Source organism: Neopelma chrysocephalum, unplaced genomic scaffold (genome assembly GCF_003984885.1).
Source record: "Neopelma chrysocephalum unplaced genomic scaffold, ASM398488v2 Primary Assembly neopelma1_22, whole genome shotgun sequence".
NCBI classification, from domain to species: Eukaryota; Metazoa; Chordata; class Aves; order Passeriformes; family Pipridae; genus Neopelma; species Neopelma chrysocephalum.
In genome coordinates this window covers 11,704,820-11,848,998 of record NW_020897689.1, presented here as the reverse complement: position 1 = coordinate 11,848,998, position 144,179 = coordinate 11,704,820, and the positions used below count along the sequence as shown (strand labels likewise).

Genomic DNA, 144,179 nt, shown 5'->3' with positions numbered 1-144,179 from the left:
ATACTATAATCAGGGGCTTACCTCAGGTGCTCAATGTCTCTTCAGATTTCTCAAGTTCAGACAATTATTTTATTTTACAGTTAATCACAGTATTGTCTTGAGTATTATTGGTAACTTAAAATTCTTAACACATGGTTACTATAGTGAAAAGGGCAATTTCTGTTTCAAGACATCAAAATAATTTTTCCTCTGCTGCTTTCAAAACCAACACTTTTCATTTAAAAAAAATTGTAAAACTATTTTTACTGGATTTGAAAAATACTTTTTCAATATTTTTCTGTTTTAATAGTCTTCCCCGCTATCCTTTTGCCATTAAAAAGTGAATTAAGGGAATTTATTAAAATGTGCAGTGGGTATAGATAGCTAGCTAGATAGGTAGGTAGATAGATAAAAATATATATGTATATATATTATATATATGTGCATATATATAAATGTAGGCAAATTTCTTCAGTAATCAAATGTGAACTGCAGCCTCTGTTTTTATTGGGAAAAAAATCATTTTTTCCTTGGCCAAATAGCTATGTCAAGGCACTGCAGATCCTTGCAAGCACCATTTTAAACACAGTCTCCCATTATCAACCACACAAAACATTCCCAAGACCTGTATTGCAAAGCTAAGCAGGCTACAAAATCTCATTCTTCTAGAGAAAGAAAGCAAAGAAAGGCAGAAGAATGAGCCCGAGCACCCAAAAGGACAAAAAAGGGAGGGAAGAGAAGGAAAAGGACTAAGAAAACCATAGTGTGCCAAAGAGAAATCAAGTTAGGCAGAAATTTAGTTTAAGGAAAGAAAAAACATATATGAACAAGGGTGCTACATCACCTATATAGTCTTGAAAAAACCCTCAACTCTATGAGGTTTTAAGAGCAAAGAAAAAGAGGAAATATGCATATTGCTTATCCAAGGGATGTGGTAGGACTGTCTTTCCATGTTTTAGACAATGTAGAATTGATCTCAAGCTGAGGAGTTGCTGACCAAGCCTTTTGGAAAGCAAGGGTGAGAGCATCCTCCAGTTCTGCCAGGAAGCACAGTCCCCTGGCAAAGTGAGGAGAGAACACTGACATCCCTAGGAACGCTGACTGGACAGTAGCTGGAGATCCTGCTTTCTGTCTCCACCCCACCACACAGTGTCCCTTCAAAGACTCATTTGCAGTATATGTAGGGAGAGAAGGTGTAATGCTGAGAAACTGGTGGGAAATAATAAGAAAGAAGTGCTCTAGTTTGATGAGGATAATAACCTTTCTAACTGGTGTCCTATCGTATTAGGTTCCCCATGAAATTATTTAAAACAGCAGGGAATCAAACATCCCCACGTTATTAACCTCTAACTCGTGCTTATTGAAGAAAATCAGGCAGATATTTTATGTGTGGCTTCCCAGATGATGGCACATAGCTCGGTGAGGACCATGCGTAAGACCCCAGCCTCACCCCACGAGCTCATGCAAGGGGTTTTATGCCTAAAATATGTAAGGCCCCGAAAATCCACCCAACGGATTTATTAAAAGGGCCTTAGGTTCTTTTTTACCTTGAGGCTACACACTGGAAAAAAGCTATGACTTTTTCAGGAGATCAAAATAACACACACTGGTAAGCTTTGGAAGATAAGAGAACTTGGCAAAAGTTTAAAGCAAACATTCAATAAACATAAAGCATTTCACAAAGCACTGACTTACCAAAGTCCAATCCATCCTGGTTTAAGTTACCCAAATATTAAGGAAGGGGAATTAGGAGAAGAAGTAAAGAAAAAGACAGAGAAAGAGCAAGAGAAGAGTATTATACATACTGTCTCAGATCCAGCATAGAACCAGCTACTACAAATCCAAAGGACAACAGGGCCATGACACTGTGGAGGCCTCACGGTGTTGATTTTATTTGCTCTGGACTCCTGAGGCCACCACGCCCAGGTGGGGTTTCTGTCCTTCCAGCCATTCAGGATCTGAGTTAGGGGCTCCAGGGGGTGTGGTGTGGGGTTTCAGGTGTGCCGCTGACTTAGAGCTGCACTAGAGGCTCTCAAGGAGGCAGCATATGAGGGCAGAGCACCATTCTACCTTGGCAGAACCTGATCTGCCCCCTCCCACAGACACAGTTATTTTGAGCCAGCAATAACTTTTTTCCAGTCTATCACACCATGAGACCGGGTCCTCATGATGATGAGGGACAGTCCTCCTACTGTGCCCCACCTCTGGCAGGCTGGTTGTCATCCCCAGGCTGCCCAGTGGCCACCATGACCCACAACTCCCTGTTCATTTCTGACCAGCTGTGTGGGGCCCAAGGTTTCCCCATCCACTCTGGGAAGGCAAATATCCAAAAGCAAGGGAGGATGCTGTGTATGCTACGAATCACAACACAACACTGGAGTGACACTGGCTGCCCTATTAACACAGCTGTTAATAAGGCATTTGTATATGGCTTTTTAGAGGAAATCTAGTCTAGTGTAAAACATTTCAGGGAAAATTTTTTTAAAGCCAACTGAACACCATTTATTAAAAGAAAAAACAGTTTCAATCCAGAAATTGGCCAAGCTGGGAAACCAAAGCATTGTACCACCTTTCTTACATCACTTGCGCATTTTCTAGGGTGCAACGAAATACCATACAGAAGAAAAAGAAGTTGACACATTCAGAAGTAGTTATTAGATAAGTCTGTGGATTTATATTATCTAAAGACATAGAGCTGAATCATATGAATGGTAGGCTGTTCCTACTTAGTCACAAATTGTGTTGGGAAATAATGTAGCACTTTTTTTTTTAGTTGTGATCCTCCATCAGAGCAGTACATTATTTGGCTGGGGATCCACTGCTGGTTTTGGGTTTAAACATTCTATTTTACCTAAATTCTTTGTGGGAAATATTTTTTTTCTGTTGCCAACAATTCTTTTCTTTATTACCAGCAAAACTCATTTGACTGTCTATTTTTCAAATGCTTGAAAACTATTGAGCAAACCTGTTCTTTTATAAAATACGAAGGAATTTAGGACAACAGAAAGTCATTGAAATGCTACTTTGAAATATTTAAACCTTCAGAGGGCAGGTTCAGTTTTTTAGGGGTTTATTTTTGACATTTTTGAAGATATACATGCATAAATTATTGGCAATGCTGAATTCCAGCACTGGAAATGCAGCAAAGGACCTTGGCGGCACCACAACAAACAGCTGCTTGTGAAGAGCCTGCCTTCCCAAACACCCAGAGGAAGGTAGCGAGTGCTGAAGTGTTGGCTGAATATTCAAAAACACTGCAAAGAATAAAAACCTCACCATAAAACAAAATGTGAGGAAAACACCTCTGTTCCCAAAGCCCCTTGGGCAACACTGTAGGAAGGACCTGGCTGTATATTTTACATCTCTGCTATATGCTCATACAAACACATTTAAAAAAACAAACAAACAAAAAACCCCAAACAAACAAAAGGAGCCTTATTACTATTTCAGTGTCTCTGAAATAACATTGGTGTCCCGTAGAAAAGAAGTATTTCCCATGTACAGCACCACATAATCCTTTAGCTGCATGGTGGGAGGTATTTGCCATCTTCTAAAGTATCACTTATTAGCCTGGTGGGGCTGCAACTGGCAAAACTACAGGTTGATCCTGTACAATCAATGGTTTGAAGGTCCTGTGGGGAGATGAGTGGGCTCTCTTCTGAGAGCAAATGCAGTTTAGCAATTGAATGAGAAGGGCAGGAGAGTTCTATGGTGTTGTAGGGTCAATTCTGAGAGGTACGTTGATAGTCTACATCATCCTGGAGCAAAGACATGCCTGTCAAGAACAAGGACCGTCGCTACATCGGGCTGTGCACACATGCTGTAATAAAAAGATTTCTCCACTGAGATTTTACAAGCCAGGTTTATGACCAGACAACATACAGATGTAACACACAAACACAGAGGAAGAGAGGAAAGGAGATAACAGTAAAATGAGCATGCATTTTTCATAATAGGCAGTAATTTCATGGCTTAATTTAATCAGTGGTCTAACTTAGTGCAGTACCTTGCTTTTCTCCTGTCCTCATAAGTTTTGAGGCCTCATTAACATATGATGCATGTGGAATATTTCACAGAAACTGCAGTCACTAAGAGTAGTCCCCCAAGCTTTATGGCATGTTTCACAGATTTCACAGAATATTCTGAGTTGGAAGGGACCCACAGCAATCATTGAGTCCAATTCTTAAGTGAATAGCCTGTAGAGGGATCAAACCCACAACCTTGGTGTTATTAGCACAATGCTCTAAACAACTGAGCTAATTTCAGGGTTGTCTATATGGGATCTTATTACATTTTAAGTACTGGTCCCAACAGAAAGTATTTACCTACCATCATTTCAAAGGTTAGTAAAGTGTTCTGCAATAATTGACATTTTCTGTAGTAAGAACCCTGAATGAATGCTGAATTTTGCTCTGCAATGTGGGAAGTGCAAGCCAAAACTTTTAAGGATGTTCACAGCATTGTATTGTCTGACTTCTGCTTACTCCTGTGTTGCATTTGGAAGGGACTTTGGGAACTGCTGGCAAAAGAAGAAGTTTCAGCACCGTAAGTTATTAGTTGCTATAATAAAACAACTTCCACAGAGAAGAGGAAAGTGCTATATCAGTTTAGATGGTGAAGTTAAGCTCTGGTCCTGAGGACACAGTTTGAGCTGGGGAAGAGGGCTCACAATGTGCCACTGTTTCCATAATAAAACATGTTGTGTGTGACTTGGCAATAAGTCATTAACATGAAACTATGTACAAGGTGAGGGGTAATAGCCTTTTACGTTTGTATGCTGTCACTATTCCTATTCTTACCTTCCATGTAAAGATGATCTCCTGTACAATGTAGTCTCAGGAATACCTGCACGGGCTTGACCATGAAATTGTTTATTGATATATACGATCACACATCTTTAATTACACTTCATTTTCATGGCTAGGCTTTGCGAACGAAGATTTGGGAAAGGCTCTATCCACATTTGTTACAAGCACACTGGTGGCTAAAAAGGCCAATACAAGGTAGACATGTCCTATTGCAAAAGGCACAGCAGAAAGACTCCTTGGGTGGTATATTCTGCAAGACACGATTCTGCATTGTCTTTTCTCCTCGAGAGTGATCCTGCGTGCATTCTCAAAGGAAGCAGCAGCATTATAGATAGTGTGTCTCCAGGCCTCCCAATTTGAGGCCAGAGTAGACCAGTTATGTTGATCAATATGACCAAGGCTGAGCTGTTGTTTCAGGGAGTCCTTGTATCTTTTCTTCGGGGCTCCTCTCTTGCGGCAGCCGGTGGCAAGTTCACCATAAAGCAGGATCTTAGGGAGGCGGTGGTCCTTCATTTTTGAGACGTGTCCTGCCCAACGCAACTGTGTTCTCAGTAACATGGCCTCAATACTTGTGACTGCTGCTTGGTCTAGAACAGACATATTGGTCAGATAATCTGACCAGTGGATGTTTAGGATTGTACGGAGGCAGCGTTGATGGAAGCGTTCTAGGAGACGCAGGTGGTGGCGGTAGATGACCCATGATTCGGAACCATATAAAAGAGTAGACAGCACTATGGCTCTGTAAACACTGATCTTGGTACTTTTCTTCGAGTGTTTATTATGCCATACTCTTTTATGGAGTTTTCTGAAAACATTATATGCCTTTGCTAACCTGTTGTCTATCTCCCTGTCAATCTTACCATCCGAGGAGATGAGGCTGCCTAGGTAATTAAACTGCTGGACTGATTTCAGCTCTGATTGGCCAATGGTGATATGGGGATGATGGAAGACTTCCTGAGGTGCAGGTTGATAGAGATCTTCTGTCTTCTTTAAGCTGACTTCCAGCCCAAAGAGCTCAGCAGCGTCTGCAAAGCAGGATGTTAAACGCTGCAGAGCTGCTTCTGTGTGGGCAACAAGGGCAGCGTCATCAGCATAAAGCAGCTCCCGGACAAGATGGTTTAAGGTCTTGGTGTGGGCCTTCAGTCGCCTTAGGTTGAATAGGCTTCCATCAGTACGATATCGAATGTAGATACCATCCTGATCATCGAGGTCTGCCGGGGCCCTTTGGAGCATCATGCTGAAAAAGATTGTGAATAGAGTTGGTGCAAGAACGCAGCCTTGTTTCACACCACTGGTTATTAGAAAGGGCTCAGAAAGTGTGTTGCCATATCTGACTTGGCCGCGCTGATCCTCATGAAGTGAAATGATCATTTTAAGGAACTTGGGGGGACATCCTAAACGTTCCAAAATCTGCCATAGACCTTTTCTGCTCACAGTATCGAAAGCCTTGGTGAGATCAAAAAATGTTACATAGAGACCTTTATTCTGTTCCCTACACTTCTCTTGCAGTTGTCTGAGAACAAATACCAAGTCTGTGGTGCTCCTATTGGCTCTGAAACCACACTGGCTTTCAGGTAGAATTCCTTCTGCTATAGTGGGTATTAATCTGTTCAGAAATATTCTTGCCAGGATTTTGCCAGCAATGGAGAGCAGAGTAATACCCCAGTAATTTGAACAGTCTGATTTAACTCCTTTCTTCTTATACAAAGTGATGATGACTGCATCACGAAGGTCTGATGGTAGTTTGCCTAGTTCCCAACAGTGCAGTACAAACTTGTGAAATTTAGCATGGAGTGCAAGGCCCCCATGTTTCCAGATTTCAGGTGGAATTCTATCTACCCCAGCTGCCTTGCCGATTTTCACCTGCTGTATGGCCTTAAGGGTTTCTCCCAAAGTGGGGGCAATATCCAATTCATTCTTCACCAGTTGTTTTGTGATGGACTGAATTGCTGAGTCTTGAACTACATGGCTAGTACTGAAGAGAGTCTGAAAGTGTTCAGACCATCTATTCAGAATGGAGGTTTTATCTGTCAGAAGCGTTTGACCATCTGCGCTGAGCAGAGGGCTTTGGACCTGGTATGTAGGCCCGTATGCTGTTTTCAGGGCCTCATAGAATCCTCTGTGATCACCTGTATCTGCGCATAATTGAGTTTTTTCAGCTACCACTTGTTCCGGATGTCACTGAGTTTTTATTGGAGCTTGCTGCATGCAAGACAAAAGGTTGCTTTTCTTACGTGACAGGAAGGCAGTGCAAGGTGTGCTTGATGAGCAGTTCTCTTCTTCCTCAACAATTCCTGGATCTCTTGATTGTTTTCATCAAACGGGTCCTTGTTCTTCTTGAAGGAGAACCCTAAAAATTCTTCAGATGACTGCTGGATGCTGTTTTTAATATGGTGCCAAAGTGTTTCTATAGAATCTATAGAATGATTTTCAAGCCCAGTTCGAAGATTTGCCTGGAATAATTGCACTTCAGAAGATCACATAATACTGGAGGCATTTTTAGTAGCTATCTTGATAGGCCCACAAGGCTCTTAAATATAAAAGGAAGAACAATCATCCTCCTACCTGTATTGAGACCAAAATATACTTTGGTGCTGCCAGAGTTGATTTGTATATAATTGAAATTCATCTTGCAGGTTCAAATTTTAAAGAAACTCAAATCTAGTGCCAGCTGAACAGGGCAGTAGAGGTAAAGGAGAAACTATTTTGGCCGAATTATTTTAATGTGAATTTACTGATCTTGAAAGACGCTGCATTAGTGATAGCACTTTATTTATCCAAAGGAGTACAACGAGTGACAGTGGTGCTCCTCACCAAAACAGTTTAGTCTGTTTCTGGGAAGAGGCTCCAGGGAAAGGGTTTGCATCCCATTTATCAAGTCCACTGGCATCTTCTGGCTTCCTGGTCTTGCCATTTTTCTTTGTATTTTCAAATTTTTAGAAAGAATGAGAAGACTAAAGAAACACTTACAGAAGTACTAGCCTTACACTAACTTTTGTGATGTTTAGTCCTATCTATCCAGAGGATAAAGTCCATTATGTAAATTTTAACTTTTCTACAAATTGAAACATGAGATAGGATATAATCCTTCATGCTCATTATGAAAATAAAGTACCCAATCACAGATTGTTACAACCTTGGCAGAGAATTCCAACCCTAGAATTTCTAGAGAATCCTATATATCCCAAGCCTGTGCTCTCACTCCAGTTACACCTCACTGCCTTCACAGAGAACATCTGCAAATATCTAAACTGGTATTTTGGTCCTATTCAGCATCTGGTGAGATGTACTTACAATTACATAGCTGTAATAGTACTCACTGGATAATGCAATAGGCTTAAGAGTGGACTGTTTAGCTCTGGGATTTTAACTAATTTTAAATCAAATTTTGAATTTTATGCCCTTCCTTCCAAACAGAAGGGTGTTACACCTTCTGATTATGTATTATGTGAGGTAGATGTAGCAGAATAGCACACACAAAATGTTTGGTTTCCTTACTTCTGCCACACATTTCCTCCCCATTTTAGCATTAATCATTCGCCACCGTAGAGTTAAGCCCAGAATAACGTATTTTCAATTAACACAAACAAAAACGCATCACCAATAGCATTGTCATTAACAATCAGCAATTACTGCTTAGTTACAGCCCTTGTTCCAGCTTTGGGGCACAGTGCATCCCCACACTGATGATGGTGATGATTCCAATAGCAAAGGTCAGCCTTACAGCCTCTATGAAGCCAGTCATCCAGACGATTACCATCATTGACAGTTTTTGCCAGAAGCACACTTATTGAAAGCAATGTGAATGCCACAAGGACTGTGTATAAAAATAGAGGAAAATTGTCTGCAGTCTTCCCTCATCTCCTGGTTGCCAATTGTAATTAGATCTTCAGGCTGCTTTGCAATCAACCATCAGTTCCACAGTATAAAGACCTCTGCAGCAGAATATGCACTCTATGTCTTTATCATCAGAGTCCTCCAGTCATTCAAATGGCTTACAGCAGAGATATCTTTTCTATATAACTTGGAACATCCAGGGAAAAAAAAAGGAAACTGAGTATACCAGAACTTCTAGAAGAAACTGAAAAGGATATCAACTGCAGTTCCTGTGCAGCATTTCCTGATGCAACCCCACACTTAGCAGAATTACCGAAATAAGGTCAAAAAGAATCTTCATTTATACATTTAAAGTCCCACCTTCTTTTACATTTTTCAGTACATAGGATTATCTTCCTTCATATAACATACTTAATCTTCTGTGTATCACCAACTGAATATTCATAATTTCAGTGTTTTGTGGGATCCAGTCTCAATTTGGTTCTACTGATATAAGCAAAAAATATATAAATGACCTCTAAGATCATATTCACCTACACGTTACATGATGTTTCTGCATTATTTTGTCTCAGACAGTAGAGATAATTTGTACTACAGTTGTATTGATTTATTAAAAGATATATTCGGAATCCATTTTCGCTGCATTTAGTTGTTGGATGCATACACAGTAGAGTGTTCACCTTGTTGACTTAAAATCTATCCTCTTTGTATTTATTGCCCTTAAAGGAATCTGTATGGATAAAGACTAATTTGCACCAGTGCCCTGATTTTCACCATAAAGAATATTGAATAAATACTTTTTTTAAGTCCCACTCAGCTAATTGTCTTTTAAAATGTAGTTAATATGTCAGAAATATCTCTCAGCTATACATCATTTACTAAGCAATGCCAGAAATTACAGTAAGCTGTTATTTTTCTGTTTCTGAACATGCTGCTCCATAATTCTCTTTAGAGGAACTCCATGTGAGTGGTATCAGAATAAGAATCATTATATCTCATAAAGTCATAGACTACCAGCACAACCCCCCAAGGTGAGTTTCAACTGCTCTATAGCTAAAGAGGCTATTCACCAGCAGAAGACTTCAGGATACAGAAGAAAATTGTCTGTGTCTGCTGGGCCTGGAGCTGCTTGCCTGAAGCTGGTAAGTCTCATCCCCATCTTCTCTGATGCTCATCCTATGAGGAAAAAAGAGAGTTTCCATAGGAAGGACAGTTGTGGTCAACATAGACATGGGAGCCCACTGCAATTTTGAAAGCTGTTTCTTTACTAAATTGGAATATTAATGACTCTGAGGAATTAATTCTGGGATGGAAGGTCCTAAAACTTCCATCCTTACTTATAAAAGCATTGTCAAGAAAGAACTAGTGCTATATTCCCATGATTGCACCCTGTCTCTCTAGATGAAGAAAATATTTCAAGTGAAGAGAAGGGGGCAAAAGTTAAGAGTAAGACATTCAAATAATGTTTCATGAACCCTGGAAAATGTCATGCTGAGCTCCTCAGGTGAAAATTCAGTTTCTGTGCATTCCAATCTTCTTTCAATATGCCCATCTGACTCTCCAGATTCATTAACTGAGCAGCCACATTTTCTAGCAGGTTTCCTACAGTGATTGAAGTTTGCAACACATCTATTTCTGCATATAACAATTCCAACACTTCTCAAAATGATCCCTTAAAGTCCAGACTTGTGGCAGATTGTCTTTCCAGCAGGACAGCACAAGATGGGCTCTGGTATGTGTCTTGAGATGTAGTGGTAATGCACGTTGAAATAAATTAACTATTTATACAGAGCATTTCATCTCAGAATTGTATGAGCTATCTACCTCACAAACCATGCATAAAAGCATGAGAATGAGACAAGGGAGTTTATGCAGGTCAGGATCTTAGGTACTAAGAATACACCATGTTTCAGAAACCTGATAAACCTGGGTAGTTTTGAATATAACAATGATGTTATTCAGATGACTAAATGTTATGATGTAAAAAACCAAATTTGCAGGATCAGGGATTAATGATTCAATTTAGGCAGTGAAAAGCAGCTTTATACCTTGGTGCAGGATGACCTTTAGGCAAGACTGGAACATTCTGCTTTTGTTTGTTAAGAACAGTTTTAACTAACCTGTATTTCAGGAGTCACAGAATTAATTACAAGTCTGTAAGTCTGTCTGCTATGAGAAAGTTATGAAAAGTAGCTAGCTAGCAATTGTATAGAATCACATCAAGTGAAAATATTTTAAGAGTTTTGTTATATTATGACATCTAGAACCCTCACTTAGTGATTAATGGATATAATTTTGTTTTGGTTTTTCACCTACTCTAACCACAAGTTGCAATCACACTTGTTTCTTGCATGACTCCAGCCAGCTGAACCCAAGTGAGCTTCAGAGAAATGAAAGTTAGGGCAATAACATGTGCAATTTTTCTTTCATTCTTGTGTTTCCAACATAAGAAAAATTTTAAAAAACAGGCTAAGATACAGATCTAGTGCTGAGCAGCACAAAAGTGATGCCAGGAGTTGTGCGCTCAAAGAACTGCCTGTAGAGTGAATAACCAGTTCCAATTCTTCCTTACCTCTTTTTGTCCAGATTAATCCTAAAATCATAGAAAAGATAGAGAAAGACCTCTAAGATCATTGAGTCCAACTGTTAACCTAACACTGCCAACCAAGTCCACCACTTAACCACGTCTCTAAGGGCCATGTATACATGGCTACATGTATACATGGCTACATGTATACATGGCTTTTAAATACTTCCAGGGATGGTCACTCAGTCACTTCCCTGGACAGCCTGTTCCAACCACTCTCTCCATGTTTACCACCCTCTCCATGGAGAAATTTTTCCTAATATCCAGTCTAAACTTTCCCTGGTGCAACTTGAGAACCCTCACCTTACTACAACCTCCTTTCAAGTAGTTGTAGAAAGAAATAAGGTGCCCTCTGAGTCTCCTTTTCTCCAGGCTAAACAACCCCAGCTTCCTCAGCTGCTCCTGATAAAACTTGTACTCCAGACCCTTCACTAACTTTGTTGTCCTTCTCTGGACTTACTCCAGCACCTCAAAGTCTTTTGTGTTATGAGGAACCTAAAACTGGACACAGGACTCGAGGTGCAGCCTCATCAGTACCGAATACAGAGGGACAATCACTGCCCTGGTCCTGCTGGCCACGCTACTGCTGATATAAGTCAGGATGCCATTGGCCTTCTTGGCCACTTGGGCACACTATTGGCTCACATTTAGCTGTCTGTGAACCAGCATTCCCAGTCCTTTCCAATGGGCAGCTTTCCAGCCGCTGTACCCCAAGCCTGCATGGGGTTGTTTTGACCAAAGTTCAGGACCTAGCACTTGGCCTTTTTGAACCTCATACCATTGGCCTCAGCCCACTGATCTAGCCTGTCCAGATCCCTCTGTAGAACCTTCCTGCCCTCCAGCAGATCAACACTCCCAATCAACTTGTTATTGTCTGCAAACTGACTGAGGGTGCACTTAATCCCCTTGTCCAGATTGTTGACAAAGATATTAAACAGGGCTGACCTCAACACTGAGCCCTGAGGAACATCACTCACAAACAGCCACCAGTGGATGTAACTCCATTCAACACAACTCTATGGGTCCAGTCATCCAACTAATTTTTTACCCAGTAAACAGTGCACCTGCCTAAGCTAGGAGAAGCCAGTTTCTCCAGGAGAATGACGGAGGAAATGGTATTGCAGGCTTTACTAAGGTCTAGATAGACAATGTCTACAGCCATTCCCTCATCCACTAAGCAGGTAACCTTGTCATAGAGAGAGATCAGGTTAGTCAAGATCATGAATTAAGGCTATCATTGGCACTGCAATCCATAAAACACAGTGCCAACTTTACCAACTTTTTTTTATGGGAAATGACATTAAAGCAGCCGCTTCTCTATCTCTGGTAAGCTCCACATATTGTACAGACAGCTCTGAAGTTGCCTTTAGATCTGTCATATGGTGCAAACAGCTGTCGATGAGCCATGTGAACTGCTTTGACCTCCTGTATGCCATTTTCCTCTGGCTTCCCTTTGGCTTTGAGCATGCGGCCTCTTTTACACAGCTCACAGGATTGCCACAGATAAGTTTTTTTCCCATTTGAAGGGATCAGTAATTTTTTCTTGGAGAATGCAAATACAAATCAATAGATTCTCATCTTAACATAAGGGAAATGCTTATTTTTAAATGAACTCTGTTTTTACCCCTGAGACTAGTACAAAGCAACCAGAAGAGGCTCCATTAGAGCCGCACAGGGGATTTCAAGACTCTGCTTCACTTGTCCCCATTTCACATTGTCAAAACATGTAAAAACAAAGGATTTCATTTCACTTACAAAAGACGTGTCAGTAAGTGTACAGCTTCAGAAGGAATTTAATTACATGGTGTCTTCACAGGTGACAAGGTGCTAGCATTTGTGTATATAAAAACTACCTGAATAAGCTTTCAGAAGGATCTTTCCTTCAACACAGGGAAATTGGGGCTACTATGTCTCACATTAATTTAAGGTCAAGAACTCCACTCAGAGGAGTAGGACCACGGATTGCCTGAATTGGTAGCAGAATAAATGTAGAATATGTCTGTTGAATATTCCCTTTCTCCTGCTGGACAGCACGACGTTTTTTCATATATATCTTCTTTTTTTAGATTAATTTTATCTATTTGATATTTGACTGATTTAGCTAGAAAGTCAAGTCATCTTTACATGGCATGCCTTAAACACCAAGTGGTCTGCTAGGCAGAAATTTCATCAGATACCTCTACCCTTTAAATTCCTCATGTAGAGAAAGAGGCAGTGTGAAACCATAGGAATATGGCAGAGAGCTGTTCTGGGGAGTATTACCAACCTGTGAACCCTGAGTACAGCTGGAATCAGGAGCAATGGATCTCCCTGTGGGCCCTTTCCATCAGTACTGGGCAAACACCACATGCCCCACTTCTGTCATGGGGGAAAATGCCCCAAGAGATTTCAGTGCCAAAGTGCTTAAGTGACATATCCTATGCTCGGGACAGTACTGAGCAGGATATGACAGAAGATGCAGCTCTAGAAGCCAAATTTTGCTCCAGTAACCTGCATGGCTTGATGAAATCGTGCAAGTCTTAGCAGGGCTGAGCTATTTAAGACCAAAGACAAAATTTGTTTTCTTGTGTTTAGACTTAACAGAGTTACATTTCATTTCACATTCCTTATTTGTACAGCAAAGAAGCAGATTGATATTTCAAAACCTTTTCCAAATGTTTATTTTAAGCAGTGATGGAGGAACTCTGTATTTTACATATGGTTAGTGGTGCTGTTTGCAAGTTATCAGTCATCAGTTTAACTTTTAATCAAAGGTTTTAAAACATTTGCGTATCTTTGAAAGTTTCACACATATTTAAGTGGAGCTTGATGAGTAGCAAAGTTTTAATTAAGCAGGTGTCCAGTGATGGATGCACACCTCCCTGAGAGCCCCTCCTGGGGGCTATCTCTGGGTAGCAAGCCATTCAGTAGCTGAGAGGACAAGTAGCTGAGAGTAAGTGTACTGACAATACACCTTATTAAGTACAAAATCTGTACAGCAAAAAAATCAAAACAGGAAACAAGGGCAGGCTTCGATGATTATAAAAGTTGCAAAGATAATTCTACAGCTACAGGCACATAACACACATATTGCATAAATATTGTACAGATTGTATGTATATCTCTAATGTTAGATAATTATTTTCTATTCTATTATAGAAATCTTCATACATATAAGTTTTCAATTTTTTGTTTTGCTGCTGCTACCTTATAATGATTGTCTTTGGTTATATTACTTTATTTAAGTTCACTGTTTATTCCTCTGCTGCTAGAAACAACAGAAAAGGATGCAAACAATGCAGGAAAATAATCTAATCATGAGGGTCTAAGAACCAGCATTTCTGATTCCTGTTGTTACTTCTCTCCATTCTGGGGCAGATATATAATACATATGTAGTACACAGCCTTAGATACTTTATTCTTATTATTTAAAATGTTATAGCTTTATGTGCCTACACGTTACACAGCTAGAGAGACAGGAAAAGGTACTAAACATTCACAGACAGATATGAAGATTTAATTATGCAAGCAGTTTTGAAGCCCTGCAATCAATGTATATATACACATACACACACATGTTCATACATACACTAACATTCAAAGTAACATTAATCCTGTATATCATGCAACCCCGAGCAATGTTCACAAGGATTATTTTCTAAATGACAGTTAAAAATAAGCATATGTCTATTGCATTCAAAAGACGGAATTCAGTTCCTTTAACCAGTTAAAATATAGAATATTTTAACCAAGAATAAAGATGAGTAAGAGATTTAACATAGGAAGAATTTTAGAAAACTTAACTTCAGAAAAATAAAATATATAAAATTGAGTCAAATTATTTAAAATTTTTTTATGTATATAAAATTCTAAACTATTAATAAATATATCTGATAAATAATTATGATAGTCTCCATATTTCTTTGTTTAATTCTCAGTTTTCTTGCAAGATCTTCTTGAAGTTTGGTTGTAATGGATCATTACGTCCATAATGTGCTCAATGTTGGAGTGAATTTTGAACAGTTTTTAGGCTGCATACTGTTTTCTTCCAGATAATTTACTGGATTAAAATTAGCAGTGTGAAAAGCTGTAGAGAAATCTAAATGCCTGCCAAATCAAAGAAATAATCACATTTTTATGAATATTTAATATCATAGTCATGGCAAATAAGGCAAGTAATTAGTACTTACCATAAATTTGCAAAGTATTATTTTATGTAAATGTTACATTCTACTAGTTTGATATGAATTATTCATTGTATTACCAGACACTGACACAAACCAGCAAACACTAAAATCTATGTGTTATTAGTTTACTTACCTTTAATGATATTGTTTAGAGGGTATTTTTCTGAGATTTTTTCCCAAATGGGATGGAAACAAGAAGAAAGTCATTTAAAGTCACCTACTGCACATTCCAGTATTGGAGAAACTCAAGATGCAAATCAACAAAATGCAAGTTCTTTCATGTGTACAGATGAAGAGCTCTCAGCTATGTCTCCAACTGCAAAGACTGCACAGGTGATTACTATTAATGAAGTATGGTAAAAGCTGTTTATAAAAATAATGGATGTGGGACAGAAACTAACATCTTTAAAGATGACTCCCATAACCCCTCACAGTCAAGAGGCAGAGTCTTCGGGTTAGGGAACTAAACGATGAAGAGAGAATCTAGACCTGACCATAACATACAATATCCAAATAGCACTTCAGGACAAAAAGGCTCCTCTAGTTTATCTATAGGTGTTGAGTTGTCATATGTGTTTCAGGGCTTGACTGCTAACTTTTTCTTGATTCTTACAAAAATCATTTCATTTTCCTGATTTGTGATTGGCACCTACTGATCCCTGAAAACATCAACCCTCATCATACTTTCAGTGCTATAGTATATTAAATGACCAAAGCCACTTTCAGTTCTTGCTCCATCTTAAGTATAATCTCGTGGTTGTTCTGGTATTTATGAAATCTTCCATTTTACTGTAACTGGCAAATTTTCACTTATATACTCCCTCTTTGGAGTCACCAGTATAGTTACTCAACACTAATTCCTAGAACACACCCCCCTTTGCAATTACCTTATGACAGTGAAAATAACCAATAACCTTCTAATCTATTTTTCACCTACCAAAATATTTTATTGACTCTTAATAAGCAGCATCTGACTGTTTGATTGTACAAAGTGAATTTTCTCCCAACTGTAAATCTTTCAGTCTTAATAAATTACATCCACTACTTTATACTTATCAGCTTGCTCTGTCGCAAACTCATCAAAATTAAAATCTGCTTATGCTATACGTCCTCTCCTTTGGTAAATTCATGTACATTTTCTGCAGAAAATTTTATCTTTTCTAATATTCATCTATCCTAGTACAAACTAATTTATTGTTCATGAGTCTTTCAGACTAGCTGGTTTTGGAGTCAAATTCTCTCAAAAAAATTTCTAATATTTCATATGCAATAAAAAACATATTTTGGTCCTTTGGATCATAGTTCAACTTAGAGGCATCACAAATTACATTTGGGATCTACCAAGGCATATTATAACTTTCAGTGTCTACCTTACTCTTCACCTGTCTGGCAGTGTCTTAGGGCAATAGGGTTCACAGTACACAGGCAAAAAGTCAATGTTCTGGTTCTGTTTTTGTCAAATCTCGCCAAAGTAGCAAAGAGTTTTCATGTTCTAACAGAACTCTGAAGGGTAAAAATGTAAACTATTTACATACAGTAAAAAGCTGTATTACCATGCTTGGACAGAGCTTGGAGCAACTGGAGTTGTTTTACCTGTGGTAAGTCAGTCAGACTCAGATTACAGGCTAGTAGAGGTAGTTGTCTCCGAGCCATTGGCATCTCTGAATCAGGAATCTGCAAGCATAAGTAACGTTGGTCTACATTTAACTTATTTGATATTAATACAGCTTTCCTAATGCAATCTTAAATCTGTGTTACTCATGCTTTTCAATGATTGGTATCTGGAGTTTTGTTCAGCAAAGACAAATTTTAGCCTTACGTGCTATTATCACAATGTAGGTGTGATTTTGAGTCATGTCACTCTAAGGCATGCACCAACCAGAATGTCTCTACAGCTTCTACTGAATTGTACAAAATTAAAAACATCCCATTTCCAGAGAACTGAAATACAAGGATTTTAGCTAAGGGAGACAGGCCAGGTTTAAGATGAATATCAGATGTGCAGCATAAAATTAAATATTTCAAAGTACAGGGAAAAAGGTGCCTCAGCAGCTCTGGGAACAGCACTAGTATATAGTTCCTCACTGTGAGCTCATGTTTTCATGCTGTACTTGGTAAGTTCAACAAGGAACTGGCAGCTAAGGATCGAGTATTAGAAGCAGTTATACAAACCACAGCTCAGTACCCCCCATTTTAAATAAAAGCTTGCCAGCTGGCAAGTGGGAGAGAAGGAAAGTTCTTGTCCTTGTGGGTGGTTTGGACTATGCGAACCATCATTTACCCTAACAAAACCCTCATCAGTCTTTGGGAGTTCCATGATTTCCCTTAAAATCACCCTTGTGTAACCTGTTTTATTTAGGTTCAAATTATTTTCACCTCCAACTAGGCAAGTTAGCAGGGTCTGTAGAAAAGCAGAAAGGAGCAGATGTAATGATAAAAGCTCATGCAGAAGCATTCTTCAATCTCTGATTCTTTCACCCTCTAGTACGGACTCTCCCTCACCCTGTACCCCACTCTGGCCTCCTCTCCCACGTTCATAATGATAAGCAACATGTGCGAAACACCCGATTAAAAACAAAATACTAGTTGCACATTTAAAGTGATAGTAGAGAAGATACAAGAACACAGCACAATGGACAGCAAAAACGTGGTTCACATAAATGTTTGGGTTTAGCTTTAATATTTTAAATAAACATTTCCTTCCACTTAGACTCATCCTAATCTGCAATCTCCACCTGGTGTTTTTCAAACCAGATGGAAATGTAAATTATTTAAAATCATGAAATTCCATTAGCAGTTGGGCTTAAGTGCTTAAAAAAAATAGGAAGAAAGAGAACTTTTGAGGCTTCCAGAAGGCGACTGCGCCACCCCTTGTGTATGGCTGCAGCCACAGAGCAGAGTCCAGGAGCGCTCTGCTTCATACATGCCCTGGCTGAGCTCTGAACACTAGTGAAGAAGATCTAGATCCAATTTGTGGCTGAGATTTGCATTACAGCAACACCTGCAGCTCACTCATTCCCACTGCAGAAAGAGTGTGACCCCTGGAGAGCCTGCAAAGCAGACATCCATTTCACCTCCCAAACTGCTTTGAGCAATGCTACCTATTTGCTTCTGTTCAATCGGGAGAAAGAATTTTCCAAAAATGTTCTTTGTTTTGTTTTGTTTTTTTCCCAAAGTGCAACCAGTGCCCATGATGGTGTCCATTCATTCCTGTTTGTAGCATAAAAGCCTGGGAGGGAATGCCATATAAAGAAGATGCCTGCATGAACAAATACTGCAGAAGACTGAGAAGGACCATGAATAAGAAAATAAAAACTATCTTCATCCTTCTATATGCAGGACTTTTGACCATGAAAATTAATAACAAAAATGATATTTGGGGGCATGGCGTTCTTTTATTTCTCCTCTTTATTGAGGTCTCGTACTAAAGGTGATAAGCAAGCAACAAGTGATAATGTTATATTGGGCTACTCATAGCTCTTAAGTGCATCACAAGGCAGGAGCCTAAAGCCACTAGCATCAACAGTCTGAGACATAAGATGCTCCCCTCTCCCTTCCTTTAAGGTGGCTGTGTTCTGCCAACCCCCATCACGCTCTGCCAAGCTCTCTATTGCCCCGCACAGCAAGCAATCAAGCAGAGACTTCTTCGCCACTGGCTGGAGGACTATCTTCTTGCATCTTTAATATCAGTTTTTGTGAGTTGGGAGCACTCTGTTTGCTTGGATTTATCTAGTATTTGGCCACATCATACTACAAAAAACTCTCTAAAGCCCAATTGTATTAATTAATGTACAAGAACTTTAAAGTATATACAAGATGTGTAAGAATATATATATACAAGAATATATCCAGTGGTATGGATATGTTCTATTGACACTCAGTGGTCGTCTATATAGATGTACCATTTACAAAACTCACACCAGACCCACACCCATACCCATTCTGCCTCCATTATTGATCCCCAGTTATTAACAAGAATACTATTCTTAGCCAATTATTAATCACCCAACTTCAACTAGATAGTAACCACACCTCCATCTTTAATCCCACTTTCAATGAGCAAAGAAGAATGGTTGGATTTACCTTTTATGGGCCAAATTCACTGAAGGAGACTGTAACACTATCTGTCCTATTATGAATCCAGACCCCTATGAGAGATGGCTATGTGTACCCTTGCAAAGTACGAGAAGAGTTTGGTACTTCTGAAGGGAATTCACAAGTATCAGCACATTGGCTGTTAATGCATCTCTTCTTACACCCCAGGTCAGTCAGAGTGCTGACCTGGACCAAGTATTCCCCTGAGCTGGCACAGGTCTCTCCACTACTTGGTTTGGACCAGAGATCTGAATCCAGGTCTGGTCAACAGGAAATATCTATATGAGAAATTTCATAAATCTTAAGCCATACTGTCAGAGGACACAACAGATAGTTAAGGGCACTGGATATGTGGGTGGCAAGTGAGCAAGGAGCTGGAATCCCAGGTTTGATTTCAGGTTCTGTGATTGAAGGTGGTGTCAATCTCTATGGGTTTGGCCTTCTTTTTGCGCATTGCCTAGTCCAATACGAGTCCTATCAGCTGCAAGTTTGCACACTGTGAAACTCAGAGAGACTGTGATTAACAATGATCATATTTACTATGGAAACAATCGCTTTGGAAATTTTTTGCTTTGTTCCTTCACACCAACACTTCTGTAAGTCTTTTATGTCCTTGGTGCTTGGGCTAATGTAATAGAAAAACTTGCCTAGGAAATCTTATACCTTCCTCTTATCTCTAAAATATTAGTATATTGGTAAAGGAAAAAACACTTGTGAGTGACAGATATGACCCTCTCCAGGGCACCATCTACCTACAATTCCTGGTATTTCATACCATTGGAAAAGCAAACCCTTGTTCTTAGGGAAAAACTTTATCAAATATTGTAGCACTAAAAGCATCCGGAAGAGGTAATGTAAGAAACAATCCAAATTGCAGTGTCTCCAAGTGAATTTCAGAGAAGATGCCTTATGGAAGGGAGAAAGCTGCTTTCTTTCTTCACACAGCTCTGTTCTGCTTCTTTTTATCATTTCATCATTTAAATTTTGGACAGGTTGTTGTCATGGCTTTTTCTCTTTCTGGTTCTAAGGAACGAACCTGGGGCTCCTGATCAGGATGAAGAAACAAACAGAAAAAACATTCATGTAGCAAAGGCAATCTTGTCAAATCACATTTTAAAATAAAAATTATTTTAGGGTATAGCTATACTGTATTTATTGCAGCTTGGGCAAAAAGCACTGTATTCACTGAATGGATCCTCAGGACGATAGCTTTGTTGCACAGGAATTAGTGGAACTAAATGTCCTGATGTTTGCTGTGTTCCTCAGAAGGGCTTTGCTATCTGCAAGGAGCTCTCTTTTTTATGCCACCAGGAGCACCCAGGCAAGCCGGTTTAAATCTAGCTAGGATATAACTGCATGTATTGCAGTCAGCTCAGCTGCAGAGTAACTGCAGTGTAGTGTCCCCTCCCATACAAAACACGTTGCTCTATGTTGTTAATTTTCTATAAGCTTGCATACCCCATAGGTAGTCCAAAATTATCCTGCTTCATGGAAAGAAGTCAGCAGCCATCTGCACCAGAGTGAATGGCACTCAGCATGGTAGAGGTCCCAGCTGGGAGCAAGTCTTCCTCTCATTATCATCCGAGACTTTCCCTCTTCCCTCAACAAAGCCCAGAGAAGCCATCAAAAAGTATTCTGAAATTTCCATAGCTTTATATTCATATAGAGCTTCTTCTGTGCTCTCTGTGTAGAACAGCTTGCAGCATCTGGGGGTACTTCCCTTTTGGGGTTAGGAGCCTCCAGAAGTTCAGTTACTTTAGCCACAGCCCTCAGGGACAAACTCTGCTGTCATTCCTTCATCATTATGCTGCAGATGACACCAAAGGAAAATAGGAGGTCCAGCTGGGGTTGTACCTTCTATCTGTACCATCTTGGACTCAGAGCTGCAGAAAAAGAAAGCGTCTCTCCACTGCTTTAGGGAGATCAGAATTTGGTAGGTATTCCCCTCCATCCAGTGTGAATCAGAGAGCAGTACAGGTTGCACAGGTCATCCTTCTTAAAGAAGGCACAGCTACAAGGTCAGATTATGTTACTCAAAGCTTTATCCTGACAAATTCTGTAAACATCCAAGTGAGTAGGTAGTGCTCACTTTTCCGTGGCTTCACCGTTCTCATAGTGTAACAGTTTTTCCTCATATCCACAAGGATACAGCTGGATAAACACATCATGCATGTCTTATGAGTTGAGGAGAAAGGGTAAGAGTGAATGGGGTGACATCAGACTGGCGACCTATCACAGGTGGAGTTCCACAGTGCTCCATCTTGGGCCCTGTTCTCTTCAACATCGTCCTAAATGACTTTGACCCAGGACTGGAAGGGATGACACAAAACTCGGAGGAGCTGTTGACTCCCTCAAAGGCAGGGAGGCCCTGCAGAAAGACCTTGACAAATCAGAGGACTGGGCAATCACCATATGAAGTTCAACAAAGGAAAGTGCTGGATTCTGTACCTGGGATGGGGCAACCCTGTATGTACAGACAGACTGGGGAACAAGATAGTGGAAAGTAGTGTCACAGAAAGGGACCTGGGGATCCTGGTCAATAGCAAATTGAATATGAGTCAGCAGTGCCCTGGCAGCCAGGAGGGCCAACTCTGTCCTGGATGGGCATCAGGCAAAGCATCACCAGCAGGTCAAGGGAGGTGATTATCCTGCTCTGCTCTGACCTGGTATAGCCTCACCTTGAATATTGTGTGCAGTTTTGGTCACCAATATAAGATATTAAGCTGTTAGACGGTGTCCAAAGGAAGGCAATGAAGATGGGGAAGGGCCTTGAGGGGAAGCTGTATGAAGAGCAGCTGAGGTCACTTGGTCTGTTCAGCCTGGAGGAGACTGAGGGGAGACCTCATTGCAGTCTACAACTTCCTCATGAAGGGGACAGGGGCAGGCACTGATCTGTTCTCTGTGGTTACCAGTGACAGGACCCGAGGCAATGGCCTGAAGTTGTGTCAGGGGAGGTTTAGGTTGGATGTTAGAAAAAGGTTCTTCCCCCAGAGGGTGACTGGGCACTGAACAGGCTCCCCAGGGAAGTGGTCACAGCACCAAGACTGCCAGAGTTCAAGAAGCATTTAGACAATACTCTCTGGCACATGGGGACTCCTGGGGATGGTTCTGCATAGGGTTAGGAGTTGGACTTATGATCCTTGTGAGTCCCTTCCAACTCAGCATGTTCTGTGATTCTGCCATACAATTTTCCTTGTTTTAGTCTCTGTCCATTCAGTGTCTCTTGTCCTTTAACCACACACTTCTATAAAGTCCTGGCTCCAACTTGTTGCTAACCTCCTCATTGATTCTGGTACATTTTTCGTTAGGTCCCCCAGAAGCCACCTCCTCTCAAGGCTGAATAAGCCCTGTTCCCTCAGCCCCACTTCACAGGACAGATGCTCTAGCCCCTGACTACCTCAGTGGCCCTCTGCAGAATTTTCTTCAGTTTATTGATGTCTTACTTGTATTGGGAAATTCAAAACAGGATGCATTAATGAAGCTGCCAGGAAGATCAGAAGGAGCTGAAGCAGGGAAGCATTCTGAGAACTTTCTACGGTTTTGACTAGGCATTTCCCCACTCTGTTTCGCAGGTTTCAGTATGAAATAATAAGCAATTACACACTCAGGATGCAATAAGTTATTCTTTTCTGGCTATCACAGCAACCAATGGCAGGTACACATCTAGGGCATCACAAACACAAGATGAAGTATAGCGATTCAGTCTTTCCCACTGTGGCCTGGTTGTGGCCAGGTAGGAACCTGCATGCAGTGGGTCTCACCAGTTAGCTGATGGGTAAAGCTCATTAACCTTCAAGCTGTTCAGTTTGGTTTATCTGACCAGTGAATGCAAATTAACTTCAGTTTTGTTCCCCTGTCTTCTTTTACTCTTTTCTGCATTGCCTTTCAGTTCTCTATTCCTCTCAACTGGCCAAACCTTTTCTTCACCCTTCTTCTCCTACCTTCCATCTTGAAACTCGGGAGTTTCTGTGGTAATTCCTGTGGCAATAGTCAGCATCCCCTTACCGCAACATGCACTTTGAATCTAATCCATTTCAGTGATAATATTAGTGGATCTGAGACCACTAGCCACTTTATTTTGACCAACATCTAGAGTAAGGGGGGGCCATTCTTGATTTGCTGATTGCCAACTCCATAGGAAACACAATTATTCATAATAATAACAAAATATGTCACAAATTAAGTGTATGTATCTCTAAGGTAGGTTGCATTTTTAAGACAGGTTCAGTACAAGGATGCTAAAGATGGACTCATTGAGCTTAAGGCACCTGAAGTTAGGTGTTTACAAGTACAGCACTGACCTAAACACCCATTACAAAAAATGGAGATAAAGTTAAAATTGGGAGCTGCCCACATACAGCTGGTCTGCTCAATAACCCTGCAGGCTACCTTTATCTCAAATCGAATCCTACCGGAAGAATTAAAAAATGGCATTATATGACTTAGAAAATTCATTTCCTACTACACAGAGAGGAAAAAAGGACCAATGTTAAGTAATTACACTAAGTTTTGTGCCAGCTCAGAGTATCCCAGTGGGTTGTTCTGAATACCAAACCTTGCTGCCTTAAGATGCTAAATGCAGCAGATCAGCTCCACTTAAAAATACTTCTCACAGCTCCCATGTGCTTTGCATTTTGTCACAAGCCAATTGAGGCACAGGGATGCAAGACCCTCCAGAGCCCTCCAGAACTCCAGTTTCCCGAGGGCACATCAGCAAACATAGACCCAACCTGGGATGTCAGTTCCCACCTGGAGCAGCAAGTAGGTGACCCCTTCCACCAGCAGGTGCCAAGGAGAAGTTGGCCAACAGATGGAGGCAGAAGAGAACTCCCAGGTGAAGGGGTCTGGCTGATGCAGTTGGCTGGGGCACAATATCAAGGGAGAAAGAATGGATCCTCCAGTAGTCACTATGCCATCTTTGTTTTCTTCTTTGTTTGGATCCAGGACAATTCAGGTCCAGATGAGACCAAATTCAGAGCCAATGGACTGAAGCAGTTTCCAGTTACACAGAAACCATTCAAAGTTAATAAACAAGTGTCTGCAAATGGGAAGAAATAGATTAATGCATTAAAGCTGCACTAAGAGAGCAAAGAGAAAACAAATAATTCTGTCTGTCTGCCGCAAGCTTCTCTTTAACTGAATGCTGTTGGAAAAGAAATACTGTTGGTCCCCAGTGCAATGGTGGAAGGGGTGGGAAGGTTACGTGGGGAGAAGAAGAAATCACTTTATTTCTATCACGATGCAATAAGATATAAATACAATCAAAAGGGGTTAATCTAATCCTTTTGTGAAGCACTGAGTCAGAGAACAAGACAAAAACAAATCTGTGATCTGGAACTTCCTGAGCACCCACTCAGGGTGGATTAATGAGGAGTACACGGCTGTGAAATTACGTGCCCTCTGAGTCAGGAAAATGGTCCTAGTGGTGCATGACCTTGAAATGAGGGGAAGCAAACTTCACCTGATCCACAATTATAAAGACCTAAAAGGAGGGGGACTAAGGAGGAGAGAGAACACATTAAGAGCCGGGAAAATGTTTCTGAATATGAAACCAACAAAATAGTAAACAAACCCAAGGCTTGAAAGATGAATTAAATGTAGCCTGAAAAAATCCAGAGGCTTTAAAGGATACTGGCATTAGTGTTTGAGCATTATAAGAAAAGCTTGTCCTCTTTATTTACATGAAGTGGATATTTTGTTGCTGTTGTTATGGACTTAGTGATGTTTGTCTGCCTTCAATTTTCTCTTTGCAATGAAAAATTGTTGAGATGATTTCTAGTCTTAGCTGCTTTACATGACAGTATTATCAAGGATTCATCAAGAGGCCATCTGTCGAATTTATGAAAAAAAATGCAAAAACAAAACAGATGAAAAGGAAAGAGCAAGACAGAGACTGGTCCAGGGGACGATAGATGTGGCAGCATGTGCCTCGGTGTGAAAATTACAGCATTTAAATACTGTAGAATAAATTACTGTGCCGAAAAATTAGTGATGCTCTCCCACTTCAGATTCTCCCCTTATGATGAGAACATAATGAAATAGATCACAGACCAAATCATTTTTTCCTGTGGCTATTATTATATTCTAATGAAAAATTAAAATGGGTAAAGACATAAAACCTGTAAGGGAATCAAATAAGCGAAGCTACTGAGTCATTTCTTAGGTACCTCCAAAATGTACACCTGATGTGGAAAAAATAAATTCATAGCTTTTTATGTATGTAATAAACTGATCTCCCCCTGTTTTTCATAGCTTCTTGCATCTTTATAGCTGGTATGTGTAGACTCAAATACATGCCTGTAACATAGAAAAGATAATGGAAGGGGGGAAAAATGATCTGTCTTCATTACAAGCTGGTTGAATTGCATATCAAAGTAAGTAGAATATAAACATCTATTCCCAAACAATATATATTGTGTATAAAATTCGCTCAATATCTACTGCTTTCTAATTAGGGTGACACCTATGTTTACATATTGTGCATGAGAAATAAACTTCAACCAAGCAGGTACTTATTGAAATCAAGCCATTTTGATTTAATCAGAATCTAAGAGTTTAAGTCCAGTTTTTACTGTATTTTTTTGAAAGTTCATGTCTTTCCTAGCCTCTCCTTTCATTTGGCCTCCCTAAAGAACGTACTTGAACTTCTGTGAAAATTTCTGATAAGCTAACAAGGAAAATATCCCACTGTTTGTTGTACAAATTCAAAGATTTTCAATGGTCTTTCCTTAAATGCAGTTTGCCTTTTTGTTTTATTGATTATGTTTAAAGTTATGAAAAGCTGGCCACCAGGCTATCCCCATGAAAATGCAAAAAATCAGAATATGACATACCAGATATTTTTAAACATCATTATATTATGTAATAAAAAATTTTAGTTCTTCATGTCCTAACAGGGAGAAAAACTAAGAGAAAAAGGTTGATATTGCTTTTATACCACACTTAGAGAGACATTCACAATAGTTGACTCTGACTTTCCTACCAAAACTTCCCACAAAAGTAAATGGCCTACCAATGATGACTATCCAATGATGACTTCCTGAACCTAAGAGAAAGAGCAGGTGAAATTGCTCCCAAGATTCATTAAAGACTTTCCCAAACTATTCTAGTTTATATGGCAGAAGCACAACTCTGCACTAATTTCCATGAGTTACAATTTTTAACTAATAACTAAAGAAAGGCTACATCTGGCAGTCCATCAAACAGTCCTCAAACACACAGTCCTTCAGTTTAGATGATAAGCATGGAGAAGGCAACATCCCAAAATCTTCAACTGACTTGAAAAAAAACCACTAAAATGATAATTAATTTTAATTGAATTGCGAAGATCATCTTCATGCATCAGTAATTAAATGACAGCAAACATCATAAAAGCAAACTGTGCATATATCTTAATGGTAGAGAGCAAAGCAAAACTACCTACAAGGACTAAACTCTGTGTCCTTCCAAAACTGTAATAGGGTTTATGGCTAAAGACTATCATATCTTTCACTGTAGTCTAGGGAAACCTACATTAGGGAGAGTCTACAAGTTTGGCCCTGAAAATATGTGCTTACTTATTTAACTTTACTCATGAGGGTAAGCTCACAAATTTCTGTTGTACTTGACCCAACTGTAAGGGCAAGCATATACAAATCCCTCTGGAAGATGGGCCATAAAATTTACATTCTGGAAACTTTTTTTAATACAATTATGCAAATATTACCATCACTTGACTGTGCTTTAAGGATCAATTCTTTAATTATATAAGCGTCAATATTCACTTGCCAACTGACAAGGAAAAGAAGAGGTAGTTATGCTTGGGGGGAAGGGGTTAATTAACTTTTGAATCTACTCAAATACTTAAATATTAAATGAAGTCAAGGTAATGATTCTCAGACAAAAATATTGTCTCCAGGACTTAACTTCTGATTTAACATAAGATTGGTATGTGAATACAAGGCTTGGTACCCTTTATAAAGAAGGAGCAGTCATTTAAGTGCAGTGAACCCATAGCTTCTCAGGGATCAGTAATGTTGCTTGTGAAAATTGACAGAATAAACACACAGCAATCAGGTATACTCTATCAAGTATACTCTATTGTATTATGCCACAGTAAATGGGAAACAAAAAAAACTTGTTGACTGTGATGTTTGATCCTCACTCTAGGAACAGTTCAGAAGCAAAAAATGGCATCAACAAACCACTAATGTTCTTTGCGATTGGTTTTTAAGAATCCAGCTGCCTCGTTTAGAGCTGGACATTTCTTCTTCTCTTCCTTTTCCCAAATGCCAGGAAAAAGAAACAAAGCCTTTGCCTGACTCTATGCAAGGACCAGCTCATGCTGAAATAGTGCAAGACTCTTCTGAGTTTCAAGGGAGTGAGATTTTTCCCGCCGGTGAAGAGCTCTGCAGATGTCCAGCCCAATTTCTGCTATTGATGGGTCATTTAAGTGCTTCACCCACGCCAAAGCATTATCTCTGTCCTGTGTAACAAAACCCAACAATCACAAACAATAACAATCAACAACCACAAAAATTGTCAGACAAGCACCGGAGGTCCGGTTTCATCAGGAGCAGTGAATTCCTGGTAACCCCAATTAATCTATTGGGCTCAGAAGCAGTTCTTTTGCTGGCAGCAGATTTGCCACAGGAGCTGGTTCTTTTTGAGCCTATGGGCCCATCTTTGGAAAATCAAGAGCCCTTGTGCCACTCTTCACCTGTACCAAATTGCTGGGGCCCTGAGAGGAGAATTATGCTGGGGCAGGGCTGTGTGGGAGAACATGAAAACACATTCCATTAAATTGGTTACTGAAGTGTGTAACACTGCCATGCACAGGAGTCAATTACCCTCATAATCCGGCTCTGCCCCACTCCCTATAACCATATGACTGAAGATCCATTGTATAATAATATCCTACAATAAGGTGTCAAGAAAGGACATCAGAGGTCTCTAAAGCTATGAGCATTAACTGGGTGCAATACATTCCTAGGTCCATTTTATTGGGATAATCCTTGAACTATTCAAATATATGAACTCCCATATGAAAGGGTATCTCTCCATCTGCACAAGCTTGGGTACTGACAAACAGGCTGGAAATATATGGGAAGCTACATTATTTTAAATAACTCTTCCATAAAATAAGTAGTAAGTACACAGCTCAGCATTTCAAGAGCTGTAAAATAAACCATCATCAAAAAAGCTTATTTTATGAACCCATAAATCTCCTGAAAATAAATGTTTTTTCATCTTCCTGTGTTTTAATAAAAAATTCCTTTTTTTTACTCACTCAATTACAATATCACTATCAGTTCAAATTACAGGTCAAAGATATGAGGCTTAATGTATGTACAGCCAGTTCTCTTCTCCTAATAACCTGTCATTCCCAGGATTTGAATGTCAGAACAGAGCCTGCCGTGGTAATGCTACTCGGCAGCACAGTGATGAAAACTTTGGACAAATCATGAAGAACGTTCCAGATCCAAATCATCAGAAGGTTACTGGGGAGAGCCTTTCATCGCGCTCTGACCCCTTGATCTGACAAGTGACACCTACAAAATGAACAGCTCTCCAGCTTAAATTGTTTAACTGTAGCCTGATCAGTTTTATTATCTTGCTAATCCGGATATCAGCGATTTCATCAGAATGGAAGATATGCATATAATGAATTATTTTGACACCAAGACCTTTTAATTTTTGCCAGCAATATTTCACTACACCAATCAGGGCCTGCAGTCAGTGATGCTGCTCGCCTCCTGGGATGTCAGAGGACAGTGCACTCCTGACAGCACCAAATCATCTGGGAGCTGTAACGAGCTATTGCTGCAATTATTATTATCTCTTGTAGTCATGCATTTCATTACAGTGCAGGCAGACAGAGGTTTCGGTTTTGGGCCAGTCTTATTTAGGAATCTCTGCCATTTTATGGGCTGTAGGGCTCTGTAGTGTAATTTCTTTTCTCCTCAGTAGACAGGGATAGGTGAATTTCTAATAAAAACAAAACACTACCAAGGTACTGTAGAAAGAGGGAGCACAATACAGTACATTAACCAGCAGTGAAACAGCTTAAATGGCCCACTTGTAGTTTGTGAAAGCAGTGGTTAATCAGCAATATGGTTTGCTGCAGAGAGAAATAAAGAACAGTTTATCTTTAAATACATATATACTATCCTTTTTCCAAACTACCCACTGCTATACTTTTTTGTAGACTAGCACAAAATGCTGAAGGGACAGATCTACAGCTTTTAGTGATTATTTTTTTTCTGTCACCTGATAGAAAAGAAACTAAAATAGTTAAGAAAAGATGAAGAAAATATCTGTTTTGTTTGTTTAAGCATCTTAGAGGCCATTATTGCAAAGCATGGATATGCAAACAAGCATGTTGGAGAGAAAGGGGAGAGGAGTACTCTCAACTAAAGATTGATAAAAATTGATAAAAATTATAAAAATTATAAAAATTCATATATTCACACGTAGAACATACCATGTCTCATGAGGAACGGCTGAGGGAGCTGGGCTTTTTTAGTCTAGAGAAGAGGAGGTTCAGGGGGACCTCATCGCTCCCTACAACTACCTGAAAGGAGGTTGTAGTGAGGTGCGGTCCGGTCTCTTCTGCCATGCCTGCAGTTGAGAGGACTAGAGCAAATGGCCTTAAGCCAAGACAGGGGAGATTCAGATTAGATATTAGACAAAAATTTTCACTGTTATGGTGAACAGACTTTGGTTGCCCAGGGAGGTGGTGGAGTCACCATCCCAGAGGTGTTCAAGAGGAGTCCAGATCTGGCGCTGAGTGATCTGTTTTAGTGGTTTAGGGTTTTAGTGGTTTAGGATTACAGTGGTAGTGCTGAATGGATGACTGGACTTGATGATTTTGAAAGTGCCTTCCACCTTTGATGATTCTCTGACCACAAGCCCTTCCCAGAGGCAGCACCAACAATCACCATTTTATCTTTTTCCTACACCTAAGGTTAAATGGTGGCCCAAAAGAGGTTGTCCTGCCAGCTGTGTGTTGAATGTCCTTTGGAGGGTATTGCCAGCTTTCACAAGCATCATAAACCAAAAGAAGATAACAAAATGTGCATCATTAAAGATGTACATTCATGAGAAGGCAATGGTTTGCAAAACATCCAACATTCCTTCCCCCTGTTCTCCCTCCATCTCTACTTGACTTTCACTTTTATTATGACCAGTGTCCATGTGTTTACACATACATCATACCACATTTTCATCCTTAGCCTTCCTTTGCTACACTTAATTGATTTCAAGGCTCTCTTTCTCTTCAAGACTTCCTTTCTCCCTTGGTTTCCTTCCTCCTTTTCAAACTTGCTCCTCTTTTTCTCAATATTTAAGGTACAAGTGACTCAATATTGTAATAGGAAAAGAAGCACAGCAAAATCAGGTAGAGAATTTGGCATTTTCAATTCTCCCATGCTTTTTAGTAATTCTGTGTAATACAATGAGTAAAAAAGAAACCAGGACAGTTTCTACTAAGTGTGGGGGGCAAAGCCAAGCTCCTGACTGTCTGTGTACACAAAATAAAGCACTGGAAAGTCAACCACATATTTGGAGAATCTAAAACTACAGTATTATTGATACAGAAACAAATTGCTGCTATATTAAAAAAAATAATAATTTGAATAGACAAATTTAAATGTAAATAAAGAAAGAACCGCTTCACAACACCTTTCTCTGTGAAAACTTCATGATGTCTTCTTCTATGCTGAGGTCTTTAATTATGCACTTTCTGTATTCAGCAATCTCCTCCACATGTATATTTTTTTTGACAGTAAGAGAGACGAAGTTCTGAATATTAAACTTAAAGTAACATATTCTGCCTCATCACTTGTGTAAAGACAGCTGATATTGCCTAAGAGTTTGGCACCAGGGGCCAGGCACCATATTTTCAGCCACCCACACACAAACCCTTTCAATACAATCACTAGCAACTTGACTGTGAAATTTCCAGACATTGATGGCTAGCAAAGACTAATAGCAATGCTCCTGTGATGGACTCCCGTCATGAAAAAACAGTTCTTCAGCTTTTTGATCCCATCTGTGTGATGCAAAGAGAGCAGGAGAGATTTTGCCTCAGCAAAGATAGGATAGTGTGTCCAAAAAGGAGCAGAGCAGCACACCAGGGTCTGTAGTGTTGTGTTTGTTTACAGATGCCATGCAGTTTTACATAACTCCCTTGTAGTTAAGGGCTGCCGATCCTACAGACTCTTACACATGTGAGCAGTTCCATCAAAGTCACTGGGACGTGCATGAATTAAGATTCCTCTTTCAAGTAAGGCTTAGCAGGATCAAGGCTGGTCCTCATGGCTGTTGAAATATTTGTGATTGACTTCGAGAAGCTAAATCCACTGAGCACTAAACAAACTGGAAGATACTTTATGGTGTCTCATGAACCTCTGAGGGACTGACTCTGCCAATCAGTGGTCACAGTATGCAACTATGGAGTAAGAGAGATGGATCACATCCCCAGGATTGTTAATGTTGGTTAGCACAGAAGAGCATCAGCTCAAGGCATTGACATGGACAGCAATGGTTGCTTTATTGCCTGGGGATCATGATGCCCCCTGCTCTGAAAGGGCTGGCCCACGGATGTCTTAGGCTAAAGTGTCCAAGTCACCCCTGGGTGACTTGCTTAAAATGGTAAGCATCATGCCCCTCCTCCTCTCTTCAATAACAAGACTTCAGAAAACATTTTATTAAAGTCCCTGCACTTCACAGGTCCTTTAACATTAACTGTGGCTATCACAAGGGACAAGTGAAGACATTTAGCACAAAACCAAAGGAAGAAAGTTCAGCCAGATGGATCTAAAAGCATCCCCAAACCAGGCTGGAATTTCCTGGACGTTCACAGCTTTTTCTGAACTCCTATGTAAGCCTCCTTTGCTACCTGCTCCACAAGCTCTCTGGGGCCAACAAAGACGACAAGAGCCTAAGGGACACCACTCTGGAGTGATTCTGCTGAGTATCACAGGATTTGGCTGGTGTATGGGATGGGTCCTGCTGTACCTCAAACACAAATTCTGTGTTTTGCTGCATCACAAGTAAGGATCAGGGAGCAACTAGACCAAAGCCAGGAGTGTGCTGGCAGTGCCAGGCAGCTCCTGTTTGAGGAAGGGACAAAATTTCCTTCAAATTGCTGTAAAACTTAAGTGTAAAAGAAACAAACAAACCAACCAAATAGGAATTATTAATTAATTAGAAAAGATTAAAAGGAAAGTCAGGCAGCAAAACTCTCCCACTGTCACTTTACAACCTACCATACCTTCAGTGTCCCTTATTTTACAACCATTTTTATTCCCTCTGGGGCAAATGTTTTCCTAAATGTCTGTAAAATCCCTTTATAAAGTCAGCTGAAAATTACCATCACCTCCTTATTATCAATTAATCTAGACAGTCTTGATAAAAGACCCTTACTTTTACCTCTTGAAAATTTGTAATTCTTGCATGTGTGTCAGCAAAAAATTAAAAATGCAATGCAGTAAAAAAAAAAAACACTAAACCTGCTGTTCTTCAGGTCAGTGGGAAGCTCTTCAAACACATTCATGCAAACATACAGGGGTACAGATTTCATATGGTGTTTTCTTTGACATTGAATTCCACATTATTGTGATTTAAAAATGCCTAAGACAATATGCAATGATAATGTCAATGCAGCAATATGCAAATATAAGGTTCAAACCACCTGTATTTCTAGCATCCTTTGCTGTGTAAGTGGTGTTTTTGTTTTACAGAACACAAGAGTACCTGTCTATGAGGAAGTTACACAACACATATAACTAGTTAATTAGATCCCTGTAACATTTCCAGACAATCAGTTCCAAAATTCTCAGAATCATCTTGGGTCAAATTCTACAACATCCACTAAAGTGAAACAATGTTGTTAATTGATCTGATTCAGATCAGATTCCTTGTATTTTCCAGGGATTTCGGCATATGTTGACATGTTGTTTAAATCTTGTGGTGGTTATTATTTCTTGTTTACTACATATTATGTTGCCTTAGTTACACCTTAGCTTGTTTATTTACCTTTAGAGCCAAGTCCTTTGTATTTCTGTCTAAAGAGTGTTCTAGTTTATAACATCAGAATTATAGTTATCTTTAATGGCAACTCAACAGATTTGCACTAAAATAAACACAGAGTACTTCATTAACATTAGCATGTGCACAGACTTAGCCTTTTCTTTTTTAAGAAATCTAGAATGACAGATTCTTTACAATACTTTTTAAAACAGAATTTGACTTCCATCTGAATCCTGATGATGAGCTGTGATGTAACATTGCAACCACCAAATACAGTGTGTCAGCATTTACCTTCTCAGCTGATAGGTGCATTTAGTCATCTAAGAGATCCAACAATAATTAAGTGGAAAAACCGGAGGGATTTGTAAAAATCTGGCTCTCAGCAACCTGTCAAAAGCTATATCCTTAAATTCAAGGCAAAAATTCAATACTTCATAGCTCTTGTGATTGAGCTTAAGCCATCAATTTGTTCCTTGTTGTAACTCAAGTAAATTTTTTTCCTTCCCCCTCTGCCCTTCTGTAATGTATTGTGTCTTTTATTCTTGCCATGCTAAAAGGTTAAGGATGCAGAATGTATAGCAGTAAGAGCACTTTTTACTTGTACACTGGTAACATTAAGTAGACAATGTAGCACAACCTGCTTAAACTTCAACTGCTTCTACTTTTGGTGACTTTAATATGGAGACTAATAAATATCCTGCATTTGTACCATACCATGCCATAAAAATAATTAGAAAAAACTACAGAAAGATTTCATAGCTCATGTTTCACACAGACGTGAGCACTCATTTTAAAAGCAGAAATCTGCAATTCCAGAATGACCTGATAAATGTTGACCAAAATTCCCAAATACAGTGTCTGGCAGCAGGCTCCCAAGCCCACATTAGTCTTAAAGCTTGCATCCAAAAAATGGGGTTAAGCCCTGTGTGGAGGAGCCTTACAGCATTTCAGTGGCACCTGCTGTTATCAGAGAGAAGGAGACAAACATTGCCAAAAACAAGTCTTGTTGGATCTGTATTGTACCCAGGTATGGGCTGGAAATGAAGCATGTTTTGCTGTCTGTGCCAGGAAGGAGATCACTCTTAGCATCCAGGGAAGTACTGCAGATTTTGGAGAGTTACTAAACCCCAAAATCTAGGTGCTCTGGAGTAAAGTTCTGAGCAAGAAATCTTTAGAGATGTAATATTGGACATTTAAAGCAAAACTCAGAAATAATTAAGTGACCAAATTCACATTTGGTTTGACTTACAACCACTAGGTGCCTGTATGTTCCATTAATGTCAAAAGCTATTGTGTTTTTTTTATGGAAGAGGCAAATCTGGAATGTAAAATTAAGCAAAATATTTGAAAACTTTGGCCTATAAACTTTGTGTGCATAGCCATTCTAAACTAAACTTCTAAATATTTAAAATCTTGTTTCCTTTTTATTGGACATAATTTTGCGTTTAGGAAAAAGAAGGATGGAAATAAACCCTTTTATTTTTGCTCATAGTATTTATTTAGATGACTCTATGAGATCACAGTTAGATACATAAATTAAAATAAACTACACAAATCAGTGTTCTTAGGAAAGAAAGTTAGGGAAGAATAAATGACCATTTCTCCCCCTTCTGTCTGAGTAATTTTTAATCATTCCTCCCTGTGCAGCCACCACTACCACTCACGCTAAAGTTTAGGGGATTAAGAGAAAATATTTATAGCACTCTTCTGCATCTATAAGGACTTATTTAATTTTAAATATTACATGTGAAATTTACAATACTAGATCTAAAAGACTAAATTTGAAAACTTGCTAGATACCCTGACCAGTGGAGTGATTCCACTGCTCTCATTTTTTAGTAGAACTAAGGGAAGGGGCCCAAGCTGTAAGTCAGGATAGAGTAACGACATATGTGACTTTCCTCAGAAACCCCAAATTTGGCTGGAAGTTTTGCAAGTTTAAAATCAACCCCTGCGTTGGTGTTTACATTCCACAGAGAGCTTGATGTGTTCCAACAAAGAACACATCAGAAACTTTCAGAATATTTGCTTCCAATATCCAGGGTGTGTTCATACTTTTCTTTTAAACCTAAGGCAATATTACAGGTACTTGTGCCATCAGTTTGTTTTTAAGGCACCACAGTGATGAGAGAAGCCACTGGCTTTTGAAAGAGGGCTTGTTCAGTACAGCTACTGTCTACTTTATGGAGAGCTTTAGGCTTACTTTTGCCTTCCTCATTCACACAAGACAATTCTCATTTCCAAGTCAGTCTGAATTGACTCATATACTGCTACACAGACACATTCATAATTTTGTTTTATGCTGAACAATATGTTTCTTGTTAATAGTTAAAAACCCTTTGGATTGGTATAAATCAGTAGTTGAGATTTGCTGTTGTAATTCTATACTAAGTAACCCTCTGAATTTCTTGTAAAAGGAACTGTCCCCAAGAGGGGAGAAAATCTCTTCCAATAAATCATAAACATTTTATAACATATATTGTCATCCTGGGAATAAAAAGGTTAAATTTCTGTAAAACCATGCAATCAAAGTTTGTAAACAGCATTGAGACATAATGCAACTCAAATCTTATGAAAACAGTTTTACTAATGCATTTTACTTTGTAAGCAGGTGGGCAACTAGAGAACTCACACACTATCTATTACAATGTGCAGAGGATAGGCCATTGCTTGTAGAGGTGTTGAAACTCGATGGTGTGTTCAGATGTGTGTTCTTATCCAAGCATATGTAACCTGCTTTGTTCAGGAACAGACAAAGCTACTTTTATTTACAGCCCTCATATTAAAAGCTGAGCATGTACAGTGTCTTTGCAGAACTGTGGTCAAAATTACTTTACAAGGCAAAAGATGAGGCAGGTCACTCATTTCTCTGGTGAATATTTATGTACTCCTGGGTTAGGTAGGCAAAACAATACTCAGCTGTCAAACTCAAATCAATCATAGTTTGCCTTATTTGCAATCATTCTGCCATGGGAGGCTTGCAGTTCTGTCTTCGTTATTTGTAGGTTTAGAAAGCAAAATTAAAGTGTGAAACCCTATCAACATGTGAACTCTGCACCCTCTGACATATGGGGCATGCCCCTCATCCAACACAATCTTTGGTTAACAGCTGTGAGGAGTTTTATCAGGCTAAACAGCTTTTTAGTCTAACCCAGGGGAACTGGCATGTGTTAGCACAGCTACAGAAGGTCTCTGCAGTCCCTAAATGCAAAAACATATTGAGGATCGTGAAGAAAAAGTTACAAAGGGGACAGAGTTCAAATAAAATTTGTTCTCTGCTTCATGGCAAGATCTATCTATGCTCACAAACACATTCAAGTCAGGCTCATTTGCCCCAGGTCTGCTTTTGCGAATACTCAGTATGAAGACCTCCCATTGGCAACCCCGGGAGCGCTGGTACACGGAAGCGCCATTCCTCTGTGGAGTGGAGACAATTTGCACCAGCTGAGGATTCAATTCAAAGTACTTACAAGATGAGGTTAGAGTGCTGTGTTCTGTTATAAGCAAAATGAGAGACAGTATCACCTTTGTTTTATTTTTCACTGGGGACTCTTGCCAATGCAATATCCACAAAATTCATTCTGAATACGGTAAAGCAAAAAGGTCTACCTAGATAAATTTTTGTTGTGGCCAGGGTTTGCAGGTAATCCTAAGAGCTGCATACACTGATGTTTTGGTACTTAGATTAGCAATGGAATGTTAACAGTGCGTGTACTGGTGCCCATGTCTGGGGTTGCCATATTTCTGCATCTGATTTGTCTATAATGCAAATGATGCATATGGTTTATATCAAATCTGCCATGCAAATATAGGCATACCAGTATATCCTGGCACTTGAGGCTTACTGTACCTTTAGAGTTTATCTGTCATGCCCAGCTGCCCACCAGTGCATGCAGAACCTGGTCAGACCCTGTAGCTTAAGCAGGCATGAGACAGCGCAAAACACTGAGCAAATGGCAAAAAGTTCTTTTCATACAAAACAGAGGGAAAAAGAAAAGATGTTCAAGGAAAACTGAATGCATAGTAGCAATGTCCACAGAGTCAAGAATCCAGACTAGTTTAACTAAGTCCATCTTCACGACAGCCTGTTCAGGCCAGTGTGGTCTGTAGAAAGCCCATCGACTATTTTAAACCACTGTTGTGCTGCATGAGGGGGTGACATGAACACTTACATGCCACAGACACATGAGAGTCAGAGAGAGATGGGTATTTTCTCCCCTGTCAGTGTGAAGGGTTTGTTTCATTATTCTGGCTTTGACTGGGTTCCTCTGCCTCTTGCCAAGTTAAACTTCCCTTATATCACAATAATTCTAGGTGCTGCTAAAGACATTTGGTGAAGCATGAGGAAAGCTAATTGACATGGAAAAGGAAATTTGCAGGCCATGTTTTCTCCTGTGGAAATTATGTAGAATTGTTGCTGTTGCATTAGACAATAAATAATTTTGATGCATTAACTTGTCTTTGTCTTTACCTCATTCTCACCCAGATACTACGTTTTTATGTGCCCTTTTTGGTTCTTAGTTGACTGGTTTCCAGAGAACAATTCACAAAGCCATCCTATAGAGCAGCTTCCTTCACATCACTCCAAATGCTGATACGCAATAGCAGTTATTCAACAATACAATTATTTCCTTAAAAAGGAGCTATACTTTTTCAAGCCAACTAGCATTTCTCTGAAGGAACTGACAACACTGAGCCCAGTGAGACTCTGCTGTGCCTTGTGCTGTGGCATGAGCTGGGGTTCTGCAGTGTAGCAGGGCTGCTGCCAGGTGAAGGTTAAGTCCTTTGTGGCAGCTCTGCCGTGCTCTGCTGAACTACTTTTGCCTGTCATCATTACCCTCATGCACGACCTGACGTAAAACCCCAACCTAGCCCAAGCTGCTTGAAAGTCATATTCAACTGCTCCTGAGGTGACAACTTTATGTGACAACAGGGTTGCAATCCGTCCCCATCAAAGGTACATAGAGCATTACTGCCAGAAAGTAGCAACATTTCTGAAGCATTTAGTTCTGCTATATCTCTTTCTTTGTTCAATGCTCACCCACACCTACTCTGTGATTAGTTTCTAACAATTTAAGGCATTCTCATCTTCAGTTTTCTCTGAAGCAGCATGTAAGCTTCTGACAGTCATATCTCACTGATACTCTTTCATAATTTAGCAAACTAAACATGGATCAGAATCTGACTCCAAAAAATTGAATCAACAGACACTTTATAAATTTTCACACTATTTTCACCTACCCATTGCAGTGACAATAGCAAGGACTGTTAGTTTGTTATAGTGCAAAAATATACAGCATTTATAATTCATATCTATTTCCGAAATGTATAAAATCTTAAGCAAATTGCTTCACTGCAAATTGCTGAAATTGTGGCCAAATCTGAAGATGGCTATGAGTAAGTCCCTCACAAAATTAAAAGGAAAAAAAAGCTAAAAAGAACAAACACTGATGTTAAAGTATTTTTAATTATTTGCATCCCAGTTGTTTCATTATATCTTGAATGTCATTTAAAAAATGAAGCTATATTTTATCTTCATTACTAACAAATATAGTAGTATTATTTTGCTATGGACTTCACAACCCTATCTGTCTTGCTAGTAGATATTTTCTTTTTAGAGAAAATGAGAACAATTCTGTTTTATTTAGAGGTCAATAACATTCTTGATTTTTCATCCTCACTGTTCTGGAAGAACAATGAAACAGCACTTACATGAAGGATTTACTAATGTGAATGCCAGGACAAAAACAGATGGACAAAACAAGTTTAGACAACTGAAACTGAAAAATTGGATGACCTTTATCTCACGAACAAAGTTACAAAAATTCAGAAAAAGCCAGAAGTTATTTTATTGCCTTCAATGGAGAAATTCTGTTATTTGTGCTTGAGCCAACCACTTTAATTTAAACCTGATGATTTAAGTTAGTAGCCAACACTTACAGGCAACACATATTATTCCTAAAGCACAAATATCTAAAAATGCCTTAAAAAAACCTCACCCATCCCCCCAAAAACCTAATAAAGGATTTGCAGTTTGATGGGTTTTTTTGCATTGGTAGCATGCATGGACTCACAGCCAAGATCAAGTGACAGGCAGTGACAATGTCAAGCTTAGGTGAGAGTTCCTGCCTCTGGTAGCTATGGGGGGAGGATAAGGCAGAAACACAGCAGGTAGACAAAACACAAGGTGTGGTAGGCTGCTAAAGGGTTAAGGAGGGAAGAGCAAAACATACCCTTGTTAACACAAAGCACAATGTTGAGATTACAGCAGAATCTAGTTTTAAAGAGACCCCTCTGTCTGGATTCCTGGTGGTTATGACTTTGGTCTTGACTTAATCCATGTACATCCAACTGCCCAAGTTAGTCTCCATTAACTTTAATGGGAATCTGCCCTGGCTCAGGAGAGGCAGGATCAGGCCACAGGTACAATCATATCTCTGCAATAGAATCAAAGATTTTTGCTTTCAAGTGAAATAGCTTTTCTGCAATCATTTCCCTGACTGCTTGAGTTGTGAGCCAGTAAAGATGCTGAGGCAAACCACATAATAGTATGACCTTAAGAATTTTAATTTTGGGGGCAGGGATAAAATTCTCCCCATTTCTCATCTCTCAGCAGTATCAGCCTTTGTTTCTCAGAGCTGTTCAAAGATCCAAAAAGATAGAATCGTCCTGTTCTACCTCTTGCAAAACAAGAACAGAATAAAAATGCTCTGCGAAGATTCAGCTTTTTATTCTCAGTTATTCCGGTTTGGTTTTTTGTTTGGTTTGGTGGTTTGTTTTTTTGTGGGATTTTTTTGTAGCACAAAATGGTGTAATTCTGTCTAACAAGCAATTAATATGTTCTTCCAAACAGATCAGAACTGGAAGACCAAATTAACACCCTTCAAGAGTGATATATCAATTCCTGATTTTACAGAATGCTTTACGACCCTTCCACTTAATCTAATGGGTGGATTTCAAACATAAGAAAGCCTTAACATGGCTTGAATTTGAACACTTAGACTTCTTACTAGTGTGTTTCACTAATTACAGCGAGACTTTATTAAACCAAGTAGTCACCTATGTATTTCAAGGACAAGAATACCTTTTAAAAAAACAGAGACCATTAAACGGAACATTCACTGTTATTTTTATTGAAACATACCCAGTGAGGGAATATTTACCATTTCAGTACTGCATACATATCAGGATTATTTGTAAATCTAAAATCAACTAAATATTAAACACATAGCAGTATCTAGTCAGAACTAGAGATATCAGCTGCTAATTTTTTTCCACTTGTCTTTCACTTCCTTCAGCTCATAAACAGATTTAACAAAAAAAGAACCATGGAATCAAAACAACATATTCATGGGGAGGTATGTTCATTTAAGCAACAGGCTGCTCCAATGTAGCTTTTAATAAGATAGATGAAATTGAGTAAGTGATAATTTAACCAATGACAGAAATGTTTTTTCGTACATTGCAATAATGTCAAGCTTTGAATTTTAATGACTCCCCTGTTTTTCTCATAAAACCTCAGATCTTATAGTCAGTTAATTAGGGAGCAATTTCATTTTTTCATTTGGTGGAATGTGGTGGCAAAAAGGTACAATTCTAGATGTTGCATTAGCAAAAGTTGATATTAAGGAAACACCTTAGAAAAAACAGCAAAGGAAAAAAGAACACAATGTGATGGGTTCAGAATTATGCTTTTGTGTTGTACGGTGGGCTAAACTCAATTAAACATATATTCAAAGTATCCACATCAGGATGTAGATGCTGGGAGTCCATGTGGTACCACTTCTGCAGCACCTGTAAAGAAGATGGGGCAGACTGGGAATACCATTTGTATACTGAGGTGCTTGTGGACTAATATCCAGGCTAATATCCAGCGTCAGGGTATATAGTCCCCATGAGAGTTGTCAAGTGGTACACAGAGTTAAATATCCTAAATAAATGGGCAACAGCAGGGCAAGCTTCCTTATGATGCCTCGCTCATATAGGGTAACTTTGTTTTAAAGAAGTGCCTCTGAAAATGAGACTAAATGAGCCTGCATGCCTGTACAGCTTCTGCACTGCCAAATCTGGCAGCAGAGGTTTCTGCCAATTATTTTTTGTTAAGGGAATTGGAATGCAGCCTATGATTCATTTTACATATAGTAGAGCAAGAGTTGGACTACATTTAAGAATTCACACTGGTATAACTGTGTCAGTTTGGGGTGTGATATTTTGCTGACAGTTTTACCTCTAAAAGACCCAAAGTAGATGTGGGTAAATCTGTGCCTGGATACCTTATACTCACTGAGGTTGTTTGTTGGTTTAGGGTTTTTTCCTGGTTTTCAGCTAGAATGAACAGGCCAAACTATATAACTATGGAACCTTTCAGCAGGCTGCATATTTATCTCTTCTTATCAAAATAATGTAGATCACATGTAAGTCCAGACATATACTAGAGATTCCCAAGACAAAGAGAGGATCATTAAAAGGCCCTTTGCATCAGTCACCTCTTTACAGAACCACAGAATGGCTAGGGCTGGAAGGAATCTCTGGAGGTCATCTGGTCCAATGGTCCTGCTCAAGTAAGACCATGCAGGGCAGGTTTCCCAGGACCATGTCCAAACATAGATATGAATATCCTCAAAGACAGAAACTCCACAACCCCACTGGGCAACCTCTGCCAGTGCTCAGTCACCCTCACAGTGAAGAAGTGTTCCCCGATGTTCAGACTCTTTACAAGAAGAATAAGCTTGTTGAGTACAGAAATTCAATAAAATGTACCAATATACCAAAGTTTTAGGGAGGTTAACTGATAGGTATATGTTGCACCCTGTGCTACTAGAAATAAGAGTCTATGTCTTTGTTCTGAAAAAGGCATTAATGCAGTGGTGTCTTTATTCACACTTCCTAGAGATTGATATTTTTTACTTAGTAGGGCAATTCACCATATTTAACAGAGATAAGGAGATCTGAAACTAAATCCCCTCCTTAGTTACCAGCAACCTGAGACTTGTCAGAAATTCATAATCAAAAATAAGCTTGATTTTTAATGCAAGCTACCAGTTTATTTCTCACATTAATTGTGGAGAGGAGATCATAATGTAATACAAATATTTTAAGAGTCAAGATTCACATGGGGGAAAAAATTACTTTGTTAACCAACAACATCTTGCATTATTAGCATCATTATTTCTAAGAACACTGAAAAGTGAAAAGAGAACTGGTTTTCATCTTTAACATTTCCCTCCCCCATTAATACTCCTCATCAATTGCAGTAATCAATTTCAGTTTGACACACTGAGCTTTCAAGCTGTAGGGTCTGGAGGGGGTAGCTGGTTTTTGCACCTTTTCCATAAACTACTTTCTCCGACAAAACTAGTTTGGCAACCACATGTCAGGCTCTTGGCAAAGTTCTGACCTGACCATTTTAAGCACTGTTTTCCTAATATAATGTTGACATATGGCTATTGTGCTCTTAATGTAGTTATTTTGTGTCTGCTGTGTTGTTGCTATCTCATCTTCTGAATTTTCTTCAGGCAATTACTGTCAGAGGCATTTAATTTCTTCAGCTACATATTAACCAGTTGCCAACATTCCCCTCTTTTCAGTGTAGAGGGGGTGTTCATGGGTCCAAAGCAACATTATTTCAAGGTGTCCTAGGTATACCTGTATACCTGCAAGGCCATCTCAAAATATTCTGATCACACACCAAAAAATGGTAGAGAAGCTTTGGAGATAAAGCTGTTCTTTTGGCCTTCACATGTCACGAAGCCGGGAAAAAACACGCTACATTGCTTTCATGTCTAATATGTTGAATAGATGCCTGTGGTTAATTACACTGCGTCGTGGAAGGTGCCACAATCAGGCAGTAGGTTTAAGCCCGTTGAAAGTGATGTGAGGAAACAGATGGAAAATAACTCAGGTAACCATAGAAAGAAAGTACAAAAGCTTTAGTCATACGTAGGCAAAACACCATGTTTAACCATTTTATGCATTGTAAAAACCAAACACCTCTGCAAGAAAAAAACAGTACAAGTTAGCACACATTGTTCACTACCATGTGTTGACAATATTTTGACCTTGAGCAAGCAAGACCAGAGGTACATATGAGAAACTGAGAAAAGCAATAGCTGGTAGGCACAGATTTAACACAGGGACAGAGGAGGGGATGTCCTTCACATTAACTCTTGCTGGTTCACAACATGCTCCACATCCTGTGATGGGGAGCAGCTGCCCTCCTGTGATGTCGTCAAGGCTGTATCCATTCTGACCAGCCTGTAGTATTTATAAGAGTGTATGGCTTCTTTTTGGGTCTTGTGTCTTGTTCTAATGTCTCTTAACTCTAAACTGTAAAAAAGCTGGCAACAGAGAATGAGACCAGAAAGTATTTATTCTACAAGGCTTCACAGGGCTAAGTCTGAATGGTCCTCTGAGGAGCTTCTCTCTCTTTTCATTAACTGTAAATAATTCACATCACAGGCACCTAGTCTGGGCAGTGTGGTCACCTGCTTATCATCGCTGTGTTACTATGCTTTGTCCACATTCCCAGTGTATGATGTAACTTCTTTTTTTTGTGTCTCTGCTTATAAAATGGGGATGACAAGACCTACTTCATCAGATGCAAGTATTCCAGCATGTGATCAGGTAATCAGTTTTGCCTTTACAGGCATGACTCGTAGTCGTAATGTTTGCTTTCACGGAACAAATTGCAGATCTCTAAAAAATCAGCATCTAAATTTGCTGCAGTAACTCATTTTGAATGCAAGCTAAGTCCTATGTTTTCGGATTGTACACCACAAATACTAAAATAAGCACTTCCTGGGGGATGGAAAATAAACCTTGGAAACGTATACCCGTAATTTCTCAGAGAAGCAAGAGTAGATTTTTGAAGAGAAAGAACAAAAGATATGCGATCTGTTCCTATACTTCATGGTTTGCCACATTTTCTTTGAAATTCAACCAACCATTAAGTCATAGGATAGCATGTACTATTTACAACAAATGAAATATAACAGTTGGTTTTACTCACAAATGACCATACTTTTCTGTAGTGATTTCTAAAGGAATTTTATCATATGACCATAGGTTGCACAATGCCAGTTAGACAGACATGACAGGGGTATTGATAATATCATAAAAACAGCAGTTATGCTTTACTTAGTTTAAATGGTATCTGTAGCAGCTAATCAGACAACTGGTTAGCAATTTAGAAACCAGTTTATTCATAAAATTAAATGTAGCATCAAAAACAATGTGGCAATATGACTAAACTGTGTTCATATAGGTTGAAGCATATTGGACAAGAGACCTGTTTGCAAAGTTCATGAGAATTCGGATGTACTGCAATATTCTGTCAGCCATCATCATTATCTTGTACAGGTACCTAGTGGACAAAATATCAATCTGAAGTACAGAAAACCTGTTAAAATTCACAGTTCAGTGAAAATCTGATTACAGCAGCAACTCTCTTTTCTTCTCCCTGTCACTCCCACCCTTTTGTTCTCTTCCACTTCGCTTTTCTCCTCGAAACAGCAGACAGCAGTAAAATGGTGTGGGTAACATGTGGTATATTAGTCTTATTAGCACTCATTTATAACAAGCCACATAGCTGCACTCTTCCTGAGCCCATCCTGCTCAGCACTCCTACTGCCAGGATACCTCCTCTCCTGGGCTGTCTTGTTCTCATCTGCCCCAGCAAAGATGAGCTGCTTTCTGCCCCCTTTGTTCATTTGAATGCCTCATTGTTTAAATCAAATTACAATCTTATATTTCAGCCAATCTCTTTATCCCCTGAAACCAAGCTTGAATGTAAAAGTATTTACCATAAACAGTATTTACCATAAACATTACTCCATTCTATGACTGTAATTTTTATCTCCTAATTGAAATACTTCTTATTTTCCTTGCCTCAGTGAGCTCTTTTAAGGAATAGCTGAATGAGATTGTGTTGGAAGACATACAGAGAATGGCTCAAAACAGAGATTTATTTATTTTTTATGGAGCAAAATATACCACTTCCAAAATAAGTTTACAATTAATCACCTGACATGTATGTAGATTATTAAAATCTGGCTTTTCCATAGTCAAATCATTATGAAAGGAGAATTCATGAGAAGTTATCTGAAAAACACTTATATGTCATGACTGGATATAATTCTTGTGTGAAGCCTAACACAGGCTACAAAAATATCCACCCATCTAAAGGATCCTTCTGAGCCTCATGATGTCACTGTTGCTTGCAGAAGGAGAGGTCTCGTTTTTAAGGGACATTTTAAGATTTCTTAAACCTCAACAAACCATACTTTGCTCAATATTTTTCTTCAAAATATAAAGAATTACTTTTTATTTTTCTCAGTTATCTTAAAATAGGAAGTTATAGGGGAAAAAAATAATTTCAGACAACAGTCCAGTTACTGAATGGATTACTTGATGCCATCCCCAAAAGCTAGTTCACAAAATCTCTGGCTCATTGGTCAGGGAAATGGGAAGTCTGTGCAGTACTCGACCTATTATTCTGAGCTGCTAAATTTTTCTTCTTATCTCTCCAGTCCTGAATCCATGAAGCACACTGATGGATTTTAGCTAGCACAATCAGTGTGATTAAGAAGATGTCTTAAGACAGTGCAAGTCACCTGTGAGACAACAGATACATGAAAGCAAGGGTCAGGATGACAAGCTGCTTTGGGTTTTGGATGGAGTGGCTTCTCCATCAGGCAGCAGAGTGAAAAGTCAGGTGTTTGCTTTAGGACAAGGAAAATATGAAGAAAAAGAAAGTTAAAAAAAAGGAAACAATACAACTGATGGGTTTCCTTCTTCCTTTTGCTTTCCTGCCCCCCTCACCACCAACAGAGAGATAATAAATTGAAAGACTTGGTGTTGTCAGCGAATCAGGGTCCAGCCTCTATCAGCATCTAGAATCCAATTTGAAATCACCATCCCATTTTCCAGGTAATAGATATAAAAGTTTCTCTAGGAGACAAAGCACCTGAAGTTGGATCACATCATCAGTTTTATACTGATGAGACTTTGGATGGGTTTTCTATTACATATCCAAAGATTGAACATCTGTCTTACCAGAAAGCTTATTCAGGCTCAGCCAAAAGCTTTCATATTCAGGAATACATGTCATAATTTGAGCCTAGTGAACTGGAGATATTCTGGGAGATGAAACATGCCGACATGGAATATTTTAACACAGCTGAGATTGGTTAACATGGAAAGGACACTCAGAGAAAAAAAAACAGAGCCTTTAGGTTTTCTAGTCCTCTTTAATTCTGAGTTAATTTTGGTTTTTTCCTGTAATTTTAGTCTGCTGAATACACACTGGACACCTAACAGGAGATAAAGCCACTCTCTTAAAAAAAAAAAAGAAAGTATGTAACAACAAACAAAATAACCATAGATTTCAAAAGCATTGGCTCTAAAATAAATTTAAAATATGTGGCTCCTTTTTATAATGAGACAACAGAAAAATTCTCCCAAGCTAAGGCAGACCTCCTGAGACTTAGTAGGCCTCCATAACGCATGTATTTGTGGCCAACAGGGAGAGCAGATTTCAGGAGAATTTTTCTATAAACTACATTGGGAAAGCAGGCTTTGAACATTTGTGCTCTGGTTGGCCTCCTGAAGGCAGCTGTCTGTATAGTGGTCAACCTCCAAACTACACACCTTTCTGGAACACCTATAGTTGGCTGGGGTAAATAGTGCCCGATATGACCATGAAATAGCATCTTCCTGGAGTTACAATATGCCATAAATCAACCAGCTGTAAGTCAACCAGCTGTCAGAAAATTTAACTTCCCTAGAGCACTTTTAGAAGACAATCCATTATGGATGCTTAGGTATCCAGGTACAAAACATAAGGGTCCAGCCTGGAAACAACTTTTTCACACAAGCAGCACCATCAATTTTAGTGTGACTATTTGCATGAGTAAGTATTTTGCAGACTCATGACTTTATTTCATAAGTATCTTTTGTAGAAATAGCATCCTAAAGCCCTTTATGGAATTAAATGACACTGTCCACTCTCTTGTATCTGATATAAATTACAGAAAACAGCATCATAAAGATATTGCACGGTGAATAAATTAAACCATTCGGTCGTAAGGCCAATGACCGAGGGAAAGAAAAATTAAGAGGCAGAGGCAAAGGAGAAAAGATGTGTTTTAAGATGGAGTTTGAAAAGAGATAGAGTCGATGAGGCAGAGAGGCATATTCATGCAATGGGACTGTGTACCAAGAAAAACTTTAAGATGTTCTGATATCCAGACAAACCAACCATGGACAGGTTTGACTAGACACATGGTACATGGAGGCTGTCACACATCTTCCCACACAAACAGCAATTCTCACACCTCACAAATTAATTATAAGGAGAGGTTTAGTGCTTGACTGGTCTATAACTTGTTATGTCTCTAGTTTTTCAGTTCAGTGCCCTATAAAAGGCATTTATGTTAGCACAAATCCAGTAAGACACTAGGAGTGTAGCTTCAACCCATAAACCAGAGACATATGGGGTGATTCCTGAGAGAAAGAACAACGTTTGTGAAGGTCCTCCAAACCCTCCTGCTGTTACATGCAGAACTTCAGTAATGTTATCTGGATGATGGCAATCCGAGGTGGACAAGATTACTGCAGTCACAGTAGTATAGTCACAGCAGAAACTCGAGTCAGGTAGCATTGGGTTTGGTTTTCACTTCTACCAAAACTAACGGGCCATACCCACATTTATATTTAGGTATCCTGTGCCACTAAGGTCAATGGAACTTAAATACCTAAATATCTCCATAAGCACAAGTTTTGTGCTTGGCCTTCAGCAAGTCATTTAAAGATCCTGTACCTCAAATCCTTCCCTGTCAAACTGGGATGCTAGTACTTGGTAACAACAAATTAAGCTAGGGAAAAGTTTCTGTAATAACACACAGCACCAGAGCCATAATATCTGCCTAACACTTTCTGTGTCACATCAACCCAGATACAAATAACCCAATGCCACAATTGGAAAGTCTTGTCAGAATTTTAGGACTTACTGCTACTACAGGCAGAGTGAGACACTATCAGGTCCAGAAAGAGATTCTGAAAGCTCCTTTAAAGTTTACCTGCTTATATGTCAGTCCCATCAGAGCTGATGGAATGAAGCTAGAGCCCACAGGAAGACAAGCACATATGATTCCTTGCACCAGATGCAGAGATACCTGGTCTACAGCTTCACATGTAGACCCTTTTCCTGGAATCAGACTGGTCCTTTTAAAGGGAGCATGATCAGTTGTATGAAGATAAAAGACCCATTGCACCATGTACATTTACACTCTAGGTCCTCTTGCCCTGTTCTCACATGCACCTTCTCCCTGTCATGGTGCTGATCATTGTTCCAGACTTTCTAGCCCTGCCACCTCTACCAAGCAGCCTCCCAACCCCATATAGATCAGCTAAACACATTTTTTTCCTATCACCTGAAGTTTCCCCTCATGACAAATAGCTTAGGTGTCATACATTCAAATTGAAACTCCTTGAAGCTATAAGATAAAGCATATTTTTATATCTTTTCAGTGCAGGTTTATCACTGAAAAGGACAGTTAAATAAAATATTTCCCACTTTTGGCTCTTGCACTTCATTAATATTTTGCAGCTGCATGGTCAGTCAGATCCCTCATTTGACCTTCCAAGACAATATTTTTCCAAAAGTCTTACTCCATCACTTTGACTTTTCCAATAAGCTGGGATATTTTTTCCACAAGTATTACACACACATATTCACACACTCACACTCTGAGTGCATCTTAAAAACATCAGTGACAGAACTACAAGACTCTCAGAGTCACAGACATCCCACTTGGGGCAGAGGATATTCCCACTCCCTCCCTTCCTGGTATAGACAGCAAAGGTGGGGGCAGTGTGGGGGTGTGCAGCAAGGAAACATCATGCTCCAAATTTGCAACCAGGAACACTATAAGCTGTGTAGATACCTTTTTGGTCTGTATGGAGACCCATCTACTTCCCTCTGACCCTCACACTCTGGACCAGCTGCATCAATATCTTCCCCATCAGAGTGGGCCCATACCCCAAGACCACTACTCTCAATATTTGAGCTGATACCCACCTCTGGCAGGAACTAATATTTCAAATACATAGTCCAGTAATTATTTCCTTAGCCTATATAAAGGATTTTCAATTTTCACAATTCTCATGTATGGTAACTACAGTGAATGGCATGACATGACAACAAAACAAGGGTTTGGAAAATAAGGCATTGTTTCTTGTGGAGTATCCCTATCCCTTTGTTGTCTGTTCTGCCACTGAAGTTAGGTATTTTAAAAATTAAAGCAATCCCTTCAATGTCTCGATTATTCTTTAGAATTGAAGTTGCTTTATTTTGGTTTTACTTTGGAGAAATTATCCCCCATCCTCTCACCTTACATTTAAAGGTATTGCAATGCAATAAAATATCCAGCATATGCTTGGAAGTTTTTTTCAGAGAGAAAATATACCTAGATGAGTTGTTGTACCCTCAGTAAATTTGCTAATGACTCCAAGCTATGTGATGAGGGAGACACAGTGGAGGGAAGGGACGCCACCCAGACAGACCTTGACAGGCTTAAGAGGTGGGCTTGTGTGCACTTCACGAAGTTCAACAAGGCCAAGTGCAAGGTGCTGTACCTGGGCAGGGGAAATCCCAAGTACAGGTACAGGCTGGGCAGAAAATGGATAGAGACTAGTCCTGGTGAGAATGGCTTGTTGGTGTTTGTGGATGAAAAGTTCAATATGACTCGGTAATGTGCACTTGCAGCCCAAAAGGCCAATCACATCCTGGGCTGCATCAAAAGAGATGTGACCAGCAGGTTTAGGTGGGTGATTCTGCCCCTCTACTCTGTTCTTATGACATCCCACCTGGAGTGCTGTGTCCAGCTCTGGAACCCCCAACACAATAAAGACATCAACCTGCTGGAGCAAGTCCAGAGGAGAGCCATCAAGTTGATAACAGGACTGGAGCATCTCTCCTATGAAGACAGGCTGAGAGAGTTGGGGTTGTTAATCCTGGAGAGGAGAAGGCTCTTGGGAGACCTTATAGCAGCTTTCCAGTACCTAAAGGCGGCCTATAAGAGGGCTGTAGAGGGACTTTTAACAAGGGCATGTAGTGATAGGACAAGGGTCTTAAGCTGAAGCAGGGTAGCTTTACATTAGCTATTACAAAGAAATTCTTTCCTGTGAGTGTGGCGAGGCACTGGCACAGGTTATTCAGAAAAGTTGTGGACTCCCTGTCCCTTGAAGTCTTGAAGACCAGACTGGATGGGGCTTTGAGCAACCTGTTCTAGTGAAAGGTGTCCCTGTCCAAGGCAGGGAGATTGCAACTAAGTGATGGTTAACGTCCCCTCCAACCCGAGTCATCCTATGATTCTACAATTTAAACTAGAAAACCCACAAAACAGTCACATTGCTAAGCTACTTCTAAAACATCATGCTAACTACAAATGCTCTACAGAGACAGCTGCTGATAACTAATCAGTACTTCTGGTCTGGAAAATAATATGATCTATCCTGCTAAATAGAAACAACAGAAAAATTAGTTGTCTTGTTTTTGTCTGAAGACAAGAGGAAAATACAATCGTATAGGTCTATCGCTAGAACAGGTACTGAGCATTTAGGTTCTCAGCTTTGGCAAAGCCTTTTCATGTTTCCCAAGCCCAGTCACACTGGACTGTATTTCCCATGGCGATATATTATTTTACATCCTCAGATACCACAGGCTTGGACTCCAGATGCCCTGAGCACTTCCAGATTCATACCGTTTTAACTGGAGGTACAGCCAAATCATGCTTCCCTGAGTGCTGGTTGTGAGGAGACTCAAAGCAGATCAAAGCACAGAAGAGCATGACAATCCAACATTGCTTTTGAAAACTTGGATATTAACAGCCCTTCCTCCGAGTTTTCCTCCCCACTGCAAAAATGCTGCACCTGCTCAACACACCAGGGTGTTATGAAGCTGAAACCAAAGCTTAGAAGCTTGGAAGAAGCCGCCTCAGAGGAATGATTACTTAGCAAATTCCTCCTAGGAAAGGAAGGGAAATGTGTTATGTCTTATTGAGCCTGACTGTTGAAGTGAGACCCCAAAGACTGTATGGTACACAGAGAAGTTAGACATTTGCAAAACAGACACATTCTTAATATGCTCTTTAAGTCACATGGACACTCACTAATTCTTCATTTGCCTGCTGATCCCTATGCATGAAAGGACAAAGACTATAGATTTTCCCATGTAGCCTGGGAGCCATGAGGTCAGCTTTACTGAATGAATTTATCAATAGAGTTTCAATTTATCTAATATGCTTTACCTAATAAGGCAGTTCCTGTCATAATTGCTGTTGTAGAGATAGGAGGTTAATCTTGTAAGTGATGGTGCTGGACTCACCTGCTGAGAGATGATCTGGAGCTCTCCAATAAAACATTCATGGCTTCATGCCTCCTCTGTTGCACTTAAATCTATGTTAACAGTTTCAAAAAGCTAAAAAGCCAAGCCTATGCTCTACAGTGACCAATGGCACTGCAGTTAGATATCAGTGTATTCAGCTCAGTGGGATAAATGTTTAGTCTTTGGTAGATTTAGTAGTGGGTGGAAATGACAGATGGAATTCAAGTCTTTTATTCAAAGGCTTTGTTCTCCTCTGCTTTAGCGCGAAGAAGTTCCCTGTGAAGTTTTGCTTTCTTTCAAAGAGACCTGAAGCACCAATCATTTTGCTTTGTTCCCCTTGAAAAATAAAATAAAATGAAATGAAATAAAATAAAATAAAATAAAATTTTAAGAAGGCAAGCCAAGCCAAAACATAGAGAAGCAAAACACTTACTTCACAAAGATAGGTCACTAACAGAAAGGTTAGGTCAATAGAAACAAGACCCAGCATGTCTGGACAGTATAATTTCAAATTTGAAATCATACAATTAAATCAAATACAATTTGTAATAAATAACCATTTAAAAATGTTCAATTTGATCAAATAAAATTTGTGATAAATGATCAGGAGTAGGAAACACCCCTTTTTTTATATCAAACTAGAAAAACATCAAATACAGTCACATTAGTTTCTGGCCCTGGATTCTGTAGGACACTTATTTAAAAATAAAAAGAAAATCTGAAAAAAAACCCATTGCAACAAATGTAAGTTTAAGGGTTGTGAAGTACAATAACTAGCAATTGTGGTGGAAGAAAGGAGTGAAAAGAGCAGGGTCTCCTGCTTTCCCTTCAACTTTATTTTCCTCCTTAGTCTGCAATTTTCAGCAGATAAACTGTTTTGGAAGAAACGTAGAGTGCAACTCAGAATGTTACAGTCAGGAATTGTTTCCTCTAACCAAAGTTTGAACCTTCTCTGTGCCCAGATTATTGACATACAGCCCTTAATAAAGGCCGTGTGTTCATAACTCAGAGAAGAATGTGACCTCAAAACTTTGAAGAGCATGCAGAGTTACACGAAAGTTTTCTGGCTCTTCACTAATTATTGTCCTAGCCCTTGAATTATCCAAGTGGGTTTACATCCATGTTTCTAAAATTCTCCTTCTTCCCTTTATACTTTCGACATGGTACAGAAATACTGGTATATGTAATTTTGGGAGTGGTTGTGTTTTGGTCACAAATCTAAAGCTCATACAATCTTATACCGAAACAGAGGGGGAATTTGAGTCTTTAGTGGTATTTCTAATGATTGTTGATTGAAACTCTTGAATGAATTTTGTTCTGGGAGAGAGTCTGATCCAGAAGGTCACAGATGAAATTATCTATTGAGGTAATATATTTATGAAGAACTTACAAGCCAATCTCAATGTATTTTATTTTCCAAGAATATGTTTTTTATAAAGTGAACTATATTTTTTTAATTGAAAGCTGTTTTTACAAGATAGGCGTGTACAGGGAATGCTTGGAGAGTCAGCAAGAGTGTTGGGAGCAATGTGAGGGCAACTCTGAGTTTTGTGAAATGGATTACTGTCTGCTAACTGTCCTTCAAGCTATTTAGGTATGTGATACATTCCCATGCCTTCCATCTGAGTAGCTCAAAGATTCTCTGTCTTAAGTCCATGAGGAATATCACACTGCTCATGTTTACTGAGTACTGTGTGAGGAGTGGGGAGAGGAAAGGCAAAAAGGAACACATATCCACCCCTTCCCTATTGCAGAAAGGTGAGGTGATTACATGGGGTGAGGGATTAGAAAATAAAGAGCTAGAAGTAACTGATAAGAATGGCAGGACTTCACAGGATGACTCTGCCACATAATAAAAGTTGCAGTGTGGAAGAGTAGCACTTATTAACTAGTTATACCCTACTATTAACTCCAGGGGACAGAAGTTACTTTAATCTGTTAATAATAGAGTTAAAAAAGATTATGGATAAAATTGCTTTTCATAAAAGTTAGGTAGTTAACAAAGATATGATGGACATAATTTTAAACGTGTGGTCCAATTAAGGGTATAGATACCTACAATCTCTGCAAATACCAGTCTACAGTGGGAAATCAGTAGACTGCCACCAAGGGGGCTCTGCTTAAGAAGACTCAGAAGAAGAAAAGTAACAAATATAACAGCTGAAGGTTAAAGTCCAGTTACCAGTGGCAAGGATAAATACAGTCCTGGGCAATAATTTCCATAGAAGTTGAAACAAATATTTCTTACAAGGCCTTTTTAAAGGTATGTTCATAATGGTTTGTTTGATGTGATTCTTCTTGAAGACAGATAATAAGGTACTGTAGAAGAAACAGTGTTCACCTAGAGAACAAAGAATTCAACAGTGTAATATATTTTGAGGACTAAAACATAAGCATTAAGGTAAAAGTATCAATATTTCAATCCCTAAAAGGAAGCCCTTTTGTCTTATCAATAAATTTTACCATGAACAAAATGGAACTTGAAAATTCTTGAAAAATCCTAGTAAAAAAAGGCACACAAGGGTTAGAATAATTTGGAAGCTGCAGCATAAGTGGAGCCATACTGAATATGAAGATGAGACACATTTAGTTGAAACCTCAGAAACGGATTTTCTCAAAGGAGGATGAAACATAATGTTTGCTATATGCAAAACATAAAGATTGCATCACCATCCTTTTAGATACAGCATATGAACATATCTGCTGAGAGTCAAAAGTGAAAGACTCTAGGAAGCTGCCAGACCTAGGGAAAATGAATATTCTGCAAATATATTTATTTTACATGCAAAGCAAAGCAAAGAAAAATGTTGTTAAATATTTACTCATCACCCGGTAGCTTATTAATCTTTGTTGCAGCAAATACAGATGACTATAGAGTGTGGGCAGAGATGGTCCTTATCAATAAATAATTGGAGGATGCACCACCACAGACTGATACTCAGAGGTAAGCAGAAGCCCTAGCAGGAACAGTGACTCAGTTGCATGAAGAGCAGCTGCACAGGAAATCAGGTCATAACTGTTACATTGTCTTGCCTTTTTTTTTTTTTTTTGGCTCTGTGACTTCCCTCATCTGGCCCCCAGAGTTGTCTTGCACTAGCAGACATCTCACAACCATTACTGCAGCACCACTCCAGCACCACTGGAGTCCATGTAGACATGGACTGTACTCTCATGACCTACTATAGGTACTTAATGTTGAGGGTGACTCAGGCTGCCTATGTAAGAGCAAAGGCTCCGCAACCAGTCTGTGGGGAATCTGATTCAGCTCATCAAATGTCTTTTTCTCTCTTTGGTCCTCTAGGTTTCCTCAGAGGAATCAGCACTCTAAGTATTCTTCTGATGATGCAACAGTCACAGTGGTAACCTGACTTTGCACGACAACATGGTGGCAAACCCAGGAAAGGGAGACTTAAAATCTGAGCTCTACTTCAGACTGAGGGTCATCAACCCCACAGCTCCCATTTCCCTGGGAGGTTCCCACTGTGTGGGTTACACACCAGGAGATGTCTTTGTTGAAACTGTGCCTTCTTGTCCCACTACAAGCTTATGTGTAAGACTCACAGCACCAGAGAACACACAGGGAACCTGCCTGCACCACACAGAAGAAGAGGAGGACGGCTGGTTCATGATTGCTGTCATTCAATTGTCCTCATCAATTCAAAAGAAAAATATGAAGCCTCCTGGAGCAGGAAGCAGATTATCTTGAAAGAGTCTCCTCCTCACAGTTGGTATAGAGGAATTAATCTAATCAATTCCTTGATTAGATCTTGATCAAAAAATTCAAAGGAAAAAAATTAATTACTACAGCACACACTGAAAAGACCACAAAATAGTTACCAGATAGCTTCATTGAAAAATGTGCTGAGTTGCAGTGGGCTCCGGTAATAAAATCAGGATTGGCTGTTTTCCTTGGGGATACAGTGGCCTTCAAGTGTGAGTTATTTAGTGAAAGTCCAAAGGTCTATGTTATGCAAGAAGGCAGATTAGATGGTCATAGCAGTCCCTTCTGGTCTTTAGCAATTAATCTCTGACGTGTTGTCAGAAGGTTGGTTCATCACAGCCCAAAAAAAAGCAATTTCCTTGCTGATAAATGAAAAAGTAAATCAATTTTTAGCCTTAGATGAGGATGAGATTCCACTGGTCCCTAGGGGCTGTTTCCCTGTTCAGGCTCTGAGCAACTGAGCAAAGGACTGCTGCACCAAACAGCATGTGTTCTTGCCAGGACCTGGATTTATTCTCCCTGTTTCCAGCAAAATCACAGCCACGAAAAGTGAATTCTGGCCTCTGAAGACATGGGTAGGTTTAGATGGGGTCTTGGCTTTCAAAGGAGTGCAGAATGCTCAATGACATGCAGCTAAACAAATGATGAAAATCAGGGAAGGAAAAAATGGGCTCATATTTACGCTGCAGGATCACAAGTTCACTGGTCCATATTTTCTTCACTAATTAAGTTCTTCAAGTCAAGACTGGACACTGAAATTTCACTGAAAGAACTGAGCAGATATTGAGTAACTGATTCTCACATGCCTGTGTGACACCAGGGGCAATGCCCTTCTAACCTACAGTTCACTAGGGAGGGAAGTAAAATGTGATAGTCCATGGCCAAAGAACAAAATCCAAGTAAGCAAAAGAGAAGGATCTGAAAGTGAAATAACCAAGCTCTGAGGCTCATATTCCTACCGCCAAATTTCACAAACCCTCAAAGGTCATTCCTTCAATTTCCAAAACTCATACAAAATAAATCTCCATTTAAATTTAAATCTCCATTTAGGTAATCCTAATTTCCCTTCCCTGTACCGGGATCTTACAAAGACAAAGTGAGAAAATAACAGTGGTCAGAGCTGCGCCTTTTTCAGCCAATTGTAATTCAGGATGGCAGACGGAAGCAAACCCACAAAACAAGTTATATGCCATTGTCAACAAGGAATGAAAATGGGTGGATTACACTGCCTACCATTATATTCCTAATGATACCACTCTCAAGAGGATTTCTCTACAGCAAATGCAAATGCAAACTTTTCACTGATGTAGTTGCATAAATATTATATTAAATTTTTTAATTTCTCATTGATTATATATATAACAGAAAAACTAATGAACATGTTTGCAAAAGAGTGATACAGAGGAACTACTCAGAAATAATGTGAAGTGGGACAATAGTGCCTTTATATGGTATTTGAAGCATCTACCCAGTCAATGAACCTCTGTGGAAGATTAATGTCATTTGAACTTTTATTGTGGAATGTCATTTGTGCACTGCCACACTTTGCACAAATGGTACTTCAGTCACAGTTTGGTAACACTCCAGCATATTATTTCCCAGGCATTTGAGAGTTTAGAGAATTATTGAAGGGCAAATTGTACTCATTCGATAATAAGGCAGACTGCAGTTGCAGTCTCCATATGATTTCAAGAAATGGAATCAATGTTAATTTCACTGAACGTAGCAAAATAGTTGTGATAATAATCCCAGTGAAATATTCCACTAGAGAAAAGAGATAGAATATAGTGCCACAGTGTTTTATATTACCTATACAAAAGATTCCAGAAGAAATATCCTAATAATTTCTGAAAAAAAAAAATTCATTTGAAAATCACAATTGCTATTTCTCTCAGTCTCTACACATTGATTTTAAGAACGTGCTGCAGAAAAAAGAATTAAAGAAACCAATCGAGATTCACATCCTACTTTCACCAATGACATCCAGTTTTGAGGCAGTCTAGATGTTTCAATTTGGTATTACTGCTTGTGCAAATAAGTGTTATACTGATCCTGAAAGTAAACATTTCGCAAAGCCATGATTTGTTAGCACTGTCTTCATGTGTTATAGTCAATTAGTCAATAATTAGTCAAATAATTAAAAATATAATTATGCAATGATGTTGCCTTATTTTTAAATTAAGGACTCATTTGCAAGCTGATTCCTCTTTCTCATTATATGTTTCTTTGATGCTACAGTTTAAGCACATAAGCCTTGCTTGCTTTTTCTCTCTTTTTCATTTATTGTTAATAAATGGACAAGTGCTTATTAATATACTGTCACCAGCAAAGACACAAATATGCAACTAAATACTTATGCAGCTCCCACCAGATGCAAATATGTCTGTAAGAACCATCACTGATGTGCTGGAGACCTCTAGAGCTGTAGCTCTTCTCATGAAACTACAATTTCAGATATTGTCAATTATTTTATTAGGGCTACAGTTCAGGTACACAATTACTTTAAAAGAAAAATCAAACAAACAACAACAAAACAGAACAAAATCAAACCAACAAGCAAACAAACAAAAACCCTGACCAAACCTAAAAAAGAAATGTCCATTTCAGAATTATCAAAATGTCTCCTTTCCTCCTATACCCAATCATAAAGTGCATAACACACCAGCAACCACCATGGTTTCAGTATTTGTAGACACTTATTTGAAACAGGGATACCAGCCTTTAGAAGGGCCCTGATGTCATGTCGGGGACGTGGTACCACTGTTAGAGAAAGTGAGAAGTGTCAGTGGCGTGTACTGGCACCCAGAAAAATAACTTCTACATAAACATCACAGCCATAAGATAACTCAAATCCGGAATTCAAAGTGGCTTTAACCACCTGTTCATTTAGCTGGCTCCCATCTATCTATACCAAGGCTATGGGACTTCAGCTTGCAAGGTCTACGTGGAGAGAGTAGGTTAACTTGGAGTGAAGTGAGGCACATACTTCACCTCACCCTTTTGAGCTAAATCTATGTTATTAATTTAGAAACAGAAATGTACTACATCAATGCTCTGCAATGACTATGTTCGCCCTCCAATCTGGATACCTTTTGCAGTTTTGTAAATGACACTAATATTCTGAGAATTTCTTTCATCTAGGCACAAAGTCAGCAGAAGTAGTAGCAATTGCATGTTTCTATGCCTACCTTAGGGCTGTGAAGAGACTTTATCTCCCTGCAATCTCACAGAGTTAGATCTGGTCACACAATCAAACCAAACGCAGGACTGTTCGTTATTTCACAAATACGGAAGGATAAAGGGACCCTCTAAAGACTGTCAGCTGTAGATAGAAATGGCAACTAAAGCAGAAGAACATTTACAGTTTGAACAAAACTCTTGGCAATCATGTCATGTCTTTTTTTAAAAAATGCTACTGTTTTAGCAGGTGCAAGCCACTCCTATGAAAAACTCATAGAAGTCACCTTACATTATTCTTCAGGGTTGCTCAAAATCACCCCTATGGGCCACGCCAGCCTGAATTAAAGCTCAATGACAAATGTATCCTAATGTTGGAGGATTAAGTAACACAGAATCACAGAATGAGTCAAGTTGGAAGGGAGAGACCACAGTGGGTCATCTCATCCTGCTAAGCAGGGTCATCCTAAAGCACATTGCACAGGATTGCATACAGAAGGTTCTTGGATACCTCCGGGAAGGGAGACTCCACAACCTTTCTGGACAATCTGTTCCAGTGCACAGTCACTCACATAGTAAAGAAGTTCTTCCTCATATTGAGGTGGAACTTCCTGTACACCAGTCTCTGCCAGTTGCCCCTTGTCCTACTGCTTGGCACCACTGTGAAGAGCCTGGATTCATCCTCATTTCAGATACTTACAGGCATTGATGAGGTCCCCTTTGTCATCTCTTCTTGAGGCTGAACAGGCCCTACTCTCTCAGCCTTTCCTCATAAGAGAGATGCTGCAGTGCCTTAATCATCTTTGTTGCCCTCCATTGGTCCTGTTCCAGGAGCTTCATGTCTCTTCTGTACTGAGAGGCCCAGAGCTGACACAGTGCACAGTTGTGGCCTCACTAGGGCTGAGTAGGGCGGATACTAGCCACTTCAGATCTCTTAGGTGAGCAGGATTCTTGTCTGAATGAGAACTGAGTAAAGAGTTACTCAGTAAAGAGCAATCGAGTAACTATGGTTGTGAAGGCAAGCATGCAATGTCAGTCACGCATAACAAACTTCTAAACTAAAAGCATCCAGTACTCTATCAAAAAGATTCATTTTTGTAATATGGATGTTTTTCCAAGAAAACTCTCAACCATAATTGGTACCAAGATGTGGGCTTGGCAGGTGTATAGAAAACTTCAATTTTTGTCTCTTAATACATGGTACTAGAGATGGGAAACATTTTTGCCTTCATGCAGGACCCAGATGGCAAACTGTGAAAGCTTAATTTCAAGAGCATTCAGGCTGACAGCTCTACAAGCAGCAAGCTGAATTTAACTTATGTGATTATGACACATACACAGGACTCTTCAACCAAGTGGTCCAACACTCTACCTATTAGAGGCATGCCTGAGATCTGTGCATGCTGCAGGAAAGCCTTTACTGTGCAGATCAGGTCTGGATTACTACACTAGAAACCACACGCGCACGTGCATAAAACTTATTTCCATGATCTAGCTTGTCAACCAGGACATTAATTCTATTTCTGCTTTTACAAGGGGTAACAAAGACTCTCCATGACCTCACAGGCGGGATTACTTTTACTCTGTACTTTACCTAAAGGGCTTCACTCGTGTGTTATGCCTTACTCAACTCCATTCTGGCACACCACCTACTGACAGCCCAGTGCTGCTTTCTGCGTTTCTTAAAATCCTGTCCCTATGTGAGCCCAAGACCTCTGATCCTGAGATGTCTGGCTGTGCAAGCCAGAGCAGCAGTATTTGCCAAGACTCTAAAAAGAGAAGGAATTGAGAAAAATTGTCTTCGGGCCACTGGTGGTATATTGATAAAAATTAATAAGCTCAGCTATTCAGCATTTCAAGCCAGGCAGTGGGAAATGAATTTTCTCCCAGCCGAATGGGAAGCAAGCAGTCAGACAGCTTATCAGTAAGCAGTTAATGAGACTCCAGTATTCTGAGAATCTATTTCATACCAACACAAAATTAGCAAAAGGACTAGTAATTCTATGGTAATATCCCATCCACCATTTCAGCCACCTCCTTGTCTCACAGGTGCAAAGGTCAGTTCAAATTTCTTTTGATTCTACATTATTTGGAGGTCTTTGTGCATTTTAGGGGTTCCAGATATGCAATCAGATTGTGATGCACAACACAGAAATGCATTAAAGCACCATATTTTTTATCTTGCTGACTTTTCTTTATATACCATTACTGCACAATTCCATAAGGTTGAAATCCCTGTCCTGATTTTTGGCAATGTTTGATGTTCTTTCTCATGTAGTTACTTTGATGTTCCATAGGTAGCACCCTTGAACCTCACAGGCTATTCTAAGAGGAAACCATGACAAAACAGTTGATCCTGATGGTGAAATTGTGTCTAGAGAGAACTGACAGCAATTAATGACCCCCCCTTCTCCAAGTTACAGCTGCCAGTATACTCAGTTAACCAAACCTTCCCAAACTTGATAATGCTGGGATTTGACAGATATTTCACATCATCCTGTCATCTTTAACACTATTAGAGGAATCTATTGACTTGGCCTCCTTCAGCAACCCAATGGTAGTTACTTGTCCTCCTCTCTCCCTGCCTTCCCATAACCGATAACCTTCCCCTGACCTCTCCAGATTTCAGCCCATCTGTTTTACCTCAACTCACAAAACTTCCTTAAAAACCCTATTTCTGGAACTTCTTGTGCTAGGAAGACATCAGTGATAAAAAAGGAGGGAGAGGCTGTTACATGTCTGACTGACCTGAAGAGCTCCTCCTTTTCCTCTGCTCATAACATGAAGGGCACAGTCTATGCAAAGGTCACCACTTTTAGTGTCACTGCTAGACACCAAATAGCTATTTAGTATAATAAGTGAAGGGTATTTGCTGTAGATGTGTCTAGTGTTGCAGTCTCTTGAAGAGACTACTCTCTAGAAGTATTTAGTGTCTCTAATCATCTCTAGGGTGAATTGGAAAGAAAATTAAGGCTGGTCTGATCCAATTAGCAGGGATTTGAGGAAGAAACAAAGAAAAAGTTGTAGATTAGCCTTTAATAAGTTCTCAAATACAAGTCTGAGGAATTGATACAGACCCTTCACACTGCTGCAAGGGGCTCTGCCCTTGTACTAATGTTTCCCTGTACTTATGTGTGCACCTCAGTTCAGGTTGCACAGGATCCACCAAGCCATACAACTCTCACGGCATCTGCATCCAGTCTGGAACATCATTATTAACCACCACATCCAAGAGTAAAGTAGTGCCTTCATTTGCCCAGGTGGGAGCTGAAGCTTTTAAGATTGAATGACTTACCCAAGGCACGAAGGTACAGCAGGGAACACAGCCCTGGGATCACCAACCAAAAATTACTGCCCACCACAACAAAGAACTTTTCTACCTGAAGTTAGAAGAAGCAGTAAGAGTTAATCCTGAAGTAACATCATAAAGACCATCAGGAAACAGGCGCAGGTTTCTATTGCACAAAGGTATTTGAAGAAAAAGCACTCTCTTTACTTTGAAGTGTTGCTGATAAAATTCCATGAAATCAAACTGTAACACTTAAACTAATGAAGATTCAGCAGATGTTGGACTTGTGATATTTTATAGCATTGTTTATTTGGGGAAAAAATCCAGTTTTACTAAAATATTAATGAAAGCATGCTCATTTTGCTTCTGCATTCACTAAATGCTTGTATTCAATAGCTTGTTCCTGTTTTCAGTTCCCGCTGTTGCTTCTTCAACTTACTAGTAAGACAGCAACAGGCGAAAAACAAAGAACTGATAGTCCTTGTGCACTGAACTATTGCATTCGTGCTGTGAAGAGGATAACATAGAGGCTGACGTGAACCTATTTTTTCCTCTATCAGTGCACCTTGGAAACATGTCCATTTGAAGCCAAACTGAATTCAGACCCCTGCTAAAACTTCCTTTTGCTGATGACATCCATACTGTATGAACAAAAGTCACAGGAGACTTTTCAAGTCTTGATCTTCAGACTGCAAATCTCATTTTGAACAAAATACCCAATGTATTGGGAAGTTTTCATATAACAACTGTTCTTGACTTAATAGGAAAAATTAAAAACCCCAAGTATTGCACTATGAAACTCAGCCTAAGTCACTGGATCACAACCATCTACAGATGCTATGAGTCCTTGCCACTTGGAACATTTCTAAAGGCCAAGACTGAATTCCCTTGTCTGGCTGACTGTCAGGAGAAGATCTCTTTTCTGTCCCCACAATAGAAACCTCAACTTCTGTCATTTCCATAACACGCGATCCTGTGCCTGTTTTTTCTGAATCACTCTGCTATACGTGCCTCTCTCCTGTTATACATCTGTTGTGGTACAAGCTCATATCCCCACTGTCATTCTATGAGTCAGTATTTGTACTTCTGTCTCATATTGTGATGAAAACATCTCTAGTGGCACTACACTTTAATTGGTATGAAAATATTTGGTAGCATAGTCACTAACACCCACAACTTTCATTTACTGCTTCTCTCTCTATGGAATATTGGTCTCATCCACTTTTACATGGCATTTTTCTATGCCTATTTTTTATTTCAGTCATGGGACTCCTAGTTTTGAGCAGTCCATTCTGGTAATACATGTCAGACTCTTTCCAGGGAAGTATCCTAGAGACCTGACAAAGGAATTTAATCATGCTACAAACATCAGTAGATTTTACACCAACATCTCCAGTTGCACTTTCAACCAGTGTCAACAACTCTGACACAAGGCCAGGCAGACCCATAAGACAAAAGCATTTCTGAAATTACTATAGGCTGGTCTTCTTGGTCAGCAGTTCTGCCCACACAGAAAGCTGACTTCTGTTAGAAAAATCTCATGAGGAAATTACACTAACCATGATCATGTGTCCTGTGTGCTGCATACTGCCAGAATATTTAAGCCATTTTTTAAATTTTTATGAAATGTAACTTCTATATATTGCATAGAATATGGTTGACAGATATGGCAGGAGGAAGTATATAAACACACTATTGTCTATTCAGGAAGGTTCAGGTAACAAGAAGAACTCTTTGAACTAATACCCACATCATTTCTCTCTCCTACACATACATGCACCCATATCCACCAAGTCAACTGAGCTTCCAGTTAAATAAGGCCTACAACAGGAAAAAATACTTGTTTCCGCCTGCTGTCTTTTGGAATAAAGTGCATACAGGGCATTGTGAAAAAGGATCTGGGTTCTAAATAAAAATGCCTTTTTGTGCCCCTTCTGTATTGATTGTCTCAATAACAGTGGCATTAGTGTCCTCTAATTTCGCAGTTAATTCCTCTACTTTTCAGAAGCTAAGTCCAAAAGAGTGAAAAGGCATCAGTTTCTAAAGAAGTAGCTTGAAGCTCAAATTTTGGCTACACTGATCTGGGACCTACACTTACCTATTGCAGCATAATCAAAGGGTGCAGACCTCTCCCTTACCCAACTCCCTTACCCCACACCCTGCCATGGACCAGCCCCACAGCTGAAGGAGCCAGGAGGCACTTGCGGTGCCAGCAGCATCCTGGCAAGGAATCAGGACTCCCTAGGAATGGTCAGGAACCAGGCTGCCATCCCTGCTCCCAATGCTGAATGAGGCACAGCACAGTCTAAGAGAAGGATAAACATGCATAGACTAAACCTTAGCTGCTTTCAGGAAACACTCTTTTGTGCTTCTTACCAATTCCTCATTTAGATGGACACTCTTCCAACATGTATTGCCATGAGAAACAGTAGAATAGATGAAGAAGAGAGGCATTGCTCACATTCCTGTATTTTAAAGTCAACCAGAAGAAAAGACAGTGGTGGGCCATTTGGTTGCAGTGGTCTTAGCAGTGTGCTGGGCAGCATGGGAGCCAACCACCAGCCTCTGTGACTGTTTATACAAACTAAACCTCCAAACTCCGGGGCAATACCTGGGGCCTGGGTCAAACATGAGTCTGGAGATTGGAGCAAAAGGAATGTCCCTTGCTTTGGAACCAAAGCATGACCTAGAAGGGGGCATTTCTTTGCAAAGAAGTTGGGTTGAATTCTGATTTCAGTTACATTCAGGAAAAAAACAAGATTAAGTTATCCTGTGCTTGCATTGCTGTCAGGTAGATCAGCTCAGGACTTCTGTCACTCGAGCAGGTGGCACACATAGCATAAATCTGCAGATATTTACACACAGACATACAAAACCCAGTATCCATTCCATTTCATGGGTCATTAAGATCGTCTGTAGCACTGTATATGCAGCTATGAATAAATTAATTGTAAAAAATAAAGTGTTCTTTAGTTAGAGACAAGAACTCACTGCCAGGGGAAGTTTTTCTTAAAAACAAACAAACAAACAAACAAAAAGAAAAAAAAGAAAAAGTTGAAGAAATGAAAGAGTCAGCTCCATGTGAGAACAAAGAAAGTGTAATGCTATTTCAATGAAAACCACACAAAGTTCGGCAGAAAAGTAAAAGAAAGCATTAAAAAATAAAATAAAAAAAAATAAAAGGAGTTAAAGGCGGGGAGACCTGGGAGACATATACATCCTCGCACCTCAGCCGGGAAGGAGCCGGGGGATGAGGCGGCAGCATCCCCCAGCGGGGTCCTCGCTCTTTCCCTCCCTCCCTTCTTCCTTCCCTCCCTCCCTTCTTCCTTCCCTGCCGCCTCCCGGCCAACGGCACGTCCATGCTGCCATCTAGCGCTCCCGCCCCGCCGTGCACCCGCTCCCGCACGGGCTTCAGCGGGATGACGGAACATCTCGGAGTGGGCGGTACCGACTGCCAGCCGGGGGGAACAGCCACCTCAGTGGCATTGCCGAGGCCCGGGATACAACTTTAATGTTTGACACGGGTCCAGATGAACGGCCTGCTGCGCGGGCGGCAGCACCCGAAAGAGGCAAAACCCCCTGAAATGCAGTATAGGTGGGGATTCTTCCTAGAGTTTCTTCGCATACAGCAGGAGACGGGCGTGCCCAGGCAGTCCATTAAAAGTCCTTTTAGGACTTCGTTAGGACTCTAAAGGCTGAATTAGCCTTAGATGCTGCTGCACGCATCTGGTTATGTGGGGAATCAGCCAGTCCCTCCTTCCCGTTGCCCCCCACACAGGAGGTGAAGAACGGTCAGTGAGATGGAAATGGAGCATCACCCAGATCAGCACTGCAGGTCCAGAGGCTGGCACAGGAGGAAAGTGCCCTTTCTCCACCACATAACTGGAGTGGGGAGAGTTTCCCCTTTGTGTAAGAACTGCCCTTAAAAAAGGTGCCTCCTTAGGAACTTCATAACATTTGAACAATCATCAACCACTAAGTAGCAGCATAGGGAATAAAGCTAGACCAGCAGCTACTAAAAATGCCTGGATTGGTCGTAACAGAAGTCAGGAGTCCTTCCTGTCAGTGCTGGTGGGTTGCACCAGCAGCCACCCAGGCCCCTAGCAAGGGGAGAGAAAAATGCTTTCAAACATAGAATAAAGGAGTTTCCTGATATCCCACATTTTCATTCATACAAGAATCATCCAGGAGGAGAGGTAATACAGCTTCTCTTCATAATCTGCACATCTCAGAGACAACTTTTTGTGATTTCATAAGATGTGTGGGGTAAGATTTGCTACCAAACTCCTCCACATCTGGGCCTTTACATCCGGTGCTGTCCAGTCAAGTCTCTCCAACTGGATTAAAACACTTCACTTTACCAAATCCCAAAAGAGCAGAGAGAAACTCTCTTCCCTGTTGCCCTGCCCTGCCTGGTTGAAAAGTGACATGCAGAGTTATGGCAAGTAAAGAAAGCAAAAGAAAACAAAACAAAATCTAAACAATCCAGAAGACTCAAATGCTTCAAAACCACCAAGCCAGGGAAACACGAAACAGTAGCATGAAACAACTGAATGATCACTAGAATAAAGTTGTTTCCTCACTGAGGCCAGTGAGGAAACAACTGAACTAGCAAAGTAAGAAGAAGGGTGGAAAACTGTTTTAATAATTTAGTTTGTTATGGTTTTCAGATGCAAAGCTCTAATTTGTAAGGAGAGCAATTCTAAAGTCTCAATTTTCACTAAAAAAAACCAAACATCCCCAATCCTCACAGCTGCAAAGATGATGGGAAAAAAACATGGAACTGCACTCTAGCGTACCCAAATGCCAGGAGAAAAAGAGCAAGAAACAGAATGATTTGTTTAAAATCCTTGAGGAATGTAAGTCCAGTTCCTGGTAGAACTTTGGTAACTACAGTTCCATATTTAGTATTACCAGGACTGAATGGATGAAAGACTACGATGATGATGACAACATGAGTATTGTAATAAGAGCAAAAGCAAGTGTGCACTAGAAGAACCAGGTTTGCACAAAATAAAAAGAATCTCACGATCTGTGCTGAAAAATGTTGGAGCAAGACTGGAAGTCCAGACATTTTTTGATTTATTTTGCTCCATGAAGGAGACTGTTAATTTTAAGTGTCTGGAGTTAAGATCCCGAAGAGTGAGAAGCTCAGGTCCAGAAACCCAAACCACTTTCCCTGCCTTCATGCTGATCAAGCCAGTAATTTACAGGATGGCCCGGCAAGAAGCACTGCGTAATGTTGGTGGGCGTCCATTTTGCTGAACAGCTCTCCTCTTGGCAGGAGACAGACTTGGTTCTTAGTTTTTCCTTTTGAAAAGCAACTTTCTTTGTGTAAACAGCTACCGTCATCTACTTTATATTCTTTTATAATGCTCAGAGAGTCAGGCCTGGGGTTACGCAGGAATTCAGTTACATCATAGGACAGTCCTAGTTGTACTGAACTCTACTACATGAAAAAAAAAAGAGAACCCCTTTACAGTAGAGGCTAGTAGTAGTAATTTCTGAAGAAAAGCTGGTGCAAGGAGCAATCCCTAATAACTTTCTTCAGAGCTGTAATTCTTTCCCTTGCCAGATTTAAAGTCTAGCCTCAGAAAGGTATGAGGGAAATATGTTCTTGCCAAAAAACCACACTAGTATTAGGAAAGACTATTCATGGAACACTGATTGCTTTGGGGTATTACTGTGGCACTGCAAACCGCTACTGACAGTTAATAAATGGCTTATAAGCACTGAATCTTAGAAAAGTGAGACCACATTACCCTTGGACAAATAAAAACATTTTTACATGATTTATTTCTATCAAAGAAAGTTTCACACTAATAGCAGTGGAAGATGTTGATCAGCTCACAGACTTTTTTAAAATCAGCTTAAGGACAACATTGCAATCACAACAGCATTATGTGGGGGCATTTTTGTCAGCATTGACAATTTTTATCCTGTACAAATGGTGGTGTTTAACAAAGACATATGTTTACACAGATGGAGGAGGGAGGTTGTAGTAATGGTGTGATTGAAAGTAAATTGGATTGGTTGGGGAGCTGATGCCAGCTGCCATTTCGGTCTAGGAGTAGGTGGGTACTCGAGATGGTCTGTAGTCACAGGGACCAGATACTGAAAGTTTGCTGGGTACCTGTTATTGTCCATTTAGATGATACTAAAACCATCACTCAGCATCTGAGAGCTGGCTCAGGATTCAGTGGGGCATTTTGGATTTGGGTGTTCCCATCCTGAGGGAAGGAAACAAAATGTTCCCTGGTGGCATTTAAGTACACATGCTTTTAGAGGTGGGCACACAGCACATAGGTGGCGGCCAGACTTGAGTATCCTTACAGCTCTCCAAATGGAGAATTTATTCAAAAATCACTCGCTCTGTCTTCCTCTATGGTGGCTGACTATCCATCAAGCCAGAAACAAAGACAACCATACTGTTATTTAGCCAAAATAGTGTAGCATTGATCTTGCACAAGAAACACTGTTCCTGGAGCATTAGTGTTTTGTCTGGTCAAAGAGGGGCTTCTAAAAGCAGATGCTCATTTTCAAGATTTGGGTCTTTATGAGCTACTATTACTGGAATATTGAAGTACTGCAGAGGTCATGGGAATGACACCTTTTTCCACCCGATGCCAGTCTCACATGAGCAAAAGGTCTGCTCCTCCCCACATCTCTCTGTTTACAGATGCTGCTGCAGTCTGGTGGTGATGCTGTCACGACAAGGGACAGAAAAGGAGATGAAAGGGCTGCGCTACATTCAAATTGTCACTTAATTTTGTGGCATTACTTTTTTTCCTGCTCTTCTTCCTACTCCAATTAATTTAAATAATGTAGGGAACTTTTACATATTTGGGGTCTTCACAAGAAATAGTCAGGCCTAGCTCTCGCTGTAGTTTACCAGATGTCAATCCACTCTGCAGAGAGGTCAGCATCACGCTTCCTTCCATATGTATTATCTTGTATATTATGAACAGTGTCTCAATAAAGGATTTTTTTTTAAATTTAGACACATTATAATTTTCAAAAACTCTAAAGCTATTTTTGGTATTTCCCCCTAATAACTACCATTTCCTTTTCATAATTTACAGGCCCTTGATTGACTGAATTGCAACTGACTATTTAGCCATAGCACTAGCAATACGTGCATCAGGGTTCATTACTCTCTCTCTATATATATATACATGTACATGGATGGCTGAAGAAAAAGGAAAACAGCACCCGATGGCATTCTAAAATTATTTAGCTAGACACTCAAATATGAACTGCAAACATATTAAAAGAGGGCAGGACTTATGAGACATCCCAGGTGAAAAACTATTCACTGCCAGCTTTCATTTACAGGTTCCTAGCTTTGAAATGGGTAACATGCACATATTTGATACTAAGCACTGCAAAAATATGTCTCAATGAGCTTTTTTCACAATGAAGGCTTATATACAAAAATACTTTTTTTTTCTGAGAGCAAAATTTGCAGGATGGCACAGAGAATTTTCATTGTTGAAACTACTACAGTAAAAAAGGTTTCAATACCAGTCATTATTTGATTATTCTGTTGAAAGGTTCAGATATAACTTAATTTAAACAGCAAGAGTAGCCTTCAAGAACACATAATTTAATGTTACAAACAGCAATGTATTTTATACACCAGAACATCTACACATATGGAGAAACAAAACCAGCTACATTGACTATAATAATAAGATTGCTTCAGCAGCCTAAATGACAGAGTTAATGTTCAACTATGTTAAATGGCTGCTATTTCCCTATTATAGTGGGTGATATATCTTCATTGTTTCAGTAATGCAGCCAACAATTGAGAGCTAAGTAGTAGCCACTCTTCGCCTTCAGTAAGCTTTACATGCATTTTATATGCAAAGAAATAGACTCCTTAAAATATGCCATTTACTACATCCCACCGAATTACAGTGTATAAACAATAATGGTTATTTGCTAAAACATTACAGCACATATTTGTTGTAGCAAAGGAGGTAAAGTGATGAAATCCAAGGACAACATATAAGGTCTTAGTTTTATACCAGGATTATGAACCTGAACAGCATTGTCAATATTGAAAGGGGCACTTCCATATTAACAATATAGGGTTTTATAATCAAAAATCTATTTTGGTAGTTTAAGGTTTTATTCGGGAAATAAATATTAATTTTGCAATAATACAAATTTACAAATTAAATTACCTTTAGACAGTCTCATGCAATGTTAAATTAGTGCTGTTCCTATGGCCAGGAGGAGCAGCCTGCAAGTGGAAAGCCTCTTTCTGTGTAAATTGGCTTCCAGCTTCCTTCCCAAAACTGGAGTCCCTATACTGGATCAACTACCTACCCTTCAAAGTTTAATACAAACCAAGGTACCATGGATTCTTGCCCAGTGAAGGAAGCATGGTCAAAAGGTCCCACAACGAACAGGACATCTTCTTGTGCTATCACTTTCATCCTGTGCAATATACAGAGACAGGCAAACCAAAATGCTCTTGAAAAGTGATTAAAAAGAAACATCACATTCGTATAAGATATATAAAATTGTGTATAAAGGAAGTCTATAAAGGAGATCACACCTTCTTAGAAAAATGTTAGGGATCAAAACCCACTAATCACATTAATTGCTGGAAAGGGTGTAAACACCACCATCAGGGTGAAGCTTTAATTCCCAAGAAGGCCTTGGGCACCTTATGCAGGTAGCACTGCTGAAATAGATCATGTTGTGCAAACTTTTGGAATATAACACATGCAAAGGTAGCTAAATTGTTTTTTTTTGAAAAAGAGTTCTTTATTACCTAGAACTTCAGCATATCAGTAAGGACTGTTTTAAGATTAAAACTGGCTTCTGACCATGCCTTTTGACATCACGATGCATTTGATGTATAACTCAATAGGGAAAGTTGCTTATGACAGGCTTGACTTTTCTACTCCAGGCCAGAGAAGTTCAGACAGTGCAAAGGCCCCCTTTTAAAATGGAAAGCATTTCGGTTTATGTAGTGAAGCATGAACTAAGTTTCAGAGACAGCTCACAAAATTTTGCACTTCGCAGGATTCCTGAGGAATTTGGGTAAACAGACTCAGTTGTGCAGTCTGTAAAATGAGGCTAATAGAAAAACCTCTGTAAAGACCTCGTGTTACGTATGTTTAAGTGTCTGTGGATGTTAGGTGTGAACAGGGTGCCAGCTGCTCCCTGTTAGCTCACCATGGACTCACGTGGTATCTCACCCTGCCCTTTCACCGGCAAACATACAGAGGGGCAGTTCCCACAGAGAAGGTGACACAGCAATTCCCTGCACCGGTGGATTCGCATGCCGTTTCCCTGAAACACCTCAAAGAGAAGAGGTATGAAAGAGCAAGGTATTACTTCAGACCAGCAGTATCCACTTACTCTCAGTATTTACACTTAAGTCAGTGCTCCAACAGGAAATGAAAGCAGCAATCCTGTCATATGGTGGTTCCGTGGTATTCAGATTTTTTATCTGCTACTTAAAAGACCCTTGTTATGCCAGTCAGACATATTGCCATGCACTGCTGGCACAGGAGTGCTTTCTACATGACAAGTTTGGTTCCAGTTGTGATTTTATTCATCTCCTGAGAAATGCTGGTTAGATAAGCACAAGCACCATGGGCCAACCGACCTGCACTGAAGTCACTGGGAGAGTATTAAACACTGTAGAAAGTATTTGGCTACCAAGTTCTGTAGCTTGGTAGCCATGAAGAGACCAAGCTGCTGGGAACTTCATCCAGATAGCAGCCTTCAGACACTAACATAATAAACAACTTCTGCCATGACAACTGGAACAAAAATCTGCTCACAGCAGGCATCTCCTCTGAGATGTTTTTGTATCTTGAGCCTTTAACTGCTTTAAGGGATCTTAATTTATTCCACAGAGGAAGCTCTAACTCTTGCAGTCACTAGTGCAACATCCACATAAATGAACAATAACATGAAGGAAACTAAAATAATGCAGATTCTGATGTGGCACATGCATCAGATTACAGAGGTAGACCTTGCTCTCTATGCGCTAACCTACATATGTGCAAAGTACCACAAATTTAAACCATCTTTTTTCAACCCTATTCAAAACCTGCAACACAGACTAAACAAAGAGCATTGCCTGCTCGGTGTAAACTACGAAAAGGACAATTTTCTTTCTAACAGCTTCATACTAAGCTTTAGAGCAGGAGTCTCAAACAGGAGTCTCACCCCTGAGGCTAATTAGATGCTGTACCTCACTGAAGAAGTCTCCAGTGACCCCGATGCTCACCCCCTTTCACCAAATCATGTGCTCTCAACTTTTCCTAAAGAATTACAATCAGCATCAGAGATGAGTTGAGAGGTTAGTCTCATCTCCGTCTTTATTTTGAATCCTTATAGACAGGTTTGTTCACATTTTAGGAACTCAGAATAATTAAGTACAGATGAAGAAACAGGAAAGACTATATGGTCCAGCCTTCTGCAAAGTGACTATGGCAAGGACTGCTGCTGCTAACTTTTATTAAGCATGTTTTTAAACTCAGCTAGTTGGCAGCTGGAATGTTGTCACAGGCAAAAAGGAGCACCCACATTTTATTTCACATTGCAGGCAGTTACAGGAGTATTTCACACCTGCCAGTTTGCATCTGCCGAGGTATTCAATGTTTTCTTCCAAATTAGCCCCACGCAGTATTCTCCCCCTCAGCTTACACGGCCTATGGCAAAACTCAGCAACATCGGCTATTTTTGTACAGAATAAGCCATAGGTGATCATGGAGTGGGAAAGCTAGAGTATGATGTATTTCACAATACTGCAGAATGCTTACAGTGCTTTGACAGCTGTTAACAGAGGCACAGTTATGAGCCTCAATTTTGCCTCTACTTATCCCATCAGTACTTACTCTTATTATGAGGAAACACGGCAGTGATTATTCCCTTATTATGCTGTACACAGCTTTAACCCTAGGACGGTTCAGGAGCTTAAACCATGATGTATGTGGTGGCTTCCTTGGCAACCAAGTACTTTGCAACTAGTGCAATGTGATACTAGTGCTCTGTCTCTCAGTTCAGCTTCTTTTTGGAAGCCTTTAATGCTGCAAATTTTTTTGGTCATATCCTTAGGTCAGAGTAAAAGGGTTTTCTTATGCTTAATCTGACCTCTGAAAAAGTACAAGCATAAAACGAATGAGTCTGTGCTGTGACTTTTTTCCCCCCACTTTTTTCAAAGTAAGAGGTTTCTCTAGGAATGTTGATTCTTCCTAATTTCCCTAACGAAATATTACCTACATAGCATCAGTTATTTAAAAAAAAAAAAAGTTAATGTCCAAAAAACTCTCTAAAAATGAATTTGAGACAATATCCTCAAGTAGCTTTTGTTTACCTACTTTTTAAAAAACCTTTGTTGAAATGGAAGCATGTTTAGACATACACAAAAGCCTAGCTGTGATATGCAGCAAAGGACTCACTAGGACTAGACATTTACATTCCTCTCTGTTAAAGATGAAAAACATATACTTCTAATACCACAATAAGCTTAAAAGAATGTCAGAACATTTAAAAAGGCACCAGTCATGTGTTGTTTAGTTATATTATCCTTTATTATTTTACAACGTATTTCAAAAACTTTTACAGATGCCTTAAACTGTTCTACAAGAGCTGCAATACTGTCATAAAAGCACACCTACAGACCGAATGCACAAACAAACTGTAGTACCTACTGGTATTGAACCATTAATATCCAAAGAGTGTAGTCTTTTAGTAAATAGATGTGCAGTAATGCAAATGCAAATAGATGTTAATGCAGAAAACCAAAACTCTGCATTCATGGCTATAGAACAGAGGACTTTTCAAATACATTTGGTACTGTAACATTCTAGACAGCAATGAGTAGTATTACATATTTAAAGCAATACATGCCCTGAAAAGCCTGTATGTTCAATCTGTGCGTGTAAACCTGAATCAAAAATAAACTATATATATTAAAAAACATGAGACATCTAGTCTGCCAACAAGCTTTTGTTTTGTTTGTTTTTTTTTTCCTAGAATGACAATTAACCTGGGTGGGTGAACTCTGACCTGCATTATTATTTTACATTATCATATCCTCAGCATTTCTGTAGTATTATGCTATGACAGCCTGTGATTTTTTTTTTATTTATTCCTTGTGCATAGGCATAGGGAATAACTTTGATGCATTAAATTTCTTTTCTGAGTCTCCAGTGGTAAATATAACTCCTATTATAGCAAATACATTACCACAAAAAAGCATTGTATAATGAGGTTTCATGTTTTGAAGTCCTCAGCTGTATTTTCTGGTGTAACAAAGCAGTGGCACTGCAGTTTTCAAGCACTGTGTTTTGAATCCTCTCACGCACAGTGTTTACTAACAGCTCATATATATATTATTCTCTACCTACAGAAGTTCTGCTTTTATTATCACTTCTGCTCACAGAAATTACTAAGACATCTCTAAACTTATACTGTCTGTAAGTTACAGGGCAAAGCCAATTGTTTGCATATGTTTTTAAGCCACGCTGATGTACTTTCATGGGACACTCATGAAAGACATTAGAAGAGAATAGTAATTGCATATCAGATTTATTAGGGGAAAAAAAACCCCAGAGTTAAAGTCAAAATTTATGAGTGTGGCACTGTGGCAAGAGGCATTCTGTCCTGCTTTATACTTCAAGTTTAAAGTTTTAGTTACCATTAAATATTTCCTAACAGTAAACACCATTTCTTAACCAAGTACAGTCTACATTCCTCTATTCTCTGCAGGCAGGGCTGCAATGGGTCATCACTGCATCAGACCACAGCTTTTTCTGCTAGTCTTCCCAGCTAGACTAAACAGCAGTCAGTGGTATTTATTAGCTTTTTATATATATATATATATATATATCAGTCAGTCACACCCATCATTACAAATATGTTCTAGTTTATTTACTGTACAATGTATGTATACATATTTGTGTTTATTCAATCCCTTTTTTCTTATCTTAAGCACTCCAACAGTTAAGGGCAGGCTGGGAAAAAATTCAGTATACATAAAAGGGTTATACATTTCAAGTCTGTAGTGATTCTAGTTTAATAGCAAGAGGGGAACATCGTGCTCACACTGTGAACATGGTTGGCAAAAATAAAGGCAAAAAAAGTGGCAGACTGTAATTTTCTCTGGAGTCAAAATCTAGAAAATTAAACAAAATAATGTTAATCCAAAGGGATGCAGAAACAAAGAGGGCATTTTATTTAATGTACAACTAGAGCTATTAAGAATTTTCTTTCACAGAGGCCCTGAGACTTGAGTTGAATGGATTCTCCCTACCATGTGTTTCATGTGAAGTCAAACTTAAAGCTCTATACGTATAGCATAAACATTTGGTACATAACAGTGGACCCATTTTTAAAAAGTGATGCAATAAAACCTACATGAAAAACAAATGGAAGAACAACTTGATTGGAGGCCTCTGTCCTTTGACCCCTGCCCTATCAGGCTAAACGTCCAATAAAATGTAAAATGCAGCATACATTTACTTAATCTAAAATTTTCGTGATGATTTATTGCAAATTGCACTTGGCAGTTCACCACACCAATGGAAAACTGGCCCCCCTGTTGTTCATTCACACAGTCTTTTAACACCAAATACAAGTCACCAGTAGAAAGATCTTGATAGAAAGTTTGCTGCTGTGCTGAGCCAGCTTGCTGCACCTTCTGGGTGTGACCCAACACGAGACACTGCTTTGTCCTGTTCCTTAGTAGGGCTTTCATCTTCTGGTAAATATTCAGGTAGATCTGTGTTCTGCTCTACTTCCACTGGAGTATCTTGGAACGGAACTAGCATCTGATAAAACACAACACAGATTAAAATTATGTCAGATGTTGTAACTTAAAAGAATGAATCAAAGTTATAACAGATACATGTTCAGGATGACAGACATGCACATTGTGACACTCCTCCCCATCGCCCTATACACCAAGAATATAAATGGAACCTAATATGCTCAGAAGATACACAAGAAAAGCTTTGGCTTAATATGGAGGAAAATGTATCAAATAAATAAAGACATAGCCCTTTTACTGTAATTGTGAATCACATCAGCAACTCCAACCAAAAAAACCCAGGTTCATTGTGACCCTTTTCATACCATTAAGGAAAGAAACAATTACAGTATTTTTGTCCTTCTTCTGAACAATAAATTCTGTAAAACTGTTCTACTGATTCACGCCCTGACATAGGATACCCTTTATTCTCTTTGGACTGTATGTGTTGCACTACCACTAGATGTTACAGGCACAGAGGTGCTGACACTAAAGACGCAGCCAAGCTATAACAGCTGGTATTTAGAAAGATACATGTCCTACCTCCTCACCACTTTCACTTTTCACAACTTGCTGTGCCTTCATAACTTTGGTTGATGCTATGGCCGTTGCCAATGCCTACAAGTACACAGAAAAAAAACAAGAGCTCAGTGCGACAGAATGCAATAATGTGAGGATCTGGAGGATTACCAAGCACTTACCTCTGCTTTTAAGTCTGAGCGAATTCGGACCACGCACCTTTGAACAGCCATTTGAAAGGTAAAACTAATAACACCTTTAATTTTCAACAAGGCTTCTTCACAAAGATTCCGTCGAGACTGAAAAACAAATAACAATCCCACAACTAAAGTCCTTTTGTAATACACCAAGTGAAAATGCTCACAATTATTCGTTAAGGTACTCCTGTATGTCTCAAGGCACATGGTTACAGAACCACATTTTTGTAACAGAAAAACTAAGACTTACATTTTAGTGTACAAATATTAGACTCCCTTGCCACCCAAAAAAAAAAAATTGCTTACACTTTAGAAGTCAAAGAAGGATGGAATCAACTGTAAATAATTAGAGAAAAGTGCTGAAAAGCAAAGACTGTTTTTCTCTGTATGATCAGCTAAACAGTCCCCTCTGGTTAAGTTCTGATTGACTGAAGTGCTCATTGATGAGTAGTTAGTGTTTAAGTTGCTATTTATCAGGCACCTTGGCTCCATACTGACTGAATGAATCAAAGCAGCTGTTGTATTTTTCAGCTGCTTCATCTGTGGCAGCTCACAAACATCATGGCACAGCATTACCTTAATTCTTATTTCAAAGGGAAAATATTTGGTTGATAACTCACAGAATGTTATGTTTAAAGCAAGTGACATTGCCTGTGCTGTAACATTACATTGACCTGTACTAGTTGCAACTGTTACAATACCTTAGAACATTCTATTTTTTCCTTTTAATATTTGCACAAGATGGTTGTAACAAAAATAATTAAAATACTGGAGAGACTGCTAGCACATAAGGGGATAAAAAAAGATACACTGTACCAGAAATAAACTGACAACCTTTATACATGTTTAAAATAATCATGTACTTAACTTTCACTGCAAGTTTCTGCAAAGTTTTATATAATTTTTTATTTCAAAGTATATTTGCATTAGTTATGAAATAATCACTGGTCAGCATTTAGGAAGGCTCCATGCATAACAAGCAAATTAAATTCTTTTAATCTCTGGAAAACCCACTGAAACGGTTTGGGGTTTTTTTAGCAGTTTAGCATGTATATTGAAATAATTCATTTGTGAAAGTTTATGTAGTGAAATAATTAACATTTTTGTGTTTTACAAAAAATAACTTTGTCGGGTAGGCTACCTTTTGCATACAAAGAAAATATTTGATGCAAAGATGTCAGGCTGCCTTACACAAGTGAAAGTTGAAACTACTTCTGGACACAAGAAGCCAAACATTCATAGCTTCCTTAGCCTAAACAAATAATTTATGCTTACATGAGTGTATAGCAATTCTGTGACAGAATCTGGCTTTTTACTTTAAGATCCCAGGTAAGTCATAGGCACCTCAGTTTAATTTCAAATGAGACTTTTAGTGACCAGATAACTGGTGAACCACTTCTTAAAGACAAAACTTACTAAGGTTCATATGAACTCCTTAAACAGCTGGCAGCTGTCAAGCCTTGCTGCACAGACATACTTTGCAAAAGACATTTAACTATGGCAGGTAGCTACAAACCCCAGCAATACACAGGTAGACATCTTTCTGCATGGTATTCCTGAAGCATGGGTACAAGGTAGGACAGGCAAAATGTATGTTATTTTCTTGCACACCAAACCCTGATTAGCATGCCCTAACAAACACTACTAAGATGCGCAGACTAGAAAACTGACTGAAGGGCATGCCACAAACCGCTGAATTATTGCCTTGTTTTTTTTCCTTTTTTTAACATTTTTAGTAATTATCACCAAATTTCATAATTAGATCTTAAAATAAAAACATCTGACTCCACGCTAAATGACCTTTCCTCTATCTTCCTAAAACAATCAATATCTACTATTTGAGGTTTTGAAATCCACATGCATTTGTAGGATCTGCAATCATTCCTAACAGCAACTTCTTGTTACAAGTGTAAATGACAGAGAACACCACGTTTACAGCCCTGTGTTTGCTCACTATGCCTTTTAATGCTCATACATGCCACTTAATATTCTTTGCTAGTTAAGTCAGGAACAATCTATTCAATGAAAGTAAGCTGCTTTTGTTGCTCACGCTGTTCACCATCCTCCCAGTCCTACCTTATTGTGACATTTAAATCAGCATTAAAGGGAAGTTTAACTGCTGGGTGAGCACCTGGAGTATCACTAACATTTGTACACTAGCCATCTCAGCCAGTGCACTGCCAGATTTTTCTTTAATAACAAGCTAGAAAAACATCCTGCTCTACCTGTAGTTTTTTTCTCAGCAGATGAATATCTAAATACCCTATGTTTTTTCTCAATACCTGTGTGTCAGTATTGAAGAGACAAAACTCTACAAATCTTGCTAAGCTGCACTTGTCAAAGAACACAAAGAAACACTTTTAAGATATAATCAGACTACAGGCAAAATATCTAAACTCACAAACTAGAAATGGTTGAAATTTCTTGCTTGGAGATACCTGTGAACAAACAAATCAACTACAAGCTTAAAAAAAACAATTGATGGAACTGAATTAAAAAAACTTCACAGAGCACAAAAGCCAATGGTGTTGACAAAGCACTGCCTTTCTAGATAGAGCAAGTGCTGGAAGGACAAAACTGTAAAAAATATTTACTTTGTATAAAGTGAGCTAGAGCAGCATGTTATTTCTAAAGGAATTAGCTGTGGTCTTATGAAAACAGTACAGTGGGGATGCTGTTGATAAACTGGGCCTGTGGACACGCTTACTTGGCAAAATGTAAAGCAACAAAGCAAAGGATCAGGTTTGATCATTTAAAATGGGTACAAAACTGAAAGATACAGAGTCCGGAGGGCACTTGTGGATAACATGCTTAAGCAGTCTACATGCTGTTTGGCAGCCGTAAAAAGGCAAACATGGCCCTGGGGTGTTATCTGCAGGGGTATGGTAGATAAATCCGTAGAAGTTATTCTGACATTACATAAAGACTCAGTGAGACCTCATTAACTCAAATGCCATTCTGGTCACTACGATAGAAAAGATCTCACGAACAATGAAAAGATGTATCAAAACCAACCCCCCCAAAAAATACAGCATTTCTAAATTAAGAGCAACAAAAAAAACCCCCCACAGTGTCTGAAATCTCTGGTAACTAAAAGGAAACTGTTTTTAGATTAACTTAATGGTACAACCACAAGATACCTGTGAGTGAATACGCTGAAGGCACCTTGTTTATTCCATTCTTTCTTGAAAAGGGGAAGAAAATTAGGAGAGGTAGAAATAGAATAGATCTTTTAGAGTAATTAAAAAAAAAATCAAGAAAATTGCCTTAAAACATCTTTAGTTATTCTGAGCAAGCTCAATTTATGCAAGATTTTATACGCATCTTGTGATTCAAAATATGATCCACAGAAATTGCTGACAACTGATGATGCCTTATTTCTGTGGGCAAAAGACATCTCAGTACAGCATGCCTTATTTACATGAACTCTGCAAGGTTTCCTTACCGAATCATCAAGGCCGTCTATATGCAAAACCACTGTCTTGGCACGCTTATTTGTGCTGCCAAGGAAAAACTGTGCTTTCCGTCGACGATAATTCATCTCATTCACATTGTCCATGTCTGACATGTTGGAAGACTGAAGGATATCATAGACTTCAGAAGCTAAAAGTTTAGTCTCTCCTGGTGTAGTGGTCCTTAAAAAAAAAAAAAGGGGGTTAAGATTTGTAAGTATCTTTACATTAGAATTCCAGACAGCTGTTAATTACATCCTTGTAACTGGAATACTCCATATGCTACGGTCAAGATTAGCAAAAATGTTAAGAGAGGAGAGCAGAAATTAGGTAAAACTATTTTCTTTCCCATACTCCAACTTTTATGTCGATCTGTTAATTCCAAGACCATTATAAACAACTCTGTTCTCAACATGAATACAGTTTACATCAGTTTGACAACTAGAAACCAAACGTGGCAGTAGATGGTCAGTGCATTGTGGTTACTTGGTCTTGAGCTTTATTTTATTTTTTTAAAACAAAAATTTTCCAATTGCCTTCTGACACGTTTTGTTTCCCACTTTCCTTGCTACATTATAAAAATAAATTCTCTGTAGAACTGTAATCTTTCCAAAAGTTTTCTTCTCCAAATATACCAAGCACCAACACAGCAGAAACACAAATTTTCTTGAAGAATCCAAAGGTTATTTCTGATTGGATTAAAATTTATGGTATGAACTATAGGATAGCATTTTTTTAGGTAGAAAAAATGTAGATAATAGGCTGAACATATATTAAATTCTTATGATTAATTGAAACTAATTTTAATAAGGTACTAATATAAATCTGTTGTCTAAATTCAGCCCTGTTTTAATTATGCCAGTGATTTAAAGCTTTGTGCAGAAATGAAATTATTACCACATCAACTTGCAATTAATCTTAAAATGATGAATGACAGCTTTGCTGCTTTGTTTAGCAAACACTAAGTAAGTAACTAGTACCTTTAGATTTATTTTTTTCCATTTGACTTCCTTAATTACCAGACATTAAACACATTTTCCATCCTACCATATGGACAAGAGAGAACACTGAAGTAATCATGTTAGGAGTTCTTGGCTTATGGGGGTCTCAGCTAGCCTTTTTTTTTTCCTCTGCACCTTGTTTTGAACAGCACTCATTTGGAGAGGAAAATATGAGTTCTTGTGCATTAGTAGCATTCCAAGGGGGAAAAAAAAGAAAAAAAAAAAGAAAAAAGTGGTAATAAGCAAAACAACCAAGACCTAAAAAAAGGAAAGAATTTCAGCATATGTTCAAATTTAAATACATGCTTACGTTCTGGTTTCCTACACTGAAAAAAATGCTTATGTTACTTCACAGAAACAAGTGTTGAGAACTCACAAATATTTCAACTTCATCCTTCCATAATTCATTAGACAAAGTAATAGAACAGATGATAAAGCCATGCAAGCTGATGTCTTGAAGTAGTAATAAATTAGCTTCTGCAAAAAATGACATCTTATCAAGATACTAAGAAAATTAACCCACCTGTTAGTTTTGGCAAATTCCTTCAACAACAATCCTGTCCATATCAAGTGATTTACAACAGAGTACTTTTTTTTTTGGTAAGTTCAAATTCAGCTCACTAAGCACACTATTGAAAAAGTCATTACCCCATCTACTGCACCCACTATGCTGTTGCTAAGGGGTTTTAGCCTGAATACAACTGCACTGTTGCATCACCGAGTTTAAAAAAAAGCAGAAAGACAAATGAGAAACAAAGTATACTTGATATTTGCCATTGTATATATATATATAAATATATACACATACCTACACAAAAGAGAGTTTAAAGTTGTCAATATGTCAGCAAATATAAGATATTTAAATGCCTAAAAGCAAAAAATCAACAGTGATTTTCATACATGTTTTGTTCTCCTGACATTAGTTGGCACAGTTCTTGGAAAACTAATGACCTTACATTAACTGTACTGTTGAAACAACCCATTCATTTGAAAACACAAATGTAAATTTGTTCTTATTTGATAGAGTTATTCTAAAATCTTCCTAAAACAAGTCTATACAGGTCAATGTTCTGTGTACACACACACACTCTCTTAAACAAGCTACTCAGATCACTTCCTGTATTTTTCCAAACAGAGGATTACTATTACCTCCCACTAAGTTACAGATGATAACTCTAGTTATCACTACACGTTAAAAAAAAGCCCAAATGCAAGGCTTTAATCTTTTTATATGAAGAGAATCTGTAAAAAGGAACTGACTGTGTAATAAAATGCAGCAAGAAACTCAGACACTACACTACAAGGGTAAGAACAATGGATGTCATGTAAGAATATCAGATTGCAAAACAATCCCCAATAAAGGTATACACCAGTTTTATTCCGCAGAAATAAAATACTACACTTTCAGCAACTCACCTGAAAACAAAGAACCTCAAAATTCCTGACAAAGCCTTCAACAATTTTTAGTGCACTGGTGAAATGAGTGAATACAAGTTCTGCATCAACCCCTTATTCTTTTCATTAAAGCAATTTACACAACAGCTATAAAAAGAATAGAAAGCGTAACATCAGACTAGACAAAAGGAATTTTTTTATGATTGCAGTGAAACACTGGAACAGGTTGCCCATAGGGATGGTAGTTGCCTCTTCCCTGGAAATGTTCAAGGACATTGGACAGAGCTCTGATTGACTTGAAGACATCCCTGCTCAGCAGAGAGGCTGGACTAGACAACCCCTACAGGTCCCATAGGGGTTCATATTCTATGATAATTCTATCACCTTTAAGGAAAAAAAGAAAAAATCTATCTGGAAGTAAGTATAATAAATCCTCTCTATTGCAAAACCATGGTGACATTCAATGCTGACTCTGTTTCTTTACACACTATATTAGTAATAAAAAGATAAACGCAATGAAACTATATGTAAAATTAAACCATAGAACAGTGGAAGTTTTTTAAAAAAACACAAGGATAACACAGAGGCTGTGATTTTGTTGCCCAAAATGAGGAAAAAAAAGCAACTTTAAAAGAAGAAGGTACAGACATGGGCCCTCCCAGCACCTGTTCATCAGGACTTTCAGATACCACTGCCTGCCCAGAGCTGTCTGACCCAGCCTCCTGCCATCATCAGAGCAGCACAAGGGAACTCTTGCACATCTTTCTCTCACTCCCATTCTCACTCCAGTATAGCACTTTATTCACCCCTGAAGGTGCAGGTACGTACTATAAAGTCAATATGCAGTTAGAGATTGTTTGAGAACAATCAATCACAGGAACAACCTCACCAGGGACATGGCAGAGTTCCCACCACTGGAGGTTTTCAGGATACAATTGGACAGGGCATGAGAGAGTCTCACCTAGGTTCCCTTTCCTAGGAAAGGTTGAAGTAGATGATCTTTTGAGGTCCTTTCCAACCTGGGCTGTTCTGTGATTCTGTGACTAGTGTTCTCCTGCCCTGCTAGGGAAATGGCAGTATCTAGTTAGAGCAAAGTTAGCAAGAGTTGATTACCATCTCTTTCAGAGGCAGTAACATCTTACATTACTTCAGCAACATTTAGAAGATGCCTGTCAGAGACCCAACCCTTTAGTTTTCACTATCTTCTTGAATTCCTGTCATCCTAGATTGCTGCCTGTCCTTCCATCATGTTCACTCAAGGCTGGCTGTAAAAGTAATATGAACACAGAATCCAAGTGACATGTGCTGTATCTGTCAGAAGAGGATACAAGAAACAGTTCTCATTTGCCTCACAATTGAAAAATAACTTTGTAAACATGGTCCAAGTGCTGCAGGGGTTTTATTAACATAACAAGACATTTTTTAAAGTTTTAGCTAAACTTAAAGGACCCAAAAACCTACTGATTACAACTCCAAAGATATATGTGATGTAGGTTGAGTATGGATGCTGGGAAAGAACACGTAAGCAGCATATAGCATTATGGCTGTACAACCAGTATGTGACTTAAGTATACACAGAGCATCATACAAGATAATATTGAAGGGCCCAACAATCTTCCTAGCATTGCTGCATGCAATGCAAAGGTAACACAGAAACTTAGTTTCTCCCTTTAGAAGAAGTACAAAGTCTGAGAAGGACTAATATAGTGGATTTTCCCATTTTAGAGAAGGACAAGACAAATATATTTATAAATATACATATATGGGGGGGTGTGTAAAAGATCACCTTATCCTTTCTAAAGCAACTATGCATCCTTTTTAAAATAAACATATGCACATACATGTATATTACAGACACACGCCTATATCAGAGGAAACAGATGCAACATAACCCTGCTCAAAGTACAGCAGACCCTGTGCACAAGCACAGAAACTATTACAAATGCATTTCCTTAGTGGCACACATTGCACTCTAAAGACACATTAGCCAAACAGTAACAAACATACTGTAACAGCTTTCATTAGAGTGTTTCTACTGACTTTATAACCTTGAGACAAGAGGTTTTCAAATAAAAAAGGGAATTTTTCTTTACCCAAGACTCAATTACATCCCAGATTCTATCAAAACAAGATTTGCATCATTTAATTCCAAAAGTCTCAGTTTCACAGTGATTCTGCTTTTGGATGTACTTGCTCAGTTTGTCCAGTACCCACAATAAGATGACAAAGTAATTACCCATCCATGAAATTTCAAGGCTCTTGATAATCTTTGCACCCCTAGGAAGGTGATGAAACAAATCTGTACTTTCTTCCAAGTACATAAAGGACAAGAAGGCAACCAGGAAGGGTTGACTTCCAAGAGGAAGTCATGTGTGACCACCCTGAGAGCCTTCACAATGAAGTGACTGGCTTCATTGGGATGGGACAGCAAATGGATATTGTCTTTTGACATAGTCTCCCACACAATCCTCACAGAAAAGCTGATGAAGAATTGCAGATTGTAAAGTGGACTGAAAACTGTCTAGACAGCCAGACCCAGAAGGTGGTAATCAAGGCCATGAAATCCACCTGGAGGTCAATATCTAGCAATGTACATCATGGGTCAACACCAGGTCCAATTCTGTTCAATATCTTCGTTAACAATCTCAACGATAGGGCAGAATGGACCCTTAGCAAGTCTTCAGATGAAACAAAACAGGAAGGAGGGGCTGATATGCTAGATGGTTGTGCCAGAGGGACCACAACAGACTGGAAAAATGGGCTTACAGGAACCTCATTAAGTCCAACAAGGGAAAGTGCAAAGTCCTGCATCTGGCGAGGAACAGCCCCAGGCATCAGCTCAAGTCAGGCACAATCTCAGGATGACCAAGTGGAAAGCAGCTTCGCAAAGAACCTGGGGGCCCTGGTGGACATAAGTCCACCATTAGCCAGAAACGTGCCCTTGCAGCAAAGAATGCTACTGGGATCCTGGGCTGCACTAGGAAGAGTGCTGCCAGCAGGTGGAGGGAAGTGATCTTGCCCCTTTTAGCACTGGTGAGGCCTCATCTGGAGTGCTCTGTCCAGGTCTGGCCTCCCCATTTCACAAGATACATGAACGTGCTGCAGAGTCCAACAAAGGGTCAAGAACATGATTAAGGGGCTGATGAGAAAGGGGTGAGAGCTGGGCTGGGATCGTTCAGCCTAGAGAAGACTCAGGGGGATCTCATCAATGTACATAACTACCTGAAGAGAAGGTGCGAAGAGGACAGAGCCAAGCTCTTTTCAGTGGTGCCCAGTGCCAGGACAAGAGGCAGTGGCACAAACTGAAAAATCAGAAAACACTTTTTCCACTGAAAAGTGAAGGTGACTAAGCACCAACAGAAGCTGTCCAGACAGACTGTAGAGTCTCCACTCTTGGAGATATTCAAAAGCTGCCTGGACATGGTTTTGGGCAATGTGGTTTAGGTGACTGCCTGAGCAGAGGATTTGGGCCAGATGACCTGAAGAGGTCCTTTCCAACTTCAACACCTCTGTGAGTCTGTGAACACATAATGAGAAGTCATTCAGTAAATTCATAGAGAAATGTACAGGGAGCAGATCCATTTTTACCTACTGATGGATATCTGATTTTTCAGGTTAAGAGTATTTTAGGAGATAGGCTTTTATGTAAAGCAAAAATTTATTTAATTTTCCTGGCAACTATTTTCCTTATACATTGTCTTCCAAAGAGTTCTGCATGACAGCTTACATAACTCTTAACACATCTGACAATTAGACAGACTGATTTCAGAAATTTCCTGCTCCCATATTTAGACTTACAGTTCACTGATCAGTCCTAAATTGTTTTATCTTAAGGCAACATGAAATAAAGGCAAGACTAGAAGCAAAAAGGGAGGCTTTGTTCTCAAAGTCATTAAAATTTGTCAATTGGCATTCCAAATGTTTTCACCTTCACAGAATCATTATAGAATGGTTTGGGTTGAAAGGAGACCTTGAAGATCATCTCGTTACAACCCCACTGCTGTGGGCAGGGACACCTTCAACTAGACCATGTAGTTCAGAGTCCCATCTAACCTGGCCTTGAACACCTTCAGGGATGAGGCAACCTGTTCCACCTTAGCTTATAGCATGAAGGAAAAGCTATTTGAGATTATTACACCTTATAATAACAATTTAGAAACTTTTAATACAAAACTCAAAACCCCAATAATTCACTGGTTCAAACATGACATTTGATTTTAGGAAAACACTGCTCCCAGTTTTCTCTCTCAAAATATATGATTTCTTTGTTGTTCTACTTAGCACAATAATTGCATTGAGTAAATTTAGTATAAATTTAGTATAAAGCCAAAAACGAGATCACACAGGCATACCAAAGAAATACTTTAATCTCAAGTAATTTCACAACATAGATCAAAATGTCAAGGTATACAAGCTTACTCAGGAGTTTACATTTTTACTCTCTTAAACAAATCTGATGTAGTTCAAGAGTTTAATTTGTAATCTAGGGACCAATCTCAGCCTTGTGCCAAAAGACCTTTTTCCCCAGGGTTGCTCAGGAATAAGGGATCCAAAGACAGACCATTCTCAACTTCTAGCTCTAGAATGGGGCATCGCTTACAACTCAATGTTGACCTGTCAGTCTCTCCTGTGCAGGGCAAAGAGCTGGACTCAATGATCTTTGTGGGTGCCTTCCAACTCAGGATATTCTGTGATTCTCAGGATACATGGAGAAGTGCTACAGCTTATCCCCTGCAAAAGGCTGAGAAACCTCTGTGAGAAGAGGGCAACCAGAGGTAGACTCTTTCTGTCACAGAACTCACTCCCAGAACTCTGTTAAGATCCAAGCAAAAAAAATTATATACAGGAATAGCACATTTGCAGTACACCACTTAGGTAATAGACACTTTCACATACAAAGAGTCTGTACTACATATATTTTCAGCAGGCATGCCCCCGTAAGTGAGGGGCATGACACACAGCCTTACAATTCATGGAGAAAGCCTGTGGTATAGATCTCAACCTTTTAAAGTCAATTCAAGTAAAATTTCTCCTATTGACAGCTCCAGGATTTTACATAGTAATGGAAAGTTAAAGCACAGGTCTTCAAAAAGATTCCACTACACAATACAGTCTAACAAATACAAAGAGTTTGAAGAAGAAAAATGTCTTCATTATCTAAGTTAAGGCTCCAATAATTGGCAAGACCTCAGCTGAACCCCATCCTAAATAACCTACCAATAAATTAAAAGTAAAAACAGCACTCAGATTTAACTTAGTCTTTCACAGAAAAATCCTAAATCAATGAATATAAAAGGACCAAATGCATCATTTTTCCTTAAACTACTAGTTTGAGAGACTCCACTTATAGAATGATCTAAGTGCCTTTCCAAAAAGTTTGAGAAAACTTATGATCACATAGAAGCAGATATTTCCACTTGATCCCAATCCTTCTCATACATGTGAATACTGCCCTATATGGCAGAGCAGAGCAGTCCCCTTTCTCCTGAGGGGAAGAGGAGGGACAGGCTCTGATCTCTTCTCGGTGGTGACCAATTATAAGACCCAAGGGAATGGGCTGATGTTGTGTCAGAGGAGGTTTAGGTTGGATATTAAAACAAAGGTTCTTCACCCAGAGGGTGGCTGGGCATTGGAACAGGTTCCCCAGGAAAGTGGTTACAGCACCAGACCTGCCAGAGTCTAAGAAGCGTTTGGATGATACTCTCAGGCACATGGTGTGACTCTTGGGGATGGTCCTGTGCAGGGCCAGGAGCTGGACTCGATGATCCTTGTGGGTTCCTTCCAACTCAGCATATTCTGTGATTCTGTAATATTTTTCCCTAGGATCCTAAGCAGTGATATTTTCAACTATCATTTTATTTCCGTAATGAACTTCATTCGCTGCAATAAATGTAGTATCCCATATGACACAAAAAGCATAAGTACGAATTTCATGGTTTGGCATCAATTCTATCTAAATATATTGTTGGGAAAATGCATGTGAATTAGAACACTTGAAGCATATACATGGTAGAGAGTTATCATTTAATTATGGTTATAAATGGCTAACAAATGGATATTAAATCAACTGTGCATTAAGACCACTGATGTATTTGTTTCCAGGTGACTAATTTCTTTTGGAGCCCATTCTTCCTCTACTTAAAGACAGGAATTGTCTCCAGCAACAATTAAAGGGAGCAGTAAGCTGCAAAGAGTTGCTACATTCTGTAAGGGGTAGGAAACCACTGATCCTTTATTTTAGAAGTAAGACACAGTGATTGACATGGTTTTGATAAAAATGTTGAGCATGAATGACAAGCCTAAAGAAAGAGCATGGTATTAGAGAAAAAGCAATCTGTTTCAAGACAGTTATCCGATCTAGCTGTTTTTCTGGCTGTTCTGCTCCAGTGCCAGGGCAAAATTCTTTCTTACCTCCAAGAATGCTGCTCTTTCTTGTGAGCTTTTAGTGCATCCCATCATACAGTGGGATCATTCACAAGCATGGCTGCTTCCCTGACTCATTCCAGGCAATGGGCACATAATTTGAAAACAACTTGAAGAGCCCCAATTACTTCAGTGCACACCTTCTCAGAGTCCCGGTATGATGCTATTACCATGTCACACTTTACAGTACACATCAGTTCCCTCCAGCCTCAAAACACAAAGACCAGATAATATTATAGAGCAGCTGACAAAAATGATCATCACCTGCTTTCTTCAAAAAGAAAAGTCAAAATCCTAAAGCATACAGGCAGTAGGATTCTTCTGTTGGCCAACAACAACATGTCAAGCATAACAGCAGGTTAATAACAGGAAAAACAAGAGAACCTGTAGGACTGGGCAAGTTTTAAGTGACAGAATAAGCAGCAGCATATGGAACTCCAAATCCCAAGACCAAGCAGGTGGACTGCTCAATGGACCTATGTACAGCCTGAGAGCAGTTGTTACATGTGACTGCACTCCAGTGGTATCAACTATGTGCTCCAAGGCTGTCACACCACAGTAACAAGGCAAGGTCAGGCAGATTTTCCTAGAATGCTCTCTAGAACTGCAAGATGCTTGCCCCTTGGCCAGTCTTCCGGACTCTACTCACACTATTGGCTGTGACAATTAGACCAGGAGACACTAAACTAAAAAGCTCGTAATGGCACAAAGAAACCTGATGTTGTAAGGTTGATTTTATACTAAACAAGATATATCTCACTGAAATTAGGAATGAGGATTGGATTCCCAGTGCCACTTACAGCTCAATTTCCATCATATGGCTACTGACCCTGAAAATGTACAGAAACCCCATGTAAATGTTGAGACGTTCTGAAGACTGCTGAAAACGAAAAAAATCAAGCCTAAATATTAAATATGAATTGTAAATATGAGTAAAATCACAGTACAGTCCCACTGACTGCTGTAAAATCAGTGACTGTGACACAATCTTAAACATTTGGCAAATAGAGTAATTATCATACTTAGAACATTTTCCTGATTCATTCCATTGTCCTCTGATCACAAGAAGAGAAGGAACTTTCAGGAACAGGATAACAAATTTGAACATATGCCATATGCTTAACCCAGCTATTCACCCAATTTTGTTTAATTCTTGCTATTTATACACTAAATGGAAAATCAACTTTTAATCTTCCACAGCTTGGTATCTACCATATGGACATACTCTCCATCTACAAAAATAATTAAAAAAATCAGGGCCTGTTACTCAACTAAACTCAAAAGGCTTCATAGTAGCATTTGCTAGACAAGAGTCTGCATAACAGACACAAACTCCATACTGCATTTCACAGTAGCTAATTCTAACATCTTGCCTGCTAATGAACAGTAATAATTTCATGGATTTACATGGCAGAAATCATGTTTATTATATGGTTTCAACAAATCGCATCAGGGTTAAAAAAATAAAAATTCTTAAGGGTAACAACTGCCTCTGGTCCTTTACAGTGAAAGACTCAAGATGCTGTCATTAAAAAGCCAATCCTCCCCAGGAATAATGCTGTAGCAACCAGGTAGCAGTATCAGTAGTGCTGAGATTAGGTTTGGTACTGAAGGATTTTACAAACATCTTGAAGGAAGCCAAATATCATTTTCTTGTGTTATCAACATGCTAACAGCGTTAAGTATATAATATAACAATACATGATTATAATATATAATTATCTGGAAAATCCATTTATATTTTAAAAAAAACCCCACCATTTATTTTAATTTTGAGAAGTATGCCACATCTGATTATTTCCCTGAAATTTACTGGAGAAAGTTAAAACAAACAAACAAACAAAAAGTTTCCAAACTTACAGAAAAGGGCTTCCCTAAACAAAACCTGAATAATGAATAATACGAATCAAACTACAGCACCAACCTGTCCCAGAGAGAAAAAATGCAGGTTTAATCTATGTAGGCATATCTATGGGTAAGCTTTGTATTTGACTAATTTGCTAATATAGTTAATATCTACTCAGCAGAGACTTGAAGTAGGTAACTATTTCAACATCTTGTTTTCCTACTCTTCAGCTACTTATTTATTAGCAAAGGACTTGGTTATTTTATTTTTTAAGCAAGCCATTATTAGTGGCTTCACTTCAAGCTAAAGGGACCACCCCATGCAAAACAGTTCAAAGCATATACCAAGGTTTAAAACAAACGTTGTGGGAACTTGATGACATACTGTATAAATACAGAATGTGCTAACAATTTTAATTTGTTCCAAGTTACTAGATAGGACTTTCTACATGCAAAATTCAATGGATATCTTGCTGAAAGATATTGTAGCAGGTACTGCAAAACAAAGTATCAAAACACATTCCTGGATAAAAATATTTGTAATTTAGAATAACATATTCACTTTGCACTAGTTGTTCCAGAGTAAAATTCACTTTCTTCTGAAATAACAACTTCATTCAGAAACTGCTAATGAAGACTGTTTTATCATTAATTTTGTTAGGCATTTTCCTTTGTAGCATTTACTGCCTCTAATACCCATGTAAAACTACGTAGCTTCTAATCATACATCAGCACCTTACTATGTTTATCGATCAAGCAGCACTCAGAAAATAATAATAAAAATAGAAGGGTAACCCAGACACTTATGGTTTATTAGAAAAAGAATCTACAATTTCATTGGGATTCTTACCACGAAGGTCAAAAAAACAGGGACAAACATTATCTGAGGACAAACTCACTGTAAACCAAATATAGACACAAGATGCTGGCAAGGAAAGATGAGAAACTTCACAGTGTTATTTATCAACTTCCCTTTCATAAATAAATGGCTCCAGCCTACAATACAGTCAATCCACATCTGCACTAATATTAAATATTCACAACAGAACTTGCTACTTTTACTTCAATGCTTCTTAATCCTTAATTTTTGTAAGCTGTCAGCAAAAGTCAGCATATGGAAGAACCTACCTAAGCACTGTTCTTGTAAATTCAATAGTAACCAGTGAAGGTCACTGTATTCCTAAAATGTATTTGACACCAGCTGATGATGAGGTTTATTGAGTGTTAAAAGCATCCTGCATTGCCAGTACTAATCCTGACTCTTCTGTCAATCCACTTAAATCTCTCCCACCTCAGTACAGAATCCCACCACAAAAAGAAAACAGTTGCTTTTTGGCACACCATGTCAGGTGGATCTTGAGTCACTAAGTTCAGCATTATAGTACTTTTTTCCTACCCTACAGTCAGCAGTTATTTAAATACTAATTTAGATTCTATTACTTTTAACATATCATAACATTGTGTCTCACTCTGTAAACCACTTCATTTTTTATAATCATTTCTCAGAGCTCCCTATTTGTTTTAATATAAGGTCTTCAGAAAAAACAGGAAGTAAAAACACCTTAAACTTATACTGCTTTCTAAAATACTTAACTCCCTACTCCAGTCAATTTCTAAATAAAGAAGAAACTGGCTAAGACATTGAGCACAAAACACTTTCAAACAGATGTATTTTTATTGAATTTATTTTATATTTAACACACTTTTTTCAATGTTTCAAAGTTCTTCACTTTTTTTATTCTGCAATACTCATCACAATGTTTCTTGCCTACAAAAGCAATTAGCTAATTTTTAACTTCTCAACTGACTATTTTTCCCCCATTTAAATAGAAAGCACTCAAAGCAATTATGATTGTGCCCCTCTGTCTGTCAGAAAAGCAACACCAGAATAATGCCTATTCACTCAGTAACAGGTACTGAAAATTCTTTTCCAGGTTTAGGAACCTATGATTTGGTAAAGTTGTTTTTCAATATTTTACATAAATCACCACTGTAGAACTTAGGCACTTTGATGCTTAGGTAACTACTTGCACTGCTTGTCATAGTCTTAAGCCAGTCATTGTAAACCAGCTGAAGTCCACGATTTTGAAGAACTTGCAGGTACTCTCTAAATTTTATGCTACATAAAAACACTGCATTAATGACTACTTAGTTACCTCACTGTTTGTAAACTACTTTACTTGAAATTTTTGAAATGCCAAGAAAATGAAACATATACCAAAGTAAAGGGACCAGAGAAACTGTTGAAATGCAGGTATTGCAGTGTCAGAGAAAGCTCTACATTAACTGCAAGTGCTGCACAGAAACCAGTAACAGATGTTCTGCTGTTCCATGGAGCATGCAAATGCATTGAAGTAGCATACTTAAAGCTGAACTAATCGAACTAGTATTGTACTGAACTGGTACATTAAAAGGTCTATGGATGCATAGTACCCAGATTAAATTGATACAGACATCGGATGATGAAAAGCCACAGCCGACAGTCCTGATACACATGCCAGACAAGTGGGAAGTTTTAAGGTAAAAGTAGTAGCTTGGAAAGCAAAAAGTAGAACTAAACTGCATTTCTGACTGCAGTGAAAAACATTGTAATAGGAATTACACACATGACAGAAAGAGAAAAATAATAATGTAAACACACAAAATCCAAAACCAGAGGTTAACAAACACCTAATTGTTGAGTACAGAAACAGTACTGATCATATAGAGCTCACTAAGCAAGTAAGCTGCATGCAGGTAGAAATGCTGATTGTGGAATGTCTCTGACCACAGAGAGGTCCCAAGATAAACAAGCAAAAAAACCCCCAAAAACTCCTTCTCACCCCTGCCCCCCAAACAACAAAAGTACATCTTGGAAGGTGTCTGTGCCCTACATTTGATCATGCTTTCATATTTTTCTCAGTGACCAATTCTACATGCACAAACAAAGCCAGTAAGCACATCCTAAATTGTACCTCTCATAAAAAATCTTTAGAACAGTTATTTACAAGACTGCTAATTTCTATTAACACTTGCAAAATATAAACCCACAGTAGTATTTCAATATGTAAATTATTAGCTACATTTGAATTGCAGACAATCCAGTCTTGGACTACTCTTGAAAATGACATCCATCTTTCCAAGCCTTTAAGCCCTATTTACTTACCTCACAACAACCATAAGATTCTCCTAGAAAGCCTATTAGACCACAACTGAAGTCTAGATTAACACCAGTACCGTAACACTAGGATTTTACACCATTTCATTAGGTAATGCTTTTTGTGTTTTATTTATTGTTTCCATTTGTACCCGTGCCTGTACCTCTGTGTTGAGATCATGATTTCCTATATTGTTCATAACACTAAAAAATATACTACAGGATATAGCCAAAATACAACTAATACACAAAAAAAGGTCTTGGAACACGTTAAAACCAACTGCTGAACCATGATTAAGTCTGAACTCTTGTTAGTTTGCCATGACACACAAACAAAAAGAGCAAGAAGTTTTACATGCCTAACTGACCAAAGTAGCCCACAACATTGAACCCTCTCCTGTCCCTCCACTCCTTCCTAGATAGAACCTCTTCCAAATACCAGGAAGCTGTTTGACAGACAAAAGAAGCTTTCAGTCACTTGGAACAAATAACATGGTATATTTAAAGAGGACATACTGATGTCTCCTACATATCCTAATACTGCATTTCTTTGGGGTTTTTGTTTGTCTGTGTTTTTTCTTCTGGGGGGGGAGAGGATGCTTTCTCAAAAGTAACTTCAAGAAACAATCTATGTCCAAAACTTGTAAGATTTAGAAAATTACAGTAAAAATTTTCTTCAAAAAAACTAGGGGTATCAAAGGGATAGGGGGACACTAAGCTACTTTGCCTAACAATGCTGAATAAAACAGCCTGGAGGCGTCCTCCTGCCGCGACCATCTATTATTAACAAGCACATTGCTACAACACAATACAAATAAATACAAGGAAGCCCCACAGCCTGAGGAGATGCACCAGCAACCAGCAGTGTCATTTTCTAGATGCACTTACCTTATAACAGACAAAACGTAACAAAGTGGGTAAAACAAGGAGGCTTAGGAAAGTAACAGGAAAGGAAAGGCCTGCCAGGAAAGTTAACATGAAATATACAGAGATGTGTGTATTACTATTGTTCCAGATGATACTGCAATTTGTAAATAATTTCTAAAACCAAAGTTCTTGGAACCTCTTGCTGACATGAATACTTAAGACCTAGGATAACCATATTGTTCTCCAAAAACACAACTTTTCAGTGCAGAATCACAAGTATGGTAGAGTCCAAAAACAATCATGCAACCAAATCACGCTTCCCATTACCCAATCTCAACTATTTCTCAATTTTGATGTGTTAAAATGAACCCACATACCAAGGACGACAAAACCAACATGACTAAGTGATTCAGGTACAGAAAAATAAAATCTCTACAGTCTACAAAAAGCTATTTCCTTCTATTTTGCAGATCAGAATTTAGGTATTCCAATTAACAGCATAAATGCATTAAATGTGAAAAGTTCACAGAATTTTTTTTAGCTGTAGTTTCTCATAAAGTATTATCTTGAAGCTAGTTATATGGCAACATCCCTTTCATCATCAGATACCCCTTTAAATACATAGTTTGCCTACTTGCTAATTAATATATGGCCTTTGCCCTGTCTTTCCCCAACCATTCCTCCTTTCTCACAAAGGACAAAAAGTAGTACTTCACACAACCAAAAAAATGATAAAATTATTGTGATGCTATATCCCTACTATTTAAATTTCAGCAAACACTACCTAAAACACTAGGCTTTTTCTTTTTTTTGTTAGACATCATAAATTTAAACTTTGCTGGTTTCAACGAATAATTAAATTTTCAAAAGTGCAGGTAATTAAGACTACCAAAATTAAAATTGAGTAAGAAGTCAGCAATTACAGACTGCATGTATTTTACCAGATCTGCAAGGGACTCTAATTAAACACATATTAATTGCCCTAATCTTCTTAGGGAAGTAATAAATTGGAAGAGCTGATTAATGCACTGGATTTAGTTCAGCTTGTTAAATCTGACACCCTGGCAAAGGAAGACTATCTTGAAAAGCTCTTTTAGTTAAGTAATTGGAATTTTACTCTCAGTAATTTGCCGTTCCATAATAAGAGCTATTTAGTATATTGACTCTTCATCAGTGTTTTTTTAAAATACATACCAGTTATATTTAAACAGTACCATTATGCTGCTCATAAAGATTATGAAAAATTATGAACTTTGACCTTTACTGTCCATCAAAAGTCACTTTCACTCTGAACACAAATTAGTATATTTCCTTGTACGCTATAAATCCTAATTAATTTTAATTCTAGAAGCTGCTAATAACATTTTAGAAAGTCCATACGGACACATTAAGTCCTCTATACAATTCATAAAGCCAGCAACTAAACCAGTTTTCAATATTAAATAACTGCTGATGACTGCTGGAATGCAATAAAACACCATTATTTAATGAGCTTCAATTTTTCCTCTCCTTTTTACCTATTTACATAAACACTTCTGCACATACACTTACTGGTACTCAGTCACCTGACAAGGGAGCAAAACATTTTTGAAATAGCCATAAAGCAGTATCAGCCAGTAAAAAAAACAAATAAAGAAGTTTGGAAACATGCAGGTGGGAATTTTAAAGGTCTGATTTCTCTCCAACACAGTTGCTTACTTCTAGATTGTAACATAGAAAGATGGAAGAAGTTTTATTTAAAAATAAGCAGATGTAGACTAACAGAAGAAAAAATCTCCCATGCTAAGGAAAAAAGCAGCAAGTATAGAACAGGACATCAGAAACCTTCACATTTGAAAAATGTCTTGAAATATTCCACAAAACTTGAACAGCTTTTCATATGTCCTAGATAAATGTGGAAGTGTATGAAGCCTTTCGTATGAAGTATCTCAGAAAGTCATATGTGTTCTAAATCAAGTTTCAGTTTGAAAAAAAAGTCCTGAACATAAAAATATCTCGCTGCCTTCAAATTTTTATTTTGTACTCCTCAGAGCTGACATTTCATATTTCTCCTCTAGAACCTATAACCTCCAGTATCTACATTTAAGATCTGTTACTCTTCCGTTATCAAAATACAATGTTCATACATCTCAAAAATCAGTCACAGTGAACTAAAACCTGTCCTTTGCTCCTTAAGTGAGGGGTAGTATCAACTAAGGAGTCAGCCAGACATTCATTTTAAGCAGCAACAAGATTTTCACAACTGAGCTATAATACTTATTATAAGCAAATACAACAAAAGCTGATCAGATAATGCTAGAGGATGGGTAAGTCATGAAAGGAGATATTAAGGTACCTCAAAGAACTACTGTTAAACTTGGATGTCTCAAATACTTCCTACCCATTCTTCATTATGCAGCATGATTTACTGCTTATCACTGAGGTCCCCAGCACAGGAAGGACATTGACCTGTTAGAGCAGGTCAAGAGGAAAGCATCAAGAGAATTAAATGGATGGAGCACCTCTCCTACAGGGAAAGATTGAGAGAATTGGGTTTGTTCAGCCTGGAGAAGAGAAGGCTTTGGGGTGACCTAATTACATCCTTCTAGTACCTAAAGGAAGCCTCCAAGGAAGATGGAGAGAGACTATTTACAAGAGCATGTAGTGACAGGACAAGGGGGAATGGTTTCAAATTGAAAGAGAGTAGGTTTAGATTAGATATTACGAAAAAATTCTTTACTGTGAGGTTGGTGAGGCACTGGGACAGGTTGCCCAGAGGAACTGTGGATCCCCCATCCCTGGATGTGTTCAAGGCAGGTTGGATGGGGCTCTCAGCAACTTGGTCTAGTGGAAGGTATCCCTTGGCATGGAATTAGACTATCTTTAAGGTCCCTTCTAACCCAGGCCATTCCATGATTGGATAAACAGCTGGCACTCAATTTCAACTCTCATCCTCAGCAGTCTTACGAAGGAAACAGTACTTTACCTTCATGATTATGAGTTTAGTAAGTGCTATATTCTTTTTCCATTGGCTGTCTATTACTTACAAAAGAAGCGTTTGGGCCTGTGCCTGAGGCTCCCATGACAAGAAGTCATCAATAGCAAATCAATTCCAACTACTTTCCAGATGATGGCATTGACCATTTAAAGATCTGTTAGACTCATTAGCTGTAGGTAGGTTATGACAAGAAATTCCACATCTGAACTTGAGGTCTCTAATACAAAGACCTTCAAGGCTTATAAAGAGATATATGATGAGAAAAGCCCTCAAATTTCAGGATTTGCATCACTGAAAGCAAAGGAGAACTGGAATTCTAAACAAACTCAACTTCCTAACACAGTGTCAGTTTAGCACTGCCAAACATCAACTTAAGTCTGAACTATGACAAATACTCAGTTTGTGACTTGCCTTTTTGTCCAAAAGATGCTGAGTTCTGTCTCGCTTGAGAGAACCAACAATAACTGGAAAAGCAGAATTCTGTCAGAAGTCTGTATCTTTTTTGTACAATTTGTTTGCATTTTTGTAACACACCACCAAAAAAAAAAAATCTAAATCCCAAATCATATTCTCAAAATAATAAAAATATTTTAGATAGAGTGATGAGCTAAATACGCAGATTCTAGAAGTAAAAGGGAACACACAGCATGACCAGTCAGTCATTAAGACCATTAATTAAGACTTATTAATGATTAGTTTCAATTCAGACAATATAATCTTCTGGTAAACTGAAATCATGTTAAATGCTAAAACCTACATTTTGTAAAGCAAATTAAAGACTGTAGAGACCTAGTTTTCTCCCCTACAGACTTTCTAACAAAACAAACCACAACCCCAAACCATTGGTTTTTTGTGACAAAAATCATTTTACATCTATCTTCTAGGCACTTCTCAGCCATCTTTCTCCATATTTATGCAGGCAATACAAAACTTAACTTCAGCATTTCCTGTCAACATTAAAACCTAAAATCCTGACAAGCACATGACAAAGTCTTATATTTGAAGATGCTATGTATTTAAATTTTCATGATATCACACTTTCCAAATGTTACAAGCATACCAATCAAACGAATGTTCTTACTCTTGCCAAAGAGCTTTCTAGAAAAAAAAAGAACGCCTACAAGATTTCCAGGTTTTATTGACTTATCTCTCCTTTCCTACACATTTCTGAACTTCACATTCTTTCGACCCCTGAAATTGAAACCTAGAAAAAAATGCTGAAGAGATTTCCATAAAATTCTTCAGTGTTTCCCAAGTAATATCTGTAAGCTGTAGAGACTGATAATGAATTACCATTCCCCTCTCAACAACTTCTTCAGGATGTCTCTGCACTCTAAACAGACATGTAATCTATACTAAAAGTTCTTCTGAAATACATGCTTCTGTTCTTACCTAAACATTTCAGGTCTTATTGTTATTATAACAGCGGAAAGAAAAGACTTCTCTATATTTTACCTTAATTTTGCTTGTTCTTAAAAAAAGGTGAAAATTGTAAGACTTAAATTTCACTTTTCCCCCCATACATCACATTCAAGACACCTATCATTTTAAAAAGGTATAATTATTACATTATTCAAAAAAAATTGGCAAATCTTCTGAATTTTAGTCATTTTGGTCATTGTTCTTCTTAAGACATTTTTTTTAAGTCTTTGTGTTTTGGGTAACTGGTGAATAACAAGATGATACTTAGGCATAATTCAGAACTCCATGCCAATACATAATCATCTTAGTTTCAGCAGATTTAACGAAGTAAAGTAAGGTAAACAGTTGTAATATTTCCTAGATCACATATCACACAGGACTTGTGTACAAACCAGAATCTTCCCTCCAGTTTTTCAGGTTCACACATATAGACAGGTAAGTAGTGTCAGACAGAGATACAACAATAATCCTGCAATATCTAATAACAAGAGTATTGAATCCTGGGCTGCATCAAAAGGAGTGTAGCCAGCAGGTCAAAGGAGATGATTCTCCCCCTCTATTCTGCTCTTTTGAGACCCCACCTGGAGTACAGCAAACAGGTCTGGCACCCCCAACATAAGAAGCACAGAGAACTGTTGGAGCAAGTCCAGAGGAGGGCCATGAAGTTGTTAAGAGGACTGGAGCACCTCCCCTACAAAGACAGGCTGAGAAAGTTTGGGGCTATTCAGTCTGGGGAAGAGAAGGTTGCGTGGAGACCTCTTAGCAACCTCCCAGTATCTGAAGGGGACCTACAGGGAAGCAGGAGAGGGACTCTTCATCAGGAACTGTAGTGATAGGACAAGAAGAAACAGGTATAAATTGAAAGAGGGAAAATTTAGGTTAGATTAGGAAGAAATTCTTTATTGTGATGGTGGTTAGACACTGCAACAGCTTGCCCAAGGAGGTTGTGGATGCTCACCCCCTACCCTGACAGTGTTTGAACCCAGCTGACACACTGTACAAAGATATCAGAGACTACAAACCATATTAGCTTCTACTCCACCTGCAAGATGTTTCCTCAACAGAGAGCTGTAGATACATTATCTTCAAAAATACATGGAAAAAAATTCCCTTCCCAAAGGTGAGATTCAAAGAATAAATGTGGCACATACCAAACAATTTCATTAAATGCACTACTGCAAGATACCCTTTTACAATGATGAGAAGGATTATAAGAGAAACTAAAGGGAAGGGACAAAATTAGTTATCAGTAACAAGGCAAAGAAAACTGTTGTTTGTCAAATGACTTGCAAATTAAGATTTCTTGTAGACTATGGTCTGACTACTTTGAAATACTGTAAAATGAAAACAATTAATTGTTTGCAGCCACATAATTTCAACAGGGAAGAATGAAATACTAGAAACAGAATCTACAAATTCATAGTAAAACTTTCACTTTGCATCAGAATGTTACATTTACACTGTTTGGACCCAACAACCCATTGTAAACTTACTTTTGTATTACATTCTGTAAGCTGAGCATCATACCCAATTCACTTTTCATCTTTTCTCTGTTGACACGGCACTCAGCCAAATAGCGGAGAGCCTAAAAAAAGAGGATCACAGCAAATCAGCAATACCTCCAGTACATTATAAGTCATTTCTACTAGTGCATATCTGCAAAACGTTCACAATGGCAGTTCTAGTAAGAAAAGAAAAAATTTTATCTACTGTGAACATTAAAAAATTATTTTATTCTTATAAATACATAGAAAGCACAGAATATCTAATCTATGAGAAAAGGTTGAGAGACTGGGTTTGCTTATACTGGCTGAGAGTCTAAGGGACAATCTAACAGCTGTCTACAGCTACACAAGAAGCCTTTATGAAGATGATCAAGCCCAACTTTCCTCTACAGCAGCAGACAATGCAACAAGGGGGAGCAGCCACGAATTGTAGTTTAAGAAGTTTAAATCAGGTATTACGAAAATCTTTTTCCCTCTGAAGGTACTACAGCACTGGAACACATGACCTAGTGGAACTGCAGAATCAACGAGACAAAGCTACAACTGACCTGATTGAGTGCTGGTGACAGTTCCAATTCAAGCAGGAAGCTGAAGTCAATGACTTCCAGAAGTCCCTTCCAACAAACATTTTTGTGACCTGAGATCTAAAGTAATTTTTATACATGATGCTTCTAATATAATTTCCATCAATTCTATTGGCTTCCCCAGTACTAGAAAACATCACCAAGTCTCTACTGTTCACAGAAAGAGGGCTACCACATGTGTAAGCTTTTGAAGATTAATTGCAATATTCATCATACCATGAATAATCCATCACTCCAGGAACAGAATAAAAACAGCAGCAAGCTGCTTATCTTACCATTACCTAAACTGGGTATTTACACTTATTTGTTGCCCAAATTTTGTTTATTTGACTTTGAAGGTAGATTCTTTGCACAGTTTCACACTGCTGACCCCAGCTGGCACCTGTATATCTGTATGATCCTCCTAACATAACACTCCCTTCCAGTTACAGTGTCAGTCCTTCTTTACACGAGATCTCTCTCTATGTTTGTGCTGAAAAAGTTTTCTTAGAAGGAACTTCCAAAGGTGTTTTATTGATGCAGGTACAAGAACGGCACTTGCAAAATCCTGCAATACACAAATACAATGATTTATAAAAAGGGTTTTGTGACAGGTTTAGAAGTGCACCGATTCTTTAAATATAGTCATATAATAGCTATGCTGCTCAGTAACTGCTTTAAAAATAACATGCTCCTTAATCCCTTCAGAAATAGAGAGCTAATCACTTGAGGTGGTTTTTTATCAAGTCATCCTCTGCACATATTAGGTAAAATTCACAAGACCATTTTATTGCCTTTTGAGAAACTCTGGCTGCTGTCTGGCATGATAAAAACTTTAGAAGTGATTTTTGTTATTTCCTGATGTGGATCAGCATCAATAGTTGCAGTCTATAAATGTTGTATATGCATTGATTATCTTACTTTTCAACCATGGCAAAATACCTAAATAATATCTCTGAACTAACTTGCATGCTATGAAATGTATCCTTATTGGTGGAACAAGTTTCTCATTTTTATTAGTCTCTGGTAATTTAGTAAGGGTACAATCTAGTTGGACAAAGAAAAACCTATTCCCTTAACAGCTGATTTTTTGAGTGAAAGCACAGGCAGTCTCTTTTCCATACTCTTACCTCACAAATGTAACTTCCATTAAAATAACACCAAATACAAAGTCGTGACACCAACTTAAGTGACCCAACTTTTCAATATAAGGAAGTTCCTATTCCCCCTGCCCCCCCTGGGAGATACAAAGGTCTGAACCTTCCAAGAAGTGAGATCATTTATACTTATTAAATCCAGTATACTGAAAGGACAGGGAAGGTTACTGTTATAAACTTTGGCTCAACCTTTGTTCAGCTAACCACATACCTATGTTACCTTTAAGGCTCACAAGTAAGTTCATGATAGTCAACAGGAATATCTCCGTACTTCAATATAGAACATACTGTTATCAATTTTAATAACAAAAGGCATCTTTGATGGTTTTAAGTGAAATTTTAAGGTAGTTTCTTAACTTTAGAGTCCTATTTTTTAAAATTTTAGTCCAAATTTAAGAGGAAAAGAGAGCAGTATTGCCTAGATTACTTCTTTTCAAATTAAATCATTCAAAACTCTTAGCATTTGAAGCGTATCATAAAGAATTCTTGAAATCAAGATTAAAGAAAACTACAGAAATTATATAGCACTTCTTGATCAGACAGAAGAAGAGACTGAATTGTAACTGCACAGGGGGAGGAAAACACCTTCCCTGGAAGATTCTATAACATATCAAAAAAGTTAAATAGGCAATTATTATGATTCATAGAGACTATTATAATTTCAGTTAGAGAAATCCCAGAACAGCATAATAAGAAACTGAAAATCAGCGCTGCATATCCTTTTATAAGATATAAACTTGATGAAAGATCATTACATTTGATGATTCCCATCCAAACGGAAGCACCTTTTGACTAATGGGATGACTAGAAAAACAAAACCAAAAGACTTTTCAGAATAGAAAAATACAAAACATGAAATCAAAAAAGTTATCAGTGAAGATATTAAAAGCTACAGAACAAAAGCAGTTCAAGAACTCATGAACACAATGAGTCTGGGTAGCAGACCAAAGCATGTTTTCACAGTAAACTGACCCATTTCTCATTGCAGCCAGGGTCCTGGGATCTAGCATGGTCTCCTCTAAATCCCAATTTTTAATACACTCTAACTGTACGTTATTCCTAAATGGAACAACCCAGCTGTCTGCCATTCTCACCCAACGAGATGTCCTTACAACACAACTTGAGTACTGTCTGGGGCTGTGGAACCACACTGCAAACTGTATTAGTCCTCATCACTCTGACAAAGCCAGGCTTTTTTGTGTAGAGTTAGTTTTTGTAACATGAGCACAGACTGATTTCTGAATCTCATGCAGGCTGTGAGAATACACAGCCCAATGGAATAAAGGAAGGAAAAAGACATCCAAACAAGATTTTCTTTTAAGAACACAACCTAAGGAAACCACACTGGAAAGAAAACCAATGCAACATATTCCCAAGTACAGTAAACTCAAAGTTCTCTTACTGAAGAACATTATAATCTCACAAGTGCTACAACAAGGCTAATATAAACAACAATTAGCAGGATATAGGTTTTCTGAATCATGGGACCTTACTCCTGAAACCCGGAAGAATATCAGAGTCACTAAGGTAATTCCAAGAAGTCTACTAATATCTACTATGACAGTAACCCAAGAAGAATAAAAAATTATGGTACAGAGATGTCTCAGTGACATAAAGAATAATGCTTATTTGCATGCTAAAGTCAGAGCTGTTTGTTCTTTCACATTATTTACAATTCAATAAGGACATAAAAATGGAAAAAAAAAAAGAGCACCACATAAATTTCAGCAACTTAAAATCTTACAAGTCCAATACAATTCTTCAAATAACTCAATTTTGACTTTCATTTGTCTCACTTCTAAGCAATAAATGCACTTTAAATTAGTATTCAGATTCAGGATAAGAAACTGGGACTTCAGTATTCATGACTTAGAATGAGAAGAAACAGATGAAAGCTGGAACAAGTTGTATTAGATATCGATAGATTTTGGGTTGGCTGGTTCTTTGGGTTTTGAGAGGGTTTTGTTTCTTTTTAATAACATGAGGGTGGTCAAATGATAGAACAGGGTGCCAGAGAGGTTATTAAATGTCCATCCGTCAAGATGTTCAAAATCAAACAGGCACAGCCTTGAGCTGTGATTTTAGTGAGATTGTACTACATAACCTCTGGAGGTTGTTTCTAACTTAAATTACCCTATGATATGGGGTTTTTTTGTTTTTTACTCCATGAATGTCAAATCACCGTGTGTATTTACGAAGCTCCATGACCTCATCTTTAGAAAGAGATTTAAGGGTCCTTACCTCCCTCCACACAAAAAGTGAAATAGCTGTATTAGGGAAAAAATGCAAAGTGAATTAACATATTGAAAAAGTTAACCCTGGAATAATGTGTCATTGCTAAAAATTTTCTAAAATACATGTTTTTTAAAAAAACACATATAACGAATATCAACATAACATAAAACCAGGTGGTTTTTTTTTTCCTTATTTAACCAAACTGTTAAAACAGTTTTGTTTATAAACCGTTTGTTTAAACAACTTGTTTAACAAAGTTTGAAAACGCCCTACCAACATACAAATTTATTCCCAGAGTACTTACTAGTAAAGCTGAATGAACAACTGGAGGGTTCGGATGGTCCAAAAACAGAATAAGACCTGGCAGGCATCCTTGATCCTGAACAATGGCCCGTCTGTTCAAGGGATCAGCTGCTAGATCTCGGAGTTGGTTAACTACAGAGAGTGCATCAGGCTCCTCATTCATAGCAGAATTCATTTTTTCTGCACCATGCATACAAAATATACCTGCTGGTAAAAAAAACTGTATTACTACTACCACAATACTTACCCTCAATTAAAACACAGATAAGAAAAAGAACAAAGGCACTGATTCGTTCTAAGCAAAAAAGTATATAAGAAACAAGGACTAGAATTCATAAAAACACGGATGGAATTGATCTTGAATGGCTCTTTAAACTTGTCAACTAGAAATCTAAACTTCCTATGCAGAGAACAGGTATATTTGGTTAATAAGATTTTTATTTGTTTCTTATATGTAATTTCAGACCAGTCAGCCTCTGGGGAGGGCACATTTGTATTTTTTTGTGATGAGAGCACATTTGTATTTTTTACACTATTGACAAATGTTTCCAAGAAATCCATAGTTTTTTCACAAGCCACCCAGGAAGTCTGCAAACATACTTCTGTGTAAACACATGTAAATTCAGAATACGTATTTTCAGAGTAGCTTTGGCAATCAACGAATTTTACACAAAAATCAAACAGAAAAGTCAGCAAAATACTAACATTTCATCAAGAACAGTGAACATAAAATGTTACTCTGCACGTATATATATATATATAAAATAACTACTGTAACACCGTACTCGAAGGCAAAAAGGGGTTTAGAGGCTGGATTTGGGGTGTTTTTTTCCCTTGTCACTCTCAATACAAGAAGAGCAAGCAGGTCACGCCTTGCTCCAGCTAAAGCCCAGGCCACCAGATCAATTTCAAAGGAGACACGTGTTAGCCCGAAAGTATTGGATTTCGCAGTTGTTTAATAATAACTACTTAACAAGCAACAAAAGCATAAGCTTACTCAGAGAAAATACTGTATCTTGGTGCAAAAAACTAGTTTGTTTCCTCAGATTGATTATGTATCTCTGAAACTACTAAATACTAACTGTGGTTCTGGTTGTTCCAAACTACCAGCTCATCCAAGCAACTTATTTGAAAGCATAAAAGTGCAAGTAAATAAATATGTCTTGGTAATTTGTTAAATATCTCGTTTTCCCCGAATAAAAATTAAACAAATTAAATTTGTAACATTTTAACATCTCTTAACATCATTTGTCAACCAACTACTACTGTACAAACATTATACATAGTTTTTTCTCACCGAAGGATGGCCTTTCAGCAACACAAATTAATCACATTCATCAAAAAAAAAACAACGAGCCATAAACATGCATTTGGATTATGATAATTTCTGATATTTTCCAATAGAAAAAATACTGTTAATCTCCAAGTCACTGCTTCTTCCTTCAGGAAAGACAGTGCTAAAGTGAAAAGTACATGCCAATGATTAGTCTCCAGGGTATTTTTCTTGACTATCACAAGTCCAAGAGAGATTAACTGGGAGATACAGCAGCACAACCAACAAAAAAGTTTGTATTTCCAAAGAAAACAATTCCATATAAAAAAAAACAAACAAAACCACCAACAAAACAAAAACAAAGCAACTCTCTTTAATATTATTAGTTTACATTGTTCACAAAGAAACTTATTCAAAACTTAAAAATCAAGTCAGTTGTGGAGCTGATGCCAACCAAAGTCTCTGAGTTCAAATTCTGCATCCCAAGTACCCGATCATCCCCACAACTCTTTCTATCCTGATCATCTTTTACCTTTTTCTTTCTAATCTTCTAAGAAAAAAAAAAAAGAAACCAAATTTTACCCCCTCCTATCCCATTAGGCCACACTCATCTGAAGGGAACCTACAAGACAGCAGGAGATGAACTTCTTACAAGAGCATATAGTGATATGACAAGAAGGAATGACTTCAAACTGAAAGAGAGTAGGTTTAGATTAGATATGGGAAAGAAATCCTTTGCTGTGAGGATGGTGAGGCACTGGAACAGGTTGCCTAGAGAAGCTGTGGATGCCCCATCCCTATAAGTGTTCAAGGCCAGGTTGGATGGAGCCCTGAGTCTAGTGGAAGGTGTCCCTGCTCACGGTAGAGAGGTTGGAACCAGAGGACCTTTAAGGTCCCTTCCAATCCAAACCATTCTATGGTTTTATGTTCTCCCAGGCCCTTCTCCATCCCTCCTCAGCCACAACTGCGGGGATACCTTAAGTTCTCACCATGACCTGCGACAACCAATTTTATGAAAACTCGCCTCCTCCACCCCCGCCGGCATTTTTTTATTAAAAACATTAAGCTGTTTTATAAGTTCTAAGAAGTTACTTAGAATTTAGGAGCCTGGCAGAACAGTGAGCCAGGCACCGGCTCATCTCCTCTCCTCGTAGCTCTGAGATCAAACCCCAGCACAAGCACCGCAGCTCTCTCTGCTGCTCTGTGCCCCGTCGGAGCGGCCCCAAGGAGGCACCTCAGCAGCCACGCACCCGCTGCCAGCGCCCCCTGAGCGGCCGAGCCCATGGCCCGGCGGTGAACAGGCCCTGCAACTCAGCTCCCGGGCCCCTCGCCCAGTGGAGGCTCAGTCCTGCAGTCCCCGGGCACCGTGAGCTCCGGGAGGGTGGAGGGAGCCTCGGCTGGACCCGCCGCGCCCCCGCGGCCCTTCCCCGGCGCGGCCTGTTCCCCTCCCCGGCAGGGCCCTACCGTCGCAGAAGCAGTCCCCGGGCGGCAGAACAGCTCAGCCCCGCGCCCCCATGTCCCGCGGGGCGGCGTGGCCTGGGGAGAGCGGCGGTGAAGCCCAGGAAGAGCAGCGGAATCAGCAACGGGAAGAGCGGCGAGACCAAAGCCACCGCACCGCCCGCCGGGCCCGCTCTGACCCGGCACAGTGCAACACCGCGCGGTGCGATTGGCCCAGGACGGGACGCAGCTCTCCCCCAATCGCTGAGCGCTTTGCTCCTGACGGGGCGCGATGTACGACGGGAGTTGTAGTCCGGAAGTAGTAGTCCAGACCACACCACCCGGCTGGTAGTGAGGGAGGGGCGGCCCCGCAGCTCCGTTTGTTGTTTTTTTTTTCCATAGGTAGTCACCTCCAAAAGCTGATTTTACTGCTCAAGTAAAGTGTAGCGTGTACTGTAAAACAATATAGTGTGAACCACACCCGATGCTGCGTGGAGACGCAGTGCCGATTCCCCGTTTGGAAATCCGAAGCGGGTAGTCCCTACCCTATGAGACCCCGACAATTAAATTTGTTTTAAGATAGAATCAAGGAATCGTTAAGGCGGGAAAAAATCTCTAACAGCATCGGGTCCAACATCTGGATCCTTTATTGAAGGTTTGGGCCCCCGTGCCCTCCAAGTTTCAAAGGTTTTCCATTTCCGTATTCCTCCACTCGTCACCTTTGCACCTTATTTTGAAATGGTTGAGCAAAGTTCTCAGTAAAGTTTGTAAAGCTGGAAACACCCCCAAAGTAATCCTTAAATCAATTCAGCACGAGGAAAGACCCCGAGCTCCCCTCCGCCCCGCAGCCCACCCAGCGCCCTCCGACTCCCAGCGATCCCGATCTCCCAGCAGTCCTGGCGGTGCTTCCCAGCAGGTTTTACTGGGACTCAGCTGACACCACCCACGGGACCCCGGCCGGTGCTGCAGCCCGCACCCGTCAGGCAGCGCCCTCGGCCCCCGCTGGGGAGCCGGGAACAGCCCCCAAACACGCACCGCAGCGCCGGCTCGGTGGAGACAAGGGAGGGCCGCTGCCCTTTCCCACCGCCTCAGAAACACAGAATGAATTAGCTTGGAAAAGGCCTCTGAGATCACCGAGTCCAACCTATGACCGAACACCACCGTGTCACTAGACCATGGCACTGAGTGCCACATCCTGTCTTTTCTTAAACACCTCCAGGGACGGTGACTCTTTCCACCTCCCCAGGTAGCCCATTCCAAAGTTTAATCATCCTCTCTGTGAAGAAATTCCTCGTAGTGTCCAAACTAAACCTCTCCTGGCACAGCTTGAGGCCACATCCTCTTATCCTGTCACTAGTTGCCTGGCAAAAGAGACCGACCCCCAAGTGGCTACAACCTCCTCCCCGGCAGGTGCAGAGACTAGTAAGGTCAGCCCCGACCCTCCATGGGAGGACCAGAACCGCCCCCCCTCCAGTGACGCTCCCGGGGCCCCGCCCCTATCGGATGGGTCCCGGTCACGTGACCTCGCGCGCTCCCCCGCCCCTGCCGGGTATTTCGCCTCACGGCGCAGCGCGCGCCAAGTCCCACCTCCCGCGGGCACGGGCGCGGCCACGATTGGCCAGGGCGGTGCCGAGCCGGCCGCGGATTGGCTGGCGGGGACGGCTCGCGAGCGGCCGCGCGAGCAGCGGTGAGGCGGCACGGCGGCAGCGGGTGAGGCTCGCCGGAGGGGGCTGGGGCTCCCCTTCCCTTGGGAACCTCTCTTAGCGCGGCCGATCCCGGACGGGGGGCGGTGCGGAGGGGGGAAGAGGGGAGCCGCGGCAGCGGTGCCGCTCGGCTGGCGGTGGGTACAGGCCGCTGTGTGCGGGCAGGGCCATACCGCCTCCCACCGGGAGCGTGGCGGCGCCTGGGACTCGTCCCGGCAGGGCAGGGCAGGTGCCAGGCCGTGGGAGCGGCTCAGGGTGCCGAGGTCGAAGCGGTCGTGCCTACAGGCGAACTGCTGCGACAGGAGTGACAGGTCACAAGGAATAGTGTAAATAAAAGATAATCTGGGGAAGTTTGACGGAGGATTTTTGAGGAGGCTGTAAAATACAGAGTTGATGTATAAACAGAAAATGAGAGAGTCTGGTACTTTTTTTTCCCTTTTCTGTAAACTTACGCTGCTTGCTCTGTACACCTTTAGTGATGCTGCTGCTGGGCTCAGGTTCTTCTGCAGTGGTCATAAATAAGTAACTTGCTGGATGCTTGTTTTCATTTTGTTTAACAAGCTGTTGAAATTCCAAATATTGAGTGTGAGTAGATTTTGAATGCTGAAATCAACCGTAGTGCATTGACCTGTGCCTGACAGCGTCAGCAGGACTTCATTAACATTATTTACATGCTGTCCTCAGGCAGCTGTAGAGCTCCTCAGCTCTTGTAAAGGCAAGACTTACAAAGACTAAATGAAAAGGAATTGCGTCTTCTGATCCCCACTGCTTTTTAGCTGGTTGATAAAGAAAAAAGAAAGCAGCTGAGTTATCTGCACATCGTCTCTAGAAGTTCTAGTTAGTTGTTGCTGAATCCAAATAACTTGCTTCGTAGGGGTCACTAGGTAAAATATGATTACTGTGTGTAGAAATTCAACATTGTTACAAAGAGAGATTTACGGGGGGGAAATTGGGTGTTTAAAATGCTTTTTTCAGACACACACACCTTTTTGTTAATGAGATTTGCATGGTTTCTCAAAGCTGTAGCAGAAAGACAGGTGTTCACAGCGATTACCAGGGAGGTCTGTCTGTCTGGCAGGGAAGTGTAGGTGTGTGGTTGTGTCTGTATCATGTAATACCACATGGTTCATGGTGAAGGGTTTCAGTTACCTCTCAATGGTATCACAGTGCACTGTGCAGGTATGATCTCTGCTGAGCGAAGTCTTTTGATTAAACTGGTGCTGAAACATGGATTTTTTTTTTTCCTCTATCTTTAGTTGACAAGATAAGTTAACATGAGTGAGATGTGATGAATATGGTTTTGCACTCTCAGGTATATATGATGGGGCTATATTTTCAAGAAACCTTTAGCAAGTTCTGTTGCAAGTATGTATCATTTTCAACTCCTGCTTTAGATTTCACGCTGGTACTAGTTTAGATAAGCCCTTGATTGTCTCTGCAGTATTTACTGACTTTTGTCTGTCTCTGCATGTCTTTCCAAACAGGTGTTTCTGAAAGTACTTGGATGCTTCATTATTTGTGGCTTCAACACCAAAAAATAGACCTCTGTTTTTGGCTATGTGACCTCTGACAAACACATACTTAAATAACTTGTAACTGGTCTGTGTCAATTTGGGAGAGGATCTGGTCCTTTATCAGAGGATTGCTCCTGCCCCTTTGGCTATTGCTGTGATAATGTTTTGTTGGCTTTATCTTTCTTTATTACTTTCTTAATATGTTTCCTTATGGTTATAATTTCATTAGATGAGCTTGGTTCATGTGTCAGTCTAAAAGACTGGGGAGATATGCTTGCCCTAGTTCTTGCTGAAATAATGAGGAGCCTGATCTTTTTGTGTTTGATTTTTTTTTTTGGTGGTGGTATTCCTTTGAACCCATACTTTGAAAATTTTGTGCTTATTTATGTTATACCCTTTCAATTTAGAGACTAGACCTTTAATTTTTCAGATTTCATGCCCATGTTTATTCTTTGTTAAAGCTGATCTGCTCCATCAAGCCCATTAAGTTATTCTCTTTTATTTTTGTGTGGATATTAAGTGAATGAGAGAAACTTCCTTCAGTAGGAAAGATATGAATATCATATTTCTTTTTAAGAGTGAGAACTTATGCTTTGAAAGGGACTTGGACAAATATGGAAAATATACATAGAAGAGTTTCAATTTGAAAGCAGTTGCATTTGATTTCTCTTTCTTTTCATCTTTCATGTGTAGGACTCACTAGAAAGTTCTTATTTACTGAATGTTATGCCTTACGTGTACAGACTCCAAAGCCTTTATATTTATTTAATGAACATTTTGTAATTTAAAAGTGGTATTATCTCTCAGCTTTGTAGACTTGATATTTGATATGACAGTATTGAATGAAACCTGCAAAAGTGGTTGGGAAGAGTAGGGGCAAAAGAGAGCTCAAGGAGGCTAAAATGAGAATCTCTACACTTGGAAATGTAGACCTCCTAATTTGTAAACGAGAGAATTCCTGCATGTTTCCATATCAGAAAGTTCTTCAGCATTGCTAATTTGGGAGTTTTATTTAAATGAACCCATGAAATTCCTATCTCTTTGTGCTTCGTGCAGTGAAATGTAATTCTTTGTGCTGTTGTTCTTTGAATGTCTTGGTAATCTTGTCTGTGACTGCTGCTTATGCTTGTAATAATTTTGCTGAGGCAGAGCAGAGGGACCAATTTTTATAGCAATATTATTGTTACTCAGGGCTCTTTATTGTAATAATTGAGTTGTGGAAATTTTGGGGGAATTCAGCTTCTACTGTTTTTAGTGTAGGTAGCACCAAGAAAATAGATGATAAATACCACAAAGATCAGTATTTTAAAAGAGGAATTATTACTAAAAGCATTAACATTTAACTCCTGCTTCTGAAATTGACATGTATACAGAGCAGGAGAGAAAAATTTGCTAACACTTTCATTCTTGCTCTCCAGCAGTTTATTTTGGAATGAACTCTATCTGTTCTTGGCACATAAACCAATTGTGAAATACCTAAGTTTGATGAAGAAAGGTGTCTGAATATAGTCTGAAAGAAATGAGTAGCAAGTTTGCCCCAGGGATAATTCTGGAGAACTAATAATTTTATGAAAATATCAAGATGATTTACTTAGAAGCCTTTTCCTTTTAGATAACAGATTAGCTGGAGGTTGTTCAAACATGGTGGTTTTCCTTAGTACCATAAACTAAGAAAACTAATTCAGGAACTGGGTGGTACTCTGCACTCTTACAGACTGATTTCAGTCACTTTCTGCTGCAAAAGCAGGCAGGTCATTCACATGAGCAAGGCATTGATGACCCCAGTCTTAGGTACTTGAAGTATTTTGGCTACAGAGTTAAAAATTACTTATAAAGTGAACTATAAATATTCATTTTACTGAACTAGTTCTTTTGTTCAATGCATGCTCTTTTGTGCTCAGTCATCAAAGTCTTGGAACCTGGAATTATCAAAGGTCACCTTAATGTTTTAGGGCAGGATAGGTGTTTTGTACTTTTTCCAATGCTTTGTGTCATCATGCTCCTTTTATTCCTGGATCTTTTGGATTTCATTGAACAAGTTTCTAAAATTCATCACTAATATTTCAGAAATCGCTTTGGCTGGTTTCTGTACTTTGCAAGGTAAAATTCTCTAGATACTGGATGTTTATAACTTTTCAAAGCTATCTATAAACCATTCCACCATCTGTCTATCTTTTTTTACCATCCTCAAGTTAAAACACTGAATATACTGACTGTCCATATCTCTCACTGCTTTCTTTCCTCACTTGTTATGTTGTGGCTGTATCTCGTCTCTTACTGCCAATACACGTGTAGGACTTCTTTTATGTCTGTAAGCTGGAACTCATTTTGTACCTTAGCCTCTTTTAGTTTACTGCTTCGTATTTATACTATTCTGTCATCCTCATATTATGCTACCTTTTTTCTACATCTGGTTTTATGCCTTTAACGGGTTGTTTTGTCAGTTTTTGTGTTGGTCCTTTACCTCCTTGCCTTTAAATTTCTTAAATTCATGGAAACTTCCTAAACCTCCTCTGATTTTCTCAGAGGAAGTTCTAACACTCTCTTTTTACTTCTGTCCAAATTGTTTCTGTTATTAAAGACTGGGGTTTCTCAGTTGATCGGAAACAAAATAATACCTTTTCTTCACTTCCTGAAACAACACCTGCCTCTGACTTCGTCTGGGGATTTTTAAACTGATAACCTGGCTATCTGTTGAAAGAGCAATGTATCAGGATACAGTCATTCCTTTCAGTCCTTTCATTTGCCTTTCTCAGCCAGCCCTGCCTTGCAGTTGCTTGGCAGTACTCTGCCTTTTCTTCTCTTTTGTTTGAATGTCTTGACACAGCTTCCGTTTTTCTTCTCTTTGATTTCCACACTGCATGTTCAACAAGTCTAGACTTTGAAGTGAGGTGGAGTGTATCACATGTATCATGCTTCTGGATCAGGTTTCCCCTTTTAAAGGAGCATTCCTGTCTCTTCTATGTCACTGCATGTCTACAGTGCCAGATATGATGATGCCATATCTAATGTGGGGCACATAGAAAGGGTTGTGTTCTTCCTGTTTTGAGAACATAGCAGGTGCAATGTGATCAGAGATCCACACAGTCCATACAGTAGATTGTCTAAGGGAAGAATAACAGATACCTAAAGGAATAATAGATCAAGTAGATGGTCATGCTTCTCTAACAGACTTCTCCAGAGTTCCATAAAGAAGTCTCTGTCTTATTTACTTATGATGAATGACTGTAGCTTGTATTCATGGCTGTTTGGTAGGTAGCCCATTATTCTTCCCTATTGTTTTTCTTATAAAAATTGCAATTTTCATTCTAATCTCATGGTGTAGATTAGTAGTTTCTTCCTAGTTTATTCAGAAACAAAAGAAAATCCTGTTGGGAAATGTATTTTATTATCTGTGGAAATGAGACACTTAATATCAATTTTTTTTTAAGCCTGTCTAAAAAAAGATAACTGTAGAATTGCATTGTTTCTGCCAAGTTTCCACAAGAAGTAGGTTATTACTAAGGAACCGCAAACTGTTAAAAAAAAATTGTGATGGAAACAGTGATGGTTTAACTGTAGGGCTTGTGGGCAGTTTCAAACAGCATAGGTTTTCCATCTCCTGGCTTTCAAACTTCCCAAGTACCGGTTCCTTGCTGCTACACTGCTTTAGTCATCACTGTCTGGGTTCAGAGTGGCTTCAGCAATGCTGTTGTTCATACTACAAATATGTTGCTCAGGGTGGTTCAACAGAGTGTTGTTTCCAGCCTGATACACAAAACAAACGTAAACCTAAATCTATGGTGGCATACACTTCTAAGTGACATCCAAGTTATGACTGGTGTTGAACACAGTTAAAGAAAAATGATACTATTTTCACTAAAGGAGCAGTAAAACCATCTTGATTTAAGTGAATGGGAGTATATATAAATAGACAAAATTTGAAATCTGTCCAGCTTTATAGACTGCTTGAATATTTTCAATTCCCACATCTACAGTATTTCCTGTCATTTTCTTGCATTAGTCATTTTTCCATGTTTCCTTTTTCTCCTTAGTTGCAGAAAAAAAGGAATAAACAACAACGCTGTCAGAGAATGTGAATCAAGAGAGGTGGTCAGCTTTCTGCAGTCAGTTCCTACATAGAAATGAGTTTTAGATATGGTATGGCACTTGAATCTTAGTGCTGATCTGCACCTGCAGGTGTTCCATAGGGCTTGATGCTTACTTGGAGTTCTCAAACACCATCATCTGTCCAAGCTCAAGTGAGCAATCATTTCCCCAACTTTTTATGTGTTAACTTTACAATGGTTTGATTTCTTTCCAATACCTGAAGGGGGCTGCAAGAGGGCTGGAGAGGGACTTTTACAAGGGCATGTAGTGATAGGACAAGAGGCTTTAAACTGAAAGAGAGCAGGTTTGGATTAGATACGTACCGCTGCGAGGGTGGTGAGGCACTGGAACAGGTTGCCCACAGAAGCTGAGGATGCCCCATCCCTGGAAGTGTTCAAGGCCAGGTTGGATAGGGCCCTGAGCCATCTGGTCTAGTGGAAGTTGTCCCTGCCCATTGCAGGAGGGTTAGAAAAAGATGATTTTTAAGGTCCCTTCCAACACAGACCGTTCTAGGATACCATAAAAATGACCCTACTAAAAAGTCTTTGTTATCTGTATTGAGTAAATAAATGCCATCTGAATGCCTTTGCTTTGCAGTACAAGGAATTGGTGTCATCTAATATGTCTTGTTTTCACTGTTTCTAAAGCTTGTTTTTTTAGGAATACATGTAGCAGTTTACTTCTGTGTATGTTCCACAACATGCATCTAAAATTCTTGTGTCTCATTTCAGAACTACTATGGAACCTCGGCAGCCCTGTAGATTTGGAAGGCTTAAATCCAAGTTTGGAAAGGCCTTTTCCATTCCAGATGATTTGCTGGCTTAAGCGCTTAATTGGGATGGCATTTGAACAAGTTGGATTGAAGATGGAATCAGTAAGTGTTTCAAACTTCCTTTATGTTTTCAGAAAATCAGGTATAGAAAGCACTTCATGTATTTTATTTTGTGCTTGTCAGTTGTAGCAGAACACTCAATACTGATTCTGCATTGCTGAAAAATCATGAAGTTTGCAACTTGGACACTGAAGTATTGAGTAATGTATGTGTTAAAAGAACTATGCAGTTCCTTCTAGCTCTAATAACAAACTGTTTACTTTGTAAACACTGCTTTTCATGCTGGACTTCCATGTGTGTTTTGAAGCTGAAGGAGAACTTTCAGTGATAAAAAAACTGTTTCTTGCTCTTACCTTGGAGATATGAAAAGCCCCATGAAACTGAGATGATTATAATTGTGCTATATTTACCTATTTCTGAAAGTGTTACAATACATGAGAGCAAGACGGCTGTGTTCTGCACTGGCTGAACAAAGGAATGTGCATGCATAGCTCTTCTCTTGGAGGAAAGTGTCCATGTAGTTTTCTTTGAATGCTCACCAGAGAGAGAGAGAGAGCTGCTATACATCAAGTGCTTTGTCGCTGGGACCTTTAGGAAGCTATTTTGAGTACAAGTGTTGGCCTCAGTGCAGTAATCCCTGTAAGTTGTTACAATATTTTAATGTTTTAACAATGGGGAAATCCTTACTCTGTATTATTGTGCTAGAACCTTTTATCAGTCTTGGGAATCTATGGATAGCAAAATGTTTATGCATACCAAATTAAAATTGCCAACAAGAATCTGTATTTTGGGATTTTATTTGAACTTTGATCTGAGATTTTTATATAACTTTGAAAATTCAAAGTATAAGAATGTGTACATTGCCATGGGTGTTGCTGCATAATTCAGCAATTTCAGCCTAAATGGGGAGAGGAGAGAGTTTTTAGTCTGTTTCCCCCCATTCTCTACTTATATCAAGCTTGTGATAATGCAGTTACATTTCCAAATGTCAGCTGTTCTGGACAGCAGCAAAACACTGATGCAATAAGAGTGTATGACTAAGTAATATCTTGCAGACTTGCTCTGCCAGTGCTTCAAGTCAACAAGAAGCTGTGTGAACTTGCTTAGAGCAGTGCAGAGACTGTGTAGCTGAGCTGAGCAGTGCACTGACTTTACTTGCATACCTTGTGGCACAGTTTGCATGAAAATATTGTCCTGGCACATCTTGAATTACCAAAACTGGGTCATTCAAAGTTTTGGTGCACCAGGCCACTGTGGTTGAAGAGCCCTGAGGGCATTTGGGCACCAAATATTTTTGAGTATCTGGGTGCTAGTCAACATCTTGTCTGTGGTCTGAGCAATCTCTGAACAAGTTTTGCCACTTGTTTAAAATGCACTGCACTTATGTTGATAAGACAGCATGTAGTCTTGACTCTCTTGCTGTTGTGGAAATACTTCTGTAATTAATTAAGCCTTCCCTTGACTGGTATTATTTTTTCCAATGCCACATCACTTTGAGTCTATCTCCAACACTTCTGCTTCAAACACCAGAATCATTGTATTACTGTGGTACTGTTTGTCAGTGACTTATTCTTGAAGGCTACTGATCTACCTGCTGTTTGCTCAGACACAAACAAACAATCATGTGATAGTCACAAACGTGAGGTCTTTGTTGGGGCAACCAAAGTGCAGAATCAATACTCTGCATTGAAACATTTGTGTTCAAACTTAGCAGAGTATTAAGCAACAGAATGTATGTTTCATAAACTGAAAAAAAAATAGATCTGAGTGGATTCATGGCAAAGTTGTAGCCCTGATGTGAGGATGTAGCATAGCATAAGTGCAGTGCGCATTTATTTTGTCAACATTTTTACATTCTCTTAAAGCCAGAGGAAGGAAAGATACTTGTTTAGAAATAGGCAAAATGTTTGTGTAAAGTTTCTGAGATAATCTGGGGATAAATACCAGGAAGCATAAAGTTTTCTTTTTAATAGAACCTTCAACTTCTAAGACTAGTGATCCTTGCTTAGTATATCTGCTGTGTATAGTTTAGCTGTGTGTTGAGTAACTCCCACAGCTGTACTACAGTGCAATACAGGCAATATTGCTGTGCCAGATGAGGGTTGTTTCAGTATTAATAGCCTGGACTTTATCTAAGCGTTTGTTCTCAGGCAACCTTCTAACAGGATGTTGAGTTTGCTTGAAGCTATGAGCCTTTAAAATGTCTCATTGGTAAATTTGTATTTACAACCATAAGTAAACCCTGGCCAAGTTTTTAAATTACCATACAGTGTTCTAATTGTTTCCTAACAATGTACCCTGTGTGGGAGTCTTCTCATTATTCTTTTTCTTCTTTGCATTGTTTTTGTTGCCTTTCCCTGTGCTGAAATCTTTCGTACTTCTCTCTGGTGCTTTTTGCTTCTATTCTGGTTCATTTTGTAGTATTCTCTTAGGATTAAAGTCCCATTTTATTTCATTTCATGCAATTATGGTAAATAATAGAGCAAACATTAAATACAACAAAAGAAAGCAAATTTAATCCCCGTTGAAACAATGTGGAGAAAATCCAAACTGCAGTAGAAACAGTTCTGATGAAGCAAGGTGTGTTGAGGTGCCATGGGGAGTTTTCTATAGGTGAATGTTTGGGTGGGGTTTTTTAGGACAAAGTTTCTTTCTTACAAAAATTTCATTTTATTTTCCCCTTTTTACTTTCCTTTGCTCTTTAATTTCACAGTTACATTTTCATGTTTCTTATAGTTTAGTTATTTCTATTAAGACTGGTAGACGCTATTGTTGTTTTAGAACAGCTCTTAATTAAAAAAGAAAATAGATATTTTGGGACATGTAGAATTACATAACTTTATGGAGTTTTTGATGATTGAGTGTCTTTTCTTGAAATCCCATAAAAAGAGCTGTCTGACCTGATGTAGGTTCTTTGTTGTCTTGAAAATCAACAAATTGTGTTTTTGAAGATGCTTCCAACTCTTGAATTCTTCTGTGTTACCTGATTATTGCTTTGAGTATAAACTTAATGCAAAGGCTGTCTTGACCTTAAGTAGCCATAGCTATATTGTAATGACGTGAAGAAATCTTGTATCAATTCAGGTATAGGATGTAAGGAGTTCACTGATACATATTTCAGTGTATATACATTGTATTCCATTCCAGCATGAAAGGAATAACTAAATACAGTTAGCACAAGCATAGTATTGAAGGATACGGGAGAACTATTACAATATGATATAAAAATCCATTCCCTAACAGCTGACTTCTTTTTTCTTCCCCATCCAGGTGCTTTGGTCAAGCAAGCCTTATGGTTCATCTCGAAGTATTGTAAGAAAAATTGGTACTAACCTTTCTCTTATACAGTGTCCAAGAGTTCAGTTTCAGGTAGGTGTTCTCAACAGCTTAGAATATGTGTTTCACTATACTGATAAAGGTATTTCCTCCTGACTAGAAGGTTTGTAAAAGCAGAATATGATAAACTAGACATAGTAGAATTAGCCTACTTCAGTTCTTCCTGCTTCCAGTTCAATTAAATTGAAAAAAAAAAATTCATAAAAGAGAATTTTTTGAAACTTATTTCTATAAACAGTACTTACAAGCTAGGCTTAAGAGGCACGTAAAGATGAACAGTGTTAACAATATTTGGGAAAATGAACAACTTTATCAGAAAATAAGACATTAGTAACAAGATAACATGAGTACCCTGCTTTTGTTTAAAATACAAGGCTGTGTAGGTGAAAGGGGAGGGTAAAGAGCAAGGGTAAAAAACTTAAGGAAGAGAAAATCCGTGCTTTTTATAATGAGTCTTTCAGGAACAGATGGGAAAGTGGAAGCTGTTACACATGGTCTCTTCAACTCTGTGTGTGTGTTAGGGGGGTAGAGGGTGGGTATAGAACTGGAAAAATTTAGTACTTGAAACTCAAGTTGAGAGGAATGTTTCATGGGCTGAGCAAGGGTGGGAAGCATAAAGATGAATGGAGGGAATCATCTACCACACTAAGATAAAGTAATTTCCACACAGCTAATATTTCAGTGTTTAAATTAATTTCTTTATCCTAAATGAAATGTATGAGCAATATTTAGTCTTGAAATTACAGTAGCAAAACTAGATAGTTAAGATTACCATATAAGCCTTGTTAGTGTCATAGTAAAAGCCATGCTAACATTTTGCCTCTCTTAAGTAAGTACATTGAGAAACAGGGGGGTGGAGGGGCAGCTGTCTCACATTAATAGTGGTTTGGTGAAACTTAAAAAATAAGGGGGGGGATGGGAATTTGTGCAAGTGAGAAGGAGAACAAATGGTATGCTGCATTTAAACTTTTGAAGTAGCAGTAGTAGTAGTTTTGCTAGCAATAGGGCTGCCTGTGCCTTGGATTTGAAAGGAAGTCAAGTCCTCCTATAATGTGCCTGATTTGCTGTCCTGTAAAGGCTATACAAGGGAAGATGATGCTCATTTGCAGACAGTTTGCCAAATACTACCTTCTCTTAATATGGTACATAAAAGAAGACATTTCTGGTTAATGTCCTTGCAAAGAATAGTAAGTTATATCTGGTGAAGCTGTTCCTGAATATTTTTAGTGTTTAAACAAACAAATAAATAAATACATATGCATGTTTTGGTCTGAATTCTGTTAAATATAACATTTGCCTTTTTTATCTCTTAAAGAGACATTCAGTCAGCTTTGCATGCACACTATGTATAAGCATTCACCTTCTATTAGATGAAAGGAAAGGATCCTAAAAATAGAAGTACAATTGTCAGAGTTGATTTAGTTAGAAAAAGGAATTTCAGAATTTGAGCCTTGAAACACATTAAAAGTTATATGGTTTATGGAGACATAAAACTATTTTAATATATAAACTGTTGAACATGTAACTGTGATGCTAACATCTGTTTTTTGTGTCTTTATCTCAGCATTAAGATTCTGTAGTGAAGTTCAATCCTGATCTTGATCATTTTCATGCTGTTGCAACTGACGCTTTCCTATAGCTGTCTCTTCCTCTTTCTTTCTTGCCAGCTTTAGCTATTTTATGAAAGGACCATGCACTGAATCTTGCTGTAAGTCACTTTATTTGAAAAAACAAATCAAATCTTACTTGCCTCATCTCAGGGTGCGTGTATGTAATCACTGTTTCTAACCCCAGAGCAACAAACTGTCCTCAAGTCTTCATTTTCTTTATGATAAATGGATGAAAGATACTGAATGAATATCTCTGTAATGTTCATACCTATCTTTGTTCAGCTGGTCTGGAAAAAAAAGAGTGGTAGCTTAACATTTTGATGTTTGAGGTCTGCTGACTGTTCTGTCTGTCTCTCTGGATCTTGCCACAGTAAACATTTAAATTAATTGCTAAATGCTGCTTAAGTATTTAGTAAGAGGTGGCAGAGCTTACCTTACTACTCTAAATGGTTGATACAGTTCTTTTGTATGTCATATTTTTTATCTGTATTTTTATCTGTAGTCTTTAGGAGAAAATAAACTTACCAGTATAGCCTAGGTAGATTCAACCAAACCTACAGGAGAGTCTCTGAAGATAGTATCCTTCAGCTACAGTATCTCTGTTTTAGTCCCACGCTTCTCCTGTCTGTCTGATGGATACCTGGTAACTCAGTAAAGTCTCCTAAGGAATTGGTGCGCATGTAGCAAACATCTGAATTTACTGGGCTCATTTGAAAAATCAAAGCAAGTTCGTCTTACTTGAAGAAGTATTTCCAAATGTCTAATACATAACTGTATTAGTAATTTGAAACTAGAGGGTTTTATTCTGTCCTTAAAAGCATAAAAGTATTTGTTCTACTTTGCACTTTCTGGAGCAAACAAAAAGTGGGGATCCTGCCCTGACTCGTCACCAAGCAGCGTTTCCGTAGTGTAGTGGTTATCACGTTCGCCTAACACGCGAAAGGTCCCCGGTTCGAAACCGGGCGGAAACACTGGCGAGGCTGACTCTTTCTCTGGGAGTCGGACTCAATGATTCTTTATGCATCCGTTCCAACTCAAGATATTCTATGATTCCATGACAGTCAAAACAGTTCAGTGTGTGTAGTGTTCAGACATTCGTGCTGGGTCTGAAACCTCCAGGCGTGTGTTTGTGTGTGCAGCGTATGAGCACACTACAATTGGCAAAAAAGCCTGTGCAGGACGAAGTGGGGGAAGCAAGTATGTAAATTGCAGAGAAAGAAAAGCAGCCTATTTCACTGATTCTTTCAGTTCCTGCTATCCAGTAGAACTGGGACTCTGTTTTCAGCACTCTGTTCTCCATATCAGGTGCTGGCAGAGCAGTTGTCAGAGTTTTCTTCAGCTGGAATTGACTGGAGGAATAGGGTAGTCACAGAGTTGTTTACAGGCAGGTGAAGGTTTTTAAGAGATGGATGTTGGCTTTTAACCTTTAAATTAAAGTAAAAATCTTCCATTAACTTAAATTCAAAATCTACTGCTGTGGAAGGCTTTGTTGTTTTTAGGGATAGAGGAAAGAAACATCTGTATATGGGGTAACGAGCATATTCTGCTTACATATAAATATGAATAAAAAAGTAAGAAGAAACTTGTGTCATAATATAACAGAAGGGTTGCTCCTAAATGTTGAATTAGAAGTTATTTATCTCACAATGCAGGAAATCTGGCAGTGATAAATGTATTTCCTTACTGTTGATTTGTAAAATTATATTTGATTCAAGTATGCGTAGTGCCTTTATTTAAATTTGGCTTCAGTCTTCGAATGGTAATAGTTCCTCATGTGGCCATTACTGTCAGGAAAATCTGTATCACCTGCAAAAAGTGCTGATGTATTACGGATTTTTTAAATTGCCATTAACATTAATACAAATGCTGCAGTCATGAAAATTTCAATTTATTTTTAAAAAGAAAAAAGCCAAGGACACCTCAAACAGCAAAAATCCTAACATGCAATATAGTATTCTCTAGACTGTTTCAAAGAGAGGCAGACTGTAATGGTATTAGGCACAACTGTTAATGTGATAAACATATTACCATCTGTGCTGATGCTACCTGGAAAAAACCCTGTTGTTTCCAAATGATCTGATGGTGCCAATACACACTCCTGGGAGCTGTGATAAAGGCTCACATACAAGTTGTGAGAGTGTGAGGTGAAGATGACTAATCTCAATTTCTAAAGCTGTTTGTAACAACTCCTGGGGAAAAAACAGCCCCAGTTCCACAACTTCTTTCTTCCTGGGACTTGTGTCTTTAGGCTACAACTAAAGTATGTGTGGATGTTCTCGAGAAATGGTTTCACCGCATCCAGACTGCAGTCCTACTGTGATGGGTCTGCTACAAATTCAGATTAATGCCAACATTTTATAGTTGCTTCTACATAGCAGTTTGCCCTTACAGAGAGGATTTGCCTTGAAAATTGACCTAAGTGCTAATGGGCTGGATCCAAGCTGCCTTCACAGACTGATACCTACTACCACCACCTCTGTCAGTATTCCCAGCTCTTGGCCACTGTTAGCCATAGGCAGCACTTGAACAGCTGCAAGGACTCATGCAGATTTGGCTGCGGATTTGTGTGTAGTGTTGGGTTAACAGTTGGGCTTGATGATCTTAGAGGGCTTTTCCAACCCTAACAATTCTGTGATTCTATATAATACAAGAAAAGAGGGGACATGGTTGTGTTGGAGATAGGTAACTCAAGGTGACAGACTGAGCAGAAGAAATTACTGAAAATTGGTTCAGTAGCTTTTATCAGCTGAGATACTGAGCCCAGGCTGCTCAGGAGTCCAGCAGTGACTGTGTACACATGCCCTCGTCTAACCCAGGGAAGCAGAATTTCAAAATAGATTTGAAACCATTTTGTTGAGTTGTGGCTGTGGAGCAGGTACTGATGGTCCGAGCAATTTTTCAAATCTCAGTTTATGTCACTTAGCTGGAAGTCTAAGAAAGGTTCCAGTCTCTGGAGCCTTGCTCACCTTTGGCTTCAAACAGCTGTAAAGCTAATTGCCAGAACTATGCTGGAAAATGGTCAGTTTGTTTGGCATGTTGTAAGTAGGATTGTTAGCAAATAGTGTATAATGTTATGATTGCATCCTACCTCTCACTCAGTCTTTGTGATTACTGAGCTAGTAGAAATGGCTGTTTTGCCTGGTTTTATTGTTTGTTCATTTGCTTGCTTTTCCTGTGCAAGGTACATACTTCTTGTACAGAAGTTCTGGAAGTTGTAGGGAAAGGGAAGCTTCAACAAAATTTCACTTTCAAAATAATACTAAATCAGAGCAAAAGACTTAAGAAGTACTGGTAGCCTTAGTGTCTTTTTTAATGACTGGTCATGAATGTAATTTTAAAACATACTATTTGAGTTAATATAGCAAACTGTGTGAGAATGTTGATGTTTGTTTGTCTTTAAGGTAACAATTTGCCTTGGATTTTTAGTGTTCAGTAGAGTCATGTGATAGTACATGAACCTCTGTAAGGCGTTCAGCAGACTAGATTGAATAGTTTGAAGTCAGTGAAATGGTTCTGGACCAAGCCCAGGACAGAAATAAGTGTGCTAAGGCTACAGATGTGTTTGTGCATGTATGTGTTAATAGTGACATGTAGCCTCAGTAGAAGTATTGGATAAAATAACTGTGGCATGGGCTGGGAATGTTGACTCTAAGGCCTTCAATCTTGTCTTTAAAATTTAGCTTATTTCTCATGTCACGGAAGGAAACCGTCCTGCTCAACTTAGAGAAGATGCAGTGGCCTCCTTTGCAGATGTGGGCTGGGTTGCTGAAGAAGAAGGAGAAGTCTCTACAAGGCTCAGGTATGTTTCTCAGATCTTCTCTCTGAGCTCCTGAACTGAGAGGAAGAAACCTTGCTTCTCTCCGATGAGAAGCTGTTGTGCACTGCAATTAACTGAGGGCACTTGAATGCTGGGAGAAGAGAGAGGGAAGAGCCAGAGGTAGGGTGTTGAAAAGAAATAGTAGAAATTAGACTAACAGGATTGTGAAAGAAGGACTGGTTTGAAAAGATACAGGACATCGGCTTTATACAAGGAAGACTGTGGGTTTTATTTATTTATGTATTGCAAAGAGTTCCATGCAGTAGCTTCAAGCATCCTTGTCCCCACAAAGATGTCTGCTGTGGTATGACAATTGCTAACACTGGTTCTCCAGTTCTGAGATGCAGGGCAGTACTGCACAGCTTCCTCATTAGCAGCAATGGTCATTTTGACAATCCAGTAATTAGCACGTTGTTTTTCACCTTTCTAGTTAAGTCTCTGCAGTCTGTTAAGTACAATTGAAAAGTTGTGGTTGGTGTTTCATCTCTAATCTTCATAACGAAAAGTGGCAAGGAAGCATGTGAGCACATGTGTCCAGAATGGTGGGATAGGTACTGTTGTGTTGGACCAAGGGTTCTACACAGCACTGTCACTGCATGAAACAGGTTGGCTGAAGGGATGAAGTTCTCTATTCCATCCAACTCAAATTGCTGCTCATTAGCCTGGAACAGAGGTACAGTTCTGTAGTGCAGAGGAGCTTTTTGTTTTAAATAAACTAACCTTCCAGAGAAGGGCAGAGATTGTTGGCTTCAGAGATTACTGGAGGATACTGTTCTTAATTTGAAAGCATGAAATAGGTAAGTAATGACTTAGATGCCCTCCGACATGACTTGTTACAGTGAAGCTTTGCATAACAAACATTCTGGCACTGCCCACATTAATTTCACAAACTCAGAGGGGAGTCACAGAAATCAACACTTGTTTGGGAAACACTATTTGTGAAGTCTATTTGATACAAAGGAAATTGACTGCCCAATACTACTTTTGTTTGCACAGAAACATTTTGTTTAAGGATTGAACTGTAAAGTTATTATGTTTAATGGAGACAACAGGGAGAATAGCTCTTTGGTGCTTCAAAGAACCTATTACAAAAGATGTAGGACTTGCATATTTGCTGAAACGTCTGCCTGGGAAGCAAGGAAGGGGGACAGATGGATGTGGGATGGGACTAAAATAATCCTGCAGATATATAGTGACCTTAAGGCAAACAGCTTATAATGGAGCATGTAAGTGAATTACTTAGCAAATAGGAGTATTTCAATGTGCACTGTTTATTATGTCTGTGTATAGTATCACTAGTGGAGCTAGTATGCATTAGGTGTTTTCCAGGCTTTTGAAATTCTGTTTCAACAAGATCACATAGGTGTTACTGTTAAATATTTATTCATGGTATAATTCAGTAAACAGTCTTGCAGACATTGTTTTTCTTCTGTGAATGCAGTTTTGTAGAGGAAGCAACTCAATGACGAATCATTTTTCCCTTACTCCTAGTCAGAGCAGTAATGACAACTCAGGCATAATATTTTTCCACAGTGTTAGATTCCAATCAAGACATTTCCTTAAAACACTAAAACCTGCCTTCTAGAAACTTTAAAGGAGCAGAATAGCTAAAAAACAAAGGGTATTTTCTGCTCAGAGCATTAATAAAGAGTGAAGTGACCACTGGCTCCTTCCACCTTAGGGAGAGCAGGGAGGTGGCTGCTGTAGGAAGTATCCTGTTCTCAGCTTTAGTTGCTCTCTATTCCTATCTAGGTAACAACACCTAAATTTTATCATCCTTGATAACATTCAATTCTCCTTGAACAAATTTCTGCAAGTTGTGCTGATGTTTTCTGTCAGTGTCATGGAAGACTCAAATCTGTATCTACTCATGGTTTGAGGTGGGAGTTCATTCTAGGCTTAAATCTTGGCTCTTGCTTTAGGTGTAGCACAACTGCAGATTTAACACGATGAGCATCCACAGCAGCTTAATCTATGCGTCCAGAGTGATGGGGCACTTGGGCTATATTAGTCTGGAGCCTCTCTACACATTTCAAAAAGTCCTATCACCAGCCCCTGTTTTTACTCTCATGTTTATTCAAACAGTGGAATCCTGACATGCCTGAGAAGTTTTGGGATTGAAGTTAAGGAGTTAATATGAAGTTAATATGACCAAGTCATGTGGTCATATTTTGCAGTTTTAATGTTTATGATAATTTGTTGTCATCAATCCCTATAAGTTCTACTTATAGTATCATTAATAGTTTGTATTGGAAGGTACCTCTAAAAGCCATCTAGTCCAAGCCCCCTGCAATGAGCAGGGACATCTTCAACTCAATCAGGTTACTCAGATATTGAGAGAAACCATTTAACAATGTTGGTGTCTTTGTAAGAGCTTATGTGACTTACCTGAGCAGTTTTTCCATAATGCCTCAGTGTTTAACATGGCTTGAGCTTGGGTGGGTAATAAAGGAAGGCAGCAGCGTTGCATTTTCTTGTGAGAAGAGGAAGGAAGGTCATGGACTCTTTAAAACTGTAAGACTTTTTTTTCTCTATAGTTCTGATTATTACGTTAGGAAACTAGATACATGACCCTTGCCCATCTACTGATAAGCAGCCTCTGCATCACTAAGCTGTTTCACATACTCTGTATTTCCAACATTGCTAGACTTGGGGATTGTCCCCTCAGAAGTCAAAAAAGTACAAAAAATACTCTGTGAAACTAATAAACTCTTCCTACTTCAAATGAATCAACAAGTGACTGTTTGCAGCCCATGGGAGAAAATGGTGGCATTTGGGGGCAAAAAAAAATCTTAATTCCAGTAAAATATACAATAGGTATGAAATAGAGAAATAGATTGGGGTGAGGGGGAATGTATTCCTTTTTTTTCTGAAATGAAGGATTGTACAAAAAACTGGCCTGGGGAAGAGAAGAAATACAGGTGGTAATGCAAACAGAAAGGATGAGAAGCTCTTATTTACCTTAAGCTACATAAGGTGTTGGTGGAAGTGATTTACATAAAGAGATTTTTGAAGTCAGGTCTTCAGCTTGTATTTCTGGTTTGTAGGTAACATTACTTTAGCTTTTATCTATTACAAAGCCTTTAAAATAGCTTGTGATATTTTTGTTACAGATCAGAAGTTTGGTCACAAACAGCCCAGCCTCCCTTAGGGGAACTACATCATTCCAGGAGGTCTCCACGCAGACAAGTGTCCTTACAAAACCCGCCAGAAGAAGAACCAGTGCCCAGGAGCGCAGTGATGGCAAATGAAGAAGCACTGCAGAAGATCAGTGCTCTAGAAAATGAACTGGCCACTTTAAGAGCACAAATAGCCAAAATTGTAACCTTGCAAGAACAGCAGAACTTGACAGCAGGTATTAAATTTGCTGTACTTTTAGCAAAAATTAGTTAATGGATTTGTCCCTTTAATAATTAATACTGTGTTAATTCATTTTTGTGAGATACTGCCACACTGAGCACTTCTCCATATTGTTTTTGTTAGTTTGGTAGACAGACGTGGCACACTAACCAAAGGATACAAAACAGGTCTGGAAGACAAGTGACCTGACAGATTTTCTGTATTTTCCCGTATTCCAAAAGTCTTCATGTCTGTGTGTAAGTCTGCCAGAGTTCTGAATCTGTGAATGAGAGAAGAAGTATTAAACAGCTTTCAGAGCAAAGCTGATGATAAACATGATGGCTTAAACCAAACTAAAAGAATGTAATTACTAGCACTGAAGTCTTTCCATTCAGTCATGAAATAAGCTCTCTGATATAATTAAGTATTCATACAAGATACTAATTATACTTTTGGAATATGTAATATACGTAACAAGGAACAGAAAAGGCAATTAAGTGTTTACTGGAATCATCTCTGGGATCAGACACATTGTCCATATGGAACCAGAAGTGGTGCACCATTTCTGGCAGTAAACAGAATAATTATTTTCCTGAATCTCTTTCTCCTCTTTCCCTCACCTCTGACTGCTTTCCAGTTTTAAGTCTTCAAAGATTAGTGGGAGATGGCCCTTGTCAACTGCAGATGACAGGCATTTGGTTTTAACTCCTTCCTAAAGTCACAGTTTTGCCTTTGTTTGTGTATAAAATCATATTCTGATTCTTTAGATGCCCTTGTTTAGCTTTTGTCTGTGAACTGATGGTAGTTTCTTTATTTTTCCTGACCTGCTCATATTCAAAACTATGAAATAGTTTTAAGGATCACATAGTTTCACTCTTGGATTTTAATTGTGGGGGGGAACAGGGGGTGTGTGAAATAACTAATAATTTTTTTTTTCCCCTTTACCTCTGTTTATTAGGGAAGGTAAATTTCTATTTGATTTTATCATCTTTACCTCCCTCTTCTGGTAGAACGTGGTAATGACGCTGTGTCTTTGCCAGCACGTAAACAGAATAGACTCCTCTGTATTATCTGTATACATACCCTTACACACTTTATAACCCAAGCTTCAAAACTCTGATTTGATATGGTTTTCGTGATTTGTTTAAACGTGCATTTGAGCAGAGGTTCCTTCATTTATTTGTCGGGTTATGACTGCTATTACATTTATAGCACCAATTTTTACCTAAACTGTACAGGAAACTTGAAATCAAGATTATTGTGAGAATCTCAATCTTCAGCCAGATGAGATGATTAGGTAAAAATCCTTAACCTCGGAGAGCTGGTATGAGGTTCAACTTGGGCATTGTTTGAGCTCTGCAATTTATGTTTAAAAATCTTTTATGGTAATTTCATATTTGTGATGATAAGTAGGAAGAAACATTGCTCACATTTGGCAGATTGTGACTTCCAGCTCAGTACCTGCCTCTTATAAGAGAGTGAAATACTGGTAACAGTAGAAGTAGCACATGACCCTGAGATAAGCTCAGTTGGTTAGAGCGTGGGCTAATAATGCCAAGGTTTGATGCCCTTATGGGCCCTTAACTTAAGAGTGGGACTCGATGATCCTTGTGGGCCCCTTCCAACTCAGAATATTCTGTGATTCTGTGATAACTAAAAGATGTCGTGACATCCATCCCACTGCAGTAGACATGAATGCCCCTAGAATTTGAACTGGAAATTTAAAGGGCGTTTCTCACTCTTCCAGAAGGATTTTTATGTGGCTTTTCAGCTTAGGTGGTTTAAGAATTAAGAAGCTATGTGACAATCTAAAGGTGGCAGAGGGGAGGCAATTGAAGTTATTACAGTGATGTTCTTTCTTACCTGGGCATTTGTGACATGTAAAGGGGAGTTCCAAGTAAACTGACATGTAACACTCGTTTCATTTGTAGTTGGGTCAAGTCCACTTCCTCCAGCTGCTGTCCCTGTTGCACCTCCACCGCCACCACCTCCTCCTCTGCCACCACCCCCTCCCTCGGGTCTGCAACAGAGCAAGTCTGCCATTGATCTCATTAAAGAAAGGAAAAACAAAAAAATGAACTCTGGCCAGAGTGTGATGGAAAACAGGCCAAAGAAGTCTGAAGTACCAAATATGCTAGAAATCCTCAAAGACATGAACAGTGTGAAACTACGCTCAGTGAAAAGGTAATAAATGTAAATAAGTATCAATATACTAACATTTGCATTAATAATTTATGACTTGGAACTACCTCAAGGTGAGACAGTTGCTGATGGAACATCTGACAAACACAATGCAAAAGCACTCACAAGTGGTTAAGTTTTGGACTGTGTTAATGCTTCTCATTTTCTTCTCTAGATCCTCAGAAGGTACAAAACCTAAAGTGGCTGACCCTGCAGATCCTGCAGCATTAATAGCAGAAGCTCTCAAAAAGAAATTTGCTCATCGATACCGAAATGACAGCCAAACCGAAACAGAAAAAGTGATTCCAAAGACTGAAACAAAGACACAGACTGAGGTAGTGCTGGTGAGTATTGTGATTCTGAACACATGCTTGGATCAAATTATAGTTGTGAAAACAAAAGTATATCTTTCTGCCAGCATATGCAGTTACCCACAAGTTAGCATCCCAGTCCACAAAACCCTGTGAAGTACTGCTGATATGCCAGGAGTTGTGGCAGTCCTATGTTTTTAGTTTCAAATCTTAGGACTGTGTGCTGTCTTGGCCCTAGGTTTAAAAAGTCCTGTTACAGTTTCGTCATTTTTATTTTTTAAACAAAAGTGTTTTCTGTTGCCACAAGCATGGGATATTCTGAAAACTCCATTGCTAAGGGCTCATACTGGAATCAAATATGAACTGAGTTTGCCTGTTACTACCAACCTTAACTATTCAGACAGTGGAGGTGAAACTTTGAAGCAAGATCCTGAGCCATGTCACCATTCCTAAGAATGCAGAAAGAAAATTGTTCATAATGCCTGCAGGATCTTGGTATAGGGAGTTTCTCTAATAATTGGAAATGCTGAGTAAATAAAAGCAGTTTCCTAATAGTGTGAGAATGTTAAAGTGAAACTGTATTTAAAATCCACATCATGGCACCAGTTAATGACTTCTATTTCAGATGGATTTGAAACTGAAGAGGTTTTTAAGCAGTGAATGTTCAAGATACAAGTTTCTAGCAATGTACACTTATTTAAAAAACAAGCTGGTATAGATGAGTTTTGTTTGTGAGCAAAATTTGAGGCCTTGTGCTATGGAACCCTTTATACATTTGAAAAAATGCAGATAAAACTCCAAAAGCTGGATCTCCTCTGAATCGAGTTTTAAGGAAAATAACATTCCCAAGCCACAAATCTCAGGACTTTTGAGTACTTCTGCTAATTGATGTTGACTTACTTGCCTTCTGGTTTTGGCCTTTAAAGGTGTATTTCTGTAATGTTCAGGCTGTTCTTCACAACTAAAAGGCCAGATATTCCCGAGAATAAATCACTTCTTTCCTCAGCATCTCTGGGCTTTAAAGAAAAGAACAGAAGTTGGCAATGTTTATTTACACAGAGGTTTTTCATGACTTTCTAGTTTCAAAATTTACAGTCCACATTTTGAGATTAAGGATCAAGTCCTCAAGAGCTAAGGAAATGGCAGGGTTTTGTTAGATGATAGAGCATTTATTACCTTTAATGAGGTAATAAAATCTGCCCATCAGTTACTTACCGTATGTACCTTCTTTCTTAGATCAAACTTGTATGATATCTTTAGTTGGTCATTCTGAAAAGGACTTGCACAAAAAGGCAAAGTAGAGTAAGAACAGAAATACTGTAAAACTGGTGCTAGAGGAGTTGGTTGTCAACTTGTAAAGATAACTGCATCTGTCTTCTTTTCTTGCTGTGGCAGAGTGAGCTGTCGCTAGTCAGAGCTGCTCCAGCAGGTCATTAGCTGCCTCATCTGAGCGATTTCAGTTAACTGCTGACACAAGTTTTCCTTTACTTTGTGAAATCCATGGCAGAGGAGCAGGATGATAGAGGAAATTATCTCTGCCCAAGTTCTGCTTTTACTTACAACTTGGATGGACGGTAGTTCAGCAAGGTTTTTGTTGAAAGCAATCTGAACATGTTTCTGGTTTCCTTTTCAGTTTGGGCCGCACATGCTGAAGTCCACAGGAAAAATGAAGACTTTAATTGAAAAATCCTAGTGAATTCAGATCACTACGCGAAAGACTGTTGAGCTCCTTTCTCCAAAATATTTTATGTTGCAAATAGCACTAGTACTGAGTGGTCTCTTTCTTACAGCACAGAAAGACTCAATGTGAAGTAGAAGTGAGGCACTAAACGTGTTTGTATGTGATTTGTCAAGGGGAATAAATTGGACCATTATACTCAGGTATTAATTTTGCAGTCAAGCCTGGCTTTCCACTCAGACTTACATGGTGGGTTTAGTTTATTAACACTAAGTTATATATACAGTATTCTTTATTCATAACTGACCATCTTAAAAATCTGTGTACATGTTAATGATGATGGTGATACACCCTTAAGTTAATATCAGTTATTTGAGCTCTACCTGTAACTTGCACTACAATGTGTAATTTGATATTGAAATCTTCATGTTGAAGTCTTTCTTTTAAATTTAACTTAAGCAAAATTTTAGCCCAAAGGAAACCTGGAGGCACTTTGCTTCTTAGTGAAACAAAGGAAAAACTTGAATCTGCTGCAGAGTTCAGATAAATTTTAAGTAGTAGCACATTTTTGTGCAGGGTTGTTTGTTTCAAATGAGCTTGCAAGACTAAGAGAGTAAAACCTGCTTACATCATCCTGTGGCCATTATAAAGAGTGCAGGACAAGGGAGTAAATCGTGCTGTGGGAGCCTCTGTGAACAGGTAGTCCAGTGAATTTGAAATAGCCAGTAGATAGCAGCAGAGTAAAATAGTAAGAGAATATGTGTTAATTAGAGTAGAAACAGTGTAGGTAAGAAAATAAAGGTACCAAGTACTGTGGGGTGCAAGTTGCCAAAAGTACATTGTTCACATCTGCTGCTGTAAGGGATGCTTGTGGACACCTTTCTCCCCAGCTGTTTTGGGTCCCTGGATAAGTTTCTGGGAGCTGGGACCTGCACACACCCTCATGGTCCTGTTTGCCGGGAAGACATGGGATAAGCCATTGCACATAACCTGTTTTCCAAGGAAAGCCCTTCTGAGGCTTCCCCACAGCAGTTATTTGCTGCCAGACCTGCACCAACCACCTCAGCTCATGGCTCCAGCCACAGATGTAGAAAAGGCTCAAGCTAAACATACAAAAAGCTGTTCAGGAGCTCAGAGCTACAGCTTAGCTACGCCGTGAAATGAAGCCAAGCTTTGCTCTGACCATAGATGGGAGTAGAAGAAGCTGAGCCTGGATATTTTGGTGCTCTAAGCTGATCCTGGCTCTTGGGACAAGTACAACTGCCTCTGGAAGCTTCTGTTTTCTAGGAAAAGACAAAAGCAGCACTATTTAATAAAGAGAACTGAATGACGAGGTTACTGGAGATGAAGCTTTGCTGCTTATAACTGGAATGTAGGCTGTACAATGGAGGAGGGGGTTTTCTGGGGTGGAACTTGAAATGGTGTTCATATGTACACAATGTAACTTCCTTCCAAAATGCTCTGCCATCAGTCTTACTGACAGGCCATTCAATCCTTGAGTTCTTTTAAATGACTTAAAACCAAAATTAACTTTCAAAAAGGTGTTTTAAACTTTTGTATTTTATGCTCTATTGCCACTATATCAAATTAAAAGCAGTTAAAATAAACATGGCATATTTGATTTGTGGTACTCTACAAATGATAGCAGCCACAGTATAGTTTACATTCTGTTACAATGACTGTAAATCAATGTAGTGACAACCTACTTCCATCTCCTCCAGGACTGGTCTGCTTACCTTGCTGTGCACCAGGAGTGACAGTTAGTCTAGAAAAGCCCCACACTTAACTTAGTTACATTCAGATTAAATGACCAAAAAAAAGGGGGTATGAGGAACCAGTGAGAAGTTTATGCCTCACCACAAACATAGCAGGAAAGTACTTGTTTAACCATCCCCTGGTACACTGGGTTCCCCTGCCAGTCCAATTAACATGTAAAATTCAGGATATCACATGACCTATTAAACTAGGCTAGAGCGTGAGAAAAGCCCACACCAGGCATTGCCTGTTTGAACTGAGGTATCCAGTGCGCAGAAATGGGGTGAGCCTTGTCACTGATGTAAAATTACTGTAAAAGAAATGCCATCTGCACAAGAAAATAAAACCACAAAGCTGACATCAAATAACTTACTTTATACTGTACCCTAATTTGTATTTTTCTACTTGAAATCTTTTACACACACAATGCCACTGCCCACAGTAAAAGTGCTCAAACTAAGGCCATCCACTCATGTTGGGCAGAGGCCGTAGACATAACCTGAAGCCTCTTTGTCTGTGAACAGTGCTGGGAGTAGATCTGTGAATTAAGACAGTCTGTGGTGGGGACCTGGCCCCCATCCCCTCACACATTTCTGGGCTCCCGTGGGCTGTGAGTGGCCATGGTGCTTTAGGGACCCTGCTCCTGACACACTCAGCTCTCACATGAAATGTTCAAGCTGCAGGAATGTTGAAGTTCAATGTAGATTTGTAGAAAGCATTTCTAGACAAGTCAAAAAAAAAAAAGGCTTTTTTTTTTTTGCTTTTTTAATTCAATCTAACGTCAGAACCTTCCATGTACACTAAGAGGTGGGATTAGAACCTGTCTTTATAAATCCAGTCTGGTAGGAAAAGACAGAGACCCCTTTCCAGGAAAGGTGGCTTAGAACAAAACTACTCATGTTTCACTCTAGGCACCTTGACAAACTGTACTGCTTCCTGTCAGAGCAGAGGACAGCAAGATGGCACGTGAAAGAATCACAGGCTCTCTATAAATACTGTATGATAAATACTGTATGTTGAAATACTGCTATATACCTATTTGTAAATCCATCAAGCTGAATTTGCATTAGATATTAAAATGTGCTTATAAACAGCCTGCAATGAGTATTAAAATTTTAAATGCAGTTGAGACTCTTTAAACCAAGTCACATATTTTACAAACGCATCCCAGAAGACATCATCAGGTAATGATTTCAGTGGTCATTTTGAAAATAGCTGCAGTCTTGGCATATGTTTTTATTCAAAACAGTGAAGAGGAATCAGTACTTTTTCACATTTAACCCTACAAACCTGCCCAGGCTGTAGGGACGCTTAGCTGCAGCTTCTCTGTAGTAAGTTACTCACACACAGTCATTACCTCTGTGTTCTCACAGCTTCAAACACCACTGGGAAGTGTTGCCCTTTCAAAGACAATCTGTTAAAAAGTGCTTTTCTGTTCCTTCAAGTTACAACCAAAGCTCATTGTCCCATCTGATCCTTCTCTGCTGGAGTCAGACAACAGCAAAAACTTGCACTGACAGCGAAGGAAGGAAGTTCACGCAGGTTCAACAGAATGGTTTCATTAGAAATTTATTTCTTTAAACATGGCCACTTTGAGATTAATGATACTACTTCAGGGAACATGAAAGAATAAACAATTTTAGAAGGGAAACAATCAGGTAAGTCAGGATTTGCTTTTCAAACAGTAAAAGGCCAAGCTCCAAGAGGCAATAAATTTTGGCATATGAGGACTAGTATTTTCAAATCCAAAAGTTGGCTTAGTTTTACAGTGGAAGCTGACTGCAACCTTAGCTACCTTTCCACAACGCTGGACTCAGTCATAACTTAAATGTACAGGAGCATAATGTGAAAAGATTTTGTTTTATTAATTAAAAGTTAACAGCAACAGGCACATATTAAAATGAATATGGCAAAGCCTTTACAAATGGCTTTACGCTGAAGCTCTCTCCCAAAAATGGCTGTTGCAACAAACTGTAAACAGAATTAATAAACAGTCTTTTACAATAATAACAGGGAAATACAAATGAACTAAAAGAAAGCACCAGTTTCTCAAACTAGATTACAGTTGTGCTTACTGTACTTAAAACAATGTAAAACAAATTACAAAAATGGAATGTTTTAAGTTTAAAATTAGTCCTTTAATTTTGTCCTAAAAAACATTTTCTCCTTTTCCCATCAAAAACCCATCAGTGGGTAATGTTTCAGTAGAGGGAGGAATACGTAAACAATGCACTTTTTTTTATTATTTTTTTTCAAATCAAAAACAAATTTGGTCACTTAGCTTTGTGCATAGTTTAAGGCATCTGTAGCAATTTGTTACAGTTTCCTCCCCAGTGTGGCTGTTCATGAAATTGTCACATTCTAAAAGAATAAATTAAAAAAAAATAAAAGAAAACAATGTTGCCGTTCAAACCCTTCCCCGAGCCCTCCCGCCCTCCCCGTCCCAAACGTACTCACACACCCACACATACACACACGCTGCAGCGAAAGGGGCATTTGTACCCTTGTTCTGAAGGACACGCTTCCCATCCCACTTTATTTCAGATTGGCAAATACCCTGAGCTGATTATGGTGTTTAGACATTCCACCTTTTTCTTGCATGTGCAGTTCAAGTGTACAATAGTGAGAACAACATGCGATGTTCCCACTGCAGAATCGCAATGCAGTTCAGACGCTTCCCCCCACCCCCACCCCGCCCTTCCCAGACTCAGAAGTGTTTTGTTGCCGTTAAAAAATTGCATTCCCATATAGCACTGGAGTAAAGCTTGGCTGTGCTCTATGATGAATGCTCAGCTCCCAGTGCACAAACAAAATTATGGCAAATGGGAGGCTTTTCTGGCATCCAAAGAAACGAGAGCTGCAGTCTCAGATTTGATCTTTTTCTTTTAAAAAAGCAAAAAACTGAAGTTAGTGGTTCCTTCACAGCCATGCGCAAAGGTTAAGTCTAGAACCGACAGTTTCAGAGTACATTTGTAAACATCAAGTCTTGCCAGAGGCAGCAGAGGATGGGCACTTCACATTTCCGTATTAAAACAGGGACTGAGTGGAAGGTATGCTTTGAACACATTTATGCAATCTTGCTAAATTCCAAGGGAGTGGAACAATCCATCTCAAGTTTTAGATTTGAAGACTGTATTCCAAATTTCACCAAAAAACCCAAGCCATGTGTGGCACAATGAAGCTTTCGTCCTGTTGCTCCAAGGCTCAGTCACTGCTGTGCTTTGCATATTCAAGGTTCCGAACGAAAACCAGCTGAGGTGGGTGCATATTGCTCTATGTTCAAATCTTGCGGCTTAAAAAAATTCTGGTTCAAATGGTCTGTGTCAAAGGAAAACTTGGAAATAAATAATGCTGGCATCATTTTACCATTTTACTGAAACCTTGGGCTGGCACATATCTTCTTTAATCCAACCGTGCAGATACCAATAGAAGAGGCAGTTTTGTCATGAGGACTGAGGTCAGGACAATCGAGGTTCCTGAGGTAATATGTCTGAGTCCATTTCCTCAAAAGTAGGGTCAACATCATCACCACTGCCAGACTGTTCCCTCTGCACTCCCTTCCAGCTTGCCTTGTTCAGTCCCAGGTGGCCAAGCATTGTCTGTGACAGCCTGGTGTTGGAAAACCGGGCCCATTCCCCAAACAGAGGTTCCACTAAGTAGGTCATAAAACCTTCAAAAACAAGCAGAGACAAATGAAAACCAGAGAACAAACCCAGAGGAAAATTAAAATACTCAACCTAAATATTTTAAATAGAATTTAATAGCAAAAAGTAAATCTGTCAAACTACTGTTCTCCAATGTGTATTTAAAAATTCATTTCAATATTTAGGGCATCTTTACAAAATAATCTCTCAAAATATGAAAGATTTTACTAATCAGTCAGAACAGCAGCAATACACTGGATTACAAATTAACCCTCTGTCTTTCACAACAATGACCAAATAAAGGAAAATATTGAGGAACATGGGGGAATTTTATAATGAATTACCTCACAGACAGTCTGAACTATACTACATAGGGGGAAAAAAGAATATATTACTTTCACAATATTAAGCCGGCTAAAAGTATTTTAAAATATAAATTCTAGACATTTTTTAAACAAGGCCACAAAACATTAATACACATTTATATCCTTGTTTGTGTGTTTATATACAACTTTGTGCATATGCACATGTTCACTTATGTGCAGTGTCTACTTCCATGAACCAAAAACTCAAGGGTAAGATGACCAAAATTGAATCTGTCAATTATGGAAATGTATGTTTTCCTAACATTCTAAATTAAACCAGTGCAGCTTATTGAACACATCAGCTTTTCTGTCAATTTAAAGCATAATTAATACTGTGTTTGTGGTCAAATTTATTCTTTTCTTTACTGTGCTTTTAACTGAGTCCCATTCAACCTACATAAGCAACTTTTATTAAAATAACTATAAGAAGATATTTTACTATTTTAAATCCAACTGAATTTAGCAAAAACTATTAATATAATGGCTATTCACCATTCTCCATCAAATCTCTGTCCACCACCCTCCTTAAAAGCTGCATTTAAAGGAAATGCTGACATTCCAGAAAGCTAAACCCAGCGAGCTAGAGCCCTGTTGTGGCAATCTTGCTCCAAAAGGCACCCGAGACCACATGGCAAGGGGAAGGAACCCTCCTCTTCCCAAAATAGCCCCTTCAGAGCAGGAAATTTCCGGGCAGCAGCAGTTCAGGGAGAAGTCAGACAGCTGCCTCCCATGCTGTACCTGATCTGTAAGGAAACAGAGGGGCTCTGGTCTCCAGGACTGTCAGTGCAGTACCTCTCGTAAACAGTTCAAGCCAGAAGTGTTACACAGCAAATTGAAATAAAAGTACTCTTTGTTATGAAGTGCTGCCACACACACACAGAGCAGGTACAGCCTCTAGCAAATGTACCCAAAAGGTCCTTCTTTCAAATTGCATCCTAAAGAAATCTACTGAAATAAACTGTAGTTACCAATCTGGATGTTGGCAATAGTTTCTGTCTGTCGGTCACAAAGTGGACTCACACCCAAGTGATATTTTTTTTCAATATCACCTAAAGAAACAAAAGTATAATACAACCGTTAAGTCATATGGTCCAGACCCAAATCAAATACCAAAAGAGGTGAGCTGTGCAAGGTGGCTAACAAGGATGGTGTCTTGCAGATGGTAGAATGCATTTATTTCTCTCCCCATCTCCCAAAAAAACCAAGTAGATCTGTCAGTGAGACTAACAGTATTTATAAATACTGTATTTAAATACTATTTTTCATCAAACACTAATTAAACAAAAAACATAGAACTACTAGTTTACTGAAGGATTAACATCCTCTTCCTCACAAAGCTTCCTAGACTGTTATAGAAATGACAAATTAAAACCCCCCCTTAATAATATAGAAGAGAATAGCTCAGTGTTCAGAAATTTCTGGCTACAGACAACTTGTGGTTCTGCCTCTCCATCACCTTTACCTAAGATTAAGCCTCATGTGGATAACAGCAAATAAAGCAGTCTGTTCCCCATTTATCATATCCATGTGCAAATTAGCAGGTCTCAAGTCAGCTAAACTAGCCTTAGTTTTATTATTAAAATTTAATAATAATGGAGGAAATTCACTCCATTTGTTAATTACAAGCTTTATTAACTGCTTATATAAGTAGTCGTAACTGCGTGGTAACTGAAAATCTCTCTGGCTTTCACCTGCTTACCAACAGGCCTCACAGCTCAAGTTTAAATATTGAAGACACATGATGAACATATTTCATAATTTACTGAAGCCACTAGGTAAATTTAAAGCAGCCATAATTACTTATCTGAAGCACCTTTCAGGTTGCACCAGCCATTCTACGTTCAGATTCTAAGCAGATTCTTCAATGAGTTTTAGTAATTCCGACCTTTTGCAAGAAGTACAGCCCATGAAAGGAAAAAAATCCCATACTGCACTGCACATCTCTGTTAGACCTAAATATAAATGGACTAGGACTCATGATGCTCTTTCCACGCTATAAATACATGGTATATTAACAGATAATTCTACTCTTACCTTGATGGAAGAACTCCTCTGTTACTTTTTCACTCCACTGCTTGCTCAGCTCCCATGTCCGACATGGGTTACAAATATCCGCACACTTCAAAGCCATCTAACAAGTTAACACACAGTGTTAGACCACCTTTCCCTCCAACAGAAGCACCTGTAATTATTTATTTCCTTACAGCAGATTATTTTAACTTTTCTGAATAACAAACCTACCTAACATCTGCGCTCCAAACTTATCTTCCGCAATATTTAAAAAACATTCAGGGAACTATCAGATCTCATGATCATCCCTGAGTAATATGGAAATTCAGGCAAGTCAAAGTATTTCAGGGGCACTATATTTAGTATATTCACTGGTACAGGAGCCAAAAAAAAATTCAGAAAAAGAAACATCAAAGTAAGCAAACAGTATTTTCAATTTCTGGCTCTGCAGCTCATATTTTTAGCAGTGGTTTGCACAAGACAGAACTTCTCATCTGTTTGTTTAAGTTTTTTTATAGTCCACAATATGAACCTAATAAGAAAATGTCTACAAATCTAAAAACAATTTCAAGGTTTTTGTTTTTAAAGTTTGTTATAGCTCACTAGCACAGCTGCAAACTGATTCACAACAGTAGGTGCTTTCCTTTCCCAAAAAATGTTCTGACAAAGCATTTCACAATTCTGAGGCTGCAATGGAGTTGTTAGAAAAGCTAAACCCTCTCTTGGAAAAACACCTCTCCTTGCTTTAGTAGCTTTAAGTTATGAGACTTACCAACACTCACCATCACTTGGGAAAAGTGCTGGGGAAGGGAATTGAATGACTAGAAGATAGTTCTGCTTTTGAAAGCCTGGTAGAAGTAGTATTTAGCATTTTTAAGTAAATTATTTTTACGCTAAAATGATGTTTTCAAAAATATTCCCAAAAGGATCACCTGTAAAATGAAGTGCCGATGGTTTGCATTCTCTAAACATAGGTCTCCTCTATCCAAGTGGGATCGAAACATGGACAGATACTCGTTTTGCTGACTGATGTCTGTGGCAAGAATGAGATCGCCTATCTGGCTTTCCATCAGCTGCCTGAAATTAGTGATACCAAACATTCAAAGCATAACAATTAAGAACAACAGTCATCACAAGATTGAGATGTCTTTTTATCATATTTATTATTATACAAATACAAGCTTTATAATCAGCATTTTCACTGAACTATTTCATTTGTTTGTTTGTTTTCTTTTGCTGAAAAAGTCTTACAACATCCACAGAAACACCAGGACATTTCACTGGCGGTTTTCAAGAAGATTTCAAAACAGCTTTTACCTTCTTTTCTCCCCACCCCTCCCTATTTTTGTTCTTAAAAATGCACAAACATTGTTTCAGGATTATTTCTTGTTAGAGTAGGTGAAGAGGGTCTATTTTAAACTACAGTTGTGGTGGCAGAACAAGAAAAGGCTGCCAAGTTTAATCTGAACAGGTGCTTGTCTACATGAATACACTTCTTCAATGTGCTCACAGTAAATGTTATTTTCCGGATATCACGTTGCACCACGAACTGCTCTACTCCACCAGCACAGTATCCAGGAATTCTTAAAATAGACCATCATCTACATTTTGTATTCAAAACTGCCATGCAATAATTCATCTTGTTTTGCAAGGCTGTCTTACTTAAGTGACAGCTTGCTTGCGTCTTAAACTAATCTATACTCTTTGGTATAAACATACCTGTTTTCTAATGACATATGTGCAAATAAACCAGACTCTCTCAGCAACCCCACTGCCGATCTCCAGTGATGGTTCTCTAATACTGAGGTATTCTGCAAATGAAAAGGGAATAACACCTATCAATCAGTGCCTTTTTCTTAAACTGCAGAGCTGTATACCAAGAGCAGACCAGAAAGTTTTGCTGTGTTTTGGAGTTGGTGTTTTTATTTCTTCCTTTTTTTTCTTTTCCCAAAGAGGTTAAAACTCACAAACCCCAAATATGCTGTTAATTTGCACATTTTTTATCACAGTGGCATGGAAACAATGTCTGGATTCAAACCTACCACTAGCTAAACACATCACAATTTATACTCTTTTTCTGTACTACTCAAGCATTCTCCAAACCAGGCTTTAACAAAACAACTGATTCTGTTCTTACCTTATATAAAGTCGCTAAATAATGGTTTGTTTTAATTAGGAAAGGTTGGTTAACGCCTGGGTGATCCAAGTCATGTGTGGCAGCTGCTATTAAACTGAGCAGAACATCCCACGGAGTTAAAGATTTGGAAAGCTGCAAGGCAAAACCAATAAATGTTAGTAATGCAAGTACGCCCTTAGGGAAAGTGCACGAGTGTTGCATTTTTGGTTTTTAGTAATTAACAGCCAACAGAAATTCAGAGAAAATTTTGAAGATGTAAAACTAATATTCCACTGACTTTGCACACTATTTCCCCACTCAAAGCTACAAAATTTCAACAATGGTTTAAGCATTATTCTTTCTGAATGAGAAGGTTCAGTCTTGAAATCAACACTGGCACACAAAATCCTACTTTTTGTCTGGTAATGAAGTACTATTCCTAAGCAGATCCCATAGAAGCAGCAAATTCGTAAAATTAGCTCTCCTTGTCATTTACCGAGTCCATCTGTATGTGTCAATTCTGCTTTAAATACATACTATATTTTAGAAAGCATAAAAACCCCCTCCTCTTAAAGGGAAGAAACTAATGCTCTGGAAGACTTTAGAACTGTTCAGAATGGATTTCTACTCTTATGCGAAATTACATTTAAAAGTCTAGAAGGGCTAGAACCAAAGGAGGAAATTCTGTCACAAATAAATATTTTCAAGAAGTATGTGTATGTCAATTAACTCAGCATTCACCTGCACAGACTTACTTTCACTGCTCATAGCTGTTACTACTTACAGTTGGGAGGTTTGTGAGTTAGACTTAGTCAGAAAGTCTAGCTTGCACTAAAACAGAGAGGACAATTCTGCCCATACAAAGGTGAAATGCAGCAAACACCCTGCATGGACAGAAGTTTATATTCCCTGTTGCATTTGCCATCTATCATGCCTCACATGTTTATAAAGCACTCTGGTGCAACAGAATCTGTAGCTGTATATGTTACTAAAAATACAAAGTCTATACTTGTATCTAAAGCATCACAAAACTTCCATCATGAGTATTAAATAAAAAATGCTCAGAGCTTCCAAACTGCATGCCATAAAAAAGCTCATCATGTATCCGCTCCGATTTGGCTCACTGCACCAACTGATCTGAGAGCAGCACTGAGAAACTGAGTGGGAGGAGTGGGCAAAGAGCCTCTGAAAAACATTAAGGGAGCCAGAACTTACTTGGTTTTACTTCAGAAGCAGAATAAGGAGCTATGCTATTCAAGAGAATACCAAACTGGTGATAATCTGCATCAAGGTAGATAACGTGTCTCACCTGGCTATAAAGCACTGCAGTTTTCCATTTAATACAGAAGAATAGGATTTAGTCCTAAAATTGTCCAATCACTCAGAGCAGCCTGACAGCAGTCCAAGTAGGGAGGAACAAACACTCAACTAGCTCAACTCCTTAATGTCTGTAACTCTGCCGTTTCTTAAAAGAAAGGCCAAAGAGAAGTCCTAATGTACTGCTACAAACTGCTTCTAGCAGAAACATCCTATTCAGTGACATCAAAGATGAGCAAAGCAAGGGTAACAGTAGTTTCTGGGGGAAAAACTTCACCCCAAATGACAAATACACAAGTTTATTATTGCCAGCTCTGACTCAGGCTACAATTCTGGGCAAATGTCTTGGGGCACAGCACTATGTTAAACAGCTGCAACCTTAATTCCCTACTCTGGTCCAATGTGAAATCACACAAAAAACAGTGTCAGCTCAGAAGAGGGGAAAATAGAAAAGCACATTGCTAAGTGTGAACCCACAACCTCAGCAACAGAGAGAGCAATAGAGAGTTCAAAACTGTGTCTTGTTGGGTTCTTAGGTTTCTTTACTTTTAACAAAACGTATATATACATATACACATACGTATGCCTGTATGTATACATATATATAGATACATGAGCTTATCACTCTCTACAGCTACCTGTAAGGATGTTGTAGCCAAGTGCGGGTCAGCCTCTTCTGCCAGGCAACTAGTGACAGGATGAGAGGACACAGCTTCAAGCTGCACCAGAGGAGGTTCAAGTTGGACATTAGGACACTGGACAATTTCTTCACAGAAAGGGTTGTTAAGCCTTGGAATGGGCTGCCCAGGGAGGTGGTGGAGCCACTGTCCCTGGAGGTGTTCAAGAGAAGACTGGACGTGGCACTTTGTGCCATGGTCTAGTTGACATGGTGGTGTTGGGTCATAGGTTGGACTCAATCTCAGAGGCCTTTTCCAACCTAAATGATTCTGTGATATGCACACACAATACATTCATATGCACGCACACAAATGCACATATTTCTGTACATACACGT

At 39.0% G+C, this 144,179-nt stretch overlaps 3 protein-coding genes, 1 long non-coding RNA gene and 1 other non-coding gene across 15 annotated transcripts in view; 3 read left to right on the top strand and 2 right to left on the bottom strand.

Moving 5' to 3' along the window:
- The first annotated feature begins 52,976 nt into the window (after positions 1–52,976).
- On the top strand, positions 52,977–56,082 carry LOC113972925. The gene is made up of 3 exons (XR_003536143.1): positions 52,977–53,464; positions 54,727–54,814; positions 55,172–56,082. It is a non-coding gene; the product is annotated as an uncharacterized LOC113972925 (long non-coding RNA).
- Positions 56,083–73,602: 17,520 nt separating this feature from the next.
- On the bottom strand, positions 73,603–107,768 carry ARMC1 (armadillo repeat containing 1). Of its 3 annotated transcripts, none has more exons than XM_027703798.1 (7): positions 107,575–107,768; positions 104,839–105,041; positions 100,568–100,659; positions 80,002–80,191; positions 76,542–76,658; positions 76,384–76,458; positions 73,603–75,862 (listed from the first exon to the last, which is right to left on the bottom strand). In XM_027703798.1, the coding sequence occupies exons 2-7, from the start codon at positions 105,028–105,030 to the stop codon at positions 75,671–75,673; spliced, it is 858 nt and encodes a 285-aa protein (XP_027559599.1). In that variant the 5' UTR covers positions 105,031–105,041; positions 107,575–107,768; the 3' UTR covers positions 73,603–75,670. The 3 variants fall into 3 exon arrangements, with proteins under 3 accessions (XP_027559599.1, XP_027559763.1, XP_027559683.1); XM_027703962.1 differs by having other exon boundaries at positions 107,721–107,740; XM_027703882.1 differs by having other exon boundaries at positions 75,555–75,862; positions 104,839–105,044.
- A 1,442-nt stretch (positions 107,769–109,210) lies between these two features.
- MTFR1 (mitochondrial fission regulator 1) lies at positions 109,211–133,768 on the top strand. Of its 4 annotated transcripts, none has more exons than XM_027703664.1 (8): positions 109,211–109,234; positions 115,585–115,727; positions 118,956–119,054; positions 124,312–124,430; positions 127,562–127,803; positions 129,719–129,971; positions 130,144–130,312; positions 131,913–132,253. In XM_027703664.1, the coding sequence occupies exons 2-8, from the start codon at positions 115,662–115,664 to the stop codon at positions 131,970–131,972; spliced, it is 1,008 nt and encodes a 335-aa protein (XP_027559465.1). In that variant the 5' UTR covers positions 109,211–109,234; positions 115,585–115,661; the 3' UTR covers positions 131,973–132,253. The 4 variants fall into 4 exon arrangements, with proteins under 4 accessions (XP_027559465.1, XP_027559383.1, XP_027559302.1 ...); XM_027703582.1 differs by having other exon boundaries at positions 109,233–109,257; XM_027703501.1 differs by lacking the exon at positions 109,211–109,234 and adding an exon at positions 109,280–109,387.
- TRNAV-AAC lies at positions 121,530–121,602 on the top strand. Its single transcript has one exon. It is a non-coding gene; the product is annotated as a tRNA-Val (tRNA).
- A 2,624-nt stretch (positions 133,769–136,392) lies between the features above and the next one.
- Positions 136,393–144,179, bottom strand: part of PDE7A (phosphodiesterase 7A) — a 74,867-nt gene continuing 67,080 nt past the window's right edge. For all 6 annotated transcript variants that reach the window (XM_027702881.1, XM_027703051.1, XM_027702964.1 and 3 more), the window contains 6 exons: positions 141,869–142,000; positions 141,451–141,542; positions 140,664–140,808; positions 139,756–139,852; positions 138,690–138,770; positions 136,393–137,382 (listed from right to left, as the gene is read on the bottom strand). In XM_027702881.1, the coding sequence (XP_027558682.1) occupies positions 137,171–137,382; positions 138,690–138,770; positions 139,756–139,852; positions 140,664–140,808; positions 141,451–141,542; positions 141,869–142,000 (759 nt within the window). In that variant the 3' untranslated portion in view covers positions 136,393–137,170. The remainder of the gene's footprint in view (positions 137,383–138,689; positions 138,771–139,755; positions 139,853–140,663; positions 140,809–141,450; positions 141,543–141,868; positions 142,001–144,179) is intronic.

What these genes read in the sequence shown, in the direction of transcription:
- ARMC1 (XM_027703798.1), bottom strand. Translation starts at nt 105,030, where the DNA reads ATGCATGGTGCAGAAAAAATGAATTCTGCTATGAATGAGGAGCCTGAT. An exon ending in GCTCAGACTTAAAAGCAGAG is followed by an intron (nt 76,459 to 76,541) that starts GTAAGTGCTTGG and finishes GTGTACTTGTAG; the next exon opens with GCATTGGCAACGGCCATAGC. An exon ending in AAAGTGAAAGTGGTGAGGAG is followed by an intron (nt 75,863 to 76,383) that starts GTAGGACATGTA and finishes GTGTTTTATCAG; the next exon opens with ATGCTAGTTCCGTTCCAAGA.
- MTFR1 (XM_027703421.1), top strand. Translation starts at nt 115,662, where the DNA reads ATGATTTGCTGGCTTAAGCGCTTAATTGGGATGGCATTTGAACAAGTT. An exon ending in GAAGTCTCTACAAGGCTCAG is followed by an intron (nt 124,431 to 127,561) that starts GTATGTTTCTCA and finishes TTTTTGTTACAG; the next exon opens with ATCAGAAGTTTGGTCACAAA. An exon ending in CACAGACTGAGGTAGTGCTG is followed by an intron (nt 130,313 to 131,912) that starts GTGAGTATTGTG and finishes TTTCCTTTTCAG; the next exon opens with TTTGGGCCGCACATGCTGAA.